Below are 144,179 nucleotides of genomic sequence, written 5' to 3'. Positions count from 1 at the left end.
AACAATATGTGTTCTAGGATGAGCACCCAGTATCATCCTTGCCATTCTATTATGCAACAAATCCAGCTTTCTCAATAGAGCCAACGAGCAATTTGACCATACAAGATCACAATAATCGAATTGGGGCATTATGAGCGCATTGCACAATACCCTAAACACTTCATTTGGAACACATTCTTTGGCTGTCCTTCTCAAAAAACCAATCTTCTTTGATATCTTTTTTGCGGTATAACTTACATGTCTTTCATATGTTAAATGTTCATCCAGCAGTACACCCAAATACATAAATATAAATGTATATACATAAATATAAATGTATAGGCCTACTTATCCGGCGCTTGTCTTCCCAGGACCATTCCTGTACAGCTTTTCCTCTATTGCAATCCATGGTCTTGTAGAGTTTAATGGGATGGTACAGTATTGGTTGAGGTGAGGCTTCAGCTTTTAACTTTTTGCGAGATATTTAGAAACCGCTCGATGAAATATCAAAGAGCATACAATTCTGAGGGGAATTGAAAGGTCATTTGATGAAAGTCGGTTCTGAAATGACTGAGATATCCAAACATAAAGTAAAACAAAACAATTCCAATAAAGTCGTGTCCTGTCGCATTTTTTCTTTTAATGATCGCCTTGTTTGGATATCTCAGCCATTTCAAGACCAATTTTCAACAAATTAACTTTGAATTCCTCTAAGCATTACAGTCATGTTTCTTTATATTTCATAAGAGGTTTCTCATTATCTCACAAACACACACACACACACACACGCGCGCACGCACAAAGCTTAAAAACTGCAGCCCCATCTAAATCAAGACTGTACCATCCCTTTAAAGGGATGGTATACTTCTGGTTGAGATGGACGGGTCAGATTTAACATTTTGAAAAGTTTATTTGATGAAAATCGGTTTTGAAATGGCTGAGATATCCCCAATACAAATCGGTCCTAGTAAAAAGTGGGCCCCACCCTTTATTAGGACTGCCTTGTTTTACTTTGTTTTACGATATCTCAGCCATTTCAAAATTGATTTTCATCAAATAAACTTTTCATTCCTCCTATTGGAGTCGTATGGTCTGTATTATTTCATGTGGTTCCTGATTTTCTCGCAAAAAGAGGAAATCTGAATCTTCCAACCAAAACTATATCATCCCTTTAAAATGAGAAAAAAAAAAAGAACAGGGGTCATAAGTTCAATATTGTTTATCTTCGATTTTGCAACAATGAGTATACATAATCATCAAATTAAACAGCTCTATCAACGACAGAAGATCATAATCGTCAAACATCTGAAAGGGAGGGGAATTAAATAGAAATCAATAATCACTATCATTATCATTGGCATTGTCATCATTATTACATTAATGAATATGCATGCTGTTACATCTTGATGTCGGCACGTCACACAAGTTATACCCAGTGTATTATACACCAAATATGTCAGAGGAGGCTGAAAGTTCAAATGTAATTGAACCAAGAATAAATTTCAAAATAAAAAAACAAGTAAAATAACACGGCTGCTGAAACTAAAATTCCAGTCATGCTGGCCTTCCATCAATGTTCAAGAAATTCTATGATATTTTATAAAATGCAATTTAAATAAAAAGTGTTTTAAAGGAGATACATAAATTTTGCTCTCACGAAGAGTGATGGTTGATTGACGCCTTAATAGTTTGTGATCTCAGCTTTAATAGTTTGTGATCTATACGCTATAATGTGAGCTGACAAGTGTCAGTAGCATAGAGGAATAGGACTGACTCAATGATGATAGGACTACCAGCTTTTACGTCTGTATACCAGCAGAAACTCACCAGGATCTGTTCATGCAGAGCAAATCGAACACACGATGTCGATGTAATATTGAAGACCGATACGAACTGCTGGGATATATCGGATCAGGGAGGTATCTACCTCAGCGACCTGTTGCCACTTTTTCCGGAGAAGGGTTACTGAACTAACAGATAAAACCATAAGCATGAGTACAAACGCACTATCTAAAATCGCTGAATTAGACGCGACAGTATAGAGCTTCCGTGTAAATATGCGAGGTATGCGCAATATCAAAGCAATTCATTGTTCAGAAAACAGAAAACAGTGTATGGAAAACACGATATCATGTGTTTGACTGTGATGGGCGTGGTCGACACATTTTGAAGAATGCATGCATTTGAATAATCGCATGTAGCTTTCCATATACGGAAGGGTCAATCTGGAAGGACACCTTTGTAATATATTGATCATGCACTATCCAAGGCCAAAGTTTCTTTTTTTTACGTTTGTCTGTTCACTTGTTTGTTTTCCCGTTGGTACAGAGTTGTATCGTACATATGGTCGGTATGACCATGATGGAGCAGCTCTGTTACAACGTTTGCTCCAAATGACACAGAAACGACGCAAGCGATATGACCGAGAGAACGCATATATATATATATATATATATATATATATATAATTTAAATCATTATTTAGCGAAGCATATCAAGCTTATACGACACATGGTGATGAAGCCATAAATTTTATCATCTTAGAAGTTAATGATTCGTATGCAATCCTCCATATAATTTCATGAAAAAGAATGTTGTTGGAGAGTTTTTGTGCCTGGGGTGTATTATCCAGTCTTCGGATATTCAACTTGTGACATAATTATCAATATTGAGAATGGATTCAAAAATCTCTTAACACATGAATTTGTTTACAGTTTTTTTTTCTCTCCAAAATAGTACTTTCAAGCAATAAAAATGTTCCTCCACGTTTAAGTTAATTACCAAATGGACCGAGTTTCATTTCCATCGAGAGAAAAATAGGAAAAAGATTCACATTATGCTTTCACGGTTATGACGTCACATCCAGTCACATGAGGTGACAATGTTCATGCCTCACGAATCTTTCTCTTGTAGTACATACATATGTAGGTTTTCTTCCTCCCCATCCCCCCCCCCTCCCCCGTTCATAGATAAATATGTGGATAAGAAAATGTACAAATGATATTTGGAGAGCAAAGTAGAGTTTTTGGAAATGTTGGCTGGCTGTTCAAAAAGTGAGAAGTCACAAATTGGGTTTATGTTTAAAGTATATCTCTCTTCATATTAATTTTTTATGAACTTTGCAGTTGTAATATTCAACAATACAATGAGGGGAGTTGTTGTTCTTGTTCTTGTTCTTGCTACGCTTGCATTTGCATTCATTATATTTGATAGCCTCACGTGCAAACCAATAGAAGAACTGTTTATTAGATGAAAATCGATTTTGAAATTGTGGAAATACCCAAAGTAAAACATAGCTATCCTGATAAAACAAATAAGATCGCTTTGTTTTGGAAAGCTCCGCCAATTCAAAACCAAATTTCATCAAATGAATTGAATTTTCTTTAGAATTATATGCTCTTTTATATTTCACAAGAGATTTCTAATTATCTCAAGAAATCATCATCAAAAACCGTTTGAAACTTGAACCCCTATCTCAACCGAAACTGTACCATCCCTTTTACGCCGTTAATTTGCTAGAATCTTTGATCGTTGTCGATACCATTGTTTCTTGAAAAACTTGAGACAATTCTAGTTTGTAAGTGAGTATTATAAGCTCTTTGTTTTTATTATTTATTTTTACTGTGTTCACCTTTGAACTTTTTCACTATTTTGAGTCAGTAGCAATTGGTTTTTCAATCTCTCATGGATTTCAACGGGAGATGAAAAAAAAAAAGCGCAAATACGCTGCTGCCTTTTGTGTTCCAGTGTAGGCATTGATATGATTTTCATTATGGCCTCCGCAAACCTACTGATTTCAAAAGGGAAAGCAAACGAGATACGAGAATAATGCAAATTGATACGCACGTGGTGTATAGGACTGGCATTAATTTTCTTTTCGAGCCACGTGTCTCATTCAACCCTCTTTTACATGGCGTCGACTCAATCAATGAACCCAGTGAACGCCACGCAGGAATATGATAGAGACATGATGCATGCGGTTGACCAGACTATCGAAAACAAGGTGGGGAAAAACATTTACAGGGAGATTTTCATTGAAAAGGTAATGTGTGTTCAGCGAATGCATTAAGAGTAGAAGAACATAATATCAGTGACATTTGAAGAAAATCGGACAATATTCGCTCGACAGGAATGGATTTTCATCGTTTTGATTGAACCATTGTAGTGCCGTCATTACTGGATAAGGTTTATAAACAATTCACTATCGTATGTCACAGTATCAATTAGTGAAACGGTGTAAAGAAAACTTTAGAAGTTTGACGCACATTATACTGTGGTTCAATGGGTACACGCACATAATGTAAAGGCTATTACAATAAGCTCTTTCAATAATCAGAGTCCCAAGCTTTTGTGCACTTACTTCAATACATTGTTTACCCACTCTTGTGGAATTTATTGACTCTCACTCAATCTTAGTTAGTCGCTTGACGCCCCACTAACAGTATATCAAATTTGTGTCGGACTCAAGTTTGGCATAGTGAAGATAAGAAAACAGAGGGAAAATTCCTGGTGAATGAAGTCACAATAGTCTTTGCTTTGAAAAGGATTAATGAAACAACTTGATTGTTTTGTCTGACGGGAGTTAACGGACTTGCGAAAGGTTAAAAGTGCTATTTTGTGTGTGTGGTTTTTAAAAAAAAAATCAACACAATAGATGTCTGTTAACTGTGAAATACTTCAAGGTAAAGTAGCAATTCCAATCAGACTATATCCCTAATTATCTACATACACAGAATATACTGTAACATGAACACACTATCAAGCTTCTCTAATTTATGTTCGATGCTTGTAATATATGCAATATGTCATATGATATAGGCCTAGGTTATATCTGATCATCGGGTGAGGGGTGGAAAACGGAAGAGGGTAAATGATTATTCACTGTATTCTAATGGTTGAAGTTTATCACGCTCGACTGACGTGTAGCTGTATTTGTTCAATGAATTTCGCACCAAAATGCACAACGCACAAAGCATAACGTCTAATAGAGCGTGAACGTGCCGTTAACAATGCATCGTCCTTGAAGCAAAATACGTTTAGATATCATGATATTAAAAATCACAAATTTTATAGCGGTGCAAGAGACAAATAAGCAATGTGCGCGTACACGGGTCCGGCGTTCACACGCTATACGGGGCAGGCCCTATAAACTGGGCAGAAAGAATGAATAGTTCTCTCCAGCATTGAATTTGAAGCGTAAGTGCAATGACAACAGTAAAGATGACGATCAATATTTCGCATTATGTGCTTTTATAGAACGAAAGTGCACATTTTTGGTTCAGTTGTTGGCTGATCCGTCCTGTCGTATGCGTGCTCATCTTAGTATCAGCTGTCGTTGTTGCTGGGTAATGGGTTCAGCTATAGCAGCTGGTGGAGTCATAATTATGATATGGGACCAGTGCACAAACGGAAGGACACGCACAGGAAGGTGTGTGTGTGGGGTGGGGGTGGAGGCAATCCCTCCTCATGGGCTTGTGTTTGTAGCTTCGTGGTCCAATCAACAACAAAAGAAAATACAAACAAACAAACGAACATGCAAAGAAACAGGCCTATACAATGTGTCAAGGTAACAGAAAAAAAATGTGTTACGGGTTGATGAGGTTGTCGAAAACTAGTGGACAACTGGGTTGTTTTTACAGTGGATGTACGAAACAGAGGTTTTTCGCTTTATTTCACCTGACAATCGAGTTTTTAGATATTGATTCAATTTCCCAATTCAATAGATCATTAAAAATACTGCGTTATACCAATGATTTAAGCAAAGAAAACGAGACAGAAAGATAAAGGGGCTATTACACAAATTACATAACATGCAGGCCAACGTACTCTCCCTGTGACATGTTGTAAAGCACAGGATATGATTGTGTCTTGAGTTAAATTATTCATTTTGTATGTGCAATAATGCTATGTGCTTCTTAAACTAAAGCACATTCAGAGAGAGGATAGAAATATGGGGTGCTGTTCGTTATTCCGAAGGTTCGATATTCCGAAGGTTCGTTATTCCGAAGGTCTGTTAATCCGAAACACGCAAATTCCCTATACCTAGAGGTTCAAATCCGAAAATGAAAAAGGGTTCGTTAATCCGAACATTTGTGGCGTTATTCCGAAGGTTCGTTATTCCGAAGATTTGTTCATCCGAAAGTGAAATTCGGAAAAACGAACCTTCGGAAGAAAGAATCTTCGGACTGAAGAGCCTTCGGAATAACGAACCTTCGGAATAACGAGCTGTAACCGAAATATGTGCCCTATACAATGCTAGGCAGAGAGAGAGAGAGAGAAAGAGAGCAAAGGAAAGATAGACAGAAGGAGAAGGACAATGATAGTGAGAAAGGAGGGACGAGCGAGGGGGATTATTTGTGAATTTTATTGACTCTTTCGACCCCCTCTCGGGGTAAGAGAGTACAAACAAAGAATATAAATAGCAATAATTTATTATGACAAACCAGTGAATACAATATACTTGTAGATTACACATAACGACACAAAAGATATACAAGATAATACAGTGTATATGAGAATACAAACATGAATAAAATGAAAAGATACACAGACAATCTACGTGTAAATAGCAGAATATCACAAATTTAACAAAGAAGGTTGCTTCACCGCTATGTGTCCGTGTAGGACCAACTCTTTTTGTACTATCAATGGTGCTTGTGCGATTATCTTTTTCAGTGTTTTTAGAAAACTGGGACATGATAAGACGAGTAAATCTCGTTTTTCAGGAATTCAGCTGAGAGGTAATTTTGGTATCAAAAAGCTATGTCGTGTGCAAAGCACTTGGAAACCTAATTTTGGTTAACTTTTGGGGCAGATACAAACGTCTCTCCCTTTGGAAATATGGGACAGAATGTCTATTTCCTGTTCTCCTCACACTCTTCTATTCAGGTCTGTTACGTCCGTAGTGTATTTTGCATACTTCCCCGCCAAAAAAGCAAGAAGTGGAATTCCCACCTCCGGAGGGGGGGGGGGGGGGGTGGGGTGGGGGTGAGAGGATCAAGGCCAATGCTGTGTTAGTCTGGTTTGTAACTTTAGTCCCTTACACAAAATGCATCCTGTGCTAGGCCTACTTCTTCGACGTTAGAGGGCGTTGATATTTTGGAAAGCAAATTAGTACAGGCATGATGGTCTGGAAGCTAGAGACTACTGTAAAACTGCGTGGGAGAAGGAACTCCCTCGCTCGGGCACGGTTCGTGTCACGAATGATTCCCGCTACGACGTCATAACGCCGCCCGTCGGCGTGACCTCTGACCTTATATCGCGGGCAAGTAAATAACGACGTCGGTGGAATGCGTTTGGGCTGCAACATGAATCAACGGATTATCGAGTCTCTCACGATGTTTTGCTGTGCCCGTCATCATCATATTCGCCAACGTCATTCAGTTGAGTAGCAGGTTGTCGTTTTTTAGAGCTATAGTAAGAAAAAAAAAATGCAATTTCATACTACGTTCAAGTTAACTTTGATTAACCAGTGTAAATTCAGAAGAACAGAGGTAGCAATTTCATCACAATTTAACCTAGAATGTGAAGCTACAATTTTTTACATGTTCCCACTAAATACATTAGAATAGGCGAAATTGGAAAAAAGCGATAATGTCATTACATGACATTCGTTAATGAGTTAGCATCAAGTGCAATATCTTCCCCGAAAATCATAATAGCTGCAGATTTTTACCAGGACATTTCAATGAGAAAGATAATTGTTTTTCTAATTCATATCAGTGAGAATACGTAATCATAAACTAATTGAAAATCAATAAAGATTTGTAAACAGCTCTGCAGTGGTTTCAGTGAAAAGTATACGGGTGATGTTCGTTAGCCTTAAAAAACCCCAAACCCAAAGAGAAATGTGGAGTGAGTGAAAGCAGCAACATTAGTAGAACATATCAGTGAAAGTTTGAGGAAAATTGGACAATCGATGCAAAAGTCATGAATTTTTATTTTTTTGTGTTGGAACTGCTGGATGAGGAGACTACTTGAAGTTGGCGTCAAGTGTGGACAACGATATAAAGAAAATATAAAGGGAATTCCACACACACACACACACACACAAAATCATTTTTCATGAAAATTACACATTCCTTCAACTTGATACTGACATTATGTTAAGGGTATAACAGCAACATTATTCCCCGGCTTTCTGAAAGCGGTTAGTCAAGTGCTCTTTCATTGTGCTAGAAAAGATTTTTTTTTTGAATTTTCATTAAGTATTAAATATATATACTATGATATGCTATGCACGTGTGGTGTATTACTAGTATGCATATTCTTCTATGGATATCCCCTGCCCCCCCCCCCCAGCAGAATTGTGATAAATATCACACATTAAGTCTGATACCTCCTTCCTTCACAAAACTACACGGTCTCTGGTATTGATTTGATAAATACCATCGACCAAAGCACGGCATTCCAATGACATTATTTATATAGCATGCTTGTATATAGTACAAACATCCTTGATGATATCATACTGTAATGAGCATATAAAAATTGTTCACAAAAACCGATAAGTCTGTTTTTGAAGATTTTGAAGTACGGTCTCTGTCATAAAGTACAAAATAATACCTTTTAAATGATATATTGGTCACTACATATAAAGTCGAATTTTTGAAGTTATGGTCAAAAAAAAAGCAAAAATTTTCTTATTATTCTCTTTATTTTTCTTGACCTTTAATCGCAAATATCTCCATTTGACAAATATGGACTTATCGGTTTTTGCGAACAAACTCTTCAATATTAATGTGCATGTAATCTGTGCGTAATGTAATAATGAGATAAAACTGATAATATCTTGATCGGCTAGGTGTTTTTTTACAAACATGCAGGACTAGCTATATAATTATGTGGTACAAGTATCATTATTTGTTGTGTTTAGTAATAGTAGTAGTAGTAGTAGTAGTAGTAGTAGCAGCAGTAGTAGTAGTAGTAGTAGTAGTAGTAGTAGTAGTAGTAGTAGTAGTAGTAGAAGTAGCAGCAGCAGCAGTAAGTAGTAGAAGTAACAATATTTAATCATATTTATAGAGAATGAGGAACTCCAGTGTTGGAAATACAGGTTTGCATGAAGAGTTGTAGATCCAGCAGCAGTAGCAGCAAATCATGTCAAAGGCCCTTGAACACGCATGTTGTTAAAGCTAGGTATTGAAGCTAGGTATACCTAGGTATAGGTATTCTCGAACAGTTGCTATTGATATGCAAATAAGTGAGCAGATGATGTCATTAGGTTGGTCATTCAAAAAAAAAATGATATTCCTGCTATGAAAATATAAAATCATTTATATTGTTATTCCTGACTCAAAAGTGTAATTCAAAGTATCATGATCAATCACAATGTATCATAGGATTTTGAGACTGGGGCATAATTGTCTTTGAACAAAATCAAACAAACAAACAAACACAACAAAGTTAATCAGGAAATGTCAAGATTTTGTGTACAAACAATAGGATATCATCCACTCACTCGATTGCATATTCACGTTGACTGTTTAAGAACTGTTTTGTGAAAATCAGTGAAACTTCTTAAAATTACATAACTCTCAATTTTTTTCCAATTTTGAACAAAATTTCACAGTTGCGCAAGTAAATTTTGGTATTTTCTTTTTTTTTTAAATCAAGATGTGACTTTAACGAGCCAGGAATCACCTACCCTTGAACAAAGACTAAAGTACAGTGAGAACTTGGACAGCTCGTGATGTATAGACCCAGATCTGGTGGCTGTTGACAACTTCCGCTTCCCGGCCTTGTATGAAGGCTACCCAGATGGAACTTCACGTTCACATTCCGGTCATTATGCTTGTTTGTTTCGTCTCCTACGTTTTCAGTGCATGCTCGTGATATCTATACGCTTTATATTTTGTCAAGGTTTCGGAAAATCATTTTGTATTTTATTCGATATACATGTATATGTTTTTGGGCAGTGAATTTTATGTGGGGAAAATTGAATTTCATGTTCCTATCAGGGAGGTGAGACTATTGATCACCTCCCTGTTCCTATATACTTGCTCCCGCAGAATCCAATATTGCGTTAGTGTAAAGCTACAACAAGAAAAAAAGATTCAAAATGTTAAGGGAAGTGAAAAGGACATTTGTAATCACATTCACCATGTCAAATAGTTCTCATAGGCAACGATATTAGAATAAACAATTCAGTAAAAAGGGTGTACCATCATGGTAATATGATTCATAGATCTCGGACTTGTTAGTGACAACAGGATTCTTTTGTATCTATGTTGGAGGGCTGCCCCCCCCCCCACCCCATCCATCCATCCATGCCATTGGACGTCATTTTCGCACATAGAATCTACTTGGTGAGTGGTGACTGGATTATCCTATATGGTCTTATATGGTATGTATCATTTTGTGTATAGCAAGATGTCCTGTTCAACTATTGCTCAATAACTTTTGAGCAATAATTGGCTTCCTGCTTTATTCTTGCATGAAAAAGGAATGCAGAAATCAAATCATATCAAATCAAATCAATTCAGTTCAAATCATCTTACATCTCAGTCAACAAGGTTTGGCAATTTCTGAAATTTAGCCGTCAAAAAGTGAAACGGTGTCTGTATAGTCACAGTCTATAGCTTTGTTTATCCTGTTCTCTTGTATAGACTGGGTGTGTACTCGGGGGATAGTGTAAGCAGTGTAGGCCCTATATACATAAAGCCTTTCCGCTGTTTGTCAGGCGTGAAGGTAGCAGACATGTTAATTGGAGAAGGGGGGGGGGGGGAAGGAAAAGTACCCTGCTTCATGTCAATTATAGAAGGCTAAAGGATGCTTGTCGTTATTTCATCGAATAGAATGAGGCGGGTGCTGTATTGCTGTTGTTGTTTCAATATTGTTATTTGAGCTTGAACCGTAGCCACCATGCTGTGTAGTCATTATTATTCGACGAAATTAACTGAAGGTCAAGTGAATGATCCCATAGCGCCCCAACGATTGATTATTAGGTACGGGTGTACACAATATCATGTACATCTAAGCTATATCGGTTCCACATCTGGTAATAATTTTCCATATTAGAGGAATATGTATAAATATGAAAAGGTAAAAATCTCTGCATTATACAAAAGAGGAAAATCCATTGTATTTCATGTTTGGCGTCTCTATCGATCGAACAAACTTGTTTCACTTCCATTTTCGACTTGGGGAGGGTTGTAAAACACTGCTTATACAGAGGTATTTTTTCAACAACCCTGGGGGGGGGGGGGGGGGGACTAAACTTGAAAGACCTGCGGATGAAGTGGACTTGAAAGGGGAAAATGAATTCATCCTATATCACTCCGTCATTCTGGTCTTCTTGTCATGATTTCTCCTAGATTTATGTCTGTGTTATGGCATTGCCCGGTGCTACATTAACGAGCTTTAGATCTATGACGCGAACGCTAAGACGACGCTGATAAAGCCAAAAATGATGTTCTGCACATGCGCGAGACAGTTGTTTCCATTGTCCAACCGCGTTAAATAGGCTGCGACGTCTTAGCGTTCGCGTCATAGATCTGAAGTTCGCTATATTGTGATAGCAACAGGGAAAGACAAAGTAGACACCCTAATATAATATATGTATTCCTAAAGGGGAATATAGGCCAACTCCCTCAAATTGTGTGGATTTGGTGAATGCTGAAATATTAGAGAAACACATCACATATTCAACTTTCACGAAAAAAAAAAAAAACATTCCTCAACCTGCTACCGATGTAAGTGATCGAAGGGCAATATCATTCTCCTTGGGAAATAAAAATATCTGGAATTCTCTTTATGTCTTTATAGCCCTCTACTAGTGCGTCATCGCGATCCATTGTATAACTTTATAACCTTTGAATGGATTGTCCTACAATTCGATCCTTTACCCCGAGAGAGTTTTATGATACTACTACGTGCTGATAAAACATATAAGCGCTGCAACGTTTTCCAGAAAGTGGACTCTCCATGAAGCTGATAGTCACAAGTTCCTAATTTATAACTAAAGAGTTGCAGATACGCGATACAAAGTCTATATTCTTTAGCACCCTCCTCCCCCCCCCCAAAAAAAAAAAAAAACACTAAAGAAAGAAAGAAAGAAAAGGAGCACACGCGATACATTAGTCGAAGGGAATTATACTCCCATAGATACTTGAAAACGTGAGATTAATACATCCCAAAGACAGGAAGAGATAAAAGAGGTGGAATGTGTGTGTGTGCCTACGTGTTAAACTCGATTAAAGAGCTATCACGCTATTCCCTGTCAAAGAAATTGCCCTTATAGGTACACACTACATATTCCTGAAAATCAGTTTGAGATATACATGGCCTTACCGGAGAAATGAGTAGCTTATATTCAAACTACATAGTACATGAAAGTATGGGAATAACCATGGATCGGCTTGAAATAGACTACTTCGTCCTATCAAATAAAAGTCGGACTTCTAAAGCTAAAAAGGGAGTGGGGAGTTTTTGAGTGGTATATATTGGCTGGCATGCACGACCATTCATCTATAAGTAGCACACACACACACACACACGCACCAAGATGTTTTGTCACCCACAAAACAGCAGAACAATTTCTCTTTCCTCCGTCCTGATTTTGTTTTTGTTTTGTTTTTGTTTGTTTGTCTGTTTGCATGTTTGTCTTTTGGTCGTTACTATTTAACCATAAGTCACATCGCATAATCAATGTGTACAAAATCAAACGATCAAACGAAAAGCTTGCGCTCATTTTGTCTCATTATGCAAACGCATCCTCTGGATATTTTGCCCTGGCTATACAGATTTTCACTTTGATAAGTAAGAGATTAGAGTAGAGTCCATGGGGCTCCATAATGACTCCATGGAGCTCCAATTATGGTAAATCTAACTATGAACCCTGTACGTCCTTGATCTAAGGAAATGTTCAGTAGTTATGGATGACGAGAGATGTACAGCGAGGTGACAAGGTCATCCATTTAGTATACCAGCATATACCATGCCCACATTTACTACAACCGCCACTACCCGTCCTTGGGATATACATCCTGTGTAATTTCCACTGTCCCGGATGTGTGTGTGTGTGTGTGGGGGGGGGGGGGAGGGCTGAGGAGGCCAATCGTTCGTTTGGTGTTATTCAATGATATGGGCAGTGCAATGGCAAGAATACCTCATGTACCCTCTCTACAACGCTCGTGCTTGGAAAAAAAAAACGTGCTGAAAGTATTTCAGTGGTAGCACCACGCACTCGCACATACGTGTGTATCACATAGACACACTGTTCGACTGTATCATGTAATTTAGGGGTTCCATTCAATACTGTAATTCATTAGAATCATGTAGACCCACATAATACAATTTTATGACATCTTCTGTAACCCGACACCTCCTGCTTGTTTTGTTCGTGCAGAAAACTGCGCAGAAGCAGGCCTATAGAATATTAACTTTTTAACCAACTCCTGTTCTTTTCGTTCGAATGTCTCATCAAGTCCATCTCCCTCTTCTTGGTGATGTCTTTTATTTTCGCCAGGAACAATCCCGCCACCCACATCCCCAATAAACACCTTCCCCTCCCCCCCCCCCCAAAAAAAAAAACCCACAAGACATAACGCAAAGCAAGAACAAAACAAAACACATACGTTCATTTCCATAATGTATACACAAACATCACATACCAATCATGCACCTGATGTAGGGCCTATAGCTAACTTTACATTTTCACCTATGGGATGGTATACAATATGTGTCCATTCAAAGCTTTTCCTTCAGCAGAGGTCGATTAAAAAAAAAAAACGGTTTAAGTTATATGTGTGAACGAAAAGGGACCCTCTATCCATGGAGCTATATGGAGCTCCATGATCTGTCTGGTCCACGTCATGAGTCCGACACCCATGAGTCATACAGCCTACGAGCTCGAAACTAGGCAAAGAAGGCCCACGAGTCCGACTCTAGCCAAAAGGGCCCACGGATTCACGCAGTGCCGGTCTCGTTGGCCTTTTCGGCCTTGTGTCGGACATGTGAAACCTCCCCCCCCCCCTTTTTTTTTTTTTTTTTTGCCTAGCGTCGGACTTATGGGCCAGAGAAATGTGGATCATTTTAAAGCATGTCATGGGTTTGTTACTTCAAGCTTAGCACGTGGATGCTCTTGGCATCCATAAAATTGACTAAACTTGGGGGGGGGGGGGGGAGGGAATCCTGAAATGCTCAGCAAGGATCCCACATTCTCTGTGACCACGCGTGAAGTAAATCGAATGGGGTTTTCTGTAGGGTGTCGGTTTAAAGTTATGGTTTCTTACCTTGAAATTGCTTTTTGATTGAGTCACTGTTTAGTTGTCGTTGCAGAAAGTCCGATTGAATTTATCTATTTATTTATTTATTTTTTTTTTTTTTGGGGGGGGGGCATATGGCATAGACTTACTTTGTTATTCTTCGTGTGCACTTAGCCACACGTCCGTGGAGGAGTTTGGCGACAATTCCCGCACTCATGATTAGGTCGATTGTCTGGCTTCTTTAAAAGGCACTATGTTACCTTGGATTAACGTAGGGATTACCATTGAACTATAAAGTACCCCGGCCAACCCGTAAAGTCATTCATAACCACATCATAGACTTGTTCAAAGACCCTCTCTTATACGATGAAAGAAGAAACTGCGCAAAGCAAATCGCTGAAATCATTGAAAATGCCAACCCGTTTTTATATAGTAATTCATGCCCCCATCAAAGACGTCTTCAAAGACCCTCTCTTATGCATATCCACATCCTGCGATGATAGAAGAAAGTGATGATAATGTTTCTCATGTATATGAAGACCTCGGAGAAAATAATGATAACAATTACGTAATTCCGTGAAGATCACAAAGATTCGACGTGATGCGTTCGATTAGATGTCTGCTCCTAATTCGTGGATTAACAGCGTAATCTTCAGCCTTGCCAGATTTGTTCAATCCCATTAGTCCCAACAAAGGAACCCACCATAACCTGAAAACTAGCGGAGTGTGAATTGAAAGAATACCGGGATGAAGAGTGGACAAGGACAAATTTTAAAGTTCAACCGAGGAAATTCATTCTTACCTATATAAGAAAACTCTCCGGCCCACGTTGATGTTGTTGTTTTTTAAGTGTCGACGATAGTTATAGCCAAACGGATCACATAAAAGGATATCTGTGTAACAACGCGTACATGTCCACAATGTCGTATTTATATCATCAATGTGGAGCCATTCGCCCTTTCTTTCTATCTTTTCTGACTAACTGATGTGATTATAATTGTGTTCTCATAAAAATAAAGACAATCATCTTACCACAAAAAGTGTAATTATGTCACTTGTTGACAAGAAACAGACACAATGTAGCAGTTTCCAAGGTTGCCTGTATCTCTAGGACTACAGTGCTCTTCTTAACCACTGTCAACTTCTCCCTGTTGAATAGAGACAATAAAATGCATGGAATGATAAAAAAGTCACAAAAATCCACCAAAAATAAGAAAGTTTTTACATATTACATTTTCACAAATCAGTGATATTAGTACGTATCATCTGCATATGCAAATTAGATGAGATGATGATGTAATATACTGACTTCACATGTCTCCCCTTTGATGTACATACTTTTTTATACTAAATATTAACGACTTGAAATCGTACGGAGAAATTGATCGTATTCTCCACATGAAAATCCTTGTCGTGTTTTAACATCAGTGATGACTTTTTACAGAAAACGGAGTTGTTAAAGTTTTCGACACAAAAGATAATGAGAAGTTGTTGTGCACAAACCAATGGTCGAAATATGTATTGATGATTATCAGCTTTTCAATGATAATAAAGATTAAAAAAAAGTATTGCGGTAGCCCTATATGATGTACTGTGTACCGTATAAAGTGAGGGAACTCGATCCATTTACAAGTTCGTTTATTTAGCAGCCCCTCAATTTTCATTTCCAGTATTTAATTAAACAAGATGCGTTTCTATTGTGATTTTTGTTACATGAAATAAGCTTACACTATCATTTTTTTACCTCTGCAATTATACAAGAATATCGTTTAGAAATGAAAATAGGAATGGGGAAACAGGAATAAATGAAAACAGCCTGCATAATCAAGTGGTTTCGACCAATTTCATTATTCTGAGAAATTAATATGGGGAACTCACATGCTCTATAATGTTCTCGTTTTTCTACCTATCTTCGTCTGATAATGCAAATAGCATAATGTATGGTATTGCATTGAAGAGTAATGATTGTCATATTGTATCAACATTTTTATGGACAAAGTGTGTTCCTTAGCGACAAAGAGATTGTAATAGTACGATGTAAGATTATAATTTACTTTGAAAAAACGTGTGCCGCCAGCAGTCCTTTGTGCGTTTTGTGCGTACGTGAATGTACAGGTGTACATGCATTTCTGAACAATAATAGCACTTAATGTATTTTTGTGCAGAAACAATTAGTCCGTACGGACCTAGAATAGGCATATAACTGAGATTACATAACGGAACGAAAGTAAAATAAAGATTGTTGGAAAAAAGTTTGCGGATTAATAGGTTGTTTTTATTTCATGTATACATGTGTGCATAACAATGTGTATGTCCGTCACAATCCGTCTGTGTGTTTCTCTGAAAGCACTTCAGTCTGAATGCGAGCGTAGAGACAATCTAGTTTATTCATGTCTTTTCAACGAAACAGTTGATGTTCAATTAGACTATCTAACTTACAGGATATAAAACCATGCAAGGGGAATTCACAGCATGTTAGAAAGTTTACACGCAAAAAAAAGAAAAGAAAGACACAATACAAACATAGCACTGCAAAGATAAAATCAAAAGCAAGATTCTGACTGAACCCAATTCAACAAGTTCTTTTCAATCTATAGCTTTAAAATGGGTCATGTGTGGCATTCCCCTAAAGATTCCTGCACGGGATAACAGTTCCACAGTTAAGCGCCTTTATAGATTCGTTTAGTTTTTTTTTTTTTTTTTCTGGGTTTGCACGTTTCACATGCAATGCAAGGTATTATACTCCTCAGTTGTCGTGGGCAAGTTTGATAGGACATATATATATTTTTTCAATTTGTCTATGCTTGTGCCATAACATTGTAAGTGAACAAATGAATAGATTTTTATACAAATATATCCAGTGTGAGAAACTGGTCTCGACCTGAGCGTGGGCGGTTTCTCATGTTGAAAGTCTATATGCTGAAGAAATGGAGGTGTAAGACGGCCCTATTGTTGCTCTAAAAATTTTGTTCCCGTTTGTTTATACTCAAGCTGTCTGTGTGTGCTGATGTGTGTGTGTGTTTGTGTGTGCATGTGTGTGTGTGTGTGTCTGTGTATTTGTGTGTTAATACCGCACACTCTTCGGTTTTTATTGGAGGAGACTTTTGAAACATAATGCATTTATAATATCTATGAACAAAGTGGACGACAATAGGTCGATATATAATTACACAATTAATATCAGAATCATAATCACATTGAAAGTGACACTAAAACACAATGGCCGTACAACCTATGACTACCTATTCACAATCCATTCATTTCCGACGGTTTGTAAGATAATACAATTATATTACAATATGTAGAAGGTCATAACGCCCAAAACACAACCGAAACCTGCAGGTTGCCAAATGAATATGCCTCGATCGATTCAGATTAATCGACAATAAAAAAATAAACAAAGACAAAGAGAATGGTGTGGAGGGAGGGAAATGAAGAACGATGCTCACCAATCAAGCAATTGCTTATTGTTAGATGTACCATTAGTTATAATCTAAAATATACCTAGAGTGTACAAGTTATCATATTTTGATTTTTACATGATTATGTATCTTATTCATCTCAATTATCAATACATATATAGTTAGAAAGAAATACACCTCGTACTTTAAAGCATACCTTTATAATTCAGGGTGATAGATATAAGTTTTTCCTTCTGACTTTATTTCTATTGAATAAAAACAATATACCAGAACAATACGAAATTCATTTAGGGCAAGGAGTTCAAGCTCAGTGGTTAAAGAACCAATGGTCACTGTAAAACTTGTTATAGGCAATGATACCATTAGCCTCTTCTTCATTCCGTGATGTGATTGTGACTTGTATTACTGTTTCATGAAAAAAAGGGAACCTTTTCATGCCATTCTTTATGTACTTTTGATCTTAATAAATAGGCTACCATTCAATCTAACCAGGGAGGTGGGTCCACCTCCCTGATCTAACTGAGTGAGTTTAGTATTATAGTCGTTTTCGAATGTAGAGCAGCTTTTCACTCTAAACGTATTACCGGAGGGAAGGCATGTCCATCAAAGCCATGGTAAATGCATAAAGGCAAGTCAATTTAAAGCCTGCATAAGTGCACTTAGCGAGACGAGCTCCACGTGAACAGAGGCCGTAACCATGTGACCAAGATAAAAGGTACCCACAGGAAAACGAAGGAAGTGCGTGGAACCTCCATCAAAGCGAATGCTGCAGAAATTTGTAGTTACGTTTTTTTCACCAACCCTACAAAGCTTGCCATTCTTGACTGCCATATATCCCGAGCACTGCCAGTATGTTTTGTTTGTTTGTTTTATTTATTTCAATACGGTTTTTAAAAACCCACTATCAGCCTCAGGGCTGTTTTTCAGTGAGTCCGTTTATATCAATATACATGGTATAAAACAACAAAAGTAAAATACAAAACAAAAATAGCATTCACAAACACGACAAGAAACATATTGACAAAACAAAAATACAGTAACAAAGTTTGATAAGGGTAAAAAAAAATATATAGATACAAAAAACAAAGGGAAAAAAGTAATCTAGACCCAAAAAAAAAAAATAAATCATACAAATCTGAAAATTACCTTATTAAAACGGAGTTTGGAAAAAGATACAATTAATGTTTGACACAAATCTATTCAACTGGATCTCACATCTGAGATTAATCGGGAGGCTGTTATAAACTTTTGACGCTACATACAATGCGCTGCTTCTTGAAATTTGTGTTTGGCTTTGGGAGGGAAACTTTGGATACGTTATTTCTCAGTTGGTAATGTGACAATTTTGTTGTTGATTTAGCAGAAATCTCCCTAGGAACAAGTTTGCGTAGTAGTTTGAAAACCAATATAGCCATATCTTTTTCTAACTTCACATTCAGACAGTCTATATGTAAGGTTTCATACAGTAGCTTTCGACTATACAATGTACATACCATTTACTTGTAGGATTATTCTCAGTGCCCTATTCTGAACGACGTGGAGTTTCCGTATGGCGGTAAAATTTGAATGCATCCAAATTGTATTACAGTAGTCAAAATGGGGTTGTATCATGCTTTTGTACAATAAGATCGCGGTATCTAGGTCAATGAATGCGCGTGTGCGTCTTAACACGTGTAAACTAATGCCTTTGACTTAACATGACTTATTTGTGGAGTCCAGGACAAATGACTATCGAGAATAACGCCAAAGTATTTACATTCCGAGACAAACTCCAGCTTGCTATATTCAATAAAGAAGGACACGTTACGAAAACGGGATAATCTCCTTTGTGATCCCATCAGCACAGCTTTGCACTTTGTTACATTCAATAGTAACTCGTTATGGCTCAGCAAGTTCACTACTGAGGCTAAGTCATCATTCACCTTTCTTTCAAGCTCAAAGGGGTCTTTAGTTGCTACGTATAGACAAGTATCGTCTGCGTACAGAGACACAGTACAATGATGGACAACACAAGGTAGATCGTTCATGTATATAGAATAAATAACAATGGCCCTAGTATACTGCCTTGGGGCACCCCAGATGTGACAAATGATGTGGTCGACGTATGTCCATTTATGATAGTTACTTGCTTACGAAGAGAAAAATAACATTTGAACCATTTTAATACATCATCACTGAAACCGTACAATTTCAGTTTCCTGAGCAAAATATCATGGGAAATCATATCAAATGCTTTTTCTAAGTCCAAGGTTACCAAACCCACAACATAACGATTGTCTATGGCGGTGCTTATATTTTCAGTGAGTTCTAAGAGTGCAAGGCTTGTCGAGTGGTTTGGCCTAAAACCAAATTGATTCGGGCACAAGATATTGTTCTCCGTGAGATATGTGTAAGTCTGCTTAAAAACAACTTTTTCAATTACCTTCGATAGGACGGGTAACACAGAAATCGGCCTGTAGTTGTGAGGATCGCAAACATCTTCATTTTTAAACACGGGAGTTATCCGAGCTAATTTCCATTCATCAGGAACACGTAATGAGAGATTTATTATATGTGTCAACGATTTACCAATGCATTCAATTGAGTCCTTAATTACACTGCAAGGAATATAATCAAGTCCTGTTGCTTTATTTCTGGGTATTTCCTTTACTATCTTCGACACATCCTTCTCAGTAACGGGAGTGAAGTAAAATAAAATATCACGTGACATTGGTTTGAGAAATTGCTCAGGATTTGCCTGGAAATCAGTCGATGCTTTTCTACATCTTACAGCATCAGCATAATGATTATTAAACACATTTGCTATAATTTTACCATCTGTTATTTCTTCACCATTGAATTTTACCTTGTGAATATTAGATGTCTTCTTGCCTGGTATCAAAAATCGTACTAATTTCCATATAACACTGGAGTTTCCCTTAGTCTTACAAATACTGTCTACAACATACACACGTTTTGCTGAACGAATCAGAGAAGTTACACGGTTTTTAAGTTTTTTATATCGCTGCCAATCAGCAGGTACTCCAGATTCTTTGGCTTTATTGTTCATATTATCTCTTTCTCGCATGGTGTCCAGTATTTGTTTATTCATCTATGGAGACTTCTGTTTTCGCACTCTTTTCCTTTTAACAGGAGCCTGTGTGTCTAGGGCGGCTTTAAATCTTTCAACCCAATTCTCATAAGCCTTTTCAGTATCATTCATTTCAAGGACATCATTCACGGAATGCTCCTGCAGATATCTTATCAGTGTATTAACATCAATTTTCTTAACATTACGTGAACAAATATAATTGTGATCTCTTTGCATAATTATGAGGTTTACATTTTCCCCACCTCACTGCAATCATATAATGATCACTCAAACTTAATGGAATAACATTGCAATGTAAGTTTTTATCACATGACGCGAGTGCGAGATCTATTTTTGTTGCAGTGTTTTCAGTCACACGTGTGGCCTCAGTAACATATTGCTTCAAACTATAATCTCTAATCAATTCAAGTGAACGTTTGCTACTGTGTGATAATTTTCCTGATAATAGATCACAATTGAGATCTCCAACCAAAAAGATATTCAGTTTGTTGCACTTCGGACAGTCTGCAGAACTGTTCCAAACGAATCGAATATATGAGCATAATTATTATGAGTCGGGGGGTCTGTACCATGACATGATTAAGAATGGTTTCTGTTTTTCCAAACTAATTTCAATGCACAATAACTCTAGTCCTTCGATTTGTAGATCTTCTCTAATGATGAAGTTTAACGTCTCACAAATATACATAATTACACCACCGTCTTGTCTATTTCGGTCTCTCCTGGCTATCTTAAAGCCCGGTACTCCTATCTATTCGTTACTAATTGAATCATCTAAATTGGTTTCACATTAGAGTTAATATATGAATATGTGATTTTTGCATTATGAGTCGAATTTCATCTATATTTTTAGCAAGAGAACAGACATTGAGATGTGCAATATTCATACCAGAATAAGTTTTTAGAGCGTTCAATAAATCGCATGACGTTTTAACTTGGTTGAGCTTTTTATTTTGACACTGAAGTATACTATCACAATCTTGACTGTCGTTTGCGCTGAATGGCAATTCATCGTATAAACACATATCACAGAACCAGTCTGAGCTTGAGAGAAAAAAAATTCAGATCCAAAGTCGAACACTTCAGGTGAATCTACCTCTTACACATGAAACACATAACTGCATTTTGATTTGATTTAACTGTTGTATTACATGAGATGCATGGGTATTTTAAGACCATGTTAAGTCCTTCAACTATTTAAATGTTCGACACAAGTTTGAGGGGAATTTTGAGTCTGTCTATCTACATCATATTTCTCTAGTGCTGTATAGGACTTGTGAGTTGGCGTGTATTTCTGGACAAAGAATCACTGTCTTCCTTTGATGAGTATCTCATCAAATTTTGAGTCTGTCTATTAAATTTCTCGTGATCTGAAATCCAGAATAAAGACGGTGACCCGGCTCACCACCAAACGCTATAGACACTCGATCGGCCCATTTCCACCAAGTCTCGCCCTGCAATCTAGTATTTACAACCTTAACTTTGAAGAAAGCCTAACCATCTTTGGCAGAGGTGAAATGATTTATCGACACAAAAATGATTTTAGATTTGATGTTTGGTAATGTTTGTGTAACCTCATTCCACAAAACGACTGCAATGGCTTTCAGGTCTACTATATACTGTATGTGAAACGAGTGTGTCCCATTTCACACCGTAAAGCATACACATGTATCGTATGACGTGCAACTACACGGGACAAAACGTGCATGGGCGTGGTCAGAGTTGAGAGTAATCAAGCAGGAAACGAACAAACTGTGCTTAGGTACGTCCTGAACACATGTCCGTATTTTTGTTTTCTTTCTGAAAGACTCATAATGTGGTAGCATTGATGGAATTATGCACAATGAAATCTGTCTTGGTTGAGATTTGAGGTAGGCCTAAAGGCGTCACAGTCGTCATAAACGTGTAGGAAAAGAAGAGCTAGATTTGATTGTTGCACCTCATCCTGATTGTTGCGTGGAGCTTATGCTTCCTTTGCGGGGGCAGCTCCATGATTGTTGAGTGCATGGAAGGGTGGTTTCCAAATTCCCCGGAGTTCAGAATTGAATGAGTATAGACATGGAGTTGTCGACCTTACCGATTATTGTGTGTGACGCCATTGTAGCTCCATTGTCATGCTATTGGTAGTACATGTACGCTATAATCCTTCCAGTCTGCACGTCTGTCGTCTTCACTGAAAAGCGGTTTGCCTGGCATGTAAGTTCATCTATTGTTCGCTACTCTCTCTCCGAACAAACGGAACCGCCCATACGGAACGAGATGTTTACTCTTTTTTTATCATTCAAGGCGTTCAGGGTAAACAATATCCCCGCTTCCCATGACAATTGAAAGGGGGAAATTCCCCCAGACGTAATGGCATAGGAAATGTGAAAAGATGCAGTAAAAATATTTGTGAAAAAAAAAGAAAGCAACAAAAAATGTTCAATTTAAGGGCTTCAAAGTCTTGATTATTTATGACGGGTCTCTTCTCTAGAAAGGAACTCTGACGTCAAAGTAGAAGAACGAACTAACGAAAACATAAAAATAATTCCTGAAAATGAAACGGATTGGAAAGAGCACTTGACCAAACTTCTTGAGAAGACACGTGATGGAAAACAAAATGTTCACCTGAACACGATCAGATATTTATAGAAATGTATACAATGATAACGATAATAGTGACAATACACGAAGTGTTGGGTTGTCAACGATGCGTGCTAGTGCTTTTTATACAATTGCTGTTTTATCGTGTTGTCTCGTAAACCCATCATTTCGTAGACTTTGGTGACCTGTTTCACGTAAAGGCGCAATCGAGACGTAAATAAACGTGACACGTGGTACATGACTGTTCGTTGCATGCCAGATACAAAGAGCGAGACATTATTTGTCAGCGCTTAGGTTTTATTTTTCATTTAATTTAATCTAATTTCACTTCATTATTTTTTGTTTCCTTTCAAACAAAGGTACAATTGCGATTACACATTTGGATATACCGATAGGGCCCATAAAGATAATGATAAGTGTAACAGCGTAATCAAGGAAAATGCTGTGATCTGAAATGCAATAGCTGTTGTGACTTTTAAATACCGAATCAAAATTGTTGGAAATGGAATGGAAATTCGAGTCTTTTAACTTTAAGTTAACTTTTCAGTTAAATGTTGAAATAATGTTAACGACATATTAAGATCGTGGTCCAAAGACAGTTTGATCGTGCGAAATGAACGATAATCTTCAGGAGTAGACGGGATTTTATTCTTTATTGCAAGATTAAGATTCCGATATCTGTTGTCTAAACCTAACTCATACATTTACCCATCATGACCATGTTGTACACGGTGGCATGTGTGATGGTTAGCCTACAGCTGACTTTCTTTTATCTTTCAATTGATAATGACACTGGGTTTGGACGAGACTGGTGCAAACATTAAACAAGGCGATCCAGTCTGTTCATTTTTTTTTTCTACGCTAACACAGTTTGACATACCCAGGCCCCCCAGTGCGTACAACCCTGCCAAGCTTTGAATAGTATACTTGCCTATCCGTGTGGTTTGCCATTAGCTAGAAAGTTGATATTTTCTGTTTGTTATATTATTTTCTAAAGGATCTTTTGAAACGACAGTAATTTTGGGTTTTTTCCCCATACACAGGTGCAACGATGCTTTCATCGGGGCCAGATTATAGTACGTTTGGAGATTTTACATCAACTTATGAAAGACGTGTTTACAAAGTTGGAGCGCAACACGAGACATTAACTATTACAAGCGTAAAGTTTTCAAACTATAATATGACTTACACAATGAAATGCAATTCTGTATGAATATACTTGGTGTCTTCAGGAAGCTCTTGAAAAATCTGTACAAACAACATCTTTTTTCGGCGATCATATAAAGATATTTACAAAAACATGTCGTAGATGTAACCGGTGTCCCATTTTATATCCACAACAATCCTTTTTTGAGATAACATAACAGCACATCTTTAATGCCATCCATACCTAAACCCTGCATGATTTTAGTAGGTTATGGCGATAGTTCAATTAAGCAACAGTTTGACAGAATAAATTTTACCTCCTCTGAGTTTCTTATGAGTATTGTACATGTAAAATTTTCAGATCATCATGTTTTACGAAGGGCGGTGTTCGTGATACAGTCGTGTATATCCACAACTCATCAGAAACTCTATGGAATTTAGTATACTTTTATTCTTTTGCATTTAATTCCGTAAAAAGCCCATAGTAATCAGGCAAGCATTTATCATTAAGAGAATAACTGATGTACTGTTATATCCCATTGTGGATGTAACAGGGGCACGGTGTTCAGTTACTTGCACACCGCTGCATGGTTTTTCGTAATGATTTTCATAACAAATTGGCTCAAAATGTTTGTGATTCTTTACTGCTTTTTGTTTGAACCTAAGATACAATGCCCTAGTTGACCTTCCCAAAACTTACAGGGGACTGAAAACAAAATGTCACAAATGTTCACTAGTTCCGTGAACAGACCAAACAGCAGGTAGACAGCCTCCTTACCTACTTCAAACCTCAAGATGTATGAGGTTATATCATTGTCTTGCATTCGTCCATTCGTCGCAAGACGTAAAAGTATTGCCCATACTGCTTTACGTCGGGTGTGCAACAAAAAACATATTTATACATGGCTCTGTTCGTCCAACAGGTTTGTGACACAAAACATGATTCCTTGTTTAAATAAATAAAAAATAATAATAATGCAAATATGGCTTCCCCCGTAGCTTTACTTGTCAGACACAGCAGAAAAAGAAACAGTTTTGGATAAACCAGGAAGAGGTATTGGACGCAAAAGTGACGAAAAGAAAAACAAGACTTTGGACTTGCGTGCAAATGCAAGCAAATCTCTACATCGCACATGCATTGTTCAAACGATTCCTTGATAGGTGCAATCAGGGAGGTGGGAACCTCCCCGGTGCTATGCTGCCCAACTTTAAAGGTCCAGTTTACCTTTGGGAGCAGCGATTTAAAAAATGTACAAGATATCACATTTGATGCATATGTGTAGGTCTGTTGCATCACAAAAGATCCTACCATATAAAATTTTCGCAATAAAGCCTAAAATATAAGGAGATATCAGTGTTTTTCTCAATAAACCGTAACTGTAGACGGTTTAGTCTGGAAACATTCTTATTATAACTATTGTTCACATTTTGTGTATTTAAAAACTTAACATCGATCATAGGGATTCAAATTTTTGCAGTGGTTGTTTCTATCCCTAACTCATATTTTAGAACTATTTTAAAGCACTAATGCTAGGTTTTTGTTTGATCTGCAAATGGTAAATTATGCCTTTAACTCTTTCATGCTCCATGAACCGTGGCAGAGAAACCCGAATTTCTTTACAATTGACTCAAATGTTGCACGCAAAACTAATTGCTTTCAGCTCATGTTTGACTGTTTTCCCCACAGAAATTCTTAGCTGCAGTTTATCAGGACTGTAAACCGAATTAATGTTATTTCTACCATGGACTCAAAAGATGACAGTTATAAGGATTATCGATCCGTAAGATAGAAGGGAAATTATCTTTGTGTGTGTGTGTGTGTGTGTATTTCAAGAAATAAAAAAGTAGATACAGTATAATGTACATAAGATACAGTATACAAGTATACCAGATACAGATACAGATATATGCTTTGGTGTAAAGCGCCTTGAACATTTAATCAGAATGGACAATGGCGCTATCGAAATTGTATGTATGTGCATGCATGTATTATTATCATTAAGTTGTTATCATTATTAGAAGTAGTAGTAGTAGTAGTTGTAGTAGTAGTAGTAGTAGTAGTAGTAGTAGTAGTAGTAGTAGTAGTAGTAGAAGTAGTAGTAGTAACAGTAGTAGTAGTAGTAGTAGTAGTAGTAGTAGTAGTAGTAGTAGTAGTAGTGGCAGTAGTAGTAGTAGTAACATACAGTATTTATAATGCTTTTATTTTTAACCTGTCTGGACCCATCTGAAAAACAGCCTTTAGCTAACGAGGGTGTGTTTCATTCCATGAGTGGAAAATAAAATTGAGTCGAATTGTATACAATGTAAGTGAACAAAGCCTGGCATTGATTGTTGGCTTAAAGGTCCTGTTTACCTTTGGGAACAGTGATTTAAAAAAAAAAAAAGATTCAAGATATGACATCTAATGCATATGTGTAGGTCTGTTGTACCACAAAACATCCTATCATATCAAATTTTCGCGATAAAGCCTAAAATATAAGGAGATACCTGTATTTTTCCCAATAAACCGTACCTGTAGACGGTTTAGTCGGGAAACGTTTTTATTATAATCCTTATTCACATTTTGTATAGTTAACAATACTTTACATTGATTATATGGATTCAAATTTTTACGGCAGTTGTTTCTATCCCTAACTCACATTTTTGAACTATTTTAAAGCACTAATGCTGAGTTTTTGTTTCATGTGCAAATGGTAGATAATGCCTTTAAGCAAACCTTGAGCTATTCTTTTTTTTTATTTATGTTTTATTGAAAAATTATACAGAATCACTCTATTTACAGCAATTAACTTGATTAGAATAACACAATCACTGAACAATGTAGATGAATTGTAAAAAAAGAACAAAAAAGGCAGAACATTAGGTTACCATATACAAATCAGATCTTGTTCAAGAGCGATATATATAATATATAATATATGTATAATAGCGACACATACCCTTAAATGTAGATGTAGATCACCCCACCACCCGACCTGGCCCAATCCAGCCACAATGTACTCTGTAAGATGTCCTGCAAACCCTACATCCGATAGTAAAGTTTAAAAACAATCATTATCAATTCACGGAAGGTCAGGTCACGTCAATGCCAAAGAAGGCTACCATCTCAGAAATCGCCCCTGAAGAGCCCGCCAATCGACAACAAATGGCAGCGTTACTAGTACAGTGTATATTGTACTACATGCACTACATGCGACTACAAATGAATAACGCAATATGGCTTTCTATATACAAAAAACAAACAAACAAACAAACAAACAAACAAAATATGGCACCAATAAGCAGTCAATGTACTTGGTCTATTACAATGGCCTGAGGATTGCATGGAGGAGTTAAATCTCAAAACGCCATTTCTTGAAATGGGAAGTTAATTTATTTTTCTTTTTTGCTATATAATATTCAATTTCCTTCTGTTTTTTTTTAACAAAAGATTTGAATGCTACTGTATTGGGGAGACTATTACCAAACTTGCAACTGTAGATCATTAATGAAAATAAATATGAAACAAATTTATGATTACAAAATCCAAAAAGCTTTTCAAAATTGGTTACATTAATGATTGAACGGTTGATTTCCATGTCTATGCGTGTTCGGTCTCAGGGTGTGTGTGTGCTCGTGCGTTGTATTTCTTATGTATCGCTTCCTGGACCCTACAACTTATCTTGTCTATTAAAAAAAAAACCACACACACACACATACACACACTCATTCACACACACACACACACACACACACACACACACACACATACATATACAACACCGATACTAAGAATGACATTGAAGTTGGTTAGAAGTTGCCGGGCTGAAATGGCATTGGCGGGAAATATAGCTTTCCGTCCAGGTCCTGTTGTTAAAGACCAAAATGTAAAAATCACTCGTGACACTCACGCTGGTCTACATGTGATGTCTGCGCTCTACCAGCGGGTTGTCCCGACTCTCAGGAAAGCATAGTCTAGCTTCCTCGTTCCTCCCTCTCTATCTCTTTTTTTTTCTCTCTCTCTATCTCTTTCTATATCTCTCCTGTGTATATATTTATATGTTAATATGTTTATCTCTATCTATATATCTATATCAAGCCATTTATGATTCTATCTTTCTTATCTGTCTGCTTTTCTTTTCATATAATTATTCTAAGTTGTTGTTTTTTACCTAAATTTATTACTACCCAAATGGCTATTGCATGGTTAGAATCACCATGCATTTCCTGTCTTTTTTTATCTATTTATTTACTTTTATTCATTCATTTTCATTGCTGACTTTTGCTGACGGTTAGCTCTCTGTTTTATTTTGATTAGTGTCACGGTGTGACTGTATCATTATCCTGTTGCACTTATCTATCTCCACAAGCTTTCTCCCATGCACTTTGTCAACCCGTCCCCTCCCCCCTGTCCGAGAGTTGTGCATGTAATTATTAATCCGAAGGGCTAATTACGTCTTGCCACCAGAGCCATATTCACTTCCCTATTTTCTACCGCAGTCACATTGTGGTCTACCTCTGGTTTCAATGTTCTGTTTTGGTATCTCTCGTGTTCAAACGGAGAGAGAGAGAGAGAGAGAGAGAGAGAATATACAATATCCTGAACAATAAAGATTGACTCAAAATAATAATTCTATATGTCTCTGATGAAATGGGATCTTGAAATAGACATCGTGGTAATTTAAGATGCATTAATCTTAACGACATATCATGTGACGTGAGTTGAAAGTCATTTTCTCTTGAAACATAACACCTGCATAATATAGATTTTTTATACTTTTTCTCTCTTTTTTTTTTTTTTGGTAAAGGCCCCCTGACATCCGATTCCACTTTGATACAAACATGCTATAGTCAGATGACATTCTAAGCAAATGTATTCCATAATGCGAGAACTTTGTGAATTTCCTTTCAAATTCAAACTTTATTTTCACTTTCTTTTTTCAACAGAATGTACAAGAAACAATATTATGAATTTGACATGCGAATCGTTGAAAATATACATAACCAGACAGGATTAACAACATGTTGATGTCTACATGATCAGTACAATAAAGATACATACACTCTATATACACTCTGGGAAAAAAAAAGTGGAGGTACCCACTTGCTTGGTATGAACGCGGTCATTTATAGCATTCGGTAACACTGAAAACAGGACAACATCAAATCAATATGAGTGTCTATGTCGGAGCATGAGTCAATAAGTTAACTGCTGTGATGTGGATTTATATCAATTTGCTTTCGTTCATGTCATCTCTATTGTCTTCTTCATATGCGTATCAATTATAATAGTTTGAGGTATAATATTACAATGACTGTAAGTACAGCACCAGATTTGAAAAAAAAAGTCGTGAAAATATACAAAATAATTATTACCAGAATTACACTAGTACGGAAATAGCATTACGAAATTTGATCCTTACCTCAAGAGCTCTCATTTTCATTACAAAAAAAAAAACAAAAAAACAAAAAAACAAACAAACAGGGTACACAGCATGGTTGCTTTTATGTGACAGATCGAGTACTGTACCTACATTTTACAATCATTTTGCAGACAGTCTGCTTTTTTTTTTTCAATTAGCATGCATGGAGTGCTCGCGTGTTAAATCATGGAGGTACGAACATTTTGTACCTCCATGGATTAATGAAGCCGTCAAGCACTGATTGTTACATTCATTGTTAGCAGTTGTTCATCCACAGAATGATATATATTTAGTTCAGATGATGGTGAGAGATCAAGTTATCTCTCACGACAGTCATCGCCCACGTCCGCTCCGCACTGTCTGTATGACAAGACAACGATTTGCGCTGTAATTACATCAGCGCACTTGTTCTCACCATAATACACTCTTGTATTCTTCAAGGGCACAGTGACTTAAAGGACAAGTTCACCTTCATAGACATGTGGATTGAGTGAACGCAGCAACATTAGTAGAACACATCAGTGAGAGTTTGAGGAAAATCGGACTACCCGTTCAAAAAATATATATATATATATTTTTTTTTTGGAAGTTTCTTCTCAGTCACTGCTTGATGCATGAGAGGACTATGTACTACAGCTTGTGATGTTACATATTTTGTAGAACAATATTTTAAGAAAATATAAAGAAAATTCAACACATTTTCACTTTGCCAACATAATAAAAGAGCACTTGAATTGCCTCTTTCAGAAGGCAGAGGAAGTGATATCATAATCCTTAACATACGTCACTTACACGTCGATGAAATGTTAACTTTTTTTTTTTTTCAAAACACATTTTTAAAATTCTCTTTATATTTTCTTTAAATCGTTCTGCGCATGTGACATCACGCACTGTAGTAGTCTCCTCATCCAGCAGTGACTGAGCGCAAGATTTTAAATTCATAACTTTTGAACGGATTGTCCGATTTTCCCCAAACGTGCACTGATGTGTTCTTCTAATATTTCTGCTTTCACTCAATCCATATTTCCCTTTGGGTTTTTGGTTTCCTTTAACCTTCTTGTGACAGTCATCTCGAAAATGTCTCTGACATTGTCGTACAGATGCATTCTCAATAAAATGACTGAGTCAACCAAACCTTGTAGGAATGTCTCGTAGGGAATCCTCACTTTTGATCTCTATATCAATCAACAGGCCCGTGACTCTTTGTGCGGAGAAATGTCTATTTCGTGTGTGTCGAATATACAGGTACATGTATGAGATATATTACAGCAAATATTTACCCGCAAAATCATCGAGCACGTATCTTATTGCTTAAATTAGCCATCGATCTGAAACCAAAGATGATTGTTGAGCCATAATAGTTCATGTCTCTCTCTCTCCCCCACTTCTTAAAAGAGATATAACATCAGGCCCAGTCACTATATGATACTGGAACAATAGCCATCGTTGTGACAAGCTGCTGAGAGGCATATTATCCCTTTGGGTAGGATATTGTACTCTGATCAATGATGTTGGCTATGAGATACGTTATGCATTACATTCATTATCAAAGGCATCACTCTCCCTCCCTGCCTTTTTCTCTATCTATCTATCTATCTATCTATCTATCTATCTATCTATCTATCTGTCTATCTATCTATCTATCTATCTATCTATCTATCTATCTATCTATCTATCTATCAATCTATCTCTATCTATCTATCTATCTATCTATCTATCTATCTATCTATCTATCTATCTATCTATCTATCTATCTATCTATCATGTCTAACGAGCTATCTATCTATTTATCTGTATAATAGTCTATCATTTATCTATATACATGTGTGCGTGTGTGTGTGTGTGTGTGTGTGTGTTTCTTGCTTAATCATGCTAAGAATAACTATAGAACGAGGAACGGAAGATACCTTCAAAGGAATGAATATGGTACATTGTATTTGACATGGAAAGAAATTGGATTATTTACTTATTGTTCATGTTATAGAAAGCAACAGGCCTATGGGGGGGGGGTAGCACAGCATACCTTGAATGCACATTGATAGCGCCCCCACCTCCATATTTATGGTTATTTGATGGTGGTCGTTCAATAGATGAATGAAAGTATACTGATACTGTGAACACCAGGTGGTGTAAGAATAAATGTTATATCATGTTGCTTCTCTATATGCACACAGGGTTGGATTACCTTGCATAGTTTGTGTTATCAAGTATCAAAGCCTATAGTTCCTGGTGGAAACCATTCATTCAATTTCATCCATTCATCCATTTATCCATTTTTAGCTCATTGATTCACTTATTTCTTCATTTATTTATTCATCCATTCATTCATTCATTTATTCATTCATTCATTCATTCGTTCGTCTGTTCATTCGTTCGTCCATCCGTCCATTCGTTCGTTCGATTGTTCATTCGTTCGTTCGCTCATATTTTTGTTCGTTCGTTTGTCCATTCATTTATTCATTCGTTCACTCATTCATTCTATTGTTCGTTCGTTCTTGCATTCATTCATTCATTCATACATTCATTCATGGAACCGTCAGGCCCTGAAGAGCCTGCACTTTTTTGAGAGATCGAATAAGACAACGTTCTCTTTCCACACGAAACACCATTCTTTTACAGGAAAAAAAAATACTTCCCTTGAAAATATGATTCTGTCCATATTATAATTTTGTCCTAATCGTATACCATCCACATCGAGTACAATGTTTACTGATAGTCATAGACCAATGTACACTTAAGGTCAGTGCTGTGTCACCTTTACTCAGGAAATTGCCATCATAAACGGGTAATCTTGAGCCCTAAAATAATAAATTATCGCCATGGAAAGGGCAGAATACTTAATTGCTCTCAATTGGCAGACATATAACTTATATTGTCTGTACATGCATTGCTAATTTGCTATACTAAATCTATGGTATACAATACTACATCCAAACGCATGTATATCTACAATACTACATCTAAACGTATTTATAACTGGTATAGGTCTGCCGATTGTAGGCCCTACGTATACTCATAAGAGAGAGAAGGGGGGGGGGAGTTACTCTGTCATATTCGTGGATGTAGATCTTGCAGGACTTAATCATCGAATTGCATTATTTTGTTTTTGCGATCACAAGCTATAAGAGGAGTAAGATCCTTCAGCAAAGTTGCTCAAAGATAAAATGAGCTAAAGTCACGTTGTTGAGGGTACCCGCTTTCGGCGTTCCCCTGATGACGTAAGATAACGGAGGTACTACTGAGTATATTGTGCATTGCTTCGTAAAGGGAGGTGGGTGAGGGAGAGCTCTCACACACTTTACTGCTCTGTGTGTCCATGTATATATATATATATATATATATATATATATATATATATACGTGTGTGTGTGTGTGTGTGTGTGGGTGTGTGTGTATTTGTGTGTGTGTGTATGTGTGCGTGCAGTGTGTGCGTATGTGATTCAGCAGCACAAGTGAGGACAGCTGCTTATTCTTGATCGAATTAATACTACACCTATTGTGAAAAAGGGCCTGATATTGAATGAAATTCAAATAAAGAATATCATTAAAATGTAAATGTGTGTGGGTGTGTGGGGGGGGGGGTGGTTGTGGGTGTGTGTGTGTGTGTGTGAGGGGAAAGAGCAAAGGAGTAGGGGAGGGGAGGGTTAGAGATCGAACAAGATTATAGCAGTTACAAGGATACTTCACACTCTTATGCGATATCTTAGTATTCGTATACAGACTAACAGCTTCGGATCCGCCATTTATTTAAGAATAACCTTGTTCACCTGCGCATGCTTATGCATCATTGCATCTAATCTTATGATTAGTTTCTACGTTACGAATTGTATTTTGTTGATTTTGGCATTGTTTCATCCTGTAGGGATGTATTGAATTTTGTTGTTTTTGTCATGTATGAGAAACAAATTACATTAAAGGGGAGGAGAGTATAAAGCGAATTTTTTCCATCATACAAGATACGCTCCTTTGTGCTCGCGGTTATATCTGTATACGTCGTTCTTTCTCCCACTTAAAAGTGATGAACCAATGTGCAATGTGTTTCTTCGCTGCATGTCATGCTTTATGACAATGATCAATACGTTACGAAATCACGCTTTCAACAAAATTAAGCTTTCAAAAAAAAAAAAAAGATTGCACCTGATGATCAAATAGAAACAGCCACAATAATATGGCCATAAAGCCAAATGAAAACATGTAATAACAATCACTGGTATCACATCGTCAAGTCCGCTCAAGTGGTGAAGAGGTTTGTCATAACAACAACTTTAGAGTCTCGTTTGTTATAACAACAACTTTAGAGTCTCGGTTAAGAGCTTTTCATCTTATGTTTCACAACGCCATTGCTACTAATAGCTTCCTTTATGGAAATTAACAGGAAAAATTTACCATTGATGTGTTTGTGTGTTTGTTTTCGAGATGACCCAGACACGGAAACTCAATTATGAATATGGCACTACTCCAGATATTGGAGCTACGTGGAAGATCAAAGGCGCGTAAACACACGAGACGAAAACGAGATCCAGGTCATACACATCCACTTATTACACATAATTATACTGTTCATAAATGATCGTTCTGCTTTTAGAATTCTGCGGATTACTTTGAAATGCTGAATAGATGACAGTCAATTATTAATCATAATGAGGTAGAGCATCATAATGGCACAGAGAAACCCCAGTCTGAATTATTAAAACCATTATAGCTTTATCTCTTCAATGGCACAGCCCCCTGCTAAGGGAAAACATGGAGCTACAAGAATCATGTTGTATATCTCCGTGGTCGAAACATGACCTTCATTGATCTCGAGGTCTTATGGTGGAGATTTCCGATTGATTCAAGAGTAAGGTCATGGTGGATTATATAGATAATGGGTTTTTGTTGTAATTGTTCCTGCATGGATACTAAAGTATATTCCCTCGTTTAAGTGGATGATCATACAATGCAGCAATGCTCCTTTCCTCTCTTCCTCCCCCTCTCTCTATTTTTCTTTCATACACCCACGCAAACATGTTATGAGACACACACAAACAGACGCATTAAAAATACATACATATACATACATACATACAAACACACAGACATACACATTTACACGCATATATACATACAATCACATATGCCCTAATAAGATACATGTATACAAATGTATACAGATACATAAAATACAGACTCGCTCCATGACGTACATCATAATGAAGCCTATTAAACAAGGCTCAGCGACAACGTTGGGAGTACACTTACACTGGCTCCCAGCTTGATCGAATACTAGCAAGTATTAGTGCACACTTTTATCCATGAGTCATTGATTGGGTAGCTTTTTTCGAGTCGTTCGGAATTTTTTTTTCTTCTTTCTGCTTGCTTTACATCATTTAGGTTCATATCACACACATCACAAGCACGTTTTTGAAAAAAAGGCGGATAATAATATGCACGTCTGTTGCACTCACCTCAATCAGAGCGGAATTATAAAAGTAGAACACGGTTCCGTACCCTCTTGACAAATACATCTATAAAAAGTTTCGATATGCCATTGAAACTACTTTGAGGCCGCCACACCCGATGTATATTACTTCTTATGTTGTTTAATAGATTTTGCCTTTTTTTTTTGTTTGTTTGCTTGCTTAATTGTTTCTTTGTTTGTTTTGATTTTTTTTTATTCAGTGTCATGTTTTCACACTAAACTCTTGGTCTTATTCTTCAATCTAATAGATAACTCTTGCCCATTATATTTATTATTTTTTTTTTGGTCATTCTTTCAAAGTATGCATTTTTTCACTGTATATTAATTTGTATTCCCTACGTATATCTGGTATCACACTTTATGACTTATATACTTCTTCCAAATTGTCAAAACAATATAATTTGTCAAATGTATAATACATAGTATACGTTGTATTATGTCTTACCTCTGTTGGATGGAGATAAAGTATAACTGAATTGAATTGAATTGAATTGAATTGAATTGAATTGAATTGAATTGAATTGAATTGAATTGAATTGAATTGAATTGAATTGAATTGAATTGAATTGAATTGAATTGAATTGAATTGAATTGAATTGAATTGAATTGAATTGAACTGAATTAAACTGAATTGAATTGAAATGAATTGAATTGAATTAAATTGAATTTAATTGCATCGAACTGAATTGGATTGAACTGAATTCAATCTAAATGAATTTAGGCGTCTCAGGTGAGTCTAACGTAAAAGCGCAGTCTGACATCGGTCACACTCTTTCGCTGTATATTGTACACAAAGGGACGCACTTTTTTTTTCTATGCACGAACAAAATATATGCAAGACAGATGAGGCACATTGTGTGATATCCAGCAGGTCGTGGAAATCCATTATAGCCCGCCGCGCTGTACATCTTTATATATGAAGTAGTTGGATGGAGGGGAAAAGGGGGGGGGGGGGAGGAAGAGGAGGGAAAAGGAGGGGGTGGAAGAGGAACGTGCAGATGATGTTACGAAGTTGAGTATACATCTTCTGTTTGGTCGTTTCCACAGGCTTTGAGGATTACAGTTATCTTGTAACTTGCTTGCAATTCGAGTGTGCACGGGGTAAGGTAATTTAGCATGATAGATGGATGTTTGAGAGAAGAGCGTGCTTCAAAGAGCCATCGCACGGACATAATACTGAACAGCCCCGCCCGAGCGTATAATCTCCTGCTACAGACAGTCCTTATTGAGTGAGAGTGTCGCGTATGTAGGCCTACGTGAATATGTCTTCACGGTCCTATGCTGAATAGGTCGCATATAATTCGATTCATATATCAATGCGAATCTGATCGCATTGTCTGAACGACTCTCATGACTAGAAAAATTTCCCCTTTTCTGATATGATTATCATAACGGTTTAGACGTCGAGTACTCTCATATTCATTGATAAAGCCAGCATCACTTCTACGGTATATCATTCGTCTTCATCTGTTTATTACATAATTTTTTGCTTTCCTTTAACACCTGTTTACACCCCCCCCCCCGAACTCTTTTCTTCCTTTTTTTTTGCGATATCGTAATCATTATTGTCACTGCCATTTCTGTCATTGTATTCATAAAATAAAATAGTATAAACGATCACTTCCATCACTTGATCTTTAGTTTCAACTTCAGTGAAGAAGGATAATTACATTAATACTTAGGTATATTTACAAACTATAATAATTGGATGTGAAGTATACCTTCTTGGCCATGTGAATTTTCGTATTTTTCTGACATGTTAAATGGATAATTGTGAGGTGATGACATTATCACCTCACTCATTTGCACTTTCATAACTTATCAACTGTACGGGATCAGTTTTGCAGAAAATTGAAGCAGATCTTCTCAATGTCGTAACTTCTCTAATTTTCGTCCGATTTTGATTTTACTCTTTCTTTTCACACTAACTTTCAAACTATGGCCTGGAGTTCCCCTTTAAATATTATCTTCTGCTTCTCTTTGATCCTCTGTCTCATTCTCTTAATATTATCCCTGTCATGACGAGGACACCCGATCACAACAACACTCACACACACACACACATACACATTAACACACATAAAGACACAATAAGACACCCATACAGGCACAGAGAGAAATCTCGTTGCCACATTATACACACGCAATGGTGACTCCAATAGAGCTAGGGCGAATGAAAAGAATTAAAGGTACTGTTTACCATTGGGAGCAGTGACTTTAAAAATGTTCGAGATATCACATTTGATGCATTATGTGTGTAGGTCAGTTGTATCACAAAACACCCTACCATATAAAAATTTCGAAGTAAAGCCTAGAATATAGGGAGATATCACTATCTTTTCTAAATAACATCTCGCAACATCTTTATTATGCTTATTGTTCACATTTTATATATTTAACAATATTTAACATTGAATATACTGATTCAAATTTTTACATTGGTTGTTTTTATCCCTAACTCACATTTAAGACCTATTTTGAATCACTTAAACTGGGTTTTTGTTTCAGCAAATGGTAAATAATGCCTTTAATGGAGCTTGGGATTCGAGCCGAATTTCTCTCAGCCCATCCCGCTGTTTCTGCCGTTCAGGAAATTCTTTTACGTCGTTCAGTTCAGATCCTCGTCGCCCATTCCCTCCTGTTGATATTGATATTGTATGTCAAATGGCAAATGGAAAAGAAATCCAATATGGTCCGATCTCTCTGTCTATAACTGATTCCAGTGTATATCTCTATATTTTTTTTTCCTGTAACAATATATATATATATATATATATATATATATATATATATATATATATAAACATATATTGTTACAGAAAAATAAATATATACATGTATATCTATCTATATTTTTACACACACACACACACACACTCACACACACACAAACATACATATATATATATATATATATATATACATATATATATATATGTATGTATGTATGTATATATATATATATATATATATATATATATATATATATATATTATATATATACATATTATATGTACATAACGTAGAACACAAATTATGTCGCAATCTGATTACAAAAAATTGAGGAAATCATGGCCCAGTAGTCATGACGACACCATCGTCCGACCATATGAAATTTCCTGGCAAATATTTCTGTTCAGACGACCTACTTTGCACACGACTTTTGACATATTTATTGAGCACACACAAATACACAAAATAAACGTCAAGAAGGGTGGATACCAAAAGTTGTTATATCAACAGCAAGCGATTATCAATGTAAGAGATAAACAACTTTCGTTAATATGAATTTACACTTTTTATACACAGACTTTGAAGAGCCTGGGTAACATTAAGATGCAATCATTTATTGAAATCTATAGAGATTAATGGGTATGATGAAGTTTTCAATGATAATCTTCTGCTAAAAGGGCTTCGTGAAAGCATTTTATTATTTTGGATATCAAAACATACTATCATACTTCAGATTATGTACTGTCATTTTTAGCACTTTTTAGGCAATAATAATATGCAAAATTTACGGATCTTTGCTTTCTGTAAGGAGCTGGACAGACCAAATCTTGCACGTAAAAGTTAAGATATTATGATAAATATGAGCACCATGCATAAACACGTATTCTGTATCAACAGCGCGTATATATACTGATGTTTGCAGTACAGTTATCATAAAGTGATGGTTACAACATGTGTTGTATATAGCTCCATGGTTACAAGCTGATAAAACTGAGCGCCTGTCAATTTATGACATAGACAAAGGTGAAAAAATGAGGGGAAAATGGAAGAAAGAGGGAAACGAAGGTAGGTATATAGGTTTCATTTCATTTATTTCCACTTTCATAATTGGTTTACAAACATTGCATTAAAAACAAACAGACAAACAAACAAACAAACAAACATACATGGTGTCAAATAATGATAGTGGCGGAATCATGAGAAGCACAAAGTAGGCTTATTGAAAATGATCCCTTAAGAAATATCATGATGTAAATGATAATGTGTAATCATTTATAATCATTTGTAATTGAGTTGAAACAAACATAAATACAAAATGCGATAAGATTCACAACTTGAAATCAATAAAAAAAAAAAAAACCCGGATACATGTAGAACATGGAGAAAACTCCATATTTAACTATTCATCAACTTGTAGCTTGATTGCATCAAAAAGATGTTGTTTATATAATCTTTTAAATTGTCTTACGGTCTTACTGATCCTGAAAAGTACATTCAAATTATTCCATAAAATAGTACCTTTATAAGATATTAATGACTGCTTACACGATGTGCGATTTAATGGGAGATGGATATTCTGAGCATTTCTGGTATCATAATCATGAATTGAACTATTCAGGGTAAAATCATCATGGAATACACTAGGAAGAAGACTATCATTAAGTTTATACATGAATATTGCAGACTCTAATGAAATCAGGTGAACCTGAATACAGTCATTACGCCTCTAAAGCTCTTCAGGACGAGTAAAACTTTAGCAACTTTGCCAAAACATATGGTATGAATAAAAACAAATGAATATAGCGATAGGACTAAAGCGTCTATAACGTAGAGCTAGCCTTCAGTAGAACTAGAGACTGTTACACACAATGTCGACACGCACATATAGAATTCAAATGCCAGGTACAAACTTCATGTACATACACAATAATGTACTCTACTATCACGACTATATGGATGGAACCCAAGGTCGGACGTTTGATGAGCACAAGTTCCACATCATATCTATACCACGCTGAAATTGTATAAGAGCAGTTCATGCAAACACAACACTCGGTGCTACCCACAGCTGTTGTGACATTGATAAAGTGTATGTGGTGAACTGTATACTTAAAGGGATAGTTGGGACGTGTGGTGCTACAGCTAGCCCCAGGTGCCAGGCGAGTAAGCTTGATTGCAAAATAAACACGTGTTCGAAGTGGCGACGCGACGCCGCGATATTATACGTGGAAGAACTACCTGTCCAAGCACACACAGTATGTTGTATTTAGTGTACATGGTGTATGTTCTTGTTTTGTCATCTTTTATGCTTGTATGTGCAGGGCCCCCAGGAAGAACAGTACCTGCCTACTAATGGGGCTTCCCTGTTAAAATAATACTGAATAACACATAGATAAATAAAATATAGAGCTATAGGAGACAGCGCATTTTGATAAAGCTAAACTTCCACTCATTCCAAGATAAGAGAAAAAAAAAATGGAGAGTAAGAACAGAAGAAGAAGAAGAGAAAGAAGAAGACGACAGACAAAGTGTGAAATTTCGTCACGAAAGTGTAAAGACCTTGTTTGGAACACTTCACTGTGTGTATTGTTGTGTATCGTAGGCACTGAATCACATGGTGATAGTGAAATAAAAATAATGGAATAGTCTGGTGAGGGAGACTAACAAGGAAGGTCTGTAAATGCCAGCATGTTCGACATGTTTACTTGTCCATATCATGTGAGCCTACCGGTAAGTATAGAGTATAAGGCCAAGGTACATTTGGGTCAGTAGTTACAATTTTGCGCAAAGGTAGAGTGCATATGTGTGCTCTTGTCACATGTCCTGGTAATGACGTATTTTATAAAAACAATTTTTATTATCTGAACTGCATGAAAAAAAAAACAGCGTTCACTGTGTTTCAAGACATCAAAGCTGTTACCATGTTCTTGCTTGCCAAGATACAAATATAGGCCTACAATTATATGCCCTCTTCAGAAAGCAAGTGTATAGTAAACAATAAATGTCACAGTTGTAGTTTACCTATATCTTGATATAGGTATATTAGTTTTCCTTTCTTTTTTTTTTATCTTCTTTATTGGGGAGTATAAGTTTATACTATCTGCTATGTGTAAGCATTTTCATCCACTCTCATCGTTTCACTATACTACAAATCTTGGCTTACACTGGCTTACAGCTATAAAACAAGTTTGTTTTTATGTATGGGTCTCGTCTGGCAGTGTTGACGAGCAGCCATTAGCTACAACTTAGCCTATATCATTTACAATGTAGGCCTAACCAATTTGAGAAATATGAAAATGGATTAATTTGAACCAAATCAAACGTGAAAATTGTCGCTGATCAGCCCTCTACGCGCTTCCCACAGTTCTTTGATCCCGTTGCTGTATTGCTATGTCCATTTGATTTCGCAGCTATATGTTTGTTACAATATTGAATAGATTATGTTATGCATGTGCAATGCATGGAGTATTTATTCTATGCATTGTGTGTATACGCATTCATGTGTATTATTACAATTATGATCAAGCGTTTGTTTTTAATGTTTTATGAGCTTATTATGACGTGTTGTGTGTGGTCACAGTTACTTTTACTGTGTATTCCACAATGTGTTGTAATTATTGGCCCTTTTGGAGGACTTTAAGTTATCTGCCTCGGTTGTTTGAATCCTTTTAAACATGCATGCCTTCAATTGCGGCAACGTGAAACACAAAAAAAAAAACCAACAACAACAACACAATGATAATAACGTCATTACGTCTATGCCTTCAATAAATCTTTGCGTATTCTCGGGTTTACAGTCATGACAGTCATAGTAAAACGGGCAATTCGTGTAATGGCATACCCTTTAGGTATAAATAGGTTAATAGATTAATATCAAGACACACGCACTTCATCACCTCAATCTTGACAGTTGAAGTACCGTTTGTACAATGGGACACTTTAGATGCAAAAGGGCTTTTTACACTTGTAAATTTTTGCTTAGCCCCGGACTATCGGTGGGGCTAAGGGGGGGCCTTAGCCCCACCGATAGTACGGGACTATCCTTAGCCCACTTTCTGTTTACACTCGTTTTTGCCAAAGTGGGCTAGCCCCACCGATAGTACGGTACTATCTGGCCCTGCAAAATAGCAGGGGTTAGCACCGCAATTGCGGTGCTAGCACCGCAATTGCGGTGCCAAGCAAGTGAGTGTAAACAGAACGAAAAAATAATCCTGGGCTAAGCGACGGAGACGAAGTGCGACCCTCACTGACCAATCAGAAACGAGGTAATCAAGTGCTGCCGGTGCGTGCGTGTACGTGTACAGTACACAGCGTAATTATGAATATTCATGTGGTTTGGAAAGTCCGGGGCTAAGAAAGACGAGTGTAAAAAGGTCAGTTTTCTCCTTAGCCCCGGACAAGATATAGTACGGGACTAATTGGCGAGTGTAAAAAGCTGAAAAAATTGGTACGGGACTAACGATAGTCCTGGGTCAGAGAAAGTCCGGGGTTAAGAAACACAAGTGTAAAAAGCCCTAAAGTGTATTCGAATGCCCGAGGAAACACATGTACTTGCTATCCCATCCATCAACATGGAATTTCACTATTCTATGGCGTTGGCAGTTTGAGGCCGGCAAGTTATGGGCTGGCATATCATATTCAGCACGATTTATGCCGGGAGTCCAGGAAAACATTGTGAATACACACACACACATACACACACACAAAAAAAAAAAAGAAGTCGGGTGTTTTATGAAACACCGAGCTGTTATTAAAATTTCAGGTGCTCATTATTTTGTAGTGTTACATTAACACACACGGGTGTCACTTCAAAATATAAAGTTTTTTTTTTCTTCTAGTTCCTGATCTTCATGTTGATTTTGAACTTCATCAACCCTACAAGAACTTCTCTACCCTTCCCCACCCCTCCCCCCAAAAAATGTGAAAACATTTGCACCATAGTAACACCAGAGGGTGCATTCTCCGATTTACACTGGGCGGGTGTTATGCCATTGAAATTAACACCGGCAATGTCAAATCAACACCGTAGTGTCATTGTTGATTTAGTGCCAAAAATATCACCAGCTACCGTGTCAAATTAACTCTTCGAAGCGCTAGGTGAACTCTTTTCAACACCATGATAACAACATGATTTCTACACCTGTCGGCGTGGTCCTGCATTGATCTGTATTCAACACCAGTGGTGTTAAATCTAACACCGATCTTCTTGCAGTGCATAGTTACTATAATACGCATTTCATATAAGAAAAGAAGGGTTAACAAGAGGAACAAGTCTCTTGAAAACGAGACTTAAAGTAAAAGAAAACACTTCCAGGGACCATCTACGTAAAGAAAAAAAAAATTGTGTGAGTTTAATCAGTAACAAACAAAGAAGAAATTAAACTTTGAAAACGGGGTCACTCGTTGCATGTTGGAAAATTTTGGTGGGTACACATTTTTTATCGAGCCACAAGTTCTGGGTATAAATGCGACCCTCCTTCAAATTATTTACCAACTTTGTGTCTTCCAGTGCAATGGCATGTGTTCCGTCAGGGTCAAAGACAAAGCACGAAATAAGTACAGAAAATCACTTTTATGGTCAGAACAAAACAACACGACAATGAGAAGGAAAATACCCCAATAAGATAGCTTGCAACTTTACCACAAGTGAAACACAACAACAACAACAACGACGACGACGACGACAACGAAGACGACAACAACAACCATAACAAAGAAGAAGAAGACACGTTAAACATACAAAGAGTGGCACTTTTCGCATGACAGAAAATTTTCAATGAATTTGTTCACGGCAATAACTTATACGTAGGAAGTGAATCCTTGAGGTATATTGTGGCTGAGTCTCTGAACGCTTCCCTAGGAGCCTTTTGCTGCGAATCTTTGAATTGACCTTTATAACAGTCTTTAAAGGTCCAGTTTATCTTTGGGAACAGAGATTTAAATTTTTTTCAAGGTATGACATACAATGCATATGTATAGGTCTGTTGTACCACAAAACATCCTGTCATATAAGATTTTTGCAATAAACCTAAAATATAAGGAGATATCTGTACTTTTTCATATCAAACCGTAACTGTAGACGGTTTAGTCTGGAAACATTTTTATTATAACTATTGTTTACATTTTGTATAATTAACAATACTTAACATCGATTTTACCGATTTAAATTTTTACAGTGGTTGTTTCTATCCCTAACTCACATTTTAGAACTATTTTAAAGCACAGAAGTTGAATTTTTGTTTGACAAATGGTAAATTATGCCTTTAACAGTTTGCAATTTGCATTCACTTGCAGACTTTAGAATGTTGAGTTTGTTTGGTAAACTTGTTTTGTTCAGTTGTTTAAACATTGTCATCTAAGCTTTCAGAATAAACGTAAGTGTCCATGATTTTGTTCTTTGGTGAAGAGAACATAGTTTGTAGATTGAGGAAATACATCCAAAAAAGAGAAAAAAGTGTGAGCATAATGAGGAATGGGTATTACGTTAATAATGTGCCTGTTTTTATGAGTAGTTTTCTACTGTCACAGTTCAATCTGCAAGACTATAAAACTGGTGCACAGCTCTCGTTATGTTATTTCTTTTTTTAAGCATGTCCAATACTGTGGATGATAATGGATGCTACAAGATTCAATCAATTTCATGATAATCAGCAAGCTCCGCGGTGTCGGTATAAACCGTGAGCGGATATACCAGTCGTGATGATGGGTGGCGTGCGCTAAAGTGCGAGAGAAGGCAGTGTGTCGCTTTATCAAGCTGACCCTGATGAATGGAAGGGAATGGGTCGTGCGGATGGGTATATGATGGGAGAAAGGTAAGAGTAATGAGCTGACGACGACGCCACCGTATTGCTATATTAAAGGGGGCCAGGACAGATGCGAGGGGGCAAAGAAGGACATTTGCCGCTGCTGCTAAAATACGAGGGAAGAAGAACGAGAGCGAGGTTGAGGGATCGTGTGTGTGTGTGGGGGGGGGGGGGCAGTGGTAGGAGAGAAGGAGTGAGAGAGACATGAGGGGCCGATTCCAGGGTATTTCTTTCGTTTGACATCTTCGGACGATGTGTCGAATATAGAGGCAAGCGGCATAAATTAGCCGCGCCCATTCCTCTGGCCGGGCGGCGAACATGCGGAAGAGAGAATGCGTTTCAGTCGTTAGATGACCGACTGAACGGATGAATGAATGAATGAATGAATGAATGAATGAATGAATGAATGAATGAATGAATAAAGGAAAAAATGAATGAATGAATAAGAGGGTGCCTGGATGAGTCATTGCACGCAACCAACGATCCGGCATTTAGATGCCATGTCATTCAACGGTTGAATGGAAAAGTGTGGATGAAAGAGACGTCATTATAATCACTGTTAATAACTGTAATCAATGCAGAGCACGCAAGTCGAGAAACCCGTGGCTTAATAAGTGTGTTTGGATACTAAATTGTAATAGTAACAGCTATTACAGTGTAGTAAGGACTCTGATCGTTTTTGGTGCACTATTAGCGTATTATTATGATATACCATCAATATATAATATTCAAGTGCATAATACGCGTGCGTTTATGTGTATTATTTTTGTATTTACTCATTTCCAGCTATAGGGTGGCTAGCCTTTTCAACAAAGCTGATTTTTCAAAGGAGTTTACTTGACATACATAAAACCCACATGAACAATAGTGATTCAATATTCGCAATAAACGCTCATAAATTCGTGGGTATAAAATCGATATAAAATAAAAGTGATTAGCAAGTCAGGAAAAGTGATTGATATAGTGCGTTAGAATGATAATTATTGCGCTGAGAGAAGTTGACGAACTTATAAAAGAAACGTAAAGAAACAACGTGTGTATAGTTCATTCATAGTTATATTGCTGACATGTGGCTGACTTATGATTATGCGGTCTTGCCTAATATGCTCCCAGTGTCTCGCGATTTTTGGAAGTTTGATCATAATGCCGCTTACTGGTATGATAGATAATAACTGACGAACTATGAAGGCTATATTGTCGACATTAGTTTTCCCTCCAAGCCCCGTGTCTTTGGGGGAGACGATTGGGTGGGTTTGATGAGCTTGATGTGATAGCAGGCTCAGTTTGTTTACGGCCAAATGTATTGAGACAGTGCTTGCGCTGTAAGAAATTACGGAAATGAGGAAGGGGGTAATCAAGGTGTATGCATACGTATAATAAAGCATTTCGTGACACAAATCTCCAGTGGATGTTGTAACCGCTCCTCCGTCAATCGAAGGATGTGCCGCGGGACATTGTTTGAGTGAAACCAATAAAACAAGAATAGTCCGCTAATCAAATCTGGCAAATTGCGACGAAGATTGAGAAAGCTGGAAACATTTGTGAAAATTCTCCTCAACCGTGAGAGTCGCATGCACAAAGTGAACGGCTTATGTTAGTCACGTGACTGAGATCTTTTTTTCCCCTTCATTTCGTTATTTTATTTCATTTATTGGTTATCTAAATTTCAAATGACAAAATGTTACAAAGAAAATACATGCACCAAGTATGATGAAAACAAGGGTACATTTTGAATTCGTGATACAAATTAGTATGATATTTTAATGATATACAAGCTTATAATGATTAAATGAGCATTTTTTTTTTTCTTTTATGGGATGTTTGATGCGATTGAAGGGGTGGACACAAAAAAGGCGGAGCTTAAAAAGGTGATAACCGCGAAAGAAATCAATAATCTTTTTCACTTTCTCGATACAAAGAGTACAGGGGCACATTTTCTTTCACTGTGACAAGATTCAAGCGTATTGGATTGATGGTCCCATGCCTCGGGTTCAGCTGTATTTTGCGTGGGAGTGCACCATGTATGTACATCACTCGTATTGTTCATCCACTCTCAGACCTCATTGTAGAATATATAAACAAGTAACTTGGAGCCTTATCATTTTATATGACAAATCGAAAACCGGGGAAAAGGAAATAAAAAAAAGGTGTAAGCAATACCACCTTGAGATTGCGGTGGTTGATGAATATTCCTTTATAAAATAACCTCATTTCGAGGCTGGACAAGCTTGCTGTGAAGTTCAGATGGATCAAATTTCTTTCGACGTATATTCAGACAGCACGTCCACTTCTGAGCAGTGAAACCGAGGTTTTCCTGTCGGGACATATAACTGCGGTGAATGCAATGAGAAAAGGAAACAACGTAAAGGCATTAAAGGGTGTGCACAGTTCTGGTCGAGGTGAAGATTTAGCTTTTAACGTTTTGTGAGATATTCAGAAACCACTTTATGAGATGTCAAAGAGCATGCAGTTCTAAGGGGTATCAAAAGTTTATTTGATGAAAATCGGTTTTGAAATGGCTGAAATATCCAAAAACAAGGTGAAACAAAGAGATACTAATAAAGTTGGGGCATGTCGCCTTTCATTATTAACACTTTTGGGGATATCTCAACCATTTGAAAACCAATTTTCATCAAATAAACGTTGAATCCTTCTTGAAATTACATGCTCTTTCATATTTCATAAGAGGCTTTTCATTATCTCACTTAGGAATGTTCAAAACATGAATCCCTACCTCAACCAGTACTGTACAGTCCCTTTAAGATACACAGACTAGGAGGAATTATCATGCTTTCCTCACAGTCGTAACAAAGTCTACTAATGCTTACCTCTCATTTCTCCCCTTGTACACATCCATAAAACTGATAACACTCTAGTATGGAAAACAATAAATGACCCGCATTATAGTCGTTGGTTTCTGTCGTCTCAGAGTATAAGGTTCAGAGAGTTTCTGCGACATTTTTTCCCCCACATATTTATCATTGCTTATGCAATCGAGTGCATTATTCTAGAAAATAATTATGATATTCCTTCATTCTGTACTCAGTTCGTATGGTCAAGAATTGTCCTACAGCTAGATTAAAGTATTATTTATTCCAGGGCTTAAACGTAAACAAGATCAAAATGTAATCAGGTATTGGTAATTGTTATATAAGTTGTTTTATTTGGTGGTTGGTATTTTATTTTCGCTTTTTTGTTTAGTTTTCCTTTGTAGCATTATACTAAGCGTCCCTGCTAAGCGTGTCATTTACTCTGACGCAGATCCCTTTTCGTGCCAAATTTTGCGCACATTTAAATCTTATTTTGATCGTAGTTGGGACTGGTCAGACTTTCTTTCTTCTTTGTTTGTCTGTTTGTTTATTTGCTTGTTTCTTTGTTTTTGTAATTGTGGTTTGTTCTTGACTTGAAGATTGGATCCCAATCTCTGCTATTACACAGGTGTCAGATCTTCATTGGCTTCCGGTTATGGGTATGGTTTAAGTCAAGTGATTTGTCACTTTCGGTGTTTATAATATAGCTATATAGGGACAGTGAATACAAAAGTAATTTAGGTAAGGAAAGTTTAAAGAAATAGTACGGTCGAATTCTCGTCGAATTTTATTCTGTTTAACTTTGGTGATTTTACTGAATTTAATCAGAAAACAAGTTCTCTTTAATCTCATTTGATGTAAGTTGTGACAGTTGACCGTAATTGTAACTGAAAGGTTGACATTGACACTGCATAAGTGAGACGGAGCGGAAGGCACACCTCCTCTTCCTTGATTGTCGAAACACCAACACGTCCTACTGTTTGTCGGAAATTAGCACATTTTGCTTCACTGTACAGTCTGTATCCCCATCCCCCCTCCAAAAAAAAAAGGAAGAAAAAAAAAAAACACATACACACACCCACACGCACACAGAACCTTAACAAACACTAACATAACAAACAGACAGAAGAAAAAGGGAAGCTAAGGGAAATTGTACCGAGACAGAATTATTTGTACTTACTTTCGAACTACACATTACATCCACGGAAAAGATGTTGGCCAACAAATAGGCACTATATTTTTCACAAAGCAGTCAGCAATATATCTATCCTTGTTTTATTTGAGTCATTGTTCAGACTAGACACCGCAAGAGAAGTAAGTGATAAGATCTGCGAGTAGAACAAAGGAGAAGAAGCAGAAGACAACGAATAAGCCGAAGAAAATCAGGATAAAGAGAAACCGACGAAATGAAGAGGGAAAAGGTGGTCTTTTATACTAATCTTTTTAATGAAATAATAATAATTTTATGTTAGTCCCAAATTATAAACTTTGAATGCCTCTTAGAATTATAAATATATATTCATTATGCTCTTTAGTTTTCTCATTACTTCAAAAATCATAATATAAAAACGATGGAGACCTTAGTCCCATTTTAACCGAAACTGTATCATCCCTTTAATGCTACCCTTTGCTACCAAGAAACGATGATAAGAATACGGCAGTATTCTATAGTACATTCCATTCCACCTGTAATCTTTTACTGTCATTGTCCCAGGACTCGGCACGACGGAAAATGTGATGACTTCATGCAAAAGATCAGTTTTATCTTCGTCCTTTTTTTTTTTCAATCGAGCATTTTGCAATGTTTACCTGAGATAATGCAGTTGCGGAAGGAACAACCAGGCAACCACACATCAACGTCAAACATATAAACGATGATTTTGATAATTTCGAACCTCTGTCAGTATCTGTATATATGGCACCCGGAAATTCTCGTGAGAAAATGTGAAACCGATTCTCCGTGTACTGATTACAAAGCAGAACATATTCTTTGTAACAAGAATTCGCTTGATTAGATTCCTTTCTTCTTCTTTTTTCATATTTTCGCATCTTGCAAACATATAAGAGTTTTATTTGTTCAATGCGCTTCGTCGCTCAGTTTAGAAATGGACCATACTTGGTGAGTGTGTTGCCACGGCGCAAACATGGTGCAATCAATATACCGTGAAAAATATACTCCCCGGGAAAGGCCTCGTTTTTATTGGGGCTTCGTAGTACTTGATCTCTAGAGAGTTCGGTCATGGAATCAATGATCCGAAGGTCAAAGGTTTGTTGTCATAGCAACCCTTAACATCTACAAAGGCTTGGGAGTGGCGAACGAAGCGATATAAACATGTAGTTTTGCGTGACATTCGGTAAATAGTACCTCCCATTCCTACGTGGCACGTAAATCATCCCCCAAAAGAAGGGGAATATGTTTGCGAACTGCTGGCGTGGCTGTGATCCCACCTTGTAGGCAAGGTATAACTGCTCAAAGGTTTGCCAACTTTATAAGCCTATGACACAATGTATGTTGAATTACTATCGACGAGAAATAGCCATTCTCTATCCCTTTTTGCTCGTGAAATAGAGAAGGGAGAATGGCTAACTACATTGGAAGACAAGATCATCAACCCAAATACACAGTTCCTAGGTCCACCATTGACTCCTACAAGTATTCATTCTACCCAAGAGCCATAAGACTACGGAATCGCCTATCGGGTCCGGTAGTAACCACTGCCAATCCAACATCATTTCAAGGAGCTGCTTTACCCATCGTCAGAGTAATGCAACCTCCTGTTGGATCTGCCACTCTTGGCACTATGTAGGAGGATCGACGCTGTTTTTACTCGCACTGAGCACCCATACTCACATGTTATTATTATGATAGTGAGACACTTGTACATATACACTGAATGACACCCCCTCACGACACACAGCTCGAGTTCATCCCATGCCCAGTATAGCATCATGTAACAAGCTGCTTCAAGGGATTGCTTCATCAAGGTCAAGATCAAGGGGGAGGTTGGAGAGGCGTTTGACTCCAAAAGCCTGCCATGAAGAAAGTCCAAGTGGTCATCTTGGATGGTCTTGTTGATAGATTATAGTCTTGCATACTGTGACACTGTTACCATCATACATTAGTGTTCTCTTACTCTACGCTTATGTATTGAAAGTGTTTGTACAGCAAGAACAGTTAAGGTACAATATTATCTATTCATTGTCTGAATAATTCTAAATAATACCACAAAACTTGTCGAATCTTCCACCTAATCAATGAAACGTTGTGTCTGTCTGCTTTTTCACTCGAGTCGCATATTTTAAAGTCAACATCTTTTACAAATTGCTCTGAAATTCCTTTATAGAGTCCAATGTCTTTCTCCGACCTCTAGAAGACCTCGAAGCTTGTCGTGTGTAACCTCTGTGCTAAGAGGTGAAGCAAGATCGAATGTAATTTCAACCCCAGATCCGCAAGTCTAACCGGGCAAATGCAACTCGCATTGCGAGAAGAATTTTGTACGATGCGTAGACCGTTTGCCACGCCCTTTCTGGTCGCTGTTAACCATGAGCGGCGCAGGCAAAGGTAGAGTCATACAGATCCGTTGGAATGGAAAATTGTGGTCTAAAGTCAACACTAAACTTTAAACATTTTCCTTTTTCTAGATGTTCGTTACTGACCGCTACATCTTCAGACAATAGACTGTCTACGTTATCAGTCAGTCAGTCCCCAGACATGCCAGACAACCAGAGTGAAGAGTGCAACAGGTTGCGGTGATTCGTCGAGAACACTGTAGTTTTTCTTCCTGTATTATGGGTGTTTATATGGGATTGTGTAGTGTGATACACCAGTGTACACGAAGTGACCAAGAACATGCATGATGTGAAATGGAGCTCGTTGTGTGTGTTTATCAGTGTGTGTTTGTGTATGTGTATGTGTGTAAGCCCATAAAAATGGAGCTCTACAGCTCCATGGTAAGCCTATTATATACCTCACACCTCACGCAGCCTTGCATCAATTCACTCAAGTAGAAGCCTTTAAAGAGGCCAGTCAAGTCCCTGAGGATATTCCCCATAATTCCCCATAATTATAGGAATAGGCATTGCTTAACTCAATATGATAAAAAAGGTACCCGTTACGGCCTCTCCACTATAACCTCGTTCTACAGTCTTTTCAAGTAACTCATTTGCACCCCCCCCCCCCCATCAGAATCATCGACAAGGGCAAACCGACTAGAACATCCCTTATCTTTAGATGAACACTAATTATTTGACTTGTATTGGTGTCGGTGAGCGGATTTACTACCATTTTTTTTTGTCTCTTTTTTTTTTCACATGGGGGAGGTGTAAAGGATATGCCGTTCCACCTGTCTGCTCTCTATGTATATATGTATATGTATATATATATATGTATATATATATATATATATATATATATATATATATATATACATGTATATATTATAGACACACACACACACACACACACATATATTATATAGTATATATTGAAACAAAGAAAGGAAAAACTGACCAGAAACAATTCATAAATAGTGAAAACTTTGAGAAAAGAAAACGAAACCAATGGAAGCCCGTTTTCTGTGCTCAAAGATTTCAATATATATATATATATATATATATATATATATATATATATATATATATATATATATATACACACACACATATATATATATATACATATATATATATATATATATATATATATATATATATATATATATATATATATATATATAGCGAAGAATCAAGAAATAAACTAGTAATGCATTATTTCGCCAATAAGAATGAGTTTATTGAACAACTCAAATTTTCGGTGGCCTCCACCTTCTTCAGGAGTCTCGACGCGGAATGTCAATACCAAAACATAAATTGAACATGAAGAGCGCGCACCCATATACACAGAATTATATATATATTACTTATATATATATATATATATATATATAACTTATATACATATAAGTTGAAATGTCGTCCTCCTGCCCACCCCACCCCTTTCCTATCCACATAATCATGCGAAAGGAAGATTGATCCTGTGTGCGGCTGCAGTACGGCCCGGGCCCGAACAGATTCAAAGTGAAAAGGAAAGTGCACACTTATGTCTGACCCCACTTCTAGAAAGGGAACTGGGGAAAAACAGCAACAACATGAAAAGGAGAAAGAAAAAGAAAACAGGTGCAACGCATATCCTGAATAAAGGGCGACACCTCCTGGTAACGGAATCAACCAGGCATCACATTAACAACCTATATTTCGGAATCCAATTTGTTATTCAGCATGTGTTTGTGATGTAGGAACCTGCTGTTAGTCCCGGAATACCCCCATTCAGGTTACCAATTCTGGTCAAGTAAAATCAGGGGCGGATCTAGGAATTCCGTAAAGAGGGGGCGTGTTTACAAAAATAAAGGGAGGGGGGCGCACGCACCCCTCCCCCCATTTTTTTCTTTTTATTTCTTTTGTTTCAACAAAAAATAAAGGGGGGCGTGCGCCGGTTGCTGTCCTCCCTGGATCCGCCCCTGAAAATGGTTGCTTGACGAAGAAGAATATAGTGAGTTACATCAAAACAAATGGAGAATGATAATAAAAGTACTAAAAATAATGCAAAGGGGACTGCCAGGCAAACGGGGAAACGGTACTGTATTATATACAGTTAAGTCATCAATTTTACTGACCTTCGATTTTTTTAATTAGGTTGTTTGTTTGTTCGTTTTTCGTTGTTGTTGCTGTTGTCTTTCCATGAGCAACGAGGAATTAACTGATTCTGGCAAAAGGAAAAATGACAGGGGAAGATAAGGAGGGACGGTTTGCGTTAGGAAACCCCGGGGAAGGTGACGGGTCTAATAATCTTATATGAGAAGGGTGGCTCGTGAGAAGCATATTGTAGGACAAGCAAGTACCAGCACTTCAAACATTTTATGTCACTGATGACATAATGACGGATTAGCCATGGCGAGTCAGTTTGCATTTATGCACTTTTCAGTTTGAGCAGTAGGCTTAATTGCACAGACTCGATCTGCACTGCTTTGCATTGCTGTCCACTGCTTTTCATAATATTGCCTTGAACCTGTGCAGTATATGCATGCAGTATAAGGATAAATGTACCAAGTGATACAAAGTTATGCCGCGATAGATTGTGTTGGCTACACAACGTATGTCTGAACTGTTTGGCGGAAGTGCAAACGAATGCACCTGTCCTGTCATGATCGACAGAACTTTGGAGGAGTGTGAGAGGAGGAGGTAGAGGGAGAAGAAGGAATAGAAGAAGAAAAAGAAGAAGAAGAAGAAGAAGAAGTAGAAGAAGAAGAAGAAGAAGAAGAAGAAGAAGAAGAAGAAGTAGTAGAAGAAGAAGAAGAAGAAGAAGAAGAAGAAGAAGAAGAAGAAGAAGTAGAAGAAGAAGAAGAAGAAGAAGAAGAAGAAGAAGAAGAAGAAGAAGAAGAAGAAGAAGAAGAAGAAGAATTACTAGAAGCGGAAACTCTCACACACATGCTATCGAAAGCGATTAATTGAGAATAAAGCTTTACAAGACAAACCTTGCAAACTTCATAGTGCATGTCATAAAGTCTTGATAACCCTTTGACTCTGAATCCAAACCTCTGCAACATGACATCGCCCAGGCACGTCAAACTATACGTCGCAGAATACCGTTATGTTCATAAAGGCGATGCTTCCTGTTAGCATTAACCCCTTTGTTAGCCATGCCTGAACTTGGGAGCGGGAGAACAATTCAATGACGAACTGAAAGTAAATATACATGTATTCAACGTGTACCCATCTGTAAAGTGCGTTTTATATGGTTACAGGCTTCGGTCCCACCAATGACCTATGGTGCTGTAAAACAGTGTCAGTCAACATTGCTGTGTCAATAGTGTTGGCCTCTGACATGGCAAGGCCAAAGGTAGAAAAAGAAACGCGTATTTTCAATACGAAGATGCGGGTAATTATCAATATTATCTGCGTTTTTATCTCATCTTATATCTATTCATACTTTTTCGATTATACGGAAGTATTCTTGGGATATGACGAGGATGCATTTTATGAAAACATTTATGGTTTCGAAAACAATTATTTTTAAGTGCGCTAATGGGCATAGCTGTAGGCTAGCTGTTGACGGAGACTTGTCAGTTCAATGCAAATACCTAATTGTATGGCCGGATTGTATGCAGTTTATTACTTTCGTAACGAAGAATGGGGCTTTCAAAATAAGCAGGCTATATGTCTCGGCAAGAAGATAGACTGTCTGCTACACATATTAACTTAAATTTCAGTTCGATATTTTCCATCTAACATTTCCCTAAATACATTAAAAACTACATGATTATCAGATAACAAGTTTGAATGTATAATTCGATTGAATACCAACCCTTTCACTTGCACATATCAATATATTATTAGTAATATTAATTTTTCCATTTAATTTCATTCTTCCCTGACCTTGTTTACTCATTTTCCTTGTAAGTTTTGCATCTTGAAATCTTGTTTATAATATTTTTCTTCTGTGTTAAAAAAAAAAAAAAATCCCCGTTAAAATGTTATATATTTTGTAACTGTCTGTCTGTAAATCATTACGTACTCTATGTATAATGTTTTTATTCTGAAACTGCGTGGGCCCCTCTGAAAACCAGTATTTGGCTCATGAGGGAGTTCCACCCCATAAGTAGAAAATAAAATTGAACTGAATTGAGTACCCTGCAGCGCAGGGGTTGTAATAATGGCAGGGCTATCTGGCATATACCACTGTAGCAACACTGAAAAGGATGTCCTAAATACAGAAAAATCATTGCTTTCCGTTAGTAATTTAGATGACATTTTTACTATTCTGTTTGTCTGAGTCCCCAATTGTTTTAATGTCATCTCAAATATGGTGTGAAGTTACACTCCAATAATTCTATTCAGCTTCCAGATTTCAAAAATTACTGGACAGGGAGTGGTTGACTAGCGCAGAAAGGACGAAAGAGGGCGCTAAACACGGCTCTTGCACGGTACGCGCAGACGGTAGCACTGTTATTGAACTCGCTCATCAAGAGTGACTGTCACGCACCACAGGTTATAGGCCTATATAAATGAAATCACATTTTACTGAATGAAATCAATGCTTAGGTAAAGGCAGTTCCAAAGATAATTTTTCTGTTTGTGACCGTCAGGCACATAAATTGCCACTGTCGTTGTCCCCAAGTGGCTGTAAAAGACATCAACATGATTTTAGAGCAAAGTTTAGGCCGATTATGGTCGCCAGAATCTTTTAATCCATTTTCCTTTCCCATTACAATAGTCGACCTTGGAGTTCGTTTTTTTTTCTTCATTTTTTTTTTTTTTTTTTTTTTTTGCATTCACAAAACAACAGGGTGGATTACTTTTCCACCTTCGAAGTTCGTTGTTTTGTTTAGTTGTGTGGTTTGCAGCGATTCCAAGCCATTCAGAAGCAAAACCGCAATTCGCCGTTGAGGACGGGCTGATTTCGCTACAACATGCATTTCCACAGACACCTGCCCGAGCATAATTATACTCGGGACTAGTCCTCAACGGGTTAACCAGCGGGCCTACTTGTCTATTTGTGTTGCTTCGGCAAAGACGTGTTGCATGATTGCTTTTTGAATTTTCTTGATATCTAATTTACTGTTAAAGGTATGGAATATCTATGAATCTCTCATTAAAGCCGAGATTCAATGCAAAAAGCTGTTCCGTGCCAATGGACTTGGTCGAGCTAACTGCATGGTCGATCTATAGAACGTTTGCGTCGGGTTGACGGTAATGAAAAATTTGTGTGTTTCCCTGTGACTGGGGTGGGGGCTAAGAAAAGTAAAAACCTGAGTGAACACATTTTTGTTGTTGTTGTTGTTGTTGTTGTTAATGTTGTTGTTGTTGTCATTATTACCATCTCTTTATTATAATCATCGTCATCGTCGTCGTCGTCATCATCATCATCATCATCACCTATGAGAAATAACTACATTCTTGTACGCTTTTCTTATTACCAAACGAAGAGGTATTCGATCATCATTATGGGCTATGAATGCAGCTAGAAAACAATCGTCAAAAATTTGGTCAACTTTTCTCTCATAAAGGCCTTTGTCACATGACATGGATTGTTGTTGTTCTGAAAATATTTTCGACTTTTTCAAGCCAATGTTGAGAAGAAAAGGGGGAAAGAGCCCTCATTACAACACCAGTATTAGAATAATACATACCTGGATGGATCTGAGATGTGCAAAACAAGTTAAACACTACAGAATGGCCATGTCATTATTTATAGCATAACTTTTAGTTATATGTTGTACTCAATATTTTTGCAGTGAAATCTTACGACACCGATTCAAACGACTGTTCATGAAGTCTAATGACATGTTGCACCACATGCGACTTTTCTTTCGTCGACGAGGATCCGCTCTTCTGAGTTCGTCAGTTAAGAAGAGCGTAAATTTGCGGTCAAAGCAGTCTTGGACATCGATATCTAAGGCAGAAATGGGGAAACGGCGAAGATATAATAAGAAGCAGCAGAATAAGAATGTAAGGCAATGTATGAACTCTTATAAAAAGATATTGCCAGGTCTTGCTGGCAGCGCATATGTTCAGTCCTATATATTGGAATTTGTGTATGCTAGTGATACTCTTATTCGTGTTGGCAGCAAACCGCATAGACTACTCGAGTAGGCTAACCCCGCCGCGGGGCGCTGTAACGGGTTGGGTCGCTGGTGCGGTTTTACGCATAGACTAAAATTTGTGTGCGTGTTTTTTGTTCCTGTAGTGTTGAGGCAAATAAAAGTAGTTCATCATACAGCATGCTATTATTCTTCAGTTAATGTTGCTGTAGGGCAACACTTTTATACCAATAATATTAGGATTAACTGGCTTGCCACTGGCACTGCACTGAAAATGGCAAAAGCACTCCAGCGCAGCCGTGCTATTGCACTTCAACTTCAATACTTAAATGACAATGTCAACGAGCGAGCCAGATTAATAAAAGTACAAACATGTAATAGTGTACTTGAATTTTGTCATAAGTAGCCGAAGTCGGTTTAACACTAACTATACACAGCCCAGTCGCCGCTGTACATACGTAACGTAGCGCGACAGGGCTGTACCAGCGAAGCTCCAAACACGAAGAGGGTCCAACGATCGCATGCGATCGGATTGAATTTTGATACTTTAGATTATTTTTTTGTCACTTCAAACTCATCTGACGAACAAAATGATAATGCAGGGGTGTATCCAGGATTTTTTATGGGGGGGGGGGGGGGTCGTAATCAAAATTTTTGGACCTTTACCTTTGCGAGTGAGCGGAGCGACCGAGCCCGAGGGAGCGGAGCGACCTAGCGGGGGGAGGGTGTGGGAGGAGGGTGTCCCCCCTCCCACAGTAGGGAGTTTTTGAATTTTATATCTTAAAATGGGGCCATTTGGTGCGTACAAAAGTGAATTTTTCGGCATACTTTAAATAAAAAACATTTATCATGTTAAAATTGGTGATAAAACCTGTGTTGATCACTTGTAAGTTCATTAATCGGTAAGTTGAAAACTGCATAAGTGCATTTTAAAAAAGTTGCTAACTAGCCATCCTTACACCTTCCTAAAGTACATAGACCCCAGGGCAAAAAGCCCTCGGAAAACAGAAATTGTCTTTCACAAAAAGTGGACCTTTTGAAAATTTGGGGGGGTCGTACGACCCTCCCGACCCCCCTTGCATACACCCATGTAATGAGACTTCATATCTATGCTATGAATATTGAAATTTAGATTTAATAACTTACCTAAAATGATGGCTATATGCAGCATGTGTGAACGGTTCACGAACGATACATCGTCTTTCACGCCAGGCCATTTCCAATATCCGGGAGGTCACATGATCTGAATGCCCTTTCAAAAGGTCGCGCTGTCGACCGTGCTGCTACAGTACCAACACTCAAGCAGCGCATCGCACGCACGCAAAAGATTTCCGCAGAGATCAAGGGGCCATTTTGAATTCTGCAATGATAAACCCCGACGGTGTTAGGGAATCCGCCAGAAAGTATCATTTTTTGGTTCCACGGACTTATCACGAGGGCTCTCAATGGACTTACGAACCTTCTGTAATACAAGCATGCACTTAAGGTGAGTAACGTTTGGTAACGTGTACATTGTTTATAAAGAACGTATAAATTTTCATAAGTTTTGTAGTTGTGTTGCGGTCCCCACTTTGAAGGTGCCCGCTCGCTGGTCAGACGCTGTATTCGCGTAGCGTATTAACAGCGTCTGGTCGGGCTAGTTTAACACCAACGATATTGTAACATGTTGTTTTCTTCATTCACATTGTCATATTTCATTCTTTTGCACCATTAACCATGTAGTGATGGAGAAGAATTGTTGTGTGGTTGTTGCTGTACGTTTTGTATGACATTTCACGACTTTGGTGCTGCAAACTTATTGTAAATAAAATGTATTGTGCAAATGGATAGATAATTTAGAAAAAAACAGAATCCAATAAATGATCCAGTGAATGGATTGAAAATGGGCCCCCAAATGAAATTTGAGATATTCACATCACCCAATCTTGCTGTAAATATTTCAACAGTTGGGGCATCCCTAGTAATACCAGTATGGTGGTGAAATATCCATTCTGTCATTGTCCTCAGAAGGAAGGAATATTTGTATTAATAAACAGTCCTTCTTTGTGTAAGAAAATATATATATATATTTTTTTAGGTATGCTGATTTTAGCCCATTCTAACAAAGCTTGACTTTAAATGGGTAGCCCTACTGAGACTATGTGAAAAATATAATAAGAAAAGACAAAATTAAAACTCCCTTTCTGTACTCTCAATTACAGTTAAAACTGCCTTTCTGTACTCTCAATTACAGTTAAAACAACATATACAATGCAATGAACCACTTTGCTTGTTGTTCCAGAATGACTGAAAAATCCTCCTTCATAGACCAAAATGTGAAACAAAACAGCAACGACAACAAAACTAGACCAAAATTTGAAGTTTTGGGTTGATATACAATACATTGCAATACAACACAGACTTAAATTCAATTAATGCTTTTCCCAATGAGGCTCATCTGGAGCGCTTGCCACACACACACACACACACACACACACACACACACAAAGAAATTGAAACAGTAATGAACAGAATGAAGAATACCGGTAGTAAATTAAAAATACTTTTTGATCAATCTTAGATTGATTTTTTGGATGCCACACAATAAGCCCACACAAGCATATATGTACACAATTGGTATACACATTAAAGATAATACACCTCAAGTGCCTACACATAAAAATTATCTGTGCAGAGCTGGCGATTGGATTTAGAATAAATATGTTTTCAGATTTTTGTAAGGGAGTTTTTGGATATGAACTAGCTAATAATCAAGGGGAGGTTACTCCACAGCTTTGATGCAATAACCATGAAGTTCTTGTCACCAGCCAGATTTTGAGTGGAAGGTTGTGCTTTTAGGATCTTTGATTTCTGTGCCTGGTCTTGTGGGACTTGCATCATTTTTTACTTAATTTATGTGTACTCATCTATTCCTTCAAATCTATGATGGATTCCTGGGATCTGAGATGTACTTGTGTGAGATTGTTGTTTCAGAATCAAGTATTACCTTCTCTTGCCTTCTCTGACTGGTCAGATGTACAGCAATGTCGGGTGTTCAGTGGCTTTCATTTACCATAGTTATCTGGTTCCTCTATTGCGAAAAAACTAGGCAGTCTGCCAGAAACTGCATACAATTATTCTGTGGTATTAAAGGCACATGGTCCCGGTGGTTTAGTCAAATGCGTACGCAGGCGCACGGCGTAAGTTTCCTAAAGAGACCTACATGTATGCTATCGACTCCTCTGTAGCGCTTACGCTGCGACCCATTTCCCCCGAGTCCAAAGAAGTCCGATCCACTGTAGTCAGTGGTCCGATCACAGTTCGGCTCATGATTCGGCTGAGGGGGATGACAGCTTTAACAAACTTCTGGTGTGATGTCATAATAAGAAGCACATATGCACGCACCCTGGCGTTACTGCAGACTGCGTGATGCGCAGAGAAGACAACGAAGGCAACGTTACTTAGCAGTTACCTACGCGCTTTACTCTTGATGACAGCTCAACTTCGGCAATCTTTGTATCAATGCTAACGGTGGTTGGCAGTATCATCAACAGCGCCCTCTACACTACCGGGACTCTGCGCCTTTAATATTAATAACACTTTGACCTCAAGCACACAACAACAAAAAAAGGATAGAAAGAGAGAGAGAGAGAGTTCAAGTAAAAATGATCGAGTAAAACTTATTGAGGATGTAATTAAAGGAAACCAAACCCAAAGGGAAATGTGGATTGAGTGAAAGCAGCAGCATTTGAGTACATCAGCGAAAGTTTGAGGAAAATCAGATAATAGATACAAAAGTTATGAATTTTAAGTTTTGGTGTTGGAACCACTGGATAAGGAGACTACTTCAGTTTATGACATCATGTGTGGACAGTGATATAAAGAAAATATAAAGAAAATTCAACATGCTTTCACTTTTCTAGTTTAATGAAAGAGCACTTCACTAACCGCTTTCAGAAAGTGGGGGAATAATTACTACCCTGAACATACAAGTGTATGTCAGCATCAAGTTGATGGAATGTGTAATTTTTCTTGAAAAATGATTATGTTTTGGAATTCTCTTATATTTTCTTTATATTGTTGTCCACACACTAAATCATTAACTCTAGTTAGTAGTCTCCCCATCCAGTCATTACAACACCAAAACTTAAAAATTAATAACTTTTGCATCAATTATTTTCATTGTCCGATTTTCTTCAAACTTTCGCTAATGTGTTCTACTAATATTGCTGCTCTAAGTCAATCCACATTGCTCTTTGGGTTTTACACGAGTTTCCTTAAAGGAAAATCAAGATTACTGGCAAGATATGTGTGGGTAAAACAGTATTTATCCCAGTATCTCACTATCTGGTTTGTTCTCCTTTGTTACATTTCTCTGAATTTTGTCTTTTAAATGTTAGGAGTGGAAGCAAAGCAAGACCTCTGGGGACCATCAAGGGGGCTACTCAGAAGTCAAGATGGAGAATCCAGCATTTGAAAGTTACTACAAGGTAAGAGTGACAGCCTGGCTGGAAATGCCTCACAAGGCTTGGGATGAATGCACTTTTAGTCTCAATTTTTATGCCTCCGCCAACGAAGTGGCCGGAGGCATTATGTTTTCGGGTCATCCGTCCGTCCGTACGTCAGTCCCGTTTTGTTTTTGGCGATATCTCAAGAACCGTGAGGTGGTTTTGCATCAAACTTGGTATGAGGGTATATCCTGGGGGGATGATACTTTGTTTGGATTTTAGGGTCACGGGGTCAAAGGTCAAAGGTCACAGGTTATTTTGTGAAAAAAAAAGGTTGAAAATTCATGTTTTTCTCCATATCTCGCAAATGGTTCAAGGTATCTTCATGGAACTTAGTATATGCTTGTTCCAATGGGCAGTGATTATCTAGGGAAGTTGGGGGTCATGGTTCAAAGGTCAGGGGGTCAAAGGTCAAGGTCAACTCCTCAAAATATCACTACTTTCCTTATATTTATGCAATGCCTGAAGGTTTTTTTTTTTTTAACTTGATGTATGCATGTATTACCCAATATATATATATTCTGTGGGAAGTTTCTTGCCAAACGGTCAAAGGTCAAGTGAAAGTGCTGAATTGCACTTTTTCGTCCATATCTCAAAAGTAACTCAAGGTATCATCATGAAACTTCCATATTTCTGCATGTTCAACCTAACAGTGATTCTCTTTGGAACTGTGAGGTCAAAGGTCAAAGGCCAGGTTTAGATAATGCTGTTTTCCCATTTGATACTGAAATTATACTTTTTCTCAATACCTTGAAAATTACTCAATGTATAAACTTATAAAAGGGTCAAAAGTCAAGTAAAAATCATCAGTTCCCCAAATACCTGCACTCTGACATTTTAATCATTCATCCAATTGAACCTAGTTCTAGGAAAGTGAACATTCAGCACATTTGTGGCAAACCTGTCATTTTAATATTTTGCCAATTGTGTGAAACTGTCATCACACATTGTCAAGACATTGTACTATAGACCTATTAGGAGAACCATGCATTATGGCGGAGGCATATCAGTCGCCGTAGCGATATATCTAGTTATTTCTGTGACTTTTTATTCACTGAAGACTGGCTGGGAGATTTTATCAGAAGTTTTGAAAGTAATTTAGAAGACTGATTTTTGTATATATTGCCAAGTACTGAACTCTTTTGATCAAACCAAAACAGTATCTGCAGTGTATATGGAGCATGATAATCATTGTTTTCTTTTTTGTAAAAAAAAAAAAAAAAAAAAAAAAAGTGCATAAAGAAAAATAATACTGATAGTCGAGACTTGATTGTTTGTGGTATTGACAAGGTTGTTGAAATCTTAGCAAATGCATAATGATTAGTCCAATACACATTGTCACTTGACCTATTAATGCATCCTTTTGAAGGATGTGATTCTAAACAAACAAACAATAATTTCAGTTGTAAATGACCATTTGATGAGGATATATTGATGTACTCTTTACCTGCTGAAGCTTTTACAAAGTCAGTTTAATATTAATTTGCTTGTCTGCTGAACATCTATTCCTATACAGGCTTCAGCCCACCACAATCATAATGCTCCATTTTTTCTGTGCTTTTATTTTTATTTATTCATATATTTCTGATGTGTATTTTTGTATCTCCCAAAATCCAGGAGCAAAAGTTGGTCAAGGAAGAAGAGTGGAATGACTTCATGAGCATCCTCAAGACCAACCTCCCAACTGTCTTCCGGATCACCGGCTTCCGAGGGTGAGAAATTTGTTCCTTTTTTGATGGTGTGGCGTTCTGGTTTGCAAGCATGTTCAGTCATGTCTGGCATTTTTCTAGCTTGCCTGACATGTTGCTTGCTTCTCCATCATATTGGTAGAGTGGGATGTCAGATTCAGGGGTGAATGAAATTATGGAGGGAACATTTGTAGGTAAATTCTTTCATTTCTCATGACACTCCCAAATTTGTTTCAGAGTTTTGCATTATGTGTACATCCAGATATTTATGATTCAAAATTTAAACTGTTCAACTTTTGCTGAGAACTAAATAGCATTATGGTGTGTGAAGTAAAGTGATGTAATATCTGGAATAAAAGACTTCAACTATGTTGAATTTCCTCCTATTTTAGGAACAGTTCTAAATTTCATTGTGCAACTGATCATGTTTCTTCAGACTAAAAACAGTCACAACATACACACTGATTTCTCACTAGTTTTTTTTTATGACATAGTACAAACATTTGTTGAAATTTCTTCTTCTCTCTGATGTTTTTAGAAATCTTTCAGTCACTGACAATATAATTGTCACATGAGCGACTTTTTTTTTTGTTATTAATTCTGCTACATTGACTCTGAAACATTCAGATCAAGACAGATCAAGTACAGTTAAATCAACATTTAATAATCGAGTTTTGATTGTGTTTACAATTTTGAAGTTGGGTATAAGCAAAAATATTTTAACAAGAGATTAAAAAATATAGCCATGTAACTTTTAGCTTCTTGGATCTTCGAGTACCGGGTTCAGGTTCCCCCTCAGCAGCTAGTGCAGTGCTGGCGTTGTTGCAGGGTAGACCCTGCAGATCGTCAGTAGGTTTGGCCCTCAGCTAGCGATGTTCCCCGTACCGGCATTCGGCCCAGCCTTGAAAACAGTCTCGCTCACCGACGTCGAGTCTAATAAAACCTAACCTCACAGCCCAGTGAGCTTGCCTGAGCCTAACATAATGATGTAATGCAGCATAATGAATCTAATTAACTAAGTTTCTTTTATACTTCTTGTCTGGAATATCCTACTCAATGGAGACTGCATTGACCTAATGAACTTCTGTACAAAGTCAAAATTACATCTTGTGGCTTCTTATATTATGAAGAAATATATTCCTTTCCTGACAATTATGTTTTCCTCCGTTGTTTAAAAGCTTGCATGATGATGTAAATGAGAAAGAGAGGTTTGCAGTAACACCATGTTTCCTGTTCTCTACTTTCTGAGTCTGTAATATCAGAAAATTGTAAGGCAAAATTGTTTGCTGGAAAACTAAATAATCATGATCCTGTATTTCACTTTATGTCGGTGAAAAGTTGGAACCATGAAATATCAAATGTCAAGTCAAGAACTTACAGTTTATGATGTAAATCTGTCATATATTCATGATTTTGTTTTCATATTTGTGCAAGACAATCTATATCTGAACTCTCCTGGTGAGTATACTTTGACTCTTATGAGAACCTTCAATGTTAGTGAGAGGAGTTGCAGTAACCCTATTACTTATAGGAACCAAGTGTTGCCACTTATCAACTCTGCAAGGAATTGCATTTTAAAGGAAGTAATGGGTGAGATGTAGTCTAACCAATATGACAAGTTCCACATTCCTACTGTTTGATGCAAGTGCAAGGTCTTTTTTTATGTCTCTGTCACAAAGTGGTGCCGAGGTATTATGTTTTCGGGTTGTCCGTCCGTCCGTTTGTAATGAATTTTGTGGACAGCATGACTAAAAAACCTTTTGAGGTATCCTAATGGAACTTGGCATACCCATTGTGTGTATTAGGGGGTGAAGTTGTGCCTATCAACTTTTGGGTGCACATGCTCAAGGTCAAAGGTCAAGGTCAAATACATAAATTTCACTATTTCCACCATATCTATGCAATGCCTGAAGATATTTTCTTGAAACCTGATGTATACATGTATTACCCAATTAAGATTCTCTGGTGAAAGTTTGGGGTCATGAGGTCAAAGGTCAAAAGGTCAAGTAAAAATATTAAAACTTCACTTTTTTCTCCGTACTTTGGAAATTGTTCAAGGTATCTTCATGGAACATAGTATATATACATGTACTGACTGGCAGTGATTATCTAGAAAATTTAGGGTTCATGGCATCAAAGGTCAGGGGTCAAAGGTCAAGGGCAACAGTTCAAAATTTTACTATTTCCCTCATATTTATGCAATGCCAGCAGGATTATTATTATTATTTTTTTACACTTGGTGTATGCATGTATAACCTAATAGAGATTCTCTGGAAAGTTGTTTTTTTTTCCTTTTTTTTTTTTTTTTGCCTAAAAGGTCAAAGATCAAGTGAAAGTAAAACTTTTTCCTCCATATCTCGGAAGTGGCTCAAGTTATCTCAAAGCTTACAACATATTTGTGCCTGTTCTGCCTGACAGTGACTATCTTATGAATTTTAGGGTCAAAGGCCAGATGAAAATAGTAACAATTTACTATTCAATACAAAAATTGCACTTTTTCTCCATACCTTTAAAATTACTCAATGCATAAACTTATGAATGGGTCAAAGTCAAGTTAAAGTCCTTAAATCCCCAAATACATGCTCTCCTATTTATCCAATTAAACCTAGGTCAAGGAAGGTAAACATTCAACACATTTGTGACAAACTTGTCATTTTAATATTTTGTCAATTTTGTGAAAATGTAATCACACATTGTCCACATGTACTATAGACCTATTAGGAGAATCATGCATTATGGCGGAGGCATACCAGTTGCCATAGCGACATTTCTAGTTTCTTTGATGTATTTTTCTTTTTCTTTTCTTTTTTTCTTTGGCTGTTGTTTCTTTATTCATTTTTGATACAGACAGTCCAACCAAGTACTGAGATACCTGAAAAGTGAATGCTTCAGTGAGCTGCTCAATTCCACTTCAGAGGAAGCGCTTGAGACGAGACCTTTTCCAGTCCCATGGTGAGTGATACAGTGATGCTCCTACATTCTCCTTAGCCCCATATGCATCTTTTCTGCCACATTGTTTACTGTTTGATCGACATACGGAACATCCCTTCAGACGCTATTCAAGTTCCGCTTGAGTACAGCTAACATCACATGTCCAATAAATCTGAACTTGGAAAGCCCTCTCAAACTGTTCCAAGACATACAGTGTACATCATACATTTTGTAAAATTAATGGTAGTATGTAAATATTTGGTTTTTATTTCGTCAGTGTCAAAAAAAAAACCAAAAAAAACAGCAACATAATTTTATTGCTTCTTGAAGTATGAAGCTTCTTATGATGTACCAGTGTTGAAAGGCAGCCAGAATTATATTAACCTGTTCCCTACAGGAACTTGGTGGCCTGTGTATAAAGTCTGTGGGGATTTCAGCATTCAGCATTGAATGGGTTAACTGACTGTGGTCTGCCTCTTACAGGTATCCAAATGATTTGGCATGGCAGCTGAATCTGACACGGAAGAACATCCGCAAGCTCCCTGCCCTGGAGAAACTTCACCTCTTCCTCATCTCCGAGACAGAGAGTGTGAGTAGAAGGCAGTAGTTTAATTTCTAATCTGAAATTTTGGTTTTCCTATCATTATCTGAGAATCATATGCTTTGCTGATGTTCTCAAGTAACTGCATAAACTCATTTCTGCAGTCACATAAATCTATCTATACATCTATCTATACTTATATTGTCTGTGGAAACAAATTAAATGTGTAGTCCTTCAGTCAAGCAGAATGTGATTCGGTGAAACTTGATGAATTCATTCATCATGGAAAGAAAATGCATTCTTTGCATTGCATTGCTGTTTGATTTTTTCTATTTAATGGGGACGCTAGTTACAACGTCAATGTTTGTAATCTTACCAAATATTTCACACTTACTCCACTGGTAATTAAAAAAAAAAAAAATGTGTTGAAATGTGTTTAAAAGCATGTAGCACCTTGGAGTTTCATCCAACACCAACCTCTACTCACTGAAGAAAGCACTAGATTTTATGTGTATTATGTTTAGACAAATTTTTAGACAAATTGATTGCATAGTTATGGAGATTAAATTGCAGAACAGGATCATTGATAAGAACCAGATAAAGAAACATAAACTGTGCCCGTGCAGACATACAGACAGACAGACAGACACACACACACATTGTGGCAGACGGTTCAGTGATTTTTATAGTGAGGTGGCTGCCGGCCATTCAAGCACAAAAGTTTTATGCTGCTTACCAAAATGTACTGTAGAGTCATTGTTCCAAAAGAATGCCTTTAACTGGTACAAGTTTGCAACCAGATTACCCCTTGTGACTTTATAACCCCTCTGATATGCAGTCAACCTTGCATACATCAAATCTACATATCATCTAGACTGAAGAAATGGCTTCGACTTTAGACAAATCGACTTATGAGGGATTGAGATCGTTAGAATGAAAAGAGAAGAGGACTTGAAAAGACCTTTGACTTGGGTGATTATTTGACTTATATGCAGGGTCGACTTAAGCAAGATTGACTATATACCCCATGACAACATCAGTTGTTGGAGTGAATAGATTGGCTTTGTTGAAGATGTGGTGCATGAGGTCACAGCCAGTTCTGTCATCTTCTCATTCTCATTCATGATCAGACATTTGATGAGATGGCGAAAAGTTCTGACAAAACCCAAGTAGAGAAATATCATGACTGTTTCTTCGTCATTATATTGATTGCATCAGTACTAACTTAGCAGAGTACTAAAAGTGATGACAGAATATGTCCCAGGGACGTCAAGGTAATCAAGATTCAATGCAAGCAGTGATTAATTTTCTCTCTGCTTTCGGTCTTGTGTAAATACGGGAACAAACTTGTGCTACATCCGCAAGTTTCACGTAATCAGTAATTTAACTCCTCTATGTTTTTTTTAAGTACTTTCTTGGAGGAATTTCACCGAAAGCGAAAGTTTCATAATGAAACTATGGACTTTAACCTTTCACACATTGGCACAATTGAAAAAAAAAAACCCAACACAACAACAGATTTTGTGTCTAGCCAGTTTAGTAGTCATGTGTGATGTTTTTAATCATTATCTTCCTCCATTGCTACAGGGCAATATCAGTCGTCAGGAAATTGTCAGTATGATCCCACCTCTGCTGATGCAGGTTAAGCCCCACCACCGAGTGCTGGATATGTGTGCAGCCCCCGGCTCAAAGACGGCACAGCTCATCGAGATGGTACATGCTGAGCAGACACTTGGATGGCCTGGTATGGATGTAAATATAGGGGAAGTGGCAATGAATAATTAGATAAATAAATCCATCATCCATATTATGGCATACAGCATGGAAACTTTCCATTTTATGCCTTTTCTAAAAATTGAATTCCATTTACTTTATATTGCTTAAGAATATGTTTGCTCTTAAACATCTGAGGAGGCAGATGCCATTTGCAATACATAAAATTCTTTACTGCTGCAGAGCAAAGGAGGAATCTTTTTTGTTGAGACATCAGGTGGTCCATTTATGTTTTGCTAGTGCTTTATGTACGGAAGCTTATACATGCAGCATGAGTTGTTTAACTCACCAAGGCCAAAAAGGCGACAAGGCAACTTTTACAAACTCACCAAGGCGCCTTGTTTAAGACGAGAAGGCGACTTGTACTAAGTTGCCAAAGTGCATTGTTTAAAGATGACAAGGTGTGAAGGCGAATTGTACAAATTCGCCAAGGTGTCTTGTTTAAGACAGGAAGGCGAGAAGGCGACTTGTATAAATTTGCCAAGATGCCTTGCTTAAGACGAGAAGGTGAGAAGGCGACTTTAACAAACATGCCAAGGCACCTTGTTTGAAGCAAGAAAGGGAGAAGGTATCCTGTACAGGGTCGCCAAGGCGCCATGTTTAAAATGAGAAAGCGAGAAGTCAACTTGTACAAAGTCGCCAAGGTGACATGTTTAAGACGAGAAAGCGTGAAGGCAGATTGAACAAACATGCCAAGGTGCCTTGTTTAAGACGAGAAAGCGAGAAGGCGACTTGTACAAACTCGTGAAGGTGCCTTGCTTAAGACGAGATGGCTAGAAGGCAACCTGTGCAAACTCGTCAAAACGCCTTGTTAAAGACGACAAGGCATGAAGGTGAAATGTACAAAGTCGCTGAGGCACCTTGTTAAAGACGAGAAGGTGGAAAGGTGAGATGAAACTCTGGGAAGGCAAGAGGTGCTTTAGGGCAAGTCCAAAACAGCAAACTCTCAATATCAGCGTAGATCTACATGGTTGGGGTATCAAGATTGGCAATTTAATATCTGTCTCATCTGAAGCAAGGCATCTTGGTGAGTTTTTACAAGTCGATTTCTCGCCGCCTTGGCCGCAACAAGGAGCCGTGGCGAGTCTGTGCAAGTCATCTTTTCGCCTTCTCGTCTTAAATGAGGCGCCTTGACGTGTTTGTACAAGTAGCCTTCGCCTTCTCATCTTTAATAAGGCACATTGTCAACTTTATACAAGTCACCTTCTCGCCTCCTCATCTTAAACAAGTCGCCAAGGCTGTATGTTTAAGATGACAAGGCGCCTTGGCAAGTTAAACAGCTTGCCTTCGGGCTGCACGATAAGCTTCCATATTTATGTGATATTTTCCAAAGACTTGTGGCAATCAGTATAGGGTGATGTGATGTATATCTAATTGATCAAGCTGCAGTATTAAACTGTACCACTGTCCTGACCATGAGATGTATTCAAAGAAATCAGAGATAATTTGTTCATGGTTAGAGCCACATTTCACCAGTCAAGGAACACTCAAAGAAGCCTACATCTGGAAAGTCAAAGTATGTGTTTACATTTTTTGCAACAGGCATCATTTTCATATTACTGTGCTTTGTCGCTCACTTCCAGAGGGTTTCGTCATTGGCAACGACGATGACAATCGACGCTGCTACATCATGGTCCACCAAGCCAAGCGTCTGAACAGTCCCTGTTGCATGGTGGTCAACCATGATGCGTCCGTGTTTCCACGGCTGCGTGTACCCGGCCCAGACGGGCAGCTGGTGAATCTGGAGTATGACAGAATCTTGTGTGATGTTCCATGTGGGTAAGTGGAGTTGTCTCATTTTGCCACTTTGGAAATTATTGAGCATTTAAATGCTGGTACTAAAGTTGATATTCGTTAGTAACTTTAGCTCTCTAGATTTCCACTCTGACCCCAAAACAAACTTCTGAACCAATAGAAATGTACCTAAGGAAAAAAAAGTTATACAAATTTTTATCTATTATATATGACTGGGGTTTTGCAACTTCATCCTGTTTGTTTCCTGTAGAAGAGTTCAGAGAAGTCAACCAGTTCTAATAGTATGTTTATGTTGTAGTATCTGGTGTTATGTCTGTAAGTGCAAGTGTCGTCATGAATTTTTTTTAATGCTGCTGGGTTACACCAATAAGCAAAATAGTTTGTCAAAAAAGCAACAAATGAATGTTCAGTTTATACTAGGAGGTCTTTACTGAGAAGAAAGGATAAGAAAGCAGGCACATAGCTGTCTTGTTTCTCAATAACTTCATGACTTTTGAGGAAAATGTATGTTTATCCATTTGCTGTTTGTTTGTGTATTTGATTGTTTTTGTGTCACAGTGGTGATGGTACATTGAGGAAGAACTATGCCATATGGAAGAAGTGGACTCCGCTGAGTGGCTTCAACCTACATCCGTAAGTAACTGTCACTGACCAAATCTACCTTAACCGTTCCTTACGGGAATCTGGTATACCAGGTTCCCAAGATGAAGACAAGAGTGCCTGCTTTTGTGGCCTAAATTAATGTTTCTTTGTGTTACAGTGCCTAGAAAAATGGGTTTGATAAAAAGATAAGAGTTTATTCTATCACCATCTGTTTTCTTTCTGTTGGAAAAATGCGTATATCACAGTATCTTTTACCTTTTTTCTGATTTAGTTTCCACTTGTTCAGCTATAAAACTCGTATGAACATGTACGTAGCGATCGAAGCTGAGCTCAGTAGATCTCTGTGTTCGCTGTCCCCTGTCATCCCATTCAGGTGCATGGTTTTGTGTAGAACAAAAGAGTTTGTGAGCCCATCAGCACTCGGTCTGTTCATACCTCTCGCCCAATCAATATTTTCATTGTTTGATGGCACATGCGGTTGACCATGGAAAGGGGATACACATTCCGCTTGACTGCTTTCGCACAGGTGGATTTCCAACCTGTCCGTTCTCTTTCGATGGACAAAAAGAATTTCGTTTAGGGGCATTTGAGGTTAAAGGGATGGTACAGTATTGGTGGAGATGAGAATAGGGCTTTTAACTTTTTGCGAGATACCAAGAAAACACTTATGACATACATTGTAGTACAGAGCATACCATTTTAAGAGGAATTGAAAGTTTATTTGGTGAAAATCGGGTTTGGAATGACTGAAACATCCAAAAACAAAGTAAAACAAAGCGACTGTAACAAAGTATATGGGTCCCACACTTTAGTAGAATCGCTCTTTTTTGGATATCTCGGCCATTTCAAAACCAATTTTCATCAAATAAATGTTGAATTCCTCATAGAATTACATGCTCTTTCATATTTCATAAGAGGTTTCTCACTATCTCACCAGAAAATTTTAGAAACCTGAAATTAGGTCTCAACCAAAACTGCACGATCCCTTTAATATTTTCCCTTTTGTAAAACAATGACAAAGCAAACATTGGAGGTGGAGGAAAGCATACAGAGGGAAAGATCTTGGGGAGGGGTTTTCATGATGGTGAAAAGTTGTATGAGAATGATTCTGATCACCTATAGTTTTTGCAAAGATTAACTTTCCATGATAATTGTATTGCACTGTTTTCAAGGAAAGTTCATCTCAGAGAGGAGGATGTCTAGAACGCAGCAACTAATCTGTGATTGTTTCTAGAGACTACCAGAAAATGCTGCACAAATTTGAAACATTCCTTTGCTAGTAGATCGACTGACACTGGGTACCACTTGTATCGGAGACAAGCTGTTAATATATGAGCCTTTTTGCATAATTCCAAGTTGTATTACGCTTGTGTGTTTATGTAAATATAAAAATAGAAAAGATTACAGGCAGCTCAAATATCAGTTGTTCATATATTGTGACCCTCATAAAATAATTGTTTAGGTCAAAATTTTACCAAAATCAGGTTTTTGTCGAAGTCCAATCTGTTGAATGAGATACAGCTAGTGGTATAGTTGCCTAACTCATATTATACCCCAAAGTGGTACAATCATCCAGCTGTTATAAGTGGAATCTTGAATAAAAAATTAAAGCTTTAGAAAACCATCTTGCTGTTATTATTTTCCTCAAAACTGTCAAAAATGACTTGGGCAGTTATTTTATGAAGGTGACGATTTTGCAATGCAGTCCTTTGCAACGAAGTATCCATCAGGGCTCATGTTACATTACTGTATTGTTATTTGAAAACTAATTCAAAATCTGTATTGTTATTTGAAAACTGATTCAAAACTTGCTGTGAGTGCAAGCCAAGGGTAAACTCACTTGTAAGCTTGAGAGAGGTAACCAGCCATTCTCATTTTGCTCTTGACATCTCCCAGACTGCAGCGGAGGATTCTGCTTCGAGGGACTGAGCTCCTGGCTGTCGGTGGCAGGCTGGTCTACTCTACCTGCTCCTTCAATCCCATTGAGAACGAGGCTGTTGTTGCTGATGTCCTTAGGCAAAGTCAAGGTATGGTGAATGCAAAAAAAAAAAAAAAGGAAAAGAAGAAAAAAAAAAAAGACAAAACTATTTAGAAATGGTGCTAACAACTGGAAGGCAGTGAAAATGGAATGTGATCAACCTGGCAGGCCTAAATCATTTTTGAAATCATCGACACGTAAAAGAGATGTTAATGTGGTTGCTGCAATATCAGCCGTTGGCTGCCTGCCATTTAGTGTAGGCATTGGTATGTCTGCTCTCGGCATATTTTTGCCCACGCCCCCCCCCCCCCCCACAAAAAAAGGGGGGGGGGGGGAAATCATATTTTGTATGCCTAGCTGCCCATTGGCATTATACATTATGTTTATCACCTTGTTAATGGACACTTTGGTATTAAAAGATAAATCCTCCCCAACATTCATTTGCAATTGAGGGGTAAGTAACTGGTAGTTTCATCTGTTCAAGCATTTTGATTTCTTCTGTCTGATATATTTCTCTCCTCTGTCTATTTCTCTGTCTGTCTGTCTTTCACTCTGCCTTTCATTTTCCCTCTAATTCCCCTCTCCCCCTTCTTCCCCCCCCCCCCTTCCCTCCCTTCCTTTCTCTTTGTCCCCGCCCCCATCTCTCTGTCTCCCCCATACCCCAGGTGCTGTTGAGCTAGTGGATGTGTCGGATGAACTACCTGGTCTGAAGCGGATACAGGGTTTGCTGACATGGAAGGTTAGTGTGAATGTTTTCTTGTGTCAGGTGTGATGAAAGGGTTGGGGGTCTCAAGGTTGTGAAAACAGTCTCCTGCTGCTCAGACAAACATCGTCAAATGATGAATGAATTCTAAAGATTGGAGGCCCTCTTCACATGTGATATTTAGCCCGGCTGAAACAGAGGCTCACATGGGTTTGGTGTAATTATTAATCATGTGCATGCTGTCTCTTGCACACATATTTTGTGTACTGTTATCCAAGACTGTAATGCAAGTATAAATGGGGGTAACTGATTCACTTTTTGGTTGTGATCTCATGAAGTATTGCTACATTTTGCACTATTCATCACAGTGTATGTATGGATAGAGTTGCCTAGCACATTGTGCATGAGGCACAGCCGAGTACATGTTGCACAACGTTGTAAAACAGGAGACTGAACTGGATCTCCACTAACATCCCAAATTTAAACCTGTGCATTATTTGCATTATAAATGGTTCTGTGAACTATGTTCACTATACCTTATTTTATGGTTAAGTACCCATCAGCGACATGTAGAACTTGCTTGTGAAAAAGCCAAGATGTCCAAAGAAATGCCCCAAACACATTGCTACTGAACACAAAATCTTAACAGTAAATAGGTGATTGAGTGTGCACTTGTAACTGACTGAGTGTGAAATAGTGATGTCATTTAGCATGATTATGGCAAGCCAGAGTCATATGCATATCTTTTAGCGGTCATTAGTACTGGTCATTAGTATGGGGTCAATGGTAAAAACTAATGCCTGCTGGGCATCTCAGGCAGAAATTACACTGGTCACGTGGTTGATCTCAGCCGTTCATTTGATTAGGATCCATATATCCAATTTTAAAGGGGATGACTAGTAACTGATCAGTGGGAATCAATGGGAATGCTGGGGGATGATTGTTCCAATCCTTGTGGGATTCATTTAAGAGTACATTATATATCTATTGTTGTGTGAAAATTATTTGCTTCAGATTGGTCTTATATTCAAGTAATGAGCAGTTCACTGTTTCGATCGCCCCGACACTGTACAGTCATGCTAACCTGGAAACACAACCTTAATTGATTGAAGTGAGCATGTCAGAAACAAATAAAATGTGATACTGCTGTGATTGTTGACAATTCATTATCATACATCAAATCGTATTTATCAAATTTAATACCACTTCATGCTATTCATAGTGTTTCCATTGTGAGTTGTTATGTTTTTTTCTGTCACCAAATGACATGTTTCTCTGTAATTTGACCTTCAGGTCATAGATGACAAAGGTCAAATCTTCACCTCCATGGAGGATGTGACAGAGAGGGAAGAGAAAGACAAGAGGAGGCGCTACAAGCCCTCCTTCTGGCCCCCCTCTGAGGAGGAGGCACGGTCTCTGAATCTACAAAGATGGTAAGCTTGCTTTGTTTTCTTGACTCCAGCACAGATCTTAGTGTCACCTCTCTGTATTTAAAAAATGATAAAAGCAATAATTACTAAGAAATGGTGCTATATATGTGTGTTTTAGAGCAGAGATGAATTTAGAGTAGCCATACTTTCAAGGGCATTGCCACAAACAAACTGGTGTACAGGATCAGCCCCATCCCTTCTATGCCAATAGCTGTACCACCAGACTCATGTAATCACCATTTTTTTCCATGTCATACAGCAAAATAACTACACCCATAGTGAATTTAATGCAGATTGGATTTAAATATAAAGCATATGATGGTTTTTCATACATGAAGAAATCATGTGAATCATGTTGTGCAGTGATAAGTTTTCACTTTTCAGTGATGTTTTAGGCAACTCCCATCAGTAGTGGTTGCCCATAGAAGGGTTTAGAGAGGTTGGTAAGTTTGGAAAGGATGATACATATCCTCTCAAACACTTCGATGTGTACTGCTTAGACCATAAACAGTTATACAGTTGTCATGTTAAAAATGCTTGTTGTTCCTGAACACTGTCAAACTGTTTATCTTATGAACATTTAATTGTGAGTATCTTGAGCACCCTTCCTGAGTGGATATGTTGCAAATGTCACCGTGCATCACAAAACAAACAAAAAGTTGCACCCCTTGATTTTGCATGAGGACTCAAAAAAGGTGAAATGGTTCACTTGAGTCAATCTTGAGTTTTTCATCTTTTCTGAAAGAGCTATCCTTCTTCTACATCACTCTTTAGTTTGGGATCTTAAGATGAATGGGAAAGTGTGTTTTCAGCAGTTTTTCTACAACCCTTTTTGGGGGGAGAGTAGAATGATCAGGTATGTCTTAGAGGCCGCTTTTCATTTCTTGAAATCCGTTGCACACTCTTCACTTTCAAGTCTAATAACTTTTGAAAGGATAAGGCTACTGCTTTGACAGTTAGCATTAATTATGGACAGAATGTGTTAATAGACCATGCTCAATTTCAGGTTAATCCAATAATCCCTTCAGTGTTGTTGCTCTGGTGGTTTACATTCTTTTTTTTTTGTCCCTTTCATGGCACAGCTAGCACGGTGTGGTAAAGATTAAGTGCTTGAATCTAGACCCTGTACTTCTGAGCCTCTTTTCTCAGTTCACACTTTTCCAGAGTGTGTGCTTTTTTTCCAGTATTTAGGTAGGTTAGAGGAGTCCATTTGAATTGAGTTATACATGATTTTAAAGCTTAGAGGCTGTTCTTTCAGAATCTGCCATTAACTAAAAATCCATGTCTGGCGACTTTTTGTTTGTTTTGTAATGCAGGGTCAAAAATATTCTATAATAGTGTCTCCAAACTGCTGTACATATCATTATTATTGTTATATACCCCATTTTTTGATGCAGTGTGAGGATACTGCCACACCATCAAGACACAGGCGGTTTCTTTGTTGCAGTCCTGCGCAAGACAAAACCTCTGCCCTGGATGAAGCAGGATAAAAGTGCAGCTCAAGGAGGTATGTTGGACTTATTACAAACTTTATGCTGCCCAGTGGAAAGGTCTGAATTAAACATGACCTGTTTAAGTGGCTAATTTTCCTCCTGTCTGAATGGGGTCTAGGGCAATTACCCCCTGGGCAGTTACCCCGGACCCATCCCCTGGCCCTAATCCTAATCCTTATCCTGAACCTAATCTTAACCCTAATCCAAATTCTTAATCCTAAACCTAACCCTAGCCCTAATCTTTACTCTAACCTTACCAGTAACCAGTATTTAGCCGGGGGGCAATTGTCCTCTGGGGGTAATTGTCCAGATATGCTGAAATGTAATCATCAACTTATTGTTCAGGATTTTCCTCTTCCGAAATGTAATTAGCAAGTCATGATGAAGTCCAGGTTCTAAAGACTGACGTCTTATTGATGGCTTGTGCAATATAGGCAACTTTTGCCTGAATATGCTATCAAAAAACGAAGCAGTGTTTCTGTCTCTTGCTCCCAGTTACAGAGGAGAAGAAACCTGATGAGGGTATGGGAGATGACTCGAAGGAGACAGCAGAGAAGGCCAGTCAGGATGAGGATGCGGTTGCCGTAGCAGCGGAAGCTTCAGCAGGAGATGCCAGCAAATCAGCACCAGAGTGAGTCTGAAGTCAATGTCACTGTTTCCAGAAGGAAAAGATGAAGCCTCCCATTGTTGACAGGATGCTGTAATTCAAGAGCATCTTTTACTTGCACATGTATCACGTTTTAATTGTACATATCCTGATATAATCACGTGCACCATCACATACTGCCACTGCACCAACCCATCCCAGTCTAGCTGTGCTTGCAGCTGCTATAGGGATTACTCCGTCAAGACTCAAGACTCAAGACACTGTTACCTAGCATAGACCAAGGCTGAGAGAAAATTGAGTTAAAGACACACCCTCAAACATTTTTTACTCCTTTAGTGAAGTATTCAGGTTTCAGAGGAAAATAATGTTATTATAAATAGTGTTATTGCTGGAGGGAAGCACAGCAAGTGCTATACAAAACTAATAAAAGAATGAGTCAAAGCCATTATTTTTAGATGTTGTTGGGCTAATAGTGATTGTTAACAGACAGGAGATATATTATGGTTCAGACTTGGTGTAAATCTCATGTCGAAATGACAATTTTGGGAGTTACCTAATAGGCGTGTCTTCATCAGCCCGAAGTTCAAACTAGCGGGACATTTTGCGGTCTTAGAAAATAGCCCGATACAGTGAATGTGCGTCTTCATCAGTTCGAACAGCCTGCCTCGGGAAATTAGTCCGAAAATTGACGCATGCGCACTTTGCAATATTACTCTGCCTAACTCGCAGTTCGAGAATGGATTTTTCCCGCTCAAAATCTCCTATATCACCGTATGTACGATTTTACAACCAGGGAGGTGAGCAGTACTCTCCAAAGGGATATTGATAACACTACTCTTTCTTCTGTCCAGTGAGGCATCTTATATGAAATTAACGAATTGCAATGTTTAAACAAATCCAAAATACACACAATCTACAAGAATCTTCAGCTAAGGTAGAGTGGACCAGAAGAAGTTTAAAAAAACAAAAACAAACAAAACAAAACAAAACAAAAAAAAAAAACCCCAAAAACAGATAGCATGCACGGCACTGAGTTTTAATAGGGAGGTGAGAGAAATCACCTCCCTGGTTTTAAAGATGTCAACAACAGTAGGCTATAGTACACACATGTGATCCTTGAATACACCGTGTGTGTAATGTACTATACGCAATCACTAGCTTGTACATGCGCTTTCCATTGCCAGCTGGCTAACCAGAAGCGTGGAGGGATCGAGAAAATTTCGGGCTGATGGAGACACACCCAAATTAGCGCGCTATTTCACGAATTAGCGCTCTAGTCGACGAACTAGACCAAGATTTTGGGGGAAATTTTCCCGATCAAATAGCGTGCTATTTGCATCTTCACTACACAGATAGCGCGCTATTTTGACATCGGACTAGTTTGGCAACCACAAGATAGAGCGCTATTTTGAAACTTCGGGCTGATGAAGACACGCCTAATGAGAAAAGGTTATGCACTCATTAAAGAATGCTTAATTGTCAAAAGGGGATAGACAGGGATATAGCACAAGAACATTTTAAATGCAATCATGTTTATTCCTTGGATGTAGGTGACAAGTAAAATGGTGTAGTTCTCATGACTCTTATGTGTTGCAGAGAAAACAAACATATAGAGGCCAATTACATGTTTTTTGTGAGGGTTTTTATCGTATGTGTGTGAACAAAATGTACTTAGTAGCCACTTTGTACACATGTATTTTGATGAAATCAAATGTCCATTGAGTTCAAGCCCTCAACTTTCAAATTTATGTCTGTCTTCATTCTTTTGCTGATTGATCTGAGTGGTATGTACCCCAGTTGGCTCTCAATGAGGTGAGCTGTAGGTTTGTACATGTTGCTGATGTTTTCATGGGGACTAGTCAGTTGTCAATATGACAGCAAGCATGGCGTTGTTCTGTTGTACATCACATTGCAGACCACCGACCAAAAAGGCACGCTTTGGGAGCTACAAGGAGGACCCGTTTGTTTTCCTGAAGGAAAACGAAGAAATCTGGCCCCAGATTAAGTGAGTTTTTCATAAAAATAACAATAATTTAATATAATAGCTAGTTTTTATGTAGTGCATTTCAGACTTGTTAAAGATTTCATTGTGCTTCACAGACTATAGTTATCTCAGTCACTGGATATGTTATTTCCAGTTAGCAGTGACAGTGTTCACTCTCCACTCCCTTGGGAGCATTCCAGCCAGTTGCTATTTTATAGGCGCGCACATACTGATCATCCGACAACAGCATTCTTATCTTACTGAGTACCCATTTATACTCCTGGGTGGAGAGCAGCAATGTGGACAAAGTGCCCTGCTGAAGGGCAAACGTGTCAGTTTTCGTGGGGCTCGAACCCACGAACCCATACCACACTGATGTGATTCAGACATGAGCAATCTTACCATTAGGCCACAACACCTACACAGGTCTCTTTTGACCCCATGGGAAGATTCTCCACAATATAGTGCAAGAAGATGATGTAGAAGTGGAAGTGGCTCATATGGCCGAAAAAAAGTAAATAAAATAAATGTCTAAATTAAAACAATTAAGATTTTTACTAATAATCAATGAATTGAAAATACCACCACTGCTTGAAAGAGACATGTGAAGAGGGATTTGAATATACATTATCAGTAATGAATAGACTCAATGCAAACCAAATTGCTTGTCCAATTACAGCTATTACGGAGCATGGCGGCATGCAGAGTTTAGTATGTACGTCAAGGCAGATCTAAATCTGACAAGTTTCACAGGAAGAAAGAGAGAAAACTAAAGTGGACCTCCTGATTGGGATGAATTAGCACATGTTTTCAGAGATGTTGACAATTTTCCCCTTCCAAGACACCAATATTAACCCACTGAGGACGAGTCGTGAGTATACTCGGGCAAGCATCTATGGGAAATGTGTGTTGAAGCAAAATCAAACTGTCTTCAATGGGGTAAGTGCTATATGTGACCCACTACAACAAAAGGATCCTAAAGTCGCTGACAGCTGAGACGAGAAAATCGAGTTTGAAGTCACCTCATTAAAAATGGTCAAAACAATCGGATTTCTGTTTTTGGCATAATTTCATAGTCTAATGTTTTGTCAATCATCTGTCAAAATTTCGAAGCTTGATGATCAAACAAAAGTTGTTGTTGTTGTTTTAAAGAACGAAAGAAGAGAGAAAGAAAATGGGGCCCTATACAAATAATTTGCCCCAGACAGCACTTAACATAAAACAAACATTATTAATAAACAAACAAAAGGCAAGAAATTAGCGTTTTTCTAGGCCATGATTTTCCGACTTTCAACGTAACAGAAACGTGTCCGAAGATTTGGATTTAGCGTCGCAACTAGACTCCGCCCCTAGCAACGAGGGAGTGATCTTATTGGTCAGTGCGTGGCATCCTGATTACTGATTGGTCGTGCGTAGACCGCTGGCGCTAAGCTTGAATGAACATCGCGAAGGTCACGAGGAGCATACCTTCTATTGTAAAGCGGTGAAAACTGTCTCGCCTCCCCTTGATCACATTAACGTCGGAAGGAAAACTTTCATGGCGTTTTTCTCGGAACTCTGATTTCCTCAACCACTTGACATGCGCTAAAAAAAAATCATCGATATCTCCGCAACCGAGTACTCTTATGAGTTGTGCTATATATGAAATTAAAGTAGAAGAGTAAGGGAATAATGTCATGTTATTTTCAGAAAATTGTCCTACCCCGACTTTCGGATCCTTTTGTTGTAGGCGGGTCACATATTGTTAACCCGTTGAAGACTAGTCCCAAGTATACTCAGGTAGGTGTCTATGGGAAATGCATAAGTTACAGCAAAATCAGCCTGTCCTCAACGGGTTAACATGTATTGAAAACTCCTGCTTTCCTGGATTGGTCTCCAGTTCAAGTCTCTATAGACTTCCTCTTTCTTAGGCTCCATGCAAATGTGCATAAGATTTGTACCCATACCATTTAATGTCTTATTTACAGAGAAGAGATCTTTGAGCAGAGAATTAATGTTTATATACAGATAAAGAATGTCAGATCAGTGTTCTTTAGTTACTTTAGGTCAGGTCACTGAAATTTTAATGATCCTTTTATTACCCATACTTTCAATAGACCTCACGTGGTCACGTATGATATGTACATCAAATATGCATCAAACCATGACATGCCTGAAAAGTGGGTCATGTGGATGGATGTTGCATGGCAATATCAGTAGATATTGTTTCACGTGATATATATCAAGCACATTTCTGTTAATGCAATTCTGAAGTGTTTACTATGAATTGGATCTACTGATAGGTCATGTGTAGTGCACCAATAGTAAGTCCCATTGACTGCTATACAAATAATGCACAGATGAGAGTACATTAGTGGAGATGCTGCACACTCTATAAAGTATTTACAGTGGTCCATGTTCCACAACATTGTTAATACCTGAGAGTGCACTGCATTTCCACTAACATCATAAACTTAAACCTGTGCATTATTTGTTTTATAAAATGGAGCTACATGTATGAACTATTTTTCATGTAACTCTTTGGGTGAATGCCAGTCACATAAAATGTCAAACTTGCTCCAAAGCCAAAATGTCTGAAGATATGTTTCAAACACTCCACTGAATACAAATTTAGAAGTTGTTTGCAGCAAATAATTTGTTATTGAATGCCTGCTTGTAACTGATTGAATGTGCACTGCTGACGTAGTATGTAGGCCTACATTGTGACGTCAATGAGTATACAGTTACACATTTTCACTACACACTATTTGCATGCCTGTGCATATTGTAAGGAAAAATAGAAAGTGCACACATGTCTCATTTCAGCGTTTCTGATTGGCTACATTCTTGATCCTATTTTATAAAGACTGATGTTTCTTCGGTGATATGGTTCACCTCTTTTACCCCATTTTCTTCCCCTCCCTTTACCCCCATCACTCTGGCAGAGAGTTCTACGATGTTCAAGACTCATTCCCCATGACCCAGGTTCTGACCCGCTGTCACGTGGGTAAGAAGCGCAACCTCTACCTCACCAACAGACTCATCAAGAGCATCCTTCAGTACAATGAGGAACGCCTTAAGGTCAGGAGAGACAGTCCAGTACATTTCTTTCTTTCTTTCTTTATTGTATTCATTCATTCTTTCTTCCTTCCTTCCCTCCTTTCTTTTTTTTTTTTTTGTCTTTCTTATTTGACTTATTTATTTGCCTTGCCTAACAAGGACTTCCCCCATTGAAGATAATGAAGATTTGCTGGAAGAAGAGTAGTGTGCTGTAGATCTTCTATTCAGTATATTACCAGTATACTCAGAAAGATCTTTGGAGATATCAGATATTTGTGTATACTTTTAGAGTTTCCAAGCTTTGGACATGTTCAGGTTTGGGTTTTTTTGTAATCTGCACTTTTGTCACAACTGTTGATTCATTTGTTTCTTCGTTCTTTTTCTTTTTTCATTTCTTCATTCTGTATTCATTCATTCCTTCATTCGCTGTAATCTGAAGTTCCTTAATACCATGACAAACGCAATGTGTTTCTACACACCAGTCAGACTTGGGATGCGTTCGAGTGCTCTCCTAGAGCAAACCGAACCGTACCGTACCCGCGCCAGAGGAGCACTCAAATTCTCCTAAAGTGTATCATACCAAGCTGAACCGAGCCAAAAGTGAACCGCTTCCCGATGTGCTCCAAAAGGGTACCAAAAGCGTACCAGAAGTTTGCATGTGAAGAATGCATGTAACATACACAATTGTACGGCACAATGCTAAGAGTTCATTCTCTTTGTTCAAGACAGCTGTAAGTAGTTTAAGCATGCCATGTGAATGATCCTCTTGCTACAAAATGCGTGACCCCCTCCAAAGGCTCAAGTGAGCTATTGCGATCGCCCTTCGTCCGGCGTCCGGCGTCCGTCGTCCGGCGTCCGTCGTGCGTAAACTTTTTACATTTTCATCTTCTTCTTGAAAACCCCAAGACCGATTTTCATCAAACTTGGCAGGTAGCATCCCTAGGGGGTTAGGAACTCAATTTGTTAAAATGGGCACCATGCCCCACCCAGGGGGCCCCCAGGGGGGCCCAACCCCCCAAAAATTTAGGAATCTGTAAAAATCTTCTTCTCTAGAACCAGGAAGTGATAGAGCTAAGTCAATACTATGAGTTAGTACTTTGATGACTGTAATTTCAAGTTTGTTCATGGCAGAATCAGGGGTGCCCCCATTGGGACCCAGGGGAGGGGGGTGGGGAGGGGTCCTAATGGGGCCTACATTGTACATTTTCATTTTCTTCTTGAGAACCCCATGACCCATTTTCACCAAACTTGGCAGGTAGCATCCCTAGGGGGTTAGGATCTCAATTTGTTAAAATGGGCACCATGCCCCACCCAGGGGGCCCCCAAAATGAAGGAATCTTTAAAAATCTTCTCTAGAATCAGAAGTCATAGACCTAAGATAATACTATGAGTGAGTACATTAATGACTGTAGTTTCAAGTTTGTTCATAGCAGATCCAGGGGTGCCCCTCTTGGGGGGGGGGGGGGGGGTTGGGAAGGTCCAAATGGGGGCCTGAATTGTACATTTTCATCTTCTTCCTGAAAACCTCATGATGGATTTTTGTCAAACTTGGCAGGTAGCATCCCTAGGGGGTCAGGATCTCAATTTATCAAAATGGGCACCATGCCCCACCCAGAGGGCCCCAGGGGGCCCCAATTCCCCCAAATGAAGGAATCTTGAAAAATTTGGGCCCTTATTGTACATTTTCATCTTCTACTTGAGAATGCCTGGTCAAATTTTAGTAGAGCTGTGAATAATTTAGATTAGTGACTGTGTGAAAGGTGAACTTGCGATACTCGGGTGAGCGCTAGACCCGCAGGTCTCTTGTTTAACAGAGTGCTTGAACTCTCCAAATCTGGCACTGTACAGTTCGATACGCTTTCGTTCAGTTCACTTTGGTTCGCTTTAGAGCACTTGAACGCACTCTTGGAAGACAGAAATGAAGATTGATCTGCTTCCCACTCGAGTGCCGGAAGAGATTCATAAATACTCTGCAAGGGATATTACCAGTATTGAACTTTATATTACTCTGAGTGACTCTGTGGTGTAGAAAAAAAAAATAGAAATATGAAAATATTGCCTCCCATATGTTAATGGAGGCACTGTATATTGTTGAGTGAGAGTAAATGAAGCCTAATATATGAGGCCCATTCACACTCTCCCATAATTAATGTTTTTCTAAAATTAGAAATAAGAAAATATTGCCTCCCATAAGCTAAAGGCTCTGTATATCACTTTCAATGTAAGAAATTGCCAACTTAACTGTTCTCCTGAAGAGGAATAATACACGTACTGGTATGTAATTCTCATTCCATTACTGTAAACGTACATATTTTCGCACAATTTTTTTTTTGCACTGAAGGGCTCAAAAAAATATTTGCAGATTCTTGAACTTGCGCTGCACGCTTGTCAACCCATTTGAAATGTGCAGAGAAAATCTTGAAGATATTTTTGCTGGTTTTAGAATTGGCGCTAGCATAAGTGGCACAAAATGCACAAAAATTAATGCACTGCAAAAATTTGTGCGTTTACAGTATTGCAGTTCTGAATTGCAAAATCTACAGTGCACATAATTGTCCTATTAGTCCCAAGTCATAAAAATAACCACAAAGTATATGGCATATACAGTATCTACACTTTTGTCTGTGGCACGTATATGTAATCTTCACTGATTTATTCTTGTTTTATGTAAGTAAATATCGGAAGAATGAAATATTACTGTATAACTACTATAAGTTAAAAAAAAAACAACAAAATATTATAACCTCGCAAGTGTATCAAAGTCATTATAATATTTTGATCACGGAGGTGTTACAGAGATGGAGTGGCAACTCTTCGTAATTCATGCAAACACATGTTTGGGTTCAAAGCGTTACAATCAGATGTCTAGCATTCCACTACGCTTTGAAGTCATGCTCGGCACTGCTCTAGTTGCAAGACGAAGTTCAGAGACGAAGAATGCATTTTACCTTTCGTTGAATTACAAGCTTTATTACAAGTAAAATTTTAAATGCAATACTCAATTTGATTTAGAATAGTTTAGGAAAGAATTCAATATTATAAACTTGTATTTCTAGTTTCTTCGTAATACGCAAATCGAAATGAAATGAAAATTTCCGTCCGTCCGTCCGTCCGTCCTTCTGTCCGTCCGTCCGTCCGTCCTTCCGTCCGTCCGTAATGAATTTTGTGGACAAGGTAACTATCAAATCCTGGTATCCTAATGAAACTTGGCATGTATGTGTATTAGGGGGTGAAGTTGTGCCTATCAACTTTTGGGTGCACATGCTCAAGGTCAAAGGTCAAAAGGTCAAGGTCAAATACATAAATTTTCACTATTTCCACCATATCTATTGAATGCCTGAAGATATTTTCTTGAAACTTTAGTGTATACATGTATTACCCAATTAAGATTCTCTGGTGAAAGTTTGCGTCATGAGGTCAAAGGTCAAAGGTCAAAAGGTCAGGGTCAAATACATGAAATTTCACTATTTTCGCCATATCTATTGAATGCCTGAAGATATTTTCTTGAAACTTAGTGTATACATGTATTACCCAATTAAGATTCTCTGGTGAAAGTTTTGGTCATGAGGTCAAAGGTTAAAGGTCAAAAGGTCAAGTAAAAATATCAAAACTTTTTTTTTTTTCTCCGTGCCTTGGAAAATTGTTCAAGGTATCTTCATGGAACATAGTATATACATGTACTGACTGGAAGTGATTATCTAGAGAATGTAGGGTTCATGGGGTCAAAGGTCAGGGGTCAAAGGTCAAGTGCAACACTTCAGAATTTTACTATTTCCCTCATATTTATGCAATGCCAGCAGGGTTTACTTATTATTTTTTTACACTTGGTGTATGCATGTGTAACCTAATAGAAATTCTCTGGAAAGTTTTTTTTTTTTCTTCTTTTTTTGCCTCAAAGGTCACAAGGTCAAAGATCAAGTGAAAGTGCTGAACTAACTTTTTCCTCCATATCTCGAAGTGGCTCAAGTTATCTTGAAACTTAGTACATAGTATGCATGTTCTACCTGAAAGTGATTATCTTATGAATTTTAGGGTCAAGGGCCAGATGAAAATGGTAACAATTTACTATTCAATTCAGAAATTGCACTTTTTCTCCACACCTGTACCTTGAAAATTACTCAATGCCTAAATGTATGAATGGGTCAAAGTCAAGTTAAAGTCCTTAAATCCCTAGATACATGCTCTCCTATTCATCCAATTAAACCTAGGTCAAGGAAGGTGAACATTCAACACATTTGTGACAAACTTGTCATTTCAATATTTTGCCAATTTTGTGAAAATGTAATCACACATTGTCCACATGTACTATCTAGACCTATTGGGAAAATCATGCATTATGGCGGAGGCATACCAGTCGCCAAAGCGACATTTCTAGTCTATTTTTTAATCTGGGATATTTTGATCTTTCAAGTAAAGTACTCCGCTAAAGCGTGTTCCAGCGTGCTTTTAAACTATTTGCTGTTAAGGGGCTGTACAGTACTGGTCGAAGTGGGGATTCATGTTTTTGAACATTCCTAAGTGAGATAATGAGTAACCTCTTATGAAATATGAAAGAGCATGTTATTCTAAGAAGGATTCAACATTTATTTGATGAAAATTGGTTTTCAAATGGCTGCAGATATCAAAAAATATGGTAATGATAAAAGGCGACAGGCCTCGCCTTCTATTAGGATCTCTTTGTTTCGCCTTGTTTTTGGATATCTCAGCCATTCCAAAACCGATTTTCATCAAATAAACTTTTGATACCCCTTAGAATTGCATGCTCTTTGACATCTCATTGAGTGGTTTCTGAATATCTCACAAAACGTTAAATGCTAAATCCTCACCTCGACCAGAACTGTACACACCCTTTAAAATTGTCAGTTTTACACTGCATTTTGATTCGCTGCTCCAATTCAAGGTAAACAAATTCATTGTTGCCATCACATTGAAAGAGAGAGCGAATTGCAGTAGGGGTAAGTATTTCTAGATGTGAGAGCGCTAGTCCCGATTATTGATGCTCTCTTTTGTCAAAGCACATGGGTAACACCTGTAGTTGAACGCATAACTTCTCGGTGGTGCCACGCATGACTTCAAAGGAGAGCAGTAGTTGTCTCTCCTTCTCTAGCACCTCCCTGTTTTGATGTTTGAATTCACTAAAACAGAGTGACATCAAGTAAAATTTCTGTGAATTGGGCACAAAATGAGAAAGTGGTGAATATTTCACATGCTTTAATGCAATAGTGACATCAGTTGCCACCTGTACATGGTAAGATGAGCCATGCGGTATTGCCTCACAATGCTCCTATTGGTTAGTCATACGAATGTTATGCAGTCTTTAGTCATTGATTTTGAAAGGAATTTACTACTTACTTCCTGTAAAGGTCATCAGTCATAAATTGCAAGTTTACAAAACTTGTATTGATTCTTCTTTGTTTTGGTTCAAAGAAAGAACAAAAATGCAGCTTTGTCTTGATCTCCACCATTCATCTTATCTTAGTATGTAAATGTGACCAATTTCTCTGCCGTCTTCGAGAAGACGAAAAACTTTAAGTAAAGATTCCTCAACTTTCTACTTTGTACCCAGATATGTATTGAAATTTTACTGCTTTGTTTGTGTGACTTTATGCTTGTCTATCAAGGTCAACTTGAACCACAGAGTGTTTCAACACTTTTGGTTGTAAAAATGCTCCAAATGTCGGATGCACACTACTGAAAAGGCACTGTAACAAAAAGAAAAAAAAAAAGAAGAAGCAAGATAATACTTTTGCTAAAGAGGTAATGTAGAACCATAAAGAGAAAGTATTCTGTAATGGTAGCTATTAAAGGAGAATTATACAATGATGCAATGAATTATAAAGTGATCTCCGGAAGGAAGTTAACCCATTGAAGATGAGTCCCAAGTATACTCAGGCAGGTGTCTATGGGAAATGCGTGCTGTAGCAAAATCAGCCCATCCTCAACGGGTTAATGACAGTGCAGGTCATGAAAGAAGAGATTACCATGTGGATGTTCGAGATAAACTTCCTATGAATTGATCGTGGTACTTATTGTAAGCCCTCATGCAAGCATTGTAATCAAAGAATTGGTGATGTGATGCAAAATATTGCAGAACCTGTTTGTACAGAGTGACGTTGAGTATCATATCCAAACTTATGGGATTCTTTCCAAGTCCACTATCCAGCATAATTTCATGTTCAGGCAAGCCGAAGCTGCTAGGTAAACTACTAAATACCGTATCTGATTTTCCTGTCATAATTATGTCATCATAGCAAACACTGCAGTTTGGTTTTAGTGGAAACACGCTTAAAGGTACATGGTCGCGGTGGTTTAGTCAAATGCGTACGCGGGTGCATGGCGCAAGTTTCCTATAGAGACCTACACTATCGACTCCTCTTTAGTGCTTACGCTGTGGCCCGCTTCCCCGAGTCCGAAGAAGTCCGATCCACTGTAGCCAGTGGTCCGATCACAGTTCGGCTCATGATTTGGCTGAGGGGATGACAGCTTTAGCAAACTTCTTTTGTGATGTCATAATAAGAAACACATATGCACGCACCCTGGCATTACTACAGACTGCGTGATGCGCAGAGAAGACAACAAAAGCAATGTTACTTAGCCACACCTACGCGCTTTACTCTTAATGACAGCTCAACTTCGGCAGTATCATCAACAGCGCCCTCTACACCACTGGGACTATGCACCTTTAAGTCAGCACAGCTTCGCTTGTACGTCACTTGCCTTGGTTGATATCATGACATTGCATTCCATCAGATACCAATGGGAATGATAATTGAACACGTACGGTGTACATAGCAACTATTGTTCCTCCTTATCTATTCAAGACATGGTTATGCAGCACTTAGTGGTTTTATCACATACTGTCCTTTGTACCAGTGTCAGTACTGGAGTGAACTTCCCGCAATACATAGTACTGACAAGCACATTGTAGCAGATGAAAAATGGGGGCAGAAAATATAAGGAGTAAAACCATACTTTGTTATCCGGGATTAAAAATCCTATTCCTGTTACACATCAACAGACATACGTGTCAGTCTTCAGACACACACACACACACACACACACACACTGACAACCACAAACAGACGCAGATACACTCCCAAGTGAATATGTAACCTGTATACACACATGTGATTGTGCATTTTCCACAAGCGCACGGGTGTACGTTCATACACCGGACTTGTGAATAGAGACCTATCACAAGTAAACTGAGGAACAAGAGGTAATTTGTCAGGGGAAGTCATTGTGAGCTCAAAGTGAATGGTATGTAGTTCTCTTCTATAGTAACCAAAGTCCACTAGATTTAAAAGGAAGAAGTAGCATGTGTAATCTCTTCCTTTGATCAGAACAATGCATGGCTAATCAATGAGTATCAGTACTTCATTCAACACGAAAGACATGGACCTTGATCGTGTCATGAGAATAGAGCTTTTAATAGGGATTAAAGTACAGCAGGCTGTGGGGCTACTGGAATGCAGTACTAGGCTATCATAAGGTACCTTGCTGCAATTAAATTGTAATGGGTGTCAACCCCAGAGGTTCATGCCCTGAGAAAGATATACTCCCATTTCAATCTGCCTCCAGACACTGTGTCACAATCATCTAAGCAGAAACAGGATAGGATTGATATAGCTGGTATTTTTTTTAAATAAAAATGGGTATATATTTGATGCCATTTAAAGGGAAGGTAAACCCAAAGAGCAATGTGGATTGAGTGAAAGCAGCAACATTAGTAGAACACATCAGTGAAAGTTTGAAGAAAATCGGACAATCGATGCAAAAGTTATGAATTTTTAAAGTTTTGGTGTTGGAACCTCTGGATGAGGAGACTACTAGAGGATATGACGTATGAGTGGACAACAACACAAAGAAAATATAAAGGATATTCAACAAAAATTCACTTTTCTGGAATTATGAAAGAGCAGTGGACCAACCGCTTTCAGAAAGCAGGGGGAATAATTGCTACCCTTAACATATGTCAATATCAAGTTGATGGAATTTGTAATTTTCATGAAAAATGGATTTTTGTAGTATTTTCTTTATATTTTCTTGATATTGTAGTCCACTCATACGTCATAACCTCTAGTAGTCTCCTCATCCAGCGGTTCCAACACCAAAACTTTAAAAATTCATAACTTTTGCATCGATTGTCCGATTTTCTTCAAACTTTCACTGATGTGTTCTACTAATGTTGCTGCTTTCACTCAATCCACATTAATCTTGGGGTTTATCTTCCCTTTTATGTTCATTATCATGAAAGTAGGGTTCCTAAAGTCATAGAAAATGGTAAAAAGTTATGGGAGAAGTTATAGGGAAAGGGCCATGAGCAGAAAAGGAAACTGCACTGAAAAGTCCTGACGATTTAAACTGAAATTTTGCTTATTTGTGCCAGCCAAAGTCATGGTTCTTATCTCATTTTCATGTTAACTTGATGGTGTTCATTTGCGAGTGTCACACACTTGTTTTTCGTTTTGTCATTTCTCATTTGTCACCTTGTCCTACTGTAGAGGCTTAGCAATCTCTATCTAAACACCACTTTGGCATAAAGTATGCCTTTCCTGGTACAAGGTTAAGGCTGAAGAGTGTACCTTGGGTACCAGTGAAGGATTGGATGTGCTTTTAGGAGTTATTTTCTCTCTTAATAGTGCACTGTATCGTCTCTGTGTGAGAATGTAATTCCAGGGTTTCCACAGATTCCCCTTTTATCTCGTGACTGGTCAAACAAGACCATGTGTGTTTGCAGTCAGTCTTGACTGGGGCACAAAGGGTCAAATAGATGTAAGCTGCTTAAGAGTGATTTAAGAACAATTTTTAATCTACATGTGAGTTGAAGGTCAGTTGGCACTACACCTTTCTGATTCATACTACATCCATTGAAATATATGTGTGTGCCTTTTTTTATTATCTAATTTCTCTTCCTTTTTTATAACACATGAACAGAATAAGAAGATTTTTGTGGTAAGAGAAAATTGTGGATGTATTTTACAGGGCTTCGTAGATGAAAGATCACAGGCCAGTGGGCATATTGTTGTATATGATAGTGCTCTTTTTATGAGCTGCGGGACCCATATAATTATGGAAAAGGTATTTCTCCTGCTTTGAGATTCTGACAACACTGTAGACTTTAGACAGGACCTATCCGGTTCCTGAAGCTGATGGTTTAACACTTGATAAAAACAAACTGTAGAATGACTCTTAAAAAGACATAACATCAGCAGTATTTGGACACTGCAGAATGAATTGATACCTATTGTGGTGTAGTATTCTTGTATGAAGATTTTGGCTGAAAGTGAAGTGAAACGCTCCGTTATTTTTTTAAAGGAAAATCAGACTATCACAAATTATGAATCTTTAAAGTTTTGATGGATTCATGCTGTCCTGTCTCGAGTAAGATTGTACAACATTCTTTGTTAAATATCAAAGTGGCAATATTATATCAAGAAAATGTACAGTAGTAATTTTGCAATGTTTTGTTTCTGTACAAAAAGTGCATATAGACCTGCTCATGAGGTATGTTCAGGCAAATGTTATTCCCTCTGGCTTCTTGAGGAACTAGGGGGAGTGCTCCTATCATGTCCTAGAAAAATTAATTTTTGTGAAATTGCTGTGGAGTTTTCTTTTTGTTGTTATGCTGTGACAACAACAATTGTAGGTTTCCATCCATAGTGTGTACTGGTAGCACTTGATCATGACATGCACGATATTTTTAAGAATTTATTTTTGAACCTATTGTCCAGTGCTCAATACCACATGTTTTTTGTAATGCTATTTTATCATCTTGCGTTCTGTATTGTTGGGACAACTACACTGCACAAGTTGTCAGTTATGTTTCAAAGGAGTGTTTCTGATAAAGTGACAGTACACTTTCATCACCATGCTCTTTACTTGTGTGTTATTCTGTGGTTTGATTCAACATTTATAACACTTGCTTTGCTGAGATGGACTTTGTTGTAAATGAATCTTTTTCTTTCCCAACCCCCCTCTCTTTTTTCCCTATCTATATGTCATTCATTCTATCTATCTATCTATCTATCTATCTATCTATCTATCTATCTATCTATTTATCTATCTGTCTATCTGTCTGTCTGTCTATCTACGTGTACATGTCTATCTATCCATTTATCTACCTGTCTACCTACCTACCAACCTACATATTTATCTACCTGTCTATCTTTCTATTTATCTATCTACCTATCTAACTCTCTATCTTTCTTTTCATCTATCTGTCTACATATCTATCTCTCTATCTATTCATCTATCTATCTACCTATCTATCTATCTCTCTATCTATCTATCTATCTATTCATCTATCTATCTATCTATCTATCTACCTATCTATCTATCTATCTGTCTGTCTATCCATCTTATTCTCTCTGCTCCTGCATGTCATGACTGCGCGAACTAGGTCATCAATTCTGGGGTTAAGATCCTGTCACGGAGCAGTTCTGACGATGTTCCCTGTGACTTCCGACTCACCCAAGATGTAAGTTCATTATAATCTCAGAAATTCCCATTTTCAATCAGGACAAGTATGTACTCCTCACTGCAGAGACGTATTATGTGGTTCAAACAAAGCAATCAGTGTTCGATCTTGAGCTGGCCGGCTAGCCAACCCAGCTAGGTTTTAGTAAAGCCATACATCCATGAGTGTATACTCAAATATACAAGTATATACAGTGTATGAACTGGATGCGTATACATGTCATTTTCTATTTCATGCATGCACCCTGACATACATGCACACACACACACACACACACAACACACAAACACACATAGACGGATACATTGTTGATGTAATATTTGCATACATTGATTGTATTACCTTGACTGACAAAATATACGCAGAAAGTATAATGAATGGCACACTATATTTTGTTCTATTGTTTCCATCTATTTCCTCAACACTAACTGGCAGAATGGAAACATCATGGATTCATCAATTTTGTTTTATCTCTGTTTAATTTTGTTCCATCTCATCATACAACATCATCTGCACCACCTCATTCCCTCAGGGCATCAACATCCTCTACCCCTACGTGAAGAGGAGGAAACTGACGGTGAAGAAGGAGGACATCGTCACGCTGTTCTCCGAGGAGAACCCCTTCACCAAGAACTTCAGCGAGGGCATCAAGGAAGCACTCGACACCATGGGTGAGTGACTTTGTGCCCCTTTCACTGAGTGGTTCGAAGATGCGAACATTTTTTTTCCGTACACGGAAACGCTATGGGACATAATATTCACCGTGCATCGTGATTGTCAGCCAAGGCAGCCGGCGCCGCAGCATGGCGAGCATGGTTCAAAGAAAATGCAGTCAACTGTGGAGAGCAGGTACACGCGCAGAGAGTAGGCCCATAGCGTTTCCATGTACGGACAAAATATTCGCGGCCTGTGCATGTGGTGCACCTCTACTGCTCGGAGCACGGATATTTGTCCAGTTTTTTCCTTTTAGCATCATCAGAAGTACACTCTGCTGCCTCATAGAAAAACCCCATGGTGTAATGGATAGTTATATTCGGGAAATAAACAAACTAAAGTTGAAACAAATATATTTCTTTGGATCCAAAACAAAGCTTGTAAGTTCGCCTATAGAAAAGCACACACGCAAATCAATAACCGGATGTTACTGTCCCAGCCTGAGAGGTTTGATATCGGAGGTATCGAACGATATCACCTGATATCGCCTTGATATCGGCTAAAAATGCGATATGGAGAATTCAGCTGCAAGATGCATAATGGTTTGCCTCTTTAGAATAGTTAAATACCACGCATTTGAAGATAAACCATTGTGGCTTCAACTCATACGAGATGCACTTATTTAATCTCAGTCATTTTTTCATATCAATTTGATTGTCCATATCTTCCTGAATTTTTATATATTTTCTATTCATTCCACAAAGGTCAAGGGTCGGTCATTCTCACATACCAGCCTGAAAGTGAAGGGTGAGTTTCGTGTACTCTATTTTCATGTATTCATCTTTTCTCTCTTTCTGTCTTTTGGCACTCAACAATGTACTACACTCATTCTGTCAAGCAACTGTTATTAGTCATTGTGGGCCAACTAAAGGGCAGTTGCTATTTTTCACTAACCATTTCTCAGACGCTGCCAGCCACCCACTCAGCTGAGTTTCACCCTACCATTCACAGGAAGTGATGTAGCATCTGTTATATTATGTGCATGGCTCTCACACATAGGAACAATGCTTATTAAATGTCATGTCTGTACAATGAAGCACCCCCCCCCCCCCCATCCACCTAAAATTGGTTATGGAAGGGAAATGGCGTAATGACCATCCATGTGTACATTAACCCGTTGAAGATAGACTGTTTTCTACAACATGCATTGCCCATGTGTCCCATTTACAGGACTAGTCTTCAATGTGTTAATGCATGGTCTGGTTCTGGCTTGTAGTGTTTGAACCAGGGGCCTTCGGGCCTGACAGGCTACTACCCATGTTAACATGCCAGCATTACCAAAGAAGTTCCTATTCATATTCAACATTCTTCTTGTAGTGTTTGAGCTCTGTTGATATTCATTTGCTGTGACTAGTTGTGTTTCCCTGAGGATTGAATGTATAATCATTCTTTATTCATTGTGGATTGAAGATGCAGTGGTAGCTTTTCTTCATGACATATCTAGCAGAAGTCTAGGCATAAGAGAGTTTAAAGAAATATAATTCGTCTTTATTTTTGAGGGGAAAGTAACAGATCACTTTATTCCTCTTCAGCTACACCTGTCTACAGGTCAGTGTAAACCAAGACATGCTAGAAAATGTGATGAATTAAAAAAAAAAAAGACAACTATACAGATACTTGCACAATGACATTTACAAGTATGGTACAGTAACTTTCCAAAGACAATGTGCAGTCTTGCCATTCTGTAACTCAGTTCTTTAAATGATTTCCTTCTATATCCACAGGGATGGAAAACCGGAACCTCCTTTCATCATCGTGGGATGGCGCGGGAAGACCTCCCTGCGCTCATACGTTGCCAAGGGCGACAGGCAGCACATCCTGCGACTGGTCGGCGGACCGGTCAACGTGTCCAAAAATCCAAGGACTAGCAGTGCCGCGGAGTCGTCGGCGCAAACACCACAGGCCACAGCAGAGGACAATGGTGAAAAGTTGGATGGTGGTGCTGTGGGGGATGATGAAGATGGAGGAAATGATGAGCAGCAGGAGAAGGAGGAGGAGGAGGAGGCAGAGGGTGTCAGAGTAGTGAGCAAGATGCAAGAAGAGCCCATGGAAGAAGCAGATGAGATGTGCAGAACTGAAGATACACCAGCAGAATGAATGATGGATGAAGCAAGCGCAGTTGGAACCAAGTTGGACATGATGTGTCCAAGAGTTTCTGGAATCCAGGCAGTTGTCCGTCATCCCGGCAATTTCATTCAGAAGCAGAAGGGACTGGACATGAAATTAATGGTGGCAGTTTTTGCTCTGTCAGTGCTGAAGTGCATTCACTCAACCTGTGTGATTCCAAGTTTAGTTCTTTAGATGCTACCATTTGAATTCCAATGTTCTTTACAGTCTGTGCATCAGCAGATCAGATGAAAGCAATTTTGAGATGCTATTTAGTAATAGTTACAGTCAAAATGCAAGATGTTATGGTTGTAAAGCCTGTCAAGATATTGAGCTTAGAATCACCATGAAGTCTTGAACCCCTCTCAAAATATCAGACTTCCCCATGGAGTTTTACTTGGCTCAACCAATGCATTTAGTCCTGTATTAACCCGTTGGGGATGGACTGATTTTGCTATATCACACATTTCCCATAGACACCTGCCTGAGTATTCTCGGGACTCGTCTTCACCGGGTTAATATTGTGTTTTTCAAAGTTATTTTCTGAATAATTGTCATTATTTTGTACAGTTTAAGCTTCCTTTCTGATATTTGGTCATTATTTTCATGTCTTGTCCCTCAGTTAGGGCATATTAAATGGAGGTCCTGTGTGTGAGGTCCTGTGTGTGAGAGAGTCACAACTCATGCATGTAAAAAGATCCTGCTTCATTTACTCATCAAAAAGAGCAGGGTGCATAAACAAATTGAAATGGTCTCACCTCACATCAAACTGGACTCCATGGAAAGCCAGCTAGTGCAGCTAAATGTGGGCTATCCAGCCTTCTTCTTGGATGGAAAATTGAAAAAAAGAAACAGAGCAACAAAATATCAAGATCTTTTGAAGCTGTCAATTAAACATTATGACCATACATTTCAAAACTATAAAAAAAGAAAAGAAAAAGAAAGTGTTGACTCTAACATTCCCATTGGGCTGAAAATATGCAGTTTAGGTCAACAAGGTTAATTTGTGATTATCGGTATTCTCACATATATGTCTAATGCTTGGAAGCATAAAACACAGTATGAGTACGATGTCATTACAGTTTTGTTGAATTACATTTTTGTGTCTGGCTGATGTTTCGTGGATTTCCACCACTGAGGTGCTTGAGAATGTGCTTGAAAACCCTAGCCAAACTTGTTCCAATAATACAATCATCCTTTCTCTGAGGTTGCCAATGAGTTTTCACCCTCTCCTCTCTTTTCAACACATTGAAGAGACATTCAATGCCCCTTCAATTGACCCTTTGATTCAAAACTCTTTTTCTGAGAAGTTGTATTTCTACAGGTTGGGGTTTTCATCACATATTTGAATGTAATAGTAGCATCCCATTTTCATGAGTTGTCTATCATTTGAAAGCTTACTGTGTGTTCTTTCATAGTCTGTTAGACCCAAATTGAAAAATGCTTTCCGTAATTTTATGTGAGATATGTGATGCAAGGTCACATAGGCCTGAAGATTTTGAACGTGAATGTGAGGGAAAAGCACTGAATGTGAGGGAAAAGCACTACTTATGAAAGCAACTGTTCAAACGTGAGCCTTTCTTCCAGCACCATATGCCATGCAATCTAGTCTCAGTGAAATGAAAAAGACATCACAAGAGGGTAAATATAAAATTGTATTACTTTTTTTCGGGTTGTGCTGTTCAGTGGCAAGAAACTCTCTTGTGATGGTCTGATGTAATATTAGGGAATATCATTGTAGCGGACACCTGTTATAACGAAGTCCTCAGCACTGGCAGTTTTCTTTCGTTATATAGAAATTTCGTTATAACCGAACAAATAAAAAATAAAAGTATATAGAGTGGACAATGTTGAAGCCTCAATTTTTACTTCCTCGTAACCGGAATTTTGTTATAACTGTGTTTGTTATAATGGGAGTGTACTGTATTCAACCGTATGTACATGTAATATGTGAATCAAAAGGGACCCTTCTGCTCTCATGTCACTCACTTTCATACTGTGTGCAGTTTGCTTTATTGATGGACTACCTTTGCTGTAATGTGAAACATAACCCCCAACCTAATGGATTGCTTGAGCAGGCTTCAGGTGACGTACTGCAGCTCCTGTGGAGCCATGGTCCATCTTTTGTCATTCTGGTGGCTCAGTGGTAGTATGTCTGCTACGCAATCAAATAGCTTCTGGTTCGATTCCCATCGAGTCTTGCTCAGCAGTATTGTGTGAGATCATGCCTTTCCCTCTTGCTTACTTGACAGAATGCCAAAACACAGCAAAATATTATTCCTTGGAAGGACAAAAAAATGGATGTTTTTGGGGGTGAGAGAGAAAGGTCACAACCCATGCACATGTATAAAAGTTCCACTTCACTCCTTGCAAAGAGCAGGGTACACGTACTTATCCGGTGAAATGGTCTGCCCCAAATACACACAAGTAAATGGGCAACAGATGTTGACCCTTGGTAGTTGGCTATATGGCGCCATGGAAGTACAAAAAGATGTGCCATCTTAATTTCTTCTTGTGTCTCTAGAATCCACAAACTGTACAACTGTTTTTCATTTTATTCAAATATACGGTTGTATTTTCATCGCTCTTACCAGGCACCTTCTCTTTAGGATTTTAATAGTGAATGGTGAGGTACTCATAAAGGTAACACTTGATCCCTTCGGAAGTTTTGCAGCATGACTTCCATGGGCTTGAAAACGCTGAATTTCAAGCATTATTTCTCCTTTCTCCAGCAGGGGGTATATGTTGGAGTACATACAAGTAAGATGTACTATGTGTGGTAGATACAGGAACAAGCGAGGAGTGGTTTGTGTTTCTAGGGCCCCTAAAGGGGTAGAACCATGTATCTATCTCTTTTTCTATCTCTTTCCCCACTCCTTCCTTCTCCAGTCAAGCAGTGATACAGTCAATCTTGCCTAAGTCGAATCTATTTGGACTGAAGACATCGCTTCCACATAGAGAAAATTTGACTTATGAGGGGTGAAAATCAGTAGAATATAAAGAGAAGAGGACTTGAAAAGGCCTTCGACTTGGGTGACTATTTTACCATGGCAAGACTGACTTAAGCAAGGTTGATTGTATATAAAGTAAAATGCTTTCATTGCCTTGCATACTTTTGTTTGTTTTCACTTTAATGTGTCCAGATTTTTTTCTTTGATTAATCACAATCTGTCATAATAAAATCAAACTGTCGAGAAGACCAGTATGACCAGCCTAGGTCATTTAGCGAATAAGGTAAAGGTATCTGTTTCCAGTGTTCATGATATGAATCGAGACATAGAGGCATGGTTATGTCAAATTAGTGCACAGATAATGTATCTCAGAGACCTTTTGCAGTTTGACTTGGAGGCCTGAGCCAAATATCTAATTATCCTGTGAATTTTGACCATGAAAGAAGCAAATATTTTCACATATCGTAATTCAACCAAAACATCTTGTAATACATTGTTGGGACTAATCAAATCTTTAAACGGTACTTATTGGTATATGTTCGCCATTCTTCTATTTTTTTCCATGGTGTGTAAGATGAATGCTAATGTTTGCATCATGTACAACAATAATAAAGTGCAGATCTAAGACATTAAAAAATGTTATCTGTGTATGAAATATTTTTGTTATTACATGTAGTATCACATATTTAATTCATGCCAGTGCAGCCACAGAGATATTGTGACACTCTTTTTAGAGGCTACTCCCTGTAAGATGTTAATGTCACATGATAACTGGACAGTGACCCTTCAAAAACTTCAGGGCATTGGATTTTAGTTGTTTGTTTTATTTTTATGACAGATTGTCGGTTAAAGGGGAGGTTGTCAGTCAAAGGGGAGGTATTGTTTTGTCAAATTATCAGACATGGGAATCATATTTAACTTCACTTTGTTAAAAAAAAAAGAAGAAAAAAAAAAAGAACCAACAACTCTTAGATACTGGCTTGTCAATATGGGAAACATGGTGGAAAAAATGAATAAATTAATGACCCAGAAACACATCGAATAGAAAACAAAGTATCCAAATATCCACTAAAGGAAACATGTAGAAAGGGAATGTTCAATAGATGACTTCACCCCCAGGTAACACATCCTTGTATTGAAGAGATAATATGTACTGCAGTTGATTGTCCATCATGGTTTGACCATAGCTCAAAAGAGAAGGGGAAAAATCCATATATTTTATACAGTGCACTCCCGTTATAACGAACACGGTTATAACGAAATTCCGGTTACAACGAAATAAAATTTAGGGCCGCAACATTATCAACTCTATGTATTTTTATTGTTTATTCATTCGGTTATAACGAAATTTCGTTATAACGAAAGAAAACTGCCGGTCCCGAGGACTTCATTATAACGGGAGTCCACTGTATGATTTCACATACCTCTATGTACAGAAGAGAAATACATGTATCAACACTTCAAACATTTTTTCTTTTCTTTTTTTCTTTTTTAAATGAAAGAAACCAATGTGTATGTTATAAAAATTATGCAAGTACACATTGACATGCTGCAGTGTAGGTAGTGACTGAGCAAACAATGCATTTCAAAGCTTTTCTTGTGTTCTGGTGAGGGAGTGTCCATACTGCACATTACCTACAGTTGATCATTTGCCCAACTTAGAAAGGATGGTATGTTGTAAATAATGCCAATTCATGTCATTTAAACTCATCACTTTTGTGTTGAAACTGGAAAAAAACATGTTGCAAATGAAAGGTCTAGAGTCTGAGAGTGAGTGGTGTTCAAGAAAGCAAAAGTGAACAAGTTTTTGTGTGCATACTTGTGTATTGAAGCTTGATGGTGTGTGGATGACTTGATTTCAAATCACTTGAAACAGCACTGCATGATTGAAATAAGAGTTCTGTTCTTTGAGTTGTTATGAGTATGTGACTGCATCTGTAAGATTTTGATAAAAGTACATGTATGATTAAAATTCCCTGACTCTTAAGCAGTCCAGTAATTAACCCCAGGGTGCCACAACCAGTAATGTATATGTGTTGGGGTCGCTGGTGCGGTTTTGAGTGATATGTAATTCTTGGTATCGCCAATGTGCAGAAAACTTCTGCACACGCTAAAAATCCCTGTCACAAATGTACTGTGGGATTCCTAGGTGCCATTGTCGCTTCAAGTTGTCTTGCGTGTGTCTTAGCTCCCATAACCAAGGAACAAAACTTCACAAAGCACCAATGGGCCAGTGGTCTCTTTCCCAACCTCCCTGGTTCCACAATCACATCTACATCTTTGATGGAGCAGGTCATTGCCTTTGAATTTCCCACTGAAATCTACTTTATGAGAATCTTCGTAACTCCTTTATTTTTGTCATTGTCAACTTATCTTCTACAATGTACTTTTGTGGAGGCGGGGGGGGGGGGGGGTGGAGGGGGGTCAGCCATAGCAACCTCACATAATAAGAGTGCTGAATACATGTAATTCAAGCTCTACACTGATTTTGAAGGTTCCATGACACTTGCTCCTACGACAAATGCTCCGATGAAATATCTGCACGCTAAACCAAACATAAATTCTATCCACAAACAACCCTAACACTAATCCTCACATCAAACTAAACCTAAAATCCTTATCACAACCCTAACCATAAGTCCTAAGTTGAGAAAATAAGACTGAAGCAATTGTCGTGGGAGCAAACGTCACCGATTCTGTAATGGAAATTAGGAATATTTTTTAGAGCACTCTGTATTTTATTGAAAATCAAACTTGAGCAAATACAGCTGTACATTGTACATGTATTTATAATGTATAGTATGTGCAATCCAACTGGAGACCTGTGCGGCAATTACATCCCCTCATCTCATTTGCATATGTGATGGTGATCACTGGCAATGTTTTCAAAACATTCTTCTTTTTTTTTCAATTTTCAGGAAGCTTTCATTCATCCAAACTGCTGAGTGTACTCATTTGTACTAGAGTAATCATCCCCATTTGCAGTAGGGTGCCTATTTGCGGGAGGGGCAGTTTCATTCATCAATGCAACAGTTTTAAGTGCATCAAGTGTACTTGTCCCACCTCGGAACAAGAGTTCCTTGCAAAGTATTATGTGAAGTGAGAGTGCTCTTGCACTGATGGGGCCTTTTCATCAGTGAATGAGATGCCCCCTGCTGCAAATGGACACCCTGTCACAAAACAGGAATAATTACTCCGTTAGGTGACAGTCGCCTTTTATGTGGAGCTTTGCCTAAACCATCTGGCATGCCAAGAAAATGAAGTGAGTAAACTTCACCCGTTGAAGGCGAGTCCTGAGAATACTCGGGCAAGTGTCTATGGGAAATGCATGTTGTAGCAAAATCTGTCCTAGACAGGTTAAAGGACAAGTTCACCTTCATATACCCAAGGATTGAGTGAATCCAGCAATATTAGTACAGTTTACTCCCATTATAATAGACATGGTTATAACGAAATCCCGGTTGCAACGAAGCAAAAATTCAGGCCGCAGCATGATCCAGTCTTTTTGTTATTTTATTGTTCCAATGAAATTTTGATATGAATAACAAAAGAAAACTGCCGTTCCCAAGGACTTCGTTATAATGGGAGTCCACTGTAGAACACATCATGGAAAGTTCGAGGAAAATTGGGCAATCTGTTCAAAACTTATGGATTTTTAAAGTTTCTGCAGTCACTGCTGGATGAGAAGACTACTATTGTATAATGTAAGATGTCACATGCGTAGAACAATTACGACTAAAAAATAAAGAGACTTGCACAAAATTTCCTACTTTAAAAAAAGTACACATTCCCTCAACTCACTACTGACATACAGGTATGTAAAGGGTAATATAATTCCCTGTGCCTTCTGAAAGAGGCAAGTCGAGTGCTCTATTATCATGCAAAAACAGTGAAATACAGTAATGTTGAATTTTCTTTAGATTTTCCATATATCGTTCTATGCAAGTGACATCACAAGCTGTATGTACACTGTACATGTAGTTGTCTTTTCATTGAAGCAATGGCAGCCCTGAAACTTCAAAAATTTCTAACTTTTGAATGGATTGTCCAATTTTCTTCAAACTTTCCTTGATGCATTCTATTGATATTGCTGCATTCACTTAATCCTTATGTACTGTATATGAAAGTGGACTTGGCCTTTCTATACAGATTGCAAAGCTGAAGCCTTGTACAGTCTGTTGTATGAATGTGAGTACATGTATATAAACATTTTGGACATTGTTACTACAGTATGTACATGTATTCTACGATTCACACCTGGAGAAATAAAAATGTACATGTAGATCATGCACACTGTACCAAATACAATTGTACACTGTACATTTTGTTTTGTGTTGTATGGGTGTTGGCCGAGTGGTGTTTTGGGCGGAACAAGTTCACAGCTCATCAACTTTTGCTTAACTACAGTCGAAATTGCCCAAGTCGAATCTACTGTATTTGGACCTAAGAAACAGCTTTGACTGAGAGAAAAATTGACTTATGAGGAATTAAAATCTACAGAATATAAAGAGAAGAGGACTTGAAAAGACCTTCCACTTAAACAGGGCAATAATTCGACTTGTGCTAGTTCGACTTAGGGTTTACTGTAAGTCCATGAACAATTATTCAAGTCTTATAAATCACCAGATTAATCATTACACATCTACACATACAAACTGTACACGTATAACACACAAATGCATGCACGCAACATCTACTCGCATAACACATGCACACAACAACATGCAAGCAATTCGCTATATGAATAATAAAGCATTGAATGCAATAATCTAGGATTGGATTTCTTTTTTTTTAATTTTAAACCAGTATTCTTTTTTTTTTTCTTCTTTTTAGTTCACACATACAATCCACTTCACAACAGAAAGTGCTTATGAAAATATGAACAAGCACTTGATGTCCACCTCAACAGTCAGCATGTTTGGTGCCTTCCAATGCTGCTAGTTAAAAGCCAAACTTCAAGGTGAGACACTTTCCAACCATTTCTACAACAATCTCACTGGAACTTTTGGGTTGAGGATAGTGTGCTGTTGCAAGATCAGAAGGGGCATTTTATTGAAACCAAACATCTGGAGTCAGAACTAGTTGGTACATCACTTACTTCTTGCAATTGTCATTTGTAAAAGGGTAACATTGAGCACTAGAATGTCATGGTAAATATGATTTGATAGATATATCAAAATCTAAATCACTTTCCCATTATTCACACATGAATACTTTATATAAATACCTTTGAAAATGTAGCATCATTTTGTCGCTAGTTCTTTTTTTTCTCTCTCCCTGCTTGCAAACAAAGTGGAGTCCGACCACAGCTGCCAGACAGTAACCTGGCTAGGTCTACACAATATCCCGTAAATTTAGGTGGAACTGACATTTCCACATGTAGCATAATCATAATTCTGCAATACAGACAAAAGTGGCGTCATATGAACATACATATCTGCTATTTTCTTTGTGCATCCATGAATCTTATCTATGAGCACGCACAATCAGTACCAAGCATACAAGGGATCCATGAACTACAGTAATCAAGAACAGAATTGCCCAAATCAAAAACCTCTCTTCATCTTGTCCCCCCACACCTGAATTTATTCATATATGGGCCAGCCAATTTTCTTCACTGAACTAAACAATAGATTGGCATTCTGTACAGTGTCACAGCGACATATTCCCCAAGATCTGGACAATTCTGCTCAAGGGTGTTCTCAATAAAACCCACGGATGGACAATCCTCAATTATACCAAGAACTTCTTCAGTTCGTCGTACAGGACCAGGACGAGGGCACCACCGGTGCCACGGAGGACGTTGGAGAAAGCACCCTTGAAGAAGGCTCCACCTCCTTCTTGTGCAGCGATCTTCCTCCAGCAGTCGATGGTGCTCTTGTACATGACCTCGCCACCCTTGCGGCCGGACTGCATCATCATGCGACGACGGACAGTGTCGAAGGGGTAGGAGATGATGCCGGAGCAAGTGGTCACCGTCTGGGCCACCATCCACGAGATGAAGATGTTTCTGCTGTACTTGTCAGGGAGCATGCCCTTGGCTGTGTCGTAGAAGCCGAAGTAGGCAGCACGGTAGATGATGATACCCTGCACAGACACGCCAAAGCCACGGTAGAGGCCAAGCATGCCATCGGACTTGAAGATCTTTGTCAGGCAGTCGCCCAAGCCCTGGAACTCCCTCTCAGCAGTACCTTTGCCAATGTCAGCAGCAAGACGAGTACGGGCGAAGTCAAGGGGATACACAAAGCAAAGCGATGTGGCTCCTGCTGCACCACCAGAGGCCAGGTTACCCGCAAAGTAGCGCCAGAACTGCTTCCTCTTGTCAACTCCATCCAGGAACAACCTCTTGTACTTGTCTTTGAAGGCAAAGTTCAGTGCCTATTATAATAAAAATTAAAATAGCAGACAAAAATTCAATGTCGTGGCTCACTAGACAGTTATCATTCTGCCAATCATTTTTTTTTTTTTATTGGTTATTTGTTATTTCTTAGTTTAAGATACTCTACAGGAAGGTATGTGTGGGCAAAGTGACGATTCATGGTCCATAAGTTTGGGTCTTCCATTGGTTGCTATTAATAACACAGAAATGATGATGGTTTTGTTAAAGAGAGAGAGGGAGGGAGAGAGAGAGAGAGAGAGAAGAAAAATAAGAAATTTTCCTCAGAAATTAGGCATGATGTCATACCCCTCTTTAGCACCAGGAAATAAAGTCTCCAGAATCTTCGTACAGAGGGGTATAAAATAACATGCTAATCAAATTTTAGTGATAGCTTTACTTTGGTTATAAAAAAAAAAAAAAAAAAAAAAAAAAAAAAAAAAAAAAAAAAAAATCCATTTCATAGATAGTGTGAAGGCTGGCACTGCAGACACTATGAACAGCAGTACTGTTTTGAATATGCCTTTCCATTCACTGTAATATCTTGAGGAAAAAGCAGGGAGTTGTTGCTTTTGTTTGTTCAGTACCACTCAATGAAAGGTACAGAGTACTATGCCAACAAGTTAAAATCAAGAGATTGTACCAGCTATTAGAGATACCCATTCATCGCCATTCACTAGGTAAACAGTCAAATCTTGCAACAACCGTAATTTCACGGAGCAGTTGCTTAATATTGTGCTGATTTGCTTTCAATTATTTATCTTTCACAACTGCAGTACCATTCCTTGCATATTATGGAGGTCCATAAGGCTGGCTGGATAGGCTTTCCAGCTGAAGTGATGGTTAAAATACACATACCTGTGTGGGGAAGTATCGGATGACATTTGCCAAGTTGCCACGCCATAATGAGAAGAATCCCTGCTCTCTTGTAACACGGACAAAGCAGTCGACGATGCCTTTGTACTGCTGGTCTTTTGTGATTTGTTTTGATGCATGTTGTACCTGTTGTAAGGGAAAGGGGTGGGGGCACAAAACATTATTTTCATTTTCAAACATGGCATGACATAGATAACAAGAGTTCACATTGCAAACTAGATTTATAATGACCAATATACATGAGCAAATGTAAAACTTGGTTAGGTTCTTTACAGTCCTTGTTGTCCTTGAAACTGCTGATAGCATATGTAAACAAAAATTGCTAATAACTGGTTTTGCCATCATACTTGTCTTCTTCCATTCCTTCATAAAAGCCACACTCATACTTTCATATTTAGTACATAATTACACAAAACATGTTCAAACATGCACTGTAAATCCATTTTCTAAGGACATCCTCTACAAGGGATAAAAAGGCCTGAAGGGAACAGCAGTAACATTACTATAATTTTTATCTTTAACCCATTAAGGGCTGATTTTGCTTTAACACACATTTCCCATCGACCCTTGCCCGAGTATACTCGGGACTTGTCATCAACAGGTTAAAGATATCAGTTCATGGCAACAAAAGTGTCATTCATGTACAAAAATATCCCAGAACAGAAGTGTGATCAGAATATATACATCGTAGCATGTTCACACCACTGAAGATGTAGTGTGCTATCTAGCTAATTTGTTTCTTGTTTACTATTTCTGGAATATCACTAAATAATGTATTGTGGGGTGTTGAAAGTGCAGAGTACATATATTTTTCTCATGAATTATCATAGAACTGGGCTATATTGGTGGATATCATTGTATGGAGATTTCAAAATATAATTGGCCCATACAGTAATCAGAAGCAGAGGAATGCTGGACTTGGAAAAGAAGACATCTACGTACATGTTGACTTACATGGTTTCTCCCACCCTCTGCATAAGGGGCTCTACACATGATGCGAGTCCCTTAGCTTTGTACAGGATGTTGATGGTTTTACCCAACAATGAGTCATATACCAGCTTCCTTATGTCTAACCACATAACTTATGAACCTGATTATATTAGTCAATTACATACTCCCTTTTTTTTTGGGGGGGGGGGGGGTTGAGGAAAAAAAAAAAACCTTCACAAATCTGTATTACAAGAATGAGTCACGTTGCATAGTGTAAATCATATCAAAATCCAAATATGCACATGAATTCTTGTACATATTCTGTATTTTATGCAGACATAATCACCTGATCATATTTTTGACTTTACGTACTTAGTACAGGATTAAATTTTTACAATCAGAAATATGCCGAGCTAAAATGGAGTTTAGAACACGAGTTGGTTGCACATTGGTTGCTGTTAGGCACGTCACTATTGTCACCATAAACCCCTACTTAAACGAAAATATTCATCAGATTTCTGGCAATTTATCTAGATAGACCTATTAATATGATTCTATGGTACAATCCATAGTATTCTACTGCTACAATTGTACTGCTGCTAATAACCCAATTTGAAACAGAAGATACATGTATGTCTGGTACAATGATTTGGATTTTGAATTGAAAGTAGACCCAACATTAATCCATCCCATCACTTTCCAAGTTCAATTCCCATAGCTCAAGATCCTTTTTAGCAAGTTTTGGTGATATTGCCAAATCGATACTCTTGGCTCTACACCAACATAAAATTGTACATGAAAACACTGTCCCATGTTGCATGGACCAGGGTTATTCAAAGGCAGATCTCGTCAGCAAGCTGCTTATCTGCTTCAGCCCGAAGTAAAGTATGGTCTCGAAGGTCATGGCAAACTGGCGCTTTCTGGCACTAGTGCACACGTCCATTATTTAAATTCGGCTCTGTATTGCACAGCACGCTATGACAAGGGTGGATTGATATTATTTTCTGTAATGTAATCTGATCACATCACTTGAACAATAAAGTTTCAATAACACAGATTTTATATGTACAGTACACTTGAACTTATCATAACTGGCAGTGGGTCTGTGGGCAAAGGAAAGTTGTAAAATGTCATCAGTGTTCATCATTGCCAAGCCAATTTATACTACTTTTTTGTATCAATTTTGTGAAATTACATACAGGTCTATTTATCTCACAAAGGCAGCAGAGAGCAGTCTCCAAATCTAATTTTAATTAAATTTGAGTACTTTTTTTTTCCAGCCATTTAAACCAACATTTGTTTGTTTTTGTTTTTTTTTGTTGTTGTTGTTTTACCAGTCAAGCACACAACACATTTCAAATTCTTCACACAAAACTGGAGCTTGAAAGCAAAGGAAGGATTTTGGCAAATTTCCCCACAGTGCCTGTCAGCAGCAGCAACTAACTTTTTGCCAGAGCGCTGGGTCAGAGCAGCTGTGCATGCCCGGACTACAAAACTCTATAGACTGCTAGAGCTCTACAACTGAAAGCAGCGTCAAACATGCCAATCTAGATAGATTTTTATGCCCCTCTCTCAGTGAATGAAGAAAATGGGGACAATAAGGGAGTTGAAATGTTTTTCAAACAGATTTTTTTTTTTTTTTTTAAGTTGAATAAGAGTGTTAAGAAAACAGAACCGTTCCTTTTCCCGCTGAGCACGCTAAGCTAGCCAGCAGTCTGTTAGTGTTAGAGTGACTGCAAACGATTGTGAACTGCCACCCAAGGGGAAAAATCAATATGTTCACTTTCATATGATGCAGTAAGCAGTAGCCTACATTATGTAGCAGGTAAACGAATTGAGAGCCTAATACAAAAAGAGCACGCCGGCAGGTCCAAACCTAACCAATGCCAGATAACATGGAAATGGAGTGTCTCGCTAGATCCACTCGAGCGTGGCAAGACCGTGGTCTACGCGTACAACGTAGTAGGCCTATGTCCGTTGATTCTTCTGTGTGTTCTGCAACACGCGCAGAAGAGCACTGCTGGGCAGGGGATTCCGAGGCGAAGTGGCGAATCCACACCACAGATTCCATGAATACAGGACACAGGTCCATCAGATTTCAAAATGTAATATTTTGTGATGCGGGGTAATGAATGTAGCGGCATTCACGAGTGTTACAAGACCGGTCTTTTGCACTATAAAGTGAGCACAAATGTTTAACCACGTGAACGTTTCTGCGACAGTCCAAAAGGCCGGTTTATCTCGCATGCTGCAGATCGCACGCATGCTCACACACAGTCATACCACATTCTGCGTGCACTACTGGCGAAGGGACACTAATGTCAGAGGGGACACCGTAAGTTGTGAGTCCCATATTTCAGAAAAAACCTCAAAAAGTTACTTAATATTACCTGCAAAAGAAGCTTCACTCTTTCGATGGGTGCTACTGCAGTTTTTGAAATTGCTGCGGCGATTCCACCGGCGGCAAGATCTTTTGCAAAAGACGTGACAACTTCTCGGTTGATGGCCATGGTCCTTGCTGCTGCACGAGAGGAAGGGAGGAAAATGCCGGTAGATGGCGTTTACGTCACTGATTCTTCACATTCGTCTGGCATGTCATACATCCGCGTAACGAATGTAGTATTTAGTGCGAATGACATTTTTGAATTATTGTGTCTTGGTACTTCATTAAATACTGATTGATACGATGTAATTTGCATAATAATGTATGATTTACAGCTATTACACACTTTTTTAATCCTTGAATCTGCGATACATTTCTCAATATCTAAATCATTCCGCGAGTAAGTCGTCATGTCAGAGGTTACATCCAGCAGACTACTGCGCGTGCGCAATCCCGACGTCGTACTCTGACTCAGTTTCCGTTCATCAAGACAAAGTTATCCGCAACTCTTAGTGAGAAGTACAGTGTTGGCGTCATGACACATACTGAACTGGTAGCGCGCACTGGTACGTATCGGCGAAACGAGAGGATAGGTGACCCGGAAGAGCAATCGTCACTCCCAAACCACGGCATCTTCAAAATAATTTGATGCACAATAGGCCTACTCTTTTTTCGGTCACATGAAAAATGGATGTCAGTGTGTGATTAAAAACAAATATACAAGGAAAAATGTTAATTATGGTCATATTCTGAGCCATTTATAAGATAATCTTTATCTTTACAAAAGCAATTCCAATCGAACCAGTATAAAGTTAGTTGGCCTACTGAGTACCTTTTACCTTGTGTTCGTCACTTCCGAACGGTCCTCTGAGAACTATAACTATAGGCCTATAGTTAGTCTGAAAAGGAAAAGTCAAATTTTCTAAGCACAACAATGAAAGGAAATTGTAAACTTGCAACATGAATGTGGAAGTGATGAATTGATAATGTCATTGCCTCACAACTTTCAATTACAGTACTGTTTGTAGCTGCATGGCATTTTGAAATTTCTATCTGTTTTTCGTTCAAACATAGCCCTAATTGCTCCCCAGTCTTATATCCTGATATAGGCCCTACCTGACTGATCACTATTTGGGAAGATAATCATCCAGGAGTGTTTTCATACTTTTGTAGCAGGAAGTGGAATTTGCGTCATTTTTTTTTTTTTTTTTGCACACAAGCAATGAAAAATTATGACGTGATGACATCATCAGCTCACCCACTTAAACCTATTCATGAACGTTTTTGCAAAAGTAAGCAAATCTTTGAAATTACATAAGTCCTTTTTAATACGGTTTCAAAGAAATGTTTATTGATGTGCAAATCGTATTTCATTCTTTCTTTTCAGACTAACTTCCCACTGGATTCCCCTTGAATCAGGGAGTACATGGGATTTATCTTTACAAAATGTATCATAATTATGATTTGATATGTGGGTCCTATTTTGATACGACATGGTTTACTTGGCAACGAAACAGCTGACAGCCAGTGAATCATAACTACCATTTATGAGTTTTTTAAACCCTTGTCAAGAAAATAGAAAGTTCAATATAATCTTCACTTTTCTAGCACTTGACATACCCCTTCCAGAAAGAATAGAGGGAAAACACCCTTAGCATTACACAAGTCAAAGGACTCTGTATTTTCATTAAAAAATGGTCATTAAAAATGAAATTATGTGGAATTCTCTTTCCATTTTCTTTTCATCGCTTTCCATACGTGACGTCACGAACTGTTGAAGTCTTCTCATCTAGCAATGGCTGCACCATAACTTTAGAATGGATTGTCCGATTCTCGTCAAGCTTTCTGATGTGTTCTACTAATATTGTTGCGTTCATCCAATGCACATGACCTCTGGTGTAGTTTGGCTTCAATCCCCTTTGAGTTACGAATTACACAGACACTTATCTCGTAATATAGGCCTGCATGCATCGCGTCATCTCACATTCAAATTTGCACCCGCCGAATCAGCATCCGGTCGTTAATCGAGCTCTCCTATGCGGAAGCTTGTACAAGAGACATCGAGAAGATGAGATAATTCCTCGCCTTATTAATTTCTTTATTCATTCATTCATTCATCTTTTATTAGTCTAACAAGATTGGGCATAGAATTTTTTCCCATTAGCATTACAACATTATACAATAATCAAAACAACACTGACGCATCTCGCATCACAAATACATATCTCAATGAAAGGCACAATGAACGCAAACAGCACCATTATACATCTATCACACAATCATACATAATTTATGATAAATATATCATTTCTTTAACCCTATATAGCTCAAGCTACTTTGACCCTTCCCGGCAGGCCCCAAATGTTTGAATTCACGAAGTAATGATATGTTTCCGACTTTCTAGGGTCCGGAGACGAGATCCGAGATCAGACTTCTTCTCCACTCCTCGGAACAAAGTCGAGAAGGCGGGCTATTGTCTTCTCGGTGGCACTTCACATCAAAGGTCCTCTTTACCTTTGGGAGTTGTGATTAAAAAAAAAATGTTTGCGTTATCACATTTGATGCATATGTGGAGGTCAGTTGTATCACAAAATATCCTACCATATTGTTTCATCTGCAAATGGAAAAAAATGCCTTTAAACCATGGGCGTAAATCCCGGGGGATGGGGGGGATATATCCCCCCCTGAAATGGAGGAGGGGGGATGGCCCTGTACAATCATCCCCCCTGAATTTTGAGGGGAAAAAATGGAGGAAGCAGAAATGTGATTGTATCAATTTTGGCATATTGCATGACGTTTGTACGCCGGCTTCAGACAGGTAACAGAGCTGAACAGTATTCTATCTTGTAGGAAAATGTATAATTTTCTCAAGCGCTCGCTCGCTTCGCTCGCTCGCGAAGAAAGTAACATCGACATACACTGTAAGGTATGGCTCAGGCGTTGACAACGTCAAATAGTATAGGTCTACATGTAAACATGCTATGACGCGAGTAACTGGGGACCATCTGCAAAATATGTACGAAAACATACAAACAAACAATAACAAGAACTTTATCGCCATAATTGAATCCCCCTCCATTCTGAAACATTCCTGAGAAACGACAGTGACTGATGACTCAGTCAGGATACATCTATGGGCACCAAGGGAAGATCAGGGACGTCGAATCTATAGGGGGCAAAGGGGCATTTGCCCCGTCCCAAAGGAAGTGTTTAGACAGACAAATCATTTATCCTCCAAGCAATTCCGAGATGAGGACAAATCTCGAACTTTCTTAATGGAAAATTGTCCAGATATCGCCAGAACTATGCACCAGATCGTTGTATTGCAATCATGAACATGCAAAAGGTCCGCTAACAGGATAAGGGATAAACTTTGTACACTTTTGACATAGACGTATATTCCCTTATATATCAAAGAGTGTGCAGCAGATCTTTCACTTAACAAAAGCAACCTAATATGTATAGAGGCGTCGATGGGGGGGGGGGGGATGGTTCTCAAATAAAAGTGGGAAAAACAAAAGAGAAAAATATAGCTACAAACGGCAGTTTTGGAGTGTAAAATGTTAAAATTTTAAAGCTCGCTCGCTCCGCTCCCTCGCATTTAACCGCTATGCCATTCTCCTGATGTTGCTGCCAGTGATTGACAGCAGGTGCACCCGGTGCGCCCCCTTAATGCCAAGCGAAAATATAGCTACAAACGACAGTTTTAAGGGCTGGAAAATGTCAAAATTTTCAAGCTCACTCGCTTCGCTCGCTATGCCATTCTCCTGATGTTGCTGCCAGTAATTGCCGGCAGTTGCGCCCGGTGTGCCCCCTTAGTTTCCAAAGCGAAAAAATACAACCACAAACGGCAGTCTTTGGACTGTAAAATGTCAAAATTTCGAGCTCGCTCGCTCCGCTCGCTCGCATTTAACCGCTATGCCATTCTCCTGATGTTGCTGCCAGTAATTGCCGGCAGTTGGACTCGGTGTGCCCCTAAATTTCCAAAGCGAAAAAGTATAGCTACAAACGGCAGTTTTTAGACTGTAAAATGTCAACATTTTCAAGCTCGCTCGCTCCGCTCGCTCGCATTTAATCGCTATGCCATTCTCCTGATGTTCTCCTGCCAGTGATTGTGAGCAGGTGCGCCCCCCTTAATTTCAAAAGCGAAAAATATAGCTACAAACGGCAGTTTGGGGACTGTAAAATGTCAAATTTTTGAAGCTCGCTCGCTTCGCTCGCTCGCATTTAATTATTATTCCATTCTCCTGATGTTGCTGCCAGTAATTGCTAGCAGTTTTGCCCGGTGCGCCCCTTAATTTCCAAAGCGAAAAATATAGCTACAAACGGCAGTTTTTGGACTGTCAAAATGAAATGTCAAAATTTTGAAGCTCGCTCGCTTCGCTCGCTCGCATTTAATCATTATGCCATTCTCCTGATGTTGCTGCCAGTAATTGCCAACAGTTTTTGCCCGGTGTGCCCCCTTAATTTCCAAAGCGAAAAAATACAGCCACAAACGACAGTTTTTGGGACTGGAAAATGTCAAAATTTTCAAGCTCATTCGCTTCGCTCGCTCGCATTTAATCATTATGCCATTCTCCTGGGTCCCGTTGCATAAAACTTTTTTAACCTTAAAAAATTCAGGTTGGGATTTGCCCAACCTGAATCTTTTAAGGTTGCTAATCTAAGAATGTAAAATCCGTTGCATAAAACTCTGGTTGGGAGCTTCCAACCGGAATTTGTGATTTCAATCGGAAAAAAATCCAGTTGGAGTTTTATGCAACGGGCCCCTGATGTTGCTGCCAGTAATTGCCAGCAGTTTTCGCCCGGTGCGCCCCCCCCCCTTAATTTCCAAAGCGAAAAGATACTAGTACAGCCACAAAGGACATGTGGGACTGTAAAATATCACAATTTTCAAGCTCACTCTCTTCGCTCGCTCGCATTTAATCGTTATGCCATTCTGATGTTGCTGCCCGATTGGCGGCAGTTGCGCCCGGTGTGCCCCATAATTTCCAAAGCGAAAAAATACAGCCACAAACGGCAGTCTTGGACTGTAAAATGTCAAAATTTTCAAGCTCGCTCGCCCCGCTCGCTCGCATTTAACTGCTATGCCATTCTCCTGATGTTGCTGCCAGTAATTTATTGCCAGCCGTTGCGCTGATGCGGCCCCCCTTAATTTCCAAAGCGAAAAAGTATAGCCACAAACGGCAGTTTTTAGACTGTAAAATGTTAAAATTTTCATGCTCACTCGCTCCGCTCGCTCGCATTCAATCGCTATGCCATTCTCCTGATGTTGCTGCCAGTGATTGACAGCAGTTGCACCTGGTGTGCCCCCTTAATTTCCAAAGCGAAGAATATAGCTACAAACGGCAGTTTTTGGACTGAAAAATGTCAAAATTTTCAACGCAAAGAGATTTCACCGTAGGAGGGGAAACGCCCCTGCCATACCCTCCCCCTCGCTTGATTCGTTCCCTCACATAACCGCTCCTCCTAAGATCAAATCCTGTCTACGCCGATGATAGGCCCATTATTTAGTAGGCCTTCACAGTGATGTCGCACAGCAAGAGCTGAAATACCACGATTTTGTCATTCAATAATATATTGTGAATATTTCATTTTCTTATTGTTTTTTTAAAGAAAAGAAAACAAAATTTTCACCACAAGTGAGCACCAGATCGATGAATTTCAGGTCTGAAAATGCAAAATCTTCCTCGTGTGTATGGGAGAGGGATTACCCCCCCTCCCCTCCCCCCCCCCCCCCCCATACACACCCTTCCCCCGTTCGGTCGTTCCGCTCCCTCTCACAGATATTTCAAAAAAAAAAAGAAGAAATGTTTTCATACTTTTAAGGTCTGATTTTCCGCCGAAAGTCGTCTGACAAGCAAAAAAGAAGAAAAAAAAAAAAGGAACAAGAACCAAAAGTCTTTATGTTGTTGCTGCCACTTTTCTCCCACTTTATATTTCATGCAAAAGAGTGGGGCATCCGATCCCTGTAAAGTGTGTGTGTGGGGGGGGGGAGGGGGGCGCAAAGCTTCTCCCCCCCCCACCCCACCCCCCCCCCCCCCAAAAAAAAAAAAAAAAAAAAAAAAAAAAAAAAAAAAAAAAAAAGGCTGCGCCGGTCCGGTTATGGGCTTGTAATCGTGGTGCATGATGGTGACCATCCCCCCCCCCCCACTCCTCAGTATGGATTTACGCCGTTGCTTTAAACTTATCTCGTCTCCAACCTCCCTGCCTCAACGCCGGTGCGTCGGGTTTTTGTTTTTGTTTTTTGCTTAATTTTTCAGGCAATCCGGTCCGCGACACATGCATGATGGCTATATATAGGAGTATGTCATGATCGCAGTCTTTGTTTTGATAAAATTGAATGTGTGTCTGCTTTTCTTTTCTATAGTTTTCAGTATCTTTGATCGTTGTTCATGTTTATCAAAAAATCAAACTATTTGTTTGTTCGTTCAAAGTTGCTTTTTTGTTTGTTTTCACTGAGAGTTTGAAAATTACATGTTCCCCTTGCTCTGCAAACGTCTCAATATAAACCGCTTTATTAATATATTCAATTTATAGGCTTTTCTTTGTCTCTGATGGCCTACAAACCATTTCATCTACGTGTATACCAGGCCCGTAGCCAGGGGGGGTGCGTCGGGTGCGTACGCACCCCCCAAATTCTGAAAGGTCCACTTTTTCATAATAACGGTTTTTAGCAATTCTCAAGATAACAATCCAAAATAAATATAAAGACACATTATTATGCTACGTAAATGTGGAAGAGTACGTTTAACAATGTTAAAAATAATTGTACGAAACCCTTTTGTTGTATGAACCATCAGATCGTCCCCATGCACACAAACACAAATGTTATGTATCAATTTGTGCGAGCTATTATTATATTGGCACTGCATGCCATGGCCCTTGGCGCGTGTGACCGGTGTTTTTTGTTTTTTGTTTTTTTTTCCACTGGCCGCCGAGTACGTGCGATTCGTGGATGACATTGAGGTTGACACTTGCATTTTTTCACAGGAACAGAGGTAAGTGGATGAAAATCTGATAGCCTCAAGTTTACGTATAATGTTTTTATTATGATAAAAATTAAAGAAATTTCCTCGAAATTATAACTATAATCGAAAACCTGAGACATTTTATATCTACGTCTCACAAAGATATAGTACATGTATAAGTACATGTTGGCATGATAATGCCTGGGGAGAGATTATTATGTCAACTATTTTCCATTATGAATGCATGCTCCAATCAAATTGTGAAAAGGTGGTCATGAATTAGCATTTCTTACGAACGATCAGGAGAGACAAAATGAGTCGGATTGGATTACAATTCTCACTTACAGCTTTGTAGAAGTCTGAGTCACAGTATCACACAGTACTTCAAGACGTATTATAGTACAAACGATTTCTTGAGCCTGCACCGTTTCAGGCTCTGTTCTGGATACAGCGGTAGAAACTCATTCTTTTCTTTCTTTTTTATTTTATCATTATTTACTAATCTCTTTTCTAACTTACAGGTAGCGGATTTCTTTGCAGGCCAAATTCGGAAATGTAGTGTTGATTATTACTTATACATTTTCTCATGTTGTGACAGTTCTATAGGTTCTCATTTAAAGTGAGCCAAAACCTAAAAAAATTTTCACTTATAATTTCCAAAGAGTATTATGCAGGCACGCAAACTCATTTTAGTTGTATTTCATTTAAATGTAATGGGTAAGAGGGTATGAGAGAGAATGGAAAGTGCTGAGCTATGAAGTAAAATGTTTAAGTAAAAAGTTTGTCAGATAGTATTACAAAAGAAACTCATTCTTTTTTGTTTGTTTATTTTATCATTATTTACTTATCTCTCTTCTAACTTAAAGGTAGTGGATCTCTTTGCATCCAGTGGCGTATCTGGGGGGGGGGGGGGGGGCAAGGGGGGACGTGCCCGGGCGCCACTCCTTGGGGGCGCAAAAAACGAAAAAAAAAAACGAAGAAGAAGAAGAAAAAAAAAACGAAGAAGAAGAAGAAAAAAACAAAAGAAAAAGAAGAAGAAGAAGAAGAAGAAGAAGAAGAAAAAAAACTCGCCCGGAAGGGGGAGGGAGAATGGTAAGGGGGGGGGGGGGGCAGAAAACCATATCAAGCAAGATAAAAACAAAACATGATGACGCGGACAAAACGACAATGTTTATTGTATTCACACAAACATTCTATGTTCTGTGAGCTGAAATACAAAAATTTTCGGCTCGCTCGCTGCGCTCACTCGCCAAAATTTGTATAAAAAAGAAGGTAAGAACAAAACGTGATGATGACAAAATGGCAGTGTCTATTGTGTTCACACATGTCATTTTATATTTAGCAGGCAAAATGTTTCACGGAGCAGCGGCTGCAATTTCATTCCTTCTGAAGCGATCGCCCATTGGATCAAAAGAGGGCGTCAACGGTTTCGAACATACGGGGGGGGGGCGCAAAAACAATAACAAATCAAACTAGATAAGAACAAAACGTGATGATGACGCGGAAATATACAAATTTCGGCTCACTCGCTCGTACTAATTTAGAGTATTTTTTCAAGTCCTCAGTTTGTTGGTATAAATCGTTATCTATAAGGCCGTCACTATATTTGATTAGAATTGTAAGATTTAATAAGCAAAAAATGAGACAAGAGTTTCATGATTTGTAAGCTGAATACAAAAATTTTCTGCTCCCTCGCTGCGCTCGCTCGCCAAAATTTGTATAAAAAAGAGAAGAAGATAAGAACAAAACGTGACGATGACGCGGACAAAATGATAATGTCTATTGTGTTCACTCATGTCATTTTATATTTAGCAGGAAAAATGTTACACGGAGCAGCGAGTGCAATTTCATTCGTTCTGAAGCGATCGCCGATTGGATCAAAAGAGGACGCCAACGGTTTCGAACATACGGGGAAGGGGGGCGCAAGAAAAAAACAAAAAAGATAAGAAAAAAACGTAATGATGACGCAGAAATATACAAATTTCGGCTCACTCGCTCGTACTAATTTAGAGTATTTTTTCAAGTCCTCAGTTTGTTGGTATAAATCGTTATCTATAAGGTCGTCACTATAATTGTGAGATTTAATAAGCAAAACCTGACAAGAATTCCATGTTTTGTAAGCTGAAATACAAAAATTTTCGGCTCGCTCGCTGCGCTCGCTCGCCAAAATTTATATAAAAAATATAAGAACAATACGTGATGATGACGAGGACATTTACAAATTTCAGCACACTCGCGCCCACTAATTTAGAGTATTCTTTTTAAGTCCTCAGTTCTTTTGGTATAAATCGATATCTATAAGGCTGTCACTATATCTTGATTAGAATTGTAAGATTTGGTAAGCAAAAAATGACAAAAATTCCATGTTTTGTAAGCTGAAATACAAAAATTCATTACATTTAAATCACCCTCAAAAAGATCCCTTTTAAGTGCTTGAAAAAGCATCATGCGGACTTTGTTTAAAGTCCCTACCGGGATGGATAGGGGTTGAACACTTTTTTTTCAGAAATTAGGGGCGCAATTTTCGTGCTTGCCCCGGGCGCCGTTTTCCCTAGATACGCCATTGTTTGCAGCCCAAATTCGAAAATGCCCAGAGACAGCTAGTAACCGAATAACCTACTATAATTTAATAGATAAGAAATAACCATTCCAGTATGTATCTTAGTGTGCACAGTAAGACAGATCAAATCAAATAGGAAAACATCTGAGCACTAAGCCTGAGGTCTGAATTTGCACTCAACTTCTTCCAATGGCTAACGGATGTTTAATTTTTGAATTTCACTGACCTCCAAATTTCACAAAGAAAACCTTCTTAGCATGATGATTATGGTTAATATGACATTTGACTGATATTGGAGATGTTTGCGAATCGGATCTACTACCTTTAATATTATTAATCTAAAATGATTATTTGAAAGTTCGGAAATGCTGGAAATATCCTACCACAAGGAGGCAAAATATAAATGGTTCACATTTACAATTCATTTTGTTTTAAAATTTTCTTATCTATTTTCGTTTTTGACAAACTCGCATACCAGGCTTCAGGCCTGCTAACGCGGGTATACAATAGAAAAAATAAAAGTTAAAACAACACCAGGAAAATCACTATTCTCAATTTTGCGGCGCGCTACGCGCGCAGAGTCTCGAACACAATTAAACTTTGCAACTTCCTGGCAAAATGAGTTTTTACTATTTCTAGATGAAATACCGTATAACGCGATTGCATGCAACAGACAAAAATACAAATTTCCTCGAGACTTTAAAACGTCATTAAAACAGTCAAAATTCACAATTTGCGGCGCGCTTCGCGCGCAAATTCTTATACAACTTTTGTAGTTCGGTCGTCCAAAGAATATATATATATATATATATATATATATATAATAGTGTGTGTGTGTGTGTGTGTGTGTGTGTCATCATTGGTATTGGTACCGAAGGTCCGTTTTTTTAGTGACCGCACCCCCCCCCCCCCTTGAAAAATCCTGGCTACGGGCCTGTATACACATGCGATATCTAGATTTTGATACTTATAAGAATCAAGTTTGCATGCAATAGGCCTATATTAGTTGCTATAGTAAAGACACGGTATATACTGTTTTGAACAATCCCAAGAATGTTTACTATATTCAATGGTATTTTCTTTAGTATTTTCGGATATCACGTAGGAATGTGGACTCTTGTTTAAACCTAATGTGTGGTAATTATAGATGTTACACAGCAAATTCACGGGATTTTTTAAGATGTGAAAAACGTCATTTTTGGTGGACGTTTTCAATTAGAGATCAGTTTACAGCAGAAAATTGATTTAAGGTATATGATGTGAGTTGTCGTTGTTGTTGTTTTGCTGCTTTCATCAAATTTGATGGTTTTGATAATAACAAAGCTATTTCCTTCAGGCTTTGCCCTATGTAAAATTATCATGACAACACGGAGGACATGACGTCACCATGCTCTGAAAACTGAAATCCTTGTCTAGTTGTGACCTTGCGAATGATTATCGGAATGCGTGTAATTTTTCTACACCGTTGTTCCGTCATTTTCGCTAAAAACAGCAAAAGACCGGCTGAATTGTCAAGACTATAGCATGCAAGTGTTTCACCTGGATTTCTATATATTTAGGTAACCACAGTTCCGTCATATGAAAATTGAACCGGTTCTGTCATTTGTACGATGCGACACGGATGCATAATAGATAAGTTTAAAAAAAAAACACACACACAACAAACAATACATGGGGAATACAGCGCAACAATCAAATCGAACCATGGTCTACAATATTCCTGTCAGTGTCAACACACCAGATAAAAATTCATGCATAGAAATGTAACTGCATAAAAATGTTAAATTTGATTCCGATGTGGGAGACAATTAATATTAGGAATGACCGTTGTTTTATGAAAATCGGTCTGAAAATTTAATTATTGGAAAAATATTAAATATTAAAATTTCGCCTATTTTCACAATACGGTGACATCAGAAACAATTAGTATGCAAAGTACATGATTTGATTTGATTTGATTTAATTTGATTTATTTCCGCATTCAATCAGATGCCTTTTTAGTGGGTCCCTCCATTTTTCGATATTTTGTGTAATGTTATATCGTCTATATCACTTCAGTCAATTTTCATTACAACATTATTTGTTACCCCAATGTTCCACAATTATGTTTTCTCAGTTTACCTCTGTTTTGATTATATGTAACCTTATTTTCTGTTACCAAAGAAAGTGAAATGTTTATGTTCTTTTCGAAAAATGAAATAGAGTTTGAATTGAATTGAAAAAAAAATACAAATTGAATACAAATTTCAAAAGCACAAAGACAAAGAATAGCAAATGCAGTGAAATAAATCGATAACAGTACACAAATAGATATACATAAGTGATTGCATTGAGCAGTATTCATGAGTGTATACATACACAGAAACATAAAATAATATAAACAGTATTTTTCAGTAAATAACAGAGATAATTGAATGCAGGAGACCACCATCGTAAGCGATTAAGCTTGAAAAATGGATGGGGCCTCATAAAAGGACTATCCAACGACACAACTCTCTTGGAGGAAAGTGATCAGGTGGGTGCAATGCAGTTGCAGGTGTGAGTGCAAGATGCAGTTGAAGGAAGAAAATAAAGATTGGAAAAATATAACAATCATTATAAATATAATATTTGTTATCTTAATGAGTGGGGAGAATATGATTGTATCAAATACCGCTTTAGTGAAGCTTTCAAAGAATAAAACTTGAGCAAGACTTTATATTGTCCGAGAGATTATTCCAAATGTCGGGACCCGAATGTCTGATAGATTTATGTGTCACTAATAATTTGGGATTCAAAAGATGGAAATTTGTACATATATGAGTAGGGTACGAATGGACAGAAGTATTAAACCAAACATGTTATTGAACGATGATTGAAGTTGATCATGAATATACTTAAACATAATTACTGCTACTTGAATAATATTCAAATCAAAAACCTTTAATGTTTCAAGTTTATGAAATAAAGAATCAGTATGAGCCAGGAAATGCGATCCAGTACAAATACGTATAACTTTCTTTTGTAATTTGAAAATAGAATTTATTTTGGTAGAGCCGCAAGTTCCCCATACAACATTACAATAAGTTATAATGGGAGGACTTAAGGAATTATATAATAGAAGATAAAGTTGAACGAGGGAGAAAAAACTTCAGCTCGGAAATGATCCCTATATTAATTTCAGAAATATACACGTTGTAACATGATGCAAATGCTCATTCCAAGTCAAAGTTTCGTCTATATACTCCCAGAAATTTTGAATTTATTTTCTTTTCTAATGGAATATCATCAATATAGACATGTATCGGGCGTATCTGTATTGTGAGAATAAAGTTTAAAACAAATAGAATGAGTCTTTTTTATATTTAAAGAAAGTTTATTAGACTTAAACCAATTGATACTTTACTACTAATTTCAACATTTAAATTATCATTTAAAATCTTATGATCTTTATGAGAATAAAATATGTTGGTATCATCAGCAAATATAAAACGAAGGAGAGAAGAGAGGATGTATTAATGATATCGATCATTGACATAAAGAGGGTATAATAGTGGGCCCAGAATTGAGCCTTGAGGAACACCACATTCGTGATCAAAAGAGGATCAGAATTAAAACCATTAAAGGTAACATATTGTCTTCTATATATTAGTTAGATAATCTTTAAACTATAAATGTGCTTGACCCCGAATACCATAATGACTAAGTTTGGAAGTAGAATGGAATGGTCAAGAGTGTCGAATGCCTTACTCAAAAAACAAAAATATACCTGCAACATGTTCTTTATTGGCAAAAGCACTCGTAATTTTATCATAAATTTGTGTCAATGCTAAGTCAGCAGAATAATTCTTTCTGAAACCATATTGGTTTGGAATAAGTATATTATGTTTAGTAATAAATTTAAAAAGTCTTTTATAAACAATTTTTCTAAGATTTTGGATATACTAGGCAACAAAGAAATGGGACGATAATTGCTAATTTCATGAGGATCATCTTTTTTTTATTAATAGGATTAACTTTGGCTATTTTCAGCAAATCTGGAAAAACACCTTGTGATAAAGAAAGATTAAATATATTTGTTAACGGTTCTGCGAGTGGATTAACTATTTCTTTGAGAAGCGTCATACTTATTTTATCAAAACCGCAAGATTTAGAGCTATTTATGAGGTGATGATGTGATAGGCGTATAAAGTCTCTTATTTTAAACCTACACACAAATCTTCATAAAGTGTCTTTTATTTGACATAATAAAGATAACAGAAAAACGTGTGCCTTTCACATTAAGTTTGTGTTCTGTTTCAATGTCCCAGCAATAATACAAATATGACTTGAAAAAGAAAATTGATGAAATTCTTAAAATGCGATTATTGACAGTTTTGTAAATAAACCATGACAGGAGTTTTAAAAGTTGATGACACCAGCACCTTTGCTAATTTGTATTGCGATTTTTATTACATATTCATTCATTCATTTTATTTTCATTCTTTTTTCAGCAAAACATAATACAGAATAAATCAGGAATTTTTACAAATTAATAGGCATACATTCAACTTTACATGATAGATAATGGTTAACAAATAAAATTATACATGCATACCGGCAAAAATACAAAGTTATGTTTAGAGAAAAAAAAATTGAGAGGTCACATTTTAGTGAAAACATTTGACTTAACAAAAATCAGATTTTTTAGGGAGACTTCATGTCAGATTTTGATTAGACATATACTCTCCTGTTTTTATCAAATTAATTTTATCAAATTAAAATTGAAAAGGATGTGGTATATTGGACTTTAAACTTGAAAAGTCTGTTTCTCTAAGAATTGTCGGTAAGAAAAACACAACATGCAAAATATTTCCTTGGAGTCTATTTTTCTTCAGATGTTTCACCATTTTATAATATACACACAGCCATTTGAAGACCCCTTCGACAAAGAGTGTGTGATAAAGATGTCTTTCATTGAATATGATATATGCATGTGTGCAATAATTTTCCCGAACAGCTGTTTGCCGTGTCGAACCGAGAGGGGACCGAGAGTGAACGTGAATTATTAGAATATGCAAATTATTCTATTTGTCTGCTCCTATCACATTTCGCTGAAGTCCGCTGGCGAGAATCGTGTGGGAAAAGAAAATGAGTTGAAGGGGGGGGGGGGTGAGAAATCTCATGGCGGCATATTAGGCTTCTCGTATGTCGCACTTCATACCTGCTATGGCGAGAAAAAACACACACTCTCACACTGACACACACACACACAAACACACACTCACACATACACACACACACACACACACACACACACACGGCTAACAAATATCAAACACACACACCGACACACATTGACACACACACCGTCATATTCACGTATACTAGTATTATGATATTCTTGCCTTTGTTCTCCAGCTCATTGCAGATTTTAATAGTGGTCTATTTTATGGCGCCGACGTCCCGTGTACAGTTGTAGGCGGGAAGTTGCACCAAACACCAAAGAAGGTGAGTATCAGTGTCATTGTTATTACGTTTCATTTACTAGTATTGTTTTTTAGTTAACCTGACTATTTTGTATGATTATTGATATAAAAAGAATATGTGAAACTGATATGTGTTTGTCGAGATCATGCATAATCGCATTACTGTGTGAGAGAACTGTTTGATTATAACATATCGAATCTTGTTTATAAATCAAGTAGGCCTATATTTAATGAAATGTATAAAATCAGAACAGTTAATAATTAAAAGTTATACACAGAAATACCAATATGATCGACATATTTACGTCTACTATGCCTGCGTACAATGCAAGTTGTCGAGTGCATTATCAAGACTTTACACGGACGGGAGCTTTAAAGAGAAGGTCGTTCCCTGAAATAAGTTTGTTGAATAGAACTAAAACAATGAGAGAAACAGGATAGTGGAAGTTCGACCAAAATGTGATTAAAGAAGAAAGAAATGAAAGGATTGCAAATTCTGTGATTGAGCATGTCATGTGAGCTCACCTTCCATTTGCCCTGTGCACTAAACTGCATATTAAAAAAACAAAAACTAATAATAATCTTTCTTCTTTCGTCATTGATGGCGGAATACAATATTCCATGCAGGGGTTGTACAGGAAAATGTTCACAAAATAATATTGTATTGAGGGTGCATGTATAATTGGAAACCCATCATATCATTACTTGATATGGGGATAATGAAAATTTCTTATTCAAGTATAGAAAAACAAAGTGTGCGTGGGGAATCATAACTTATTCTTGATCAGAATTTGTGAAAACTTTCTATTTGTCCTGATTCTCTAACTTTCTTAAATTTTCAAGGAAGATTTACCCTTTAAAGGGACGTAGGCCCCTAATTCTAACCTTTATACTAAATCATTCTGTGAAGACCGTATCTATAATCAACCCATGAGATAAAACGTGAGAACTGCGAGTAATCACCTATCGATCTTTAATGGACTTTACATGTCATGTTGCACGTGGTATTTGTAAATAAAAGTTCATTTTGGGGGGGGGGGGGGGTTACAAAAAAAAATAGTCATTTCCTTTCAAGAAAATCTTAAGCAACTCGATCCCTACCATGTCCAACTATAAGCGCCCTTCGCTATTGTGTTTTACCTGAATTACGTTTACGAAACCACCATTATATTCGATGGGTTTACTCAAAATCAGAATCACTGTGTAAATAGCTCTGAGGAACCACCGCATGCAATGCGCTCAAAGCCAATGTGTCTGCGATATAGAACAACACATGGTATATCACTACTAGTAGGAATACGTGGCGAAATATACGTCCTATGTATACTCTTCAATCGTAATTCGAGGGGAAGCGATAACTGCTTGGACTTGAACGTGTCATTACTTCTTTCCCACAATGTCAGTGGGAAATATTGTGTTGCCCTGCGTGGCGAACAGGTAGTGACACCTTTATAATTGTTTACGATTATATAATCACAATTATTATCAATAATGACAAGTACCAAATCAACTGATATCTACATACGGCAGAGCAGCATAAGAAAACCATTGTGAAAATAATTATATTATGTTTTCATACGATTGCGTCAGTTGGAGATTGTCGATGCTTGATGTTATTCTAGGATGGAAAGTAAAAAGTAAAGACAGGTGCAGACAATAATTAGGCAGCGAAAGATAGAGACGGAGACGGGAAAGGAAAATAAGATGTTGACAGACAGACAGACACACACACACACACACACACACACACAAAGAGTGGTACTACATGCAGGGCCAGATACATGCATGATGGCAATATTGCTATATTGATTATGACAGATAACTATACAGAAGATCAACGGCTCAAAATGCACATGCATGCACATACTGTTAACACATAGAAGAGACATGCCATTAACAAATAACAGTAAATCTCTCTTTCTCTCTCTCTCTTACGCACACATTACAAGCACACACGCACTCATTAACATGCACAGAAAATGAACTCAACAAAAAAAGGTGATTCAGACAGTCAAACAAATGCTTTGATTGAGTATATATTTGCGCTGAAGTAGAATAAACAGCACCAGCCGCGAAAGGGGTCAGGCTCCCATACATGAAAACAGGATTTGCATCTGCTCGTATATCTATACAAGCTTACAGGTCTCTAGAATAACGATCTATAAAAAGTCCAACTGATAATTAGATATCTGTATGAGAGGAAAAATTACTGATCACAATCATAGCATTACATGGAATTATAGATATCTTTAAAATGTACTTGAATGTTGCTTCCAAATTAAAGAACAAAGCAAAACAAAACAAAACAAAACTCTCTATTTTAACAGAAAGAAAGACATTCCTGATGTCTAGGATTCGAGCTGCTGGAACATTTAAACAATAACACCCATTGGTCAGACTAGTAAGTAATATATGTGCAGAGGGTACAGGCTCCCTAGATATTTAGTGAGATGTCTGACATGACGCCCTTGGACACTGAACGTTAATAATGGCTTCTGTGAGGCTGATTTTTATAATCATGGAGTGTCTTCCTGTTGCGAATATATAATGCATAGTATTATATATATGAAGAGTTTGTTTGCAAAAACCGATAAGTCCATTTTTGAAGATTTTGAATGACGGTCTCTGTCATAAAGTACAAAATAATACCTTTTAAATGATATATTGGTCATTACATATGAAGGTACATTTTTCAAGTTATGGTCAAAAGAAACAAAATTTTCTTATTATTCTCTTTATTTTTCTTGACCTTTAATCGCAAATATCTCCATTTGGCAAATATGGACTTATCGGTTTTTGCGAACAAACTCTTCATATATATATATATATATATATAATTTTTATAGTAATAGTAATCATATGGAATGTCACAATAGAGGAATGCATTTCCAATGCCGATTGCCTTAGTTTTTATTCAAAATCCAAATTTTCGGGGGCTTCCTTCCTCAGGGATGAAAGTGCTGGTGAAAATTCGTGTATATATATATATATATACATATATATATATATATATATATGTGTGTGTGTGTGTGTGTGTATCATTGTATATCATATAATGTATATAGGTGTGTATATATTACAAAGTTGAGAACAGCATTTTAAAATCAAACAGTGATATTCATTTTATGCCAAATCTTAATTCATGTCAACCTTGAAGAAGACGCACGCATGCCTCTAAAATATAGCTATCTCTGTTGGACTTCAAAATACATGTAATATGCTTCGAAGGGAGGGGACTATACATAGATTAACCACATTGAACAGAAGTAAGATATATACTTTTTTTGATTTCCATTTTTCCGTTCAATAATAGTGCAATGCACCAAATAGCGGAATACAGAGTGCACTGAGTTGTATATCTCACAATGAGTGGGTTACATGAGTAATCAGTCACAGAGCGACTGAGTGTCTGAACAATGTAAAAATTTATATTCGGTATATAGCATGCAACCGACAACATTTCTTTGTTTCGCTCCCCAACCATTGTGTATACATTAAACTGACTGTTTGATCAGTAATGATTAGTTCATAATGTCTCGTGCGGTTTATACATCAAAACGGTCTGGTGGCTCCACTGCCTTTCTTCATTTAGTTCTCTAAAGCTTTATATTTAGTTTATTTGCTTTCAAAATCAAAGTAAGACTATAGAGAGAAGGCTCTGGTTCAGAGAAAAGAGAATAACACTTATACTGTCTTAATTCCCATGATTATCATCAGCCGCACAATATTTCTTCATGATATGCATGATTTCACTACTTACTTCACACATCATTGCAGCTTTTATGTCTTCAGCATGTTGGACCAATGAAAATTATGATTCCAATGATTACAATCATGTACCATGATTTTTAATGATGGTCGGAAGAAAAAGAAGATCATCATTATATAATGATGATAATATTTAATGTCATGAACTTGTTGCGATGACAAAAGGAAATTAAGATCATAATAATCATTATCATTTTAATGACGGTGGGAAGAAAAAGAAAAAAGAAAAGATGCTAATGAAAAATAACAATTACAATCATAATGATGATAATGGGAATGATAATGACAACACTGATACTTCTACTAGCAATATGAGTGCGGAAGTTGTGCCATGCTTTAAGTATTTCATCCCTTTATAGTGACTCGTATGCAATCTCCCTCGTGTTATTAATTTGTTATTATATCCACGAAACAAACAATAACCGTATGGTGACAGACTTATTGTATATTATGTGCGTCCGAATGTGCTTGTGTGTATGTGCGTGCATGTGCGTGTGCGTGTGTGTGTATGTGTGTGTGTATGCGTGTGCTTGCGATGGGGGTGGGGGAGACGTATTCCACGCATATAGATCTAGTGTATATATCACCTAATCATTATAATAATGAGAAATGCTGGTAAGCGATACTCCGTGTTAATCATCACTTCGTCGTCTTTCTATCTGCAGACTGCATGTCACCCATGTGTATAGTAGTCGTTCTTCATTCGGCTGTCTATTACGATTTTAAAGCTATAGACGTGCCCTAATTTTGATGTGTGAAATATCAATATTTTAATGATACTTTACTGATGGGGATTGGGTCATTCAAAGTAATCAGTCGAATGGGCAGAAACAATGGACATTGATTGTGAATTACATAGGGCTAAAGCATTGCTATCACTACTTGCATTGCTATCATTGCTTTATACTATAGTAGTATCAATTTTCTTAACCTTCAATGGCGTTATGTTATACCTTAGTATGCACAACATTTTTTTTTTCTGACACTAACTTTCAGTGCTATACTTCCTGATGAGTTTTTGGTTGCTAGTGAGAACTGAACGGCAATGCCATGAAAATGAAAATTTCAATACAAACATGCTGATCGACCCATCTCTTTGTCATACAAATTAGCTCAAATCAATGCACTTTGTATGATGGAACACGTGTTGCACAGGGCGGCGGTCTCCTAATCCCATAGCGCGTAAAGTGATAGCGGCAAGCGTTGGGAATGAACCCGTAAGAAAGGCCTCACACCTGTAAATTATTTCAATAATGTATCGTATCACATGAATAGAAATCAAACGATTTTGTGGATTGCACAGAAGGTTAAATCCGTTAAGAGCTCGGTGTCAATGTATCTCATGTGTTTCAATTCAATCTGAAGTTGTAAGTTTATCTGCTAGAACTCCGCCCAGAAATCCTTGAAGGCAGACTTTATGGTTTTATCAATTCATCGAATATCCCAACATAAAGAATCTCGATGGTTTACTGGATATTCTGCAACCATTTACGACAATATTGACATTCAAACTGCCAATCCACTTCTTTTACAATATTCATCATTGTATACACCAAAATATCATTCATATCTTGGTACACGTATGTCTTTCTCTTTCTTTTTCATTGCCTCTATCTCTCTTTAAAGACAGGCAAACAGACAGACACAGACACACACACATACATTCTTATAATCTGTGAATAATCACATGAATAATACAGTTTTGATTCTGTGTTTGATGAGCAGCCTCGTTAATGGCCGTCGATGTGCATACCTTCGTTCTTATAATTGATATCTGAAACTTAACCATGTATAACGGATTCGCTCTCTTTGACAAATAATGATATTCAAGGTAGAATAATCTTCAACAGATTTTCTCTCCATACTGCTGCATCACCATTCTTGCTAAGTTATGTTCAACTGCCATAAAACGACAGATGAAAAAAAAAGAATAGTAAAGCAATAAAACAAAAGTCATAGGTTGACAGAGGAGAAGTTACGTGAAATGGTCAGTGAGGTTCATAGTACATAATACATCTCCAAAACGCCTTGCCTAGAGGGAGTAAATATAAAGCGTGCTGGATTCTGGCGCCGCACAGCTGACATTCAGCGCATGCGTCGTGGAACGATCAGCCTGCAGGTCCCTGTCGAGGCATATTACCATTACAGTACAAAAATTATGATACTTCCACGCATGAGCGGGTCCATATGTGCTCTGAACGCACAAAACATGTGACACATGTCCATTTGATCCGTGCGCATGGAGTGATATTGACGGTCTCGCTGAAGAAGTGAAAATGCATATCCTTCTCGGGAGATTCTGAGTGCTGAGGATTATTAGGTTTTTTCTTCTATCTTTTTTACCTATCCATTTTCGTTTGAGTACTAAAACGTGTCCATCTGAGAAGGAGTTGTGCTTATAATCTTGGGATTTCCAATCGTGGTAACGTGTCAGCACAGATCAGGTAATGTTGTCAGTCGTGATTATCATGTATTTTGCTGTTTCATGTTCTGTGGGCCGGTCTGTCTGTCGAATGCAGTAATGGTGCCTAAAAAAAATTGAATAGATACAAATATGTATGTATACATATGTATACATGTATACATATATATATATATATATATATATATATATATATATATATACATATTTTTCCTTTTATCATTATTATCATGTAAGGAAATATTTTGATCTCTGGACACTTTCGTAGAATTGCACTGAGATTAATGCATACACATGTGTCCATTTATTTTCAAAGGATATTTCGGTGTTTATGTCATTCCCAATAAAAGCGTTCATATTCTGATAATGTATTCACATTTATCCGTGAATGCAGAAATCAGGCGTGCTAACATTTTGAGCTTTTCAGCATCTTTCAAGCAAACACATACTGGTAGATATGAAAAGATTTTTGAGAGACGTAAATCTGTATCCTAAGAGGGCAATGCTCTAACCTGTCGTTCTTTTATTTCCATTAACGTTTTTCATACATTCAAGTCATACTCAGTGTCATGCATTCCATTTCTAGCGAGAATTGAACCGCTCTTTGTCAAAATTAAGGTACATGTATAGAGGCATTGGTTTGAAGAATTTGACAAAGATAGATATGAATTTAATTGAATTGAATTGAACTGACTTGAGTTGAATCGAACTGAATTGAGTTGAATTGAATTGAATTGAATTGAAATGAATTGAATTGAATTGAATTGAACTGAGTTGAATTGAATTGTATTGAATTGAATTGAACTGAACTGAATTCATTTCTCATATTTCACGACGAAACCAAATACAATGCCATCATTGGACAAAACCATATCAAAATCATCAAATTACAATACGAAATAACAGAAACGTATAGATAAAAAAGTAAACAATGAGCAAGCACATAACTCAAGGCTATTTTCAAGGTGTGAAATAATGACGGAACAAACTTTGAAAAAACATACATCTTCACCACTAAAATGCAACACTGAGAAGACTGATCAAGACATTTAATGTCGTTCACTGAGAATTCTTGACCTTTGGGGACTTACGGTTAAAGGGTTAAATGCTTGCGTGATCGTGATCGCTGGTTTTTCATTGTTAACAAAATAATGCGTGGTATATATTGGTACTACAACAAGGTCTATAAAACACACTTGGGGTATAGCCTAACACAGTCTTGTATCCCGGTGACGAGGAGTCCAGAATAGATTCAGCAAAGCATAAAATGCATGCATATGAGATATACAAAGTGAACGTGGTCCGACCATGTCCTTGTCTAGTTACATAAGGAAGGAGCTAAAACAAAAACAACAAAGCTAAAAGGGAGAGAGAAGGAGAGAGATAGGGGAAACCATGTCGTGACGGTCCACAGTGTCTAATGAAAGAAATTATTTTGCGGAACGATTAGCTGAATGATAAGAACATGGACCCTACCTAGGGTCCATGATAAGAAGGTGGCCTTATCATGGATTTCTTTCATGTCACAATATCTTTTATAAGAAATCATGACACGCCTGTTTCACTCGACTCTTTTGCATTCCCAGTTTCAAATCAGTAGCATGAAATTGGAACCAGTGCATTAGATGACATGCTTGTAGCCACAACCCACTTAGAGGATAACTCTGACAATAGGGGATATTAGTAACTCCTCAAATTTCTCCCATGCATTCCCAGCATGTTCCTATTTTCCCTATCTTATTATTATTTTTTTTTTAGCACTCTGATGTATAATCTGAATGTTAACCCTTTCGGTCTCAGAGATATGACAAGTTCCCATTTGATACATAACACAATCGGTTCTCGTAGGAAATGGGTCAATATTGCTATACATCTTCTTTCACTGACTGTCAATGTGTCTATATTGTCTCCATGTTCGCTAATGTCTTCCTCTTCATTTCCACAGTCGAGTGCGCCTAGCATGTCTGACATGTCGATGATGATGGATTACGAATTCCATGACTACGATGACGAATACACTCCACTGGAGGACAGTGGCGACCGGCGGAGATTGAAAAAGAAGAAAAAGAAACAGCTGACGATGTCGAGAAAATCGATGCGCCTCCCGCCCGCGTCCGACACCACCTACCGCGGCGGCAACCACTTCGATCAGGAGAAGAGGCGGAGCTGTCTCTGTCGCGTCTGCTGCTTCCTCTGCAACTGCTGGACGGTTGTGATCGTTCTCTCCACCATGTGGGCGACGTGGCTGACGCTGTGGCTCGTCTCTACCTACCTCCTCGGTCCTTCCGGTGATTCTTCTCCGACGCCGGGAGGAGGGACGCACGTGAACGCGCACGGCGACATGAACGCGGACCTCGTCCGAATACCCTACGAGACGGCGAGCGCTAAGGGAGCCTTATGTCTGGATGGTAGCGCGCCAGCGTTCTATCACCGCCCAGGTGAGTTCGTAGTCAAAATGTCTGCTGATCCTTGGTAGGGAGCTGTAGGGGAATAGACACGTGACCACAATTTCAGATTTCGGACAAGTACAATGCTTTGTGACTTCTTTTCATTTTGGATGACCAAATATGATGATATATTTTGAGGCAGGTGCATTTATTGATGAGCTCTGACCATACACCTTGCATGTCCTCACAATTTTTGTGGATTTCCATTATCTTTTGATAACCCATGTCGACAGAAACTGCATGCCTAATAATACTTTAAGGTTCCTTATGCAATGGAGTAATTTTTACTTCAAATTCCTGTGTGAAGAGTAAGAATTCAGTTTGACGACAATAATCAAAAGTAAGCATTTATACAACCACAAATAAAAGTTGTCGTCAAATTAAGTATCAGTTCAAAGCAATACAGGGTGAATTATGGCAAATCGCTTTGATGCTTCTTGTCCCACCTCCAGCGACCATTGCAAAATCAAATTCATATGAGTAGGATATATAGCCTACCCCTCTTTATACGTCGGTTAGCTGTTCATTGTCATTTCTTTCATGTTTTCTCACTTGTTCGTCATCAGTTTCACTTATCGTCTCATCGGCTCGGCTCTCGTACCATCTTCACATTAGTGCAGCGTAACATCGCATTCAATTCCTTAAAAGATCCTACTGCACACTTTCACAGTGAGGTTTTCACGATTTTAAGATGTCATTCGGCTCTATGGCAACAATTGATAAAGTATATTGTAATAGTGGGAACTCTCGAGCAATTAATCTTTCTATCTAGGTCAAATTATTAATGAACTGATAGGGAGTTGTCGAGAATTCTGTAAATGAGACAGTAAGTGTACATGTTTCGTTATCTCCTAGGATGTCCGGAGTGCTCTGCGAATACTTCGAGCTTCTTTGCTTGGGCGCGAAATCGAAAAGTTGTCAAACACTGACTGGGGAAAGACAATATAGGGCGTTTCATTTTGTGTGGCTTGTGGGGATCAGTCTTATGCATGATAAAGGGCAATAGACCAGTGAAAGAAGCAGAATGAATAACATCAGTAAAGTCATATCGCTACTAAATGTTTGAAAATCATCGTCTCACTGCACTTTATAAAATGATTATATAAGATGGTTGATGTCTAAGAGTTCTTACTTTGGTATCAACCGAGTATAGGGTCAAGTTCGAATGCAATTACGTCAGTAGAACTTTTCTTTCACAGGTCATGACGAAGGGAACGTGTCATGGATTGTGCATCTGCCTGACGGCCAGTGGTGCTACAACGCCACAAACTGCTTCCAGCGAAGCCGTACGTCCCTTGGTTCGTCCTCACACCTCCCACCCTCCATCGCACTCCAGGGCATCCTGTCCGATGACCCGGATATCAACCCGGACTTCCATCACTGGCACGCGGTCCAGCTACACTACTGTGACGGAGCGTCTTTTACCGGTATGCAGCATGGCATTTCAAGAATTTGCACGCCTGCCAATGTGTGACCCGTGTGCAAAAAAAGTGATTAGTCTTCTGCATGGGCTGAATTTAATCATAACTGACATGGAAATTGATACGTTTGTATACAGATAACAAGCGGCGTGTCAGTAATGGATGGCTCACTCATGATAGAGACAGTTACATGAATGGATCGAGAGACAGATAGCTAGATATTGAAGGAGAGAGAGAGAGAGAGAGAGAGAGAGCGGATAAAAGGATGGATTGTAAATGGTTGTAAATGCAATGCGTAGATAGATGCCTATCCCCTGCCCCTCTCCCTCTTTCTGCTTCTGTCTGTTTTTGTCTGTCGATCCGTCTGTATAAAACATTGTTAGGACTCAATATTTAAGTCAAATTGACAATTTTGTTCAAAGGGTAGCAGCATGGTAGCAGCATCCCTCGTACCATAGAGTTGTATGTGCTAGTGTACTATTCCTCCATAACTCGAGCACGGAAAGCTCTGTGGACTCATGGAGTGTGATGAAGTGGTGATGCTCTATAATTCGTCTGCACGTTATTTTACGCATTTTGAGGCTTCACTTAATGGTAGTGTTTATTTCTTTCATTTGCGAGTTGATAAAAACACACCATAATTTTTCTTTTCCATAATACATTAGTTCTGCATTAACTTCAAAGTTGACTTACAATGTGCAAAGGCCCCCAAAAGACAGTCATGTACTACTTTGTATACCAATGTATACTGTGCTTCTTTGTCAGTCAAGTGACAAAGGACCAACCATTCGAGTGTCGGAATAGATAGATGGATTATAATCTATAGATGAGTATGAGTGAGAGGAGTATGAGTTAATGTGAGAGACGGGAAGTCACTAAATTCAATGCAGCTTACCCGATGTATTTCATAGAACAGACGACATGTTTGCCAAAATGAATAATCATTGTTCATTCACGCAAGATTCTCTCATCTTTATTCTTCTCCTAAGTTATTATTTGAACAATGGAATTTTTCACACACAAAAAAAAAAAATGCTTACATTTTCATGAAACACCGTTATGACAAAGTGCCACAGTCATGTTCCAAATTCTTCGGGGAAAAAAAAGATAATTCGTTTTGCATCACATTTGTACAATTCCAGCGGATGTAGGTCCTTCTAAAACAAACAAACAAAAAAGCACCAAAACACCCCCCCCCCAAAAAAAAACTTACAAAATCTCCATTGAAAAACAACGTCGAATTTGTCATTTTCTGCGTTCCCCTCCAATCCCCCTCCCCTCCCCCCCCCCCCCAAAGAAAAAAAAAATGGCACATAACTGCACAGCGACCCCGAGATCTAAATGTCTCTTTACAAAACTAATGGCGTACGAAGCTCCAGGTCTACACAGCCGTTGTCAGGATGTGGCGCAGTCCGCCTTTTTTAAGAGTGCTCTCTTTGATTGTGCGTTGGGGTTGAAATTACGATAGGATGATATCATAATAATGGTAGACCACCTTTAATTGTTGCATGAATACAATGCACAGTTTATATTGAACGTTTACTATACCACCGACAGGGAATTCGCCCACTGCGCTCAGTGTTTTGGATGATGGCGTCATCTACCAAAGAGGGCGCTTGATCCTGGACACCATCATTGCTCATCTCCTCAACGCCACCGGGATGAACACGGCACGGCGGATCATTCTCTCCGGAACGGGATGTGAGTGGAAAAAGCCCTATGAGTACTTGAATAAATGAACATAAATTGAACTAATAGAATGCATTCATAAATGAATAAATGATCAGAACAATGATCGATACATAATGAAATTACTTTCTAACAATCTTCATGGAAGAGGAAACTGGCATATTCCCCGCTAACACTCATAAAAATAAAAATGCAAATAGTTTGTCAATATCATGATAACACGCCGTTTGTTGAAAATGACAGATTTTCAAGTGAGCTATGACCTTAATTTGTAGTCTTTCTAGAGTTCTTTTTTCTTTTCGGCAAAAGAATGAGAAAAAGATCTATATAGGCCTGTATTTGCTCTTCAAATTCATATTAAAAATGTTTTATTATTTTTTTATGTGAACAGTGCTCAGAGAAGATAGCACAATGTACTTCCAATATCTTATAAATGGGTACACCGGGGCAATTAATAATCTTGATTTGTTACTAGCTGTATCCATTTCATCTGCCAGAGGAGCTCTAGCCTTCAATTTCCAAATAAAAATTTAAAAAGTTGTAACATTATTATTGTGTTGTCATTGTTTTGACCGGCAGCGGGCGGGCTAGGGGTCTTCATGTTGGCAGATCACGTGAAATCCCTCCTTCCGAATACAACCACAATACACGCCCTCGCAGACTCGGCCTTCTACCCAGACGCGTTCAACAGGACAAACTTCATGCACATACGCCTCCAGTTTCAGCGGCTATTCAACCTACATCGATTGACAGGCAAGGACCTATATATTCAATTTGATGAATATAATGCTTAACCTCCTCGTGATATACGTTTCTGCCCATTATTTGCTCGTTTTCAATCATTAGATTTCTTATCTTATTCTTAAAGTTTGTTTTATTTTTGTACACTTACACCTACGCACACATACACATACTAACATAAATGCATACATTCAAACAAATAAACCAACAAACAAAAAACGCAAACACATATGAATATGGTAGCAATTACACAATGGAATCTAATTCAATGTAGTCGAAATGATTAAGCCAATTACGCCCTCTTGTGTCGGGCAACCACTGCGGTTCATTGCCGGTCATTGGCTGCAGAAGTGTATATTATACACGTGCATTCTTTAAAACAACAACGATAACAGCAACAACAACACCAAACCAAAAGTGCGCCATTTTTTATTATCTTTTAATGATAAGGCCGGTGATCCTTCACCTGCAATATTACTCTTGCATTTCAATGCCTCTTTAAGTTATGCTTTTAGCGTGGATAACGCGCTGTGTAATAACGAAGCATGGTACACCGGTGCTTTCCTCTTCTCAGCCCTGTGTCAATGATTGTAATTGGCATTATACCATCTGCCAGTTGCAATTAATTATCTCGAAATATATTTAGGCCCTATACTCTGTAAAGCTGCTTGTGCAGATGTAATCAAGGTCTATTCTTACGAATCCCGTCAGTCCATTTACCAAGGGCAATTCAGCTCCTCAAGACAAGTAATCACTAATGACTAATGATTTAATGGATTCACCCATTCATTCATTCATTCCCCTCATTCATTCATTCATTCATTCATTCATTTCTTATCTGAATGCAATCTTGATTGAACATCAAGCTTCGCGATATCTCACAAGCCTTCCTGATTTCATACAAATGCTGTACGCCGGGTAATTCTTCTATATCCAGGCAAATGATACTATAATAATTATATCAGTCAAAAGTATATTCCGAGCAATCAAATCAAGTCTTGACTCAAATGTAGAATTTAAACGTCTTATAAATGGATATCTTTGTTTACTGGTCTTTGATTGTCTTTGTTTGCTCGTGTCCTTCATATCATTTTACTTCTTTGTTTGTTTTCCTTGTTTGTTTCCTTTACTTTCCCATGCGCAGAAGGTTTGGATTCAAGCTGCTTCAAGTCCAAACTGGTCTCCGATCCGGGAAGCACCTGGCAGTGTATGTTCCCCGAATATGGCGCCAGGTTTGTCAGTGTACCACTCTTCATTGCAAACTCCATGTACGAGCCATGGTCACTGTGGTTCATTCTCAACATGCGATGTCATCCGGCGTCTTGCCCCGACATCGCCCCTCAGATGGTTCAGTACGGAGAGGACTTCGTCGGTCTACTGCGGCAACACGCTGGGCTGTCTTCTGAAGATGGCGTGTTCGTAACGTCATGCTACGAGGGCGACCTCATCGGCCAAGGTTGGGGTAATGTCGTTGTCGGCGGGAACTCGCTTCGGGAGGCGTTTGCAAGCTGGTACTTCAATCGAACTGACCCTGCATTAGCCGATCCTAGATCGGCTTTAGACGTCAATGCGACCTCAGTGACGAACACGACGACGACGTCGAGCTGGACAGGCATTCATTGGTCCGTTGACTGCATGGGCAATTACAGGTGCAACAAACACTGTGATTGGAGTGAAAAGCACTATGAACTGATCGCTGATCGCCTGAAAGCGATGGACGATTTTTTCATTCATCCGCCATCTGGTGCCCGTACCAAGAAGCGGCGAGCTCCTTACAAATCAAGAAAGCAAAATTAAATGCTGTTCTTTAATAGGCTGTGTAAATATTCAGTGTACCAATGTTAACTTTGTGGGGTTTGTTCCTTGGGAAAATGTATCAGTTTCTAGAAGTATGTCGATAAGCATGACAAACAGTAATCACCTCTCCCTTGTCTTCCGATTAAAAATATTGACGAATTGACGTAAGCAGAGCAAAACGAGAACCCCTGCCTTAAACATGTGTACGAACACTGATGATGACTATATCAATCAAAATGGAGATTAATTTCAAAAGGTAACAAATTGATTTCTCTCATATTGTTGCGGGGATAACGACACGCGACACGCGGACTGCGCGTTTGACATGTATCGATGACAGTTTTAAAAGAAACTCGAATCCAAGATGCATAATGGTAGAATGCTGAAACTCTTCCACTGTTTGTCAGTATTTGTATTATGTTATCTATCGTCGCTTTAACGGGATATCGCGAAATATTTTCTGTGACCTTGTGACCTTGGCTCTACTTCACTACGCTGCCCATACTTTATTTTGCACAGAACATTGTTGCATAAAGGGACAGTATTACAAATATCGTTTACAAGCACGAGCATTAATGATTACTTATATACGTCTTCGCAGAAAAAAAAAATGATGTATTTAAGTTGCCGTGACTTTTAGCATATAACTAGAGAAAAGAGATCAAGAAACGGTTTACGAAGGAATTTCCGCACATAAAACAAAAACAAATTACTGTAGATTACCGCAAATTTGACACATGATAAAAAGGGTGATTTTGAAATGTCCGTATAGGATTTTTTTACTTTTGACATTTAGATGCTATTAACCATCTCTTCTTTCAAGCATTAAGTTTAAATTGTCGTTTTGCTCTTTTGAAAGTCTTTCTCTTTATTATAGGTTAATGTGTCTCTGACGATTTTCAGTTCAGTACTTAGTGTTAGTTTATTTAATGTAAATCAATTTCGTCTTGTGCGTGTGGCCTAGTGCTGAATTCATGATGTAAATATTTTGATATTTTTTGTCATTACGATGTAGTTACATTGAATTATTCCCACAATTTGTGTAATCGTTAACGATTCTAGATGTTTTTGAGAGCAAATAGGTCCTAGACGTTTGAAAAATCCCCTATATAATAGTAATTGTTGTCGCTGGATTAAAGTTTAGATAAACAGTTTTATAGATTTACAAGCGAATGACAGCGATCATCAATGATATAACACAGGATGGACTGTGGTTTAAGCATGGCTTTGATTGTGATGATGCACGGTCCACGAACATAAGGGTTACCATAACATGGAATGCATGCCAAGTGATCAATCAACAAGTGATTATTCGTGACACTACGTCTTCCAGACAAGGAAAGTGCTGAGGTATATAAAGTAAGCATGTTCACACTGTCACTCTATCTTCTCTGCTATACAAATTAGCTGCTAGCATACAATGAACTACTAAATTATGCTTACACTGTGCATAATCATCATCGATAATAGTAATCAAAGTTATCATATAGCTATCCACGAACTATCATGGTTTTACGCTCGCCGACACCTTCTTGGCCATGTGATTTTTCATTTCATTTGTTCTCCTTTGACTATTACAGCATGACATCGATTATCCGGCCGTCGATTATAAGGCCATTGATTATCCGGGTTCTCTGTTATCCGGACGTCGACTCGCTGATATATTTTTTAATGTTTTCATGTATTTTTAGTGCCAAATCTCAGTCAAAACATGTCAATGTCAGGCAGATAATCATGATATTTAGTAAATTGGTAGAAACAGGTGTATACCCCTATCATAGCATGATATACTAGAATGTACTCTATTTGAACATTCGGTCAATCGATTAGCCAGATGCCCGCCGGTACCGACGTGGCCGGATAATCGAGGTCTTACTGTAGTTATTTGAGGAAAAGAAATCCATTGTCTTTATGGCTCTAAAAGACGGATACATGAGGATGTATGATAATTCCATTTGATACATACCTTTCGTTCTGTCGCATTCTGTGATTTCATAGTTTTGTAATCTATTTTGTGCGAATGAGATATAGTGGACCTCATACGTCATAACTGCAACGCCCATTTTTGGTCGTCATACACGATACATTGCGAGAAGTATGATGGAAACATTAGAAGCGTGTTTGGATTAGACTTGAAGAAGCTTTTCATCACAAGAAGTTGACCAGTTGAGGAGAGTGTTTGCAGATCGCTTGAAGTACGGGGATGAGGAGGACAGTCTGTAGATAGGAGCATTATCTCATATACTCCAAAATAATCAGGCCACAAGATGTTAAAACCACCCTGTGGATTCGGACATGCTGTGAAGTGGACAAGAGTATGCATTGCTGCAGGTCATGCTAACACAAAACACAACATCTATATTCCACATGTAGTACCTTTCACTATATCATAGCTTCTCTTCCCCTGGCCTCCCCCTCATTCTCTCTCTCAACTCTATTTATTTTCTACTATATAGCCTCACACGTGTCTTTACCAACACTCTACTGACACTAGGCAGATAGTTGTGCAATAAAGTATTATCTATTTCTATATTTATGTGCTTATCACCGTGACACCTCTGCCTTATAAACATGCCTTTGAATATTTGTTTTGTAGAGTTTAACAGTGTGAACGCTCAGTGTGAACAAGATAAACATGTTCAGAAGTTTCTATATTGTATTAGTCTGTGTCAGATTAGAGCGTGCTTACAATTACGGAAGAAGAATAGATAGACACAATATAATATGTTGAAGAAGTGTATGTATACACGTGTTACTTTTGACTAAAATGAATATACCGTACCGTGTGTATTAAATGAAAGTCTTCTCCTTTTTATTCGATTATCTATTCTTTATGATTACACTGAAATCGATAATCCATAAGTGTAAAGTTTACGGTACTATTCATTAATAGACATTTTAGCACATTAAATCAACTGTAAATCAATCTTACCTAAATAAATTGAAATATTGCTGTTTTAGACAGATTTGGACTGTAATCTGTAATCTTTCCTTGTTGTCTCCGATTGATTATTGTTCGTGTTCTCTTATATATATATATATACATATATGTATATATATATATATATATATATATATATATACATATATATATATATATATATATATATATATATATATATATATGTATATATATATATATATATATATATATATATATATATGTGTATATATATATATATATATATATATATATATATGAGACAATCTGTCAGTTCCACCCCAATAATAATGGGTGCTGTTCGTTATTCCGAAGGTTCGTTTGATATTCCGAAGGGTGGTTATTCCGAAGGTTCGTTAATCCGAAATAAAATAGGGTCCGTAACGAACCTTCGGAATAACGAGCTTTGTTTCGATTTTGGATTAACGAACCTTCGGAATAACGAATCTTTGGAATAACGAAGCTTCGGAATAACGAACTGTAACCATAATAATTCTTCCTATCGAACAAGCGGGGGGGGGGGGGGGGTGAGCAATGAACCCTGACCCAACAAACCATGAACACAATATACCCCACTCCTCCCCCCACAGTTAAAAACGTTCCGCGCTGCATGCATGTAACGCCGGAATGAGCGAAAAATTCGAATTTATTGATCAATATGCTAATGCAGACGTTAGTGATTGGCAAGGGCAATGAAGGGTGGTAAGCTGTATAAACAAAGCTGTTATTATCCAAACACATTACGCCGTTATGTATTGGAGCGTTTAAACTCTTAAATCTCACGACATCTAGTGCAGAATCAAAATCATGTTGCCTTTTGAAATCAGCATTGCTATTTCATAGCAGTCTCATTGAGCATATAAATTAATTTGTGTACAAGCGGCTCTTGTCTCGAACATGAACATACAATACAGGGGATAGGTTTACTGGTCGACAAAGCTACAGAATTGACAAGCGTTTAAAAACACACTGTTCATAAAGAGGATAATTGAGTGATTGATTCAGCCTTTGCTTTTCCGGCTTTGAACAAAGTTCAGTATTTAATATATACATATATTTTTCGCACAACTATATTACTTCATTTACGGGTAATGGTTGTAAGTTCAATGGTGAAATATGTACATACGTTCAGTACTGTAGAACTCAAATAGATTGAGGCAGGAGGTAAAACAGGTAAATGAGATCACGAGTTAGAGGCTTTTTGAAGATTCTGCAAGTTAAATGAACAATTATCGTTATCATGGGCAGAATCGAGTCCAAACGAAAATGAAGTACTGGCAAAGCATGATAAAAAGGGGGATAAGGTTAAAAATGCAGCATTAGATCATAGAAAATGTTTTTTTTTTTTTTTTTTTTTTTTACTGGACTCGATGAGGAGGGTTAAAGGGAAATATCTCATACCATCCGTTTGCCAAACTCAAAAGATTGTTTGGATGAGACGTCACTGTGAGTTGGTTGACGCCTTCTTTAAGACGAACTCGTCTCGACGAAAGCTTGTTACTGGGGCGTGTGAGATATAGTACGGGGGAATTACTGCATCCTGCAATAATCATGGGAGTGTCGAGTACTGCGTGGAGCACGGCAAAATGGGCAGCGGAAAGAGACAGAAGAGAGAGAGGGAGGGGAATGGGAGGTGGTAAAGACAGGCGAAACAATTTGCAACGCCACGGCAATTGCTCACACGCCGTCCGTCCCCTTCGCGTGCTCGTATACAGACCGTGCATATCGGCATAATGACCATCTGGGGAGCTCGCTGAGGGACCTGCAGTTCGCGCGATGCTGGAACGCAGGAGACGGCACTCACCACTCACTCACTCACTCACTTTGTTGGTACCTTTTCCCGCCTCAGTTCGGCAGCGAGGTCGTCTGGTCTGAGCGCTCTTCACCCAACCCGAAAAGAGCACGGGTCTCAAGTCGGTAAGTGCGATAAGTTTAAGGTGGCGTAAGTTGGCGGCTTTCCCTAAAACTAATTTCTCCTTTTATATCGAAGTCATCTCTCTGATGGTAAGCTCATTCACGATGTTCCTGTCTTCTGAAGAGTGTTCGTCAGTCGTGTTGCGTTTGTAGCTTTTTATAACTGGGACACACTGTACTCTTTAATTACCCGCTGAGCTGAGGCATGCTCCGTAAGTTAAGTCCCTCTAACACCGTGAGCGGATTATCTTTGAATATATCGCGGGGAGCTGCTCGCGGTGCTCTGCGTTTTTATCCGTCTCCCCATCTCCATCTCCCTCTCTTCCTCATCCTCCGTCATTTTATTTCTCCCCTTGGCAATATCACGGGCGAGCAAAGTCTCTTTTGGGAACATTATCCGTCTGTACTTTCCTGAAATGTGTGAGGGGACTCTGACTGCAATTTATAGCTTCGACGTGTTTATGTCGGGTAAGTAGCCATGATCACGTATCGTATGGATTGTATACAGCCGTATCATTTTGCGTTTTTGTTTACTATTGCTTTCGGCTTTTAGGTGTCGCTGGTTGTGTGCGACCATGTGGTGTTAAGACCGTGTGAAAGAGACGACGATTAAACTCATCTGATATTGTTTCACACTGTCGGAGCAGTGTTAAGGGATATAGGCCTAAAGCTATATCAATGTTAAGACGACAAGAACTGAGCAAAACTTTATCTTGATTTTTAGTTCAATTGATACCTGTAATTGTTGAAGAAATGGCAATTTTGAAATACTCATGGTTTTCATTATGAATTCGTAATTTACACTGCCCATCAAAGAAGAATATATACTATGTACATGTTTAGCAGTTAAGTGTGATTGCTAGATTTGCTGAAAGCAAATTTGTAGCCTACCTGTGACTTGAAAAAAAAAAAGTGCTCTTCGCCTCTTGCCAAGCATTGTGTAGAATAAAATTGATTATTTGAATTTTTGAGAATGATGGTCTAGACAAATGTGGTAGAAGTG

The 144,179-nt window shown here is 38.1% G+C and overlaps 3 protein-coding genes across 3 annotated transcripts; 2 read left to right on the top strand and 1 right to left on the bottom strand.

The window, feature by feature from the left end:
• Positions 1-56,985: 56,985 nt before the first annotated feature.
• On the top strand, positions 56,986-95,533 carry LOC140232838 (RNA cytosine-C(5)-methyltransferase NSUN2-like). The gene is made up of 19 exons (XM_072312953.1): positions 56,986-57,138; positions 61,610-61,699; positions 63,335-63,429; positions 66,253-66,357; positions 66,820-66,925; positions 68,465-68,621; positions 70,234-70,429; positions 70,964-71,038; positions 72,905-73,035; positions 73,652-73,725; positions 74,983-75,122; positions 76,517-76,626; positions 77,108-77,243; positions 79,135-79,224; positions 82,128-82,263; positions 92,645-92,722; positions 93,255-93,393; positions 94,141-94,183; positions 95,161-95,533. Exons 1-19 carry the CDS (start codon positions 56,986-56,988, stop codon positions 95,531-95,533), a joined length of 2,427 nt encoding a protein of 808 aa, XP_072169054.1.
• Positions 95,534-103,263: 7,730 nt separating this feature from the next.
• On the bottom strand, positions 103,264-109,224 carry LOC140233482 (ADP/ATP translocase 3-like). Its single transcript, XM_072313600.1, has 3 exons — positions 109,066-109,224; positions 105,728-105,871; positions 103,264-104,871 (listed from the first exon to the last, which is right to left on the bottom strand). The coding sequence occupies exons 1-3, from the start codon at positions 109,183-109,185 to the stop codon at positions 104,227-104,229; spliced, it is 909 nt and encodes a 302-aa protein (XP_072169701.1). The 5' UTR covers positions 109,186-109,224; the 3' UTR covers positions 103,264-104,226.
• A 22,971-nt stretch (positions 109,225-132,195) lies between these two features.
• LOC140232837 (uncharacterized) lies at positions 132,196-138,321 on the top strand. The gene is made up of 5 exons (XM_072312952.1): positions 132,196-132,664; positions 133,873-134,100; positions 135,652-135,795; positions 136,363-136,536; positions 137,669-138,321. The coding sequence occupies exons 1-5, from the start codon at positions 132,196-132,198 to the stop codon at positions 138,319-138,321; spliced, it is 1,668 nt and encodes a 555-aa protein (XP_072169053.1).
• The last annotated feature ends 5,858 nt before the right edge of the window (positions 138,322-144,179 follow it).

The sequence above is a fragment of the Diadema setosum genome, chromosome 9, assembly GCF_964275005.1.
Source record: "Diadema setosum chromosome 9, eeDiaSeto1, whole genome shotgun sequence".
Classification (NCBI taxonomy): Eukaryota; Metazoa; Echinodermata; class Echinoidea; order Diadematoida; family Diadematidae; genus Diadema; species Diadema setosum.
The sequence above is the reverse complement of the archived record's forward strand: the minus strand, read 5'-3'. Positions and strand labels throughout refer to the sequence as shown.

Excerpts from the sequence above, each read along its gene's own strand:
- LOC140232838 (XM_072312953.1), top strand. The coding sequence starts at position 56,986 with ATGCGACTTTTCTTTCGTCGACGAGGATCCGCTCTTCTGAGTTCGTCA. Across the intron at positions 71,039-72,904 it reads AGTGGCTTCAACCTACATCC|ACTGCAGCGGAGGATTCTGC; the intron begins GTAAGTAACTGT and ends GACATCTCCCAG. Across the intron at positions 79,225-82,127 it reads GAAATCTGGCCCCAGATTAA|AGAGTTCTACGATGTTCAAG; the intron begins GTGAGTTTTTCA and ends TCACTCTGGCAG.
- LOC140232837 (XM_072312952.1), top strand. The coding sequence starts at position 132,196 with ATGTCGATGATGATGGATTACGAATTCCATGACTACGATGACGAATAC. Across the intron at positions 132,665-133,872 it reads AGCGTTCTATCACCGCCCAG|GTCATGACGAAGGGAACGTG; the intron begins GTGAGTTCGTAG and ends TTTCTTTCACAG. Across the intron at positions 136,537-137,668 it reads CAACCTACATCGATTGACAG|AAGGTTTGGATTCAAGCTGC; the intron begins GCAAGGACCTAT and ends TCCCATGCGCAG.
- LOC140233482 (XM_072313600.1), bottom strand. The coding sequence starts at position 109,185 with ATGGCCATCAACCGAGAAGTTGTCACGTCTTTTGCAAAAGATCTTGCC. Across the intron at positions 105,872-109,065 it reads GAGTGAAGCTTCTTTTGCAG|GTACAACATGCATCAAAACA; the intron begins GTAATATTAAGT and ends CCCTTACAACAG. Across the intron at positions 104,872-105,727 it reads TCCGATACTTCCCCACACAG|GCACTGAACTTTGCCTTCAA; the intron begins GTATGTGTATTT and ends TTATTATAATAG.